At 41.3% G+C, this 144,179-nt stretch overlaps 3 protein-coding genes and 2 non-coding genes across 6 annotated transcripts in view; 4 read left to right on the forward strand and 1 right to left on the reverse strand.

Annotated features, from left to right (window-relative positions):
• The window catches only part of ankrd11 (ankyrin repeat domain 11), a 132,801-nt gene extending 114,971 nt beyond the window's left edge, over positions 1–17,830 (reverse strand). Inside the window, exon 1 of one of the 2 annotated variants that reach the window (XM_078400844.1) lies at positions 17,444–17,830. The gene's annotated coding sequence lies outside the window, so the exon portion shown is untranslated. Of the gene's footprint in view, positions 1–5,188; positions 5,246–17,443 lie in introns of those variants that run through there. The other variant, XM_078400845.1, reaches the window with a different exon arrangement.
• Positions 17,831–26,119: 8,289 nt separating this feature from the next.
• Positions 26,120–83,215, forward strand: spg7 (SPG7 matrix AAA peptidase subunit, paraplegin). The gene is made up of 17 exons (XM_078400851.1): positions 26,120–26,348; positions 37,869–37,971; positions 38,050–38,139; positions 38,915–39,156; positions 43,018–43,157; positions 46,561–46,663; positions 47,616–47,741; positions 50,115–50,277; positions 58,483–58,656; positions 59,254–59,378; positions 66,948–67,050; positions 68,208–68,318; positions 71,347–71,462; positions 72,344–72,500; positions 74,763–74,926; positions 76,095–76,172; positions 81,888–83,215. Exons 1-17 carry the CDS (start codon positions 26,121–26,123, stop codon positions 82,086–82,088), a joined length of 2,424 nt encoding a protein of 807 aa, XP_078256977.1. The 5' UTR covers position 26,120; the 3' UTR covers positions 82,089–83,215.
• An 11,492-nt stretch (positions 83,216–94,707) lies between these two features.
• Positions 94,708–100,910, forward strand: rpl13 (ribosomal protein L13). The gene is made up of 6 exons (XM_078400852.1): positions 94,708–94,763; positions 96,167–96,296; positions 98,698–98,839; positions 99,198–99,371; positions 100,347–100,403; positions 100,681–100,910. The coding sequence occupies exons 2-6, from the start codon at positions 96,193–96,195 to the stop codon at positions 100,837–100,839; spliced, it is 636 nt and encodes a 211-aa protein (XP_078256978.1). The 5' UTR covers positions 94,708–94,763; positions 96,167–96,192; the 3' UTR covers positions 100,840–100,910.
• LOC144594989 (small nucleolar RNA MBII-202) lies at positions 98,169–98,248 on the forward strand. Its single transcript, XR_013547444.1, has one exon. It is a non-coding gene; the product is annotated as a small nucleolar RNA MBII-202 (small nucleolar RNA).
• LOC144594988 (small nucleolar RNA MBII-202) lies at positions 100,203–100,287 on the forward strand. The gene has a single exon (XR_013547443.1). It is a non-coding gene; the product is annotated as a small nucleolar RNA MBII-202 (small nucleolar RNA).
• Positions 100,911–144,179: the final 43,269 nt, after the last annotated feature.

Genomic DNA, 144,179 nt, shown 5'->3' on the forward strand with positions numbered 1-144,179 from the left:
CTAGTTTACCACTTACTCCACCCACCTCCACCTCTGACCATCTATCACCTGCCAGTCTTTGCCCAACCCCCACTTCTGTTTTCAAGCTTTCTTCCCCCCCCCCCACTTCGACGTCTGAAAAGGGACCCCCTCCTGAAACGTTGTCTGCCCAGTCACTCCACAGATGCTGCCTGACCCACTTAGTTCTTCCAGCATTTTGCTTTCTGCTCAAGATTCCAGTATCTGCAGTTTCTTGTCTCTCCACAAATAGTCACCTCAAACTCTGATGAATCCTTCACTCCACCATGACTATCAAGCTCAGGTATAATCTTCAGTTCAATGTGCAGCAAAGCATGCTGGAAACAGCAGCTGGTACACTTAAAAATGAGGTGCCCATCTATTGAAGCTGCAAAACTGGATTACAGACATGAAAAGCAGCAAAAGAAAACAGAACAATCAGAGTTACATGATCACACAATCAACTTATCAGATCAAAGCTTCAAAATTCCTACTGTAACTTGGTTGTGAATAGTGGAGCATAATTAAATGGCTATGGGAGGAGACAGCTTCAAGAAGAACCACTTCTCCAATATTTATCCCGCTGAGTCACTCCAGCTTTTTGTGTCTATCTCCAATAATTAAGGTGCTCAGCGTGCATGCAAAGTCAAGACAGAATCATTTACATCCAGGACAGCTAGTAACAGCAATTGGATAACCATTTCAGCTGACGTCCGTGATCTCCAGCATCAGAGGACTGACTTGTCCAGCAAATTTGATTCATTCCACTTGGAATCAAGAAAACAGTGGCATCAGATGGTTATGTGACCAGACAAAATCTGAGCTGTACGGGTGAAGACCTGTCCTCCAAAACTAACCATGCCTCTTGACAAGTAATTCTTCTACAGTTATAATACTGACATCAACTTGATCATGTGAAAAATTCTCCAGGTATGTCCGATTCGCAAAGAGCACAACAAATCTAATCTGACCAATTACATCTAAATCAATTTGCTTTCAATTACCAAAGTAATTAAATATTTGACCATGCTTTCAAACTGAACTTAATCAGTCCATGCCGCATCTGTGCCCAAGATGAGGTGTTCCATACCAGGACATCCGAGATGTCCTCATTCTTTAAGGAACAGGGGTTCGCCACCAGCTCGCCGTCTAAAAACAGCACCGAAGGGGCGCTGGCTAGCGAGGCTGGAGGGGGATCCACCGCCGGGGATGTGCACACATTCTCGGTGTCCGAGCATGAGGTGAGGTGGGCTCTGACGCGTGTGAACACGAGGAAAGCTGGAGGCCCAGATGGTATATCTGGGCGAGTACTAAAGTCTTGTGTTACTCAGCTTGCTCCAGTGCTCACCACAATATTCAACCTCTCCTTGGCAAAGTCCGTGGTCCCTGCATGCTTCAAAAGATCCATCATTGTACCGGTGCCAAAGAATGCCTCTCCAGCGTGTTTAAATGACTACCGACCGGTGGCCCTCACCTCGGTTGTCATGAAATGCTTGGAGAGGCTAGTCAAGAAGCACATCTGCGCCCTCCTTCCTCGCAACATGGACCCACTACAGTTCGCATACCGTCCGAACAGGTCCACGGATGATGCGGTCTCCCAGGTTCTACACACCGCTCTCTCTCATCTGGACAGCCAGGGGGGCTATGTGAGGATGCTGTTCATTGACTTTAGTTCAGCATTCAACACAATAGTCCCCAGCAGACTGGTTGAGAAGCTGCTGGAACTGGGGCTTAGCACCCCTCTGTGTGCCTGGGTCCTGGACTTTCTCACTGCCAGGCCCCAAGTGGTCAGGATGGGGGAACACACATCTAGCTCCCTCACCCTGAACATAGGATCCCCCCAGGGCTGCGTCCTTAGCCCCCTACTGTACTCCCTGTACACACATGACTGTAGGGCCAGGTTCAGCTCAAACTCCATCATCAAGTTTGCTGATGACACTGTGGTGGTGGGCCGGATCTCCAACAACGATGAGAAGGCCTACCGGGAGGAGGTGGCTGATCTGGCACTCTGGTGTCAGGACAATAGCCTCCTCTTGAATGTCACTAAAACAAAGGAGCTGATTGTGGACTTCAGAAGGGCTAAACATCCAAGGACGTACACGCCACTGGAGATAAATGGGTCTATTGTGGATAGGGTGAGCAGTTTCAAATACTTGGGAGTCCGCATCGCAGAGGATCTGACGTGGGCAACACACATTGCCGCACTGGTGGGTAAGGCTAAGCAGCGCCTTTACCACCTTAGACAACTGAGGAAATTCAGAGTGTCGCTGAGGATCCTTCATTGCTTCTACTCTGGGGCTGTAGAGAGCATCCTGTCCGGCAACATTACAGTCTGGTTTGGGAACAGCTCTGCCCAGGACAGGATGGCCCTGCAGAGAGTAGTGCGTTCGGCAGAACGCACCATGGGAACTACACTCGTCCCCCTGCAGGACCTATACATCAGGAGGTGCAGATCCAGAGCAAGCAAGATCATGAGGGACCCCTGCCACCCCAGTAACGGACTGTTCCAGATGCTACGGTCAGGCAAACGCCTCCGCTGTCACGCTGTGAAAACGGAGAGGATGAGACGGAGCTTCTTCCCACAGGCCATCAGGACTGTCAACTTTGATAACCCCAGAGACTAAATTTTTGTCGACACTTTTTGTGCTATGTTTAGTAACTTATTAACTTTATTTATATGCTGTAACTGTAATTATTTTTGTGCACAACCCGCAGGCATTGCCACTTTCATTTCACTGCACATCGAGTATGTGTATGTGACAAATAAATTTGACTTGACTTGACTTGACTTTCCCCTTGTCCATCACAGACGAGGCCCTCACATGGGTCTCCTCAATATCCTGCAGCTCCGCTTTTCCTCCCCCTCCCCTCCGTCGCAATAGGGACAGAGTCCCGCTCGTCCTCATCTTTCACAACAGCCGTTGCATAAGGCACTTAATCCACCGACATTCTCGCCACGTCCAACAGGATCCCACCATGAGCCACATCTTCCCATCTCCACCCCATTCCGCAGAGACCATTCCCTCAACAGCTCCCTGGTTAACGTCCCTTCCTACCCAAACCACCCCCTCCCCAGGTACTTTCTCCTGCAACCGCACAAGATGCAACACCTGTCCCTATACTTCCTCCCTCAACTCTGTCCAAGGACCTTTTCAGATGAGGCAGAGGTTCACTTGCACCTCCTCCAACCTCATCTAATGTATCGGCTGTTCGAGGTGTGGACTCCTATATATAGGCAAGACAAAGCACATGCTCGATGATCAATGATCATTTCGCTGAACACGTACACTCAGTCCACCTAAACCTACCTAATCTCCCAGCTGCCAAACGCTTTAACTCCCCCTCCCATACTGACCTTTTTGCCCTGGGCCTCGTCCACTGTCAGAGTGAGGCCCAGCACCGCATATTTCACTTGGGCACCATACACCCCAGCGGTATGAATATTGACTTCTCTAACTTACAGTAACCCTCGCTTTCCCTCTCTCTACATCCATCCCCCTTCCTAGTTCTCCGACCAGTCTGACTTTATCTCTTTATGCTTTGGTCACCTTCTCCTAGCTAACAATGATCCATTCTACATTTTCATTGAACCTCATCCCCTTTGATGTCTCGTTTTCACACCTTACACTTCCGTATCTCTGTATCTCCCTCTCCCCAGACTCAGTCTGAAGGGTGTCGACCCAAAACATCATCCATTCCTTCTATCCAGAGATGCTGCCTGTCCCGCTGAGTTACTCCAGCATTGTAAACCAGCATCTGCAGTTCCTTCCTGCACACTTACTCAGCAATAATCTGTTCAATGATATGGTATGGATTTTCCAGGACCACTCAGTTCCTGACGTCATCACAGCCTGGTTCAAACAAGCACCAATAAACTGAATTAGAGGGAAGGCAAGAGTGACTGCCTTTACAGCAATTCCCTCCATTCTCTTGGACATCCGTTTTAATCTCAGTCAGATTGTATACAACCTTCACTCAACTCCTGGAAGCATAGCAATATAATTCAAAAGTTTGACAATGCGAATGGTGAGGAGAATGAAAACAAACTATAAGAAATGGCAACATTGGTAGATTATTTCAATTAGATGATCAGTTTCACCTTCATCCCACCATCCCAACCACTAGAAATTTTAATTCCTAGCCAAATTGGTTTGCTCCAGTTGATATCTAAATATTGGTTAGAATACAGGTACTGTCCTGGTCATAACGTTACAGGATGGATCTGATCGCAATAGAGAGTGTGCGAATAGATTCACCAGGGTGGTGCCTGGAATAGAGGATTGTAGTGATAAGAGAAGATTGGATAGGCTGGGTTTATTCTCACTGGAATGCGAGACTGAGGGATGGTCTTAGGAGGTTTATAAAATTATGAGGTGCATGGATAGCATACTGAATTTTTTATCCCAGCCAGGGTGGGGAATCAAGAACTAGATGACATGAATCAAGGCAAGACAGAGATCTGTGATGGACATTTTTCACAAAGAGGGCAGTGAACATTTGTAATGCTTTGCCAGAGGTGGTGGAGGCAGATTCAATTACAATGATTAAAAAGTATTTAGATAAGTACTTTGATAGGAAAGACGTAAAGGAATATGGACCTAATGCAGGCAAATGGGATTTGTGTAGTTCGCCACCATGGAACAGCTGGGCCAAAATGAGATTTCTATGTTATACGTTTCTACAATACAATATCAAATTCCTGACAGCACAGCACACCACATAGATTTTAGAAGCAGAACAAGCAGTGACTCTAGCCAAGCTATTTCAATCGTCATATCAATGGCACCTACTCAACAATATTTACAATTGATTCAGCATGTAACATCTGGACACATCCAACTTGGCTAGTGGCTTTCCAATTAGTCAACTCTCACTCGGTATTTATTCACCAACAACTTGCTTACCGACACCCAGTAGTCAACCCACCTATCAACCAACACATCTTTTGGGAACTGGAAGCAAGCCCGTGGATTAATAGGAAGAACATTCAAAAACTCAGTACCCACATTTTTCAGAACAAGCAAATACACAGTACCAAACATTAATATTGAACCCAGATAGTTAGAGCTGCAAGGCAGATGTGTTACTCTACCAGTCAAGTTAGCATTTAACCAGATGTGGAACCAAAGGTACCCGAGTAAAACTTTAATCAATGGACAAAGGGAAAACACGTTGGTAGTTGCAGTCATACCTTGCAAATTAGAAATTTGGTTGAAAGTCTTTTTCCTCATCCCAGGACATCACTGCAGTAGATTCTCAAGTCAGTGTCTTATGTGCAACGGTCTTCAGCTTCCTCATCAATAACCTTTCTTCCAAAGTCAGAGTGGGAATGTTCACATTTGACCTTATAATGGAAGGAAGGTTACTGATTACACTGTGATACATTGAATTTTTTACTTTTCAGCAAATGAAGAAATCTTCACTTGCATGCAGCAAAACCAATATAATTTTCAGACAAGGGCAGAAGAATGGCGGTAATGTTCATACCGGAAACGTGTAAGCAATGGTCATATCCAACAAGAGAATCAAATTATCTAGTCGTGATATTCACCGATTGTCACCAACAGATCCCTCACCATCAATATCTGGGGTCAACAATGACCAAAACCTCAACAAGACGAGCAACAAAATTACCATGGCTACATGAACAGACAGAAGCCAGGTAAATATCGGCAAATGTTTCACCTTGATCCCCAAGACCTTTCCCCTTGCTTTGGTGGATGTCGTTCCAAAGCTAATCAAGCAACTCAATACTACCCAGGACAAAACAGCCCACTCAATTAGCACCAATCCATCATCATGTCGCCCAACACCAGCACAAAATGGCTGTCCCTTTTATTTTTACACACAAAGGGTGGTACATGTTGAGGCAGGTACTATCACAATGTTTAAGAAACATTTAGATAAGTACATGGATAGGATAGGTTCAGAAGGATATGGGCCTTACGTAGGCAGGTAGAACTATTGTAGACGAGGCATGTGGTCAGCATGGGCAAGTTGGGCCGAAGGACCTGTTTTCACGCTGCGTGACTCCATAACTCTATCAATGCCAGCCTTTCCAGCAACATCCAAATCTCAAAATGAAAAGAGCAGACTCCTTGTCTGCCACATATTATTCGAAAGCAACATAGGTGAATTATCCCAAGCAACCTGACCAATATTTATCCAACCAGACATGTCGTGCATGGGTAAACGGACATGTGATGCAGTACAAAAGCAGGAAAATTATGTTGAAACCTTCTAAAACATATAGCTATTTAACAATGTATATAATTCTGATCACACTAGAAACAATGGAAAAAAAGGGAGTTTCAGTTATGACATTAGACTGGACAGGCAGAGTTATTTCCTTTGAAGCAAAATAGATTTGAAAGAAGCATACAAAACGATAACCAATTTTGATAGGGTAAATACAGATCGATCCCATTAGTTCAAGGAACAGGGCACAGATTTAAATTCTTGAGCAAGATACAAAAAGTAATGAAAATATATTTATTTTGTTCAGAGGGTACTCGCGACCTGGAAGCTGCAATCCACGCATGGTAAAACAGAATTAATTGGCATTTACAGGAGAAAATTAGGTTAGCACTCAAGTTAAAATAATTTGCTGTTAGGTGTATAGAGACAAACCACTTTTTTTTTCTGCCAGTGATGTAATAATTCTTAGATTCTAACACAAAACCACCTATTACTGCCATCATAATACTCCACTCAATACTTCACTCATCTTCTGCAGAACACACACCAAAAGTCTTGACAACATCTCAACATCAATCCCTTGACTTGATTATTCCACCACACACCTGGTGGACTTTCCCCCAAACCTGAGAAAAATCAAAACTATTACTCACATCCGAATCACACCTAGTTCAATTCACTTATCCTTTGTTGCTTCGTTTTGTTGAGGCAACTGTTCAACCCATCATAACCATACCCAAAAAAGGTTGCGTGCACTTCAGTTGTCAAACTGCAGAATGCGGGCAATGCTTGTATTTGCCCATGCTCAGAGGTCACAAACTATTGCAAGTCCTTCCTTCAGGCACATGGAAAGCAATAAATATCCTACTTCTATAAATCCCTGGACCACGACCAAAGAAGAAATAAGGCATTCCAGGTGGTTCTGACAACCTGCAGTCCATGTGATAATAGACAATAGGTGCAGGAGTAGGCCATTCGGCCCTTGAAGCCAGCACCGCCATTCAATGTGATCATGGCTGATGGCTGGCTGATGGAAGCATATTGAAGCCATGCATAAACTGCATAAGGAGTGTGTTATCTCTCAAACTACCCATCACCATCAGGTACTTCTTGCCCCATGCAGACGTCAGACATGTCAGAACCAACAGAACTAAAGTTGAAACAACCCCATAACAAGAGACAACCTCAGAAGAAAATACTCAAAAATGTGTTATTGAACATAAAAATGTTATTCACCAATAGAACCTTGGCCCTTTTATTTGCTAATACATTAGGCTGCTGAAAGCCAATTCCATCATTTCTTCATTCACTGAGAGATATCATGGTGAGCTCCAGTTAATTCTTTCAGAACATGTCCTTTCCTTTCTCAATACCCAGTAATGTCGTAGTCAACTATCCACGGAAAACTGATTTAATAGTTTGCTTGGAATCAAATATCCTCTCTGTACGACCTTAATCTGAATGAAAAACAACTGATGACTGAGGCACACATGGAGATAGAAAGGAACAGAAGCAATATGAATTAAATGAAGTTTAAAAAAAAATAATGGAGGTACAAAGACCAGAGGGTGATTTGCCCATAAATCTTTGAGTGGCAATGTAAGTTAAGAAGGCTATTTTAAAAATCAAGATCTTCAGCTTTTCTAACAGAAAAACAAGTAAATCATGCCAAGCCTTTATACAACAGCAATTATGCTGCAACTGAGGTATCGTGTTCAATTCTGATCAGCATACTTTATGCAGCATAAAGACCTTGAAGGAGCAGCAGAAAACACATTAGAAAGGTACCTAGGATAATAAGCTAAGGCTGGGGTTTTCCCCATAAATCAGATAAAAGACTTGATGGGAGATGTTTATTATCATTAGGTTTGATTAAGCATTTAAAGAGCAATTTATTTTCATTCACAGAAAGTAACATGATTTTATATAAAAACAAAATACTGCAGATATTGGAAATCTGGAAAAAAGGAATACTGGAAATATTCAGTAGATAAGGTTACCTCTGTGGAAAACATGCTGTCTGATCGGTGTAGTTGTAGGATTTTCTATTCTAATTGCAGTTTCTTTGATTGAAAAAAAGAAACAAAATCAACATGAGGAAATATTTCTTTTCAACTGCTCTGTCAAACACTGCCCAATTTGTAATAAAGGAAGATTAATTTTCTAAATGGAAATCAGGAAATACTTAAAATAAAAAAATGTGTGGTACAGTACTGTAGCAGCGAGTGCTGCTGCTTTGCAGCTCTAGAGACCAGGGTTTGATTCTGACCTTGGGCACTGTCAGTGTGAAGTTTGCAACTTCTCATTGTGATTACTGGAGTTTCCCCTGGGTGCTCAGGTTTCATCCCATATGCCAAAGATATGCTGAATGACAGGTTAATTAGGTACAATAAACAGATTTTAGTTTAGTTGGATGGCAGGTGGGGCTAGAACTGATTGGGATGCAAAAAGTTAAATGGAATTAGTGTAGATGAGTGCTTGATGGTTGACATGGACTCTTGCCAAGCTGTCTGCTGCTATGACAGAAAAAGGAAAGTGGAATTAATAGCACAATTGAACAATTTGCACATGGATGATGGAGAACAGTCTCCTGCTTTGCTTTTGTTTTTATTTATTCATTTCTCAGGATCTGACCTTTGCTGACGCCAGCATTATTTGCCTATCTTTAATTGTCCTTGACCAGCATGGTTTGGTCAGCCATTTCAGAGGATAAATATCAACCAGATTCTTTAATATATTTTCTTCCTTGCTCTATAACCAAAGAGGAAATACATATCCACATACCATGCCTCTTCAGTTATTATGCCTCAGCATGTTACTGCAATACCTTGCAAGACAAGGTACAGGTTCGTCAGCTACAAGAAACTGCAGCTGCTGGTTTACAAAAAAAAGGACACCAAGTGCTGGAGTAACTCAGCGGGTCAGGCACAATGGCTGGAGAACATGGATAGGTAATGTTTTGGTCGGCACACTTCTTAAGACTGATGAGAACTTTTTCAAACTAGAAAAACCTTGATGAGATTTTGCAGTGGAACAGAGCAGAACTACTTCAAAGCAAAGATAATAGAGCAGAGCAACAGACCACTCGACCATAAAAACCATTGTATGACATGGCGCCATTTTAATAGGCAGAAACATTTAAAAAGAAAAATAACAAAAATCTGTGCATCGAGAGGTGAGATATATTCTGCATTTTCACATACTGTTCCCCCAAAACACTGACTACACTGCAAGAGGCATATCGAACAGCGGGTTTTGCTTACTAAAATGGCAGATGCTACGCTCCTTTGCGTACTACACTTCAGTTTAGGCGATTTCAACGGTGTTCCATCTTGCTCCTCTAGTATCTTTGCTTCAAAGTAGGCATTCAAAGATCAGTCTGAAGAAAGGTCCGACTCAAAACATCACCTACCCATGTTCGCCAGATTCTGCCTGACCCGCTGAGATACTCTAAAAGTTTGTCTTTATTTTTTTAAATCTGGTCTATAATTTTACTACACACCAGGTTTTAAGAAAGGTTAGCCAGGACAAATATATCTGGAGCAGTTCAGTTTGCCACAACAGAAGGGTTGTTATCAAGGCCTGAAAGTGATAAGATGATTTTTAAAAAGCAATTGGAAATTTCCACTGATAATGACAATGAGAAGTTACTAGATCAGCCTGGTTTTAACATCCTAGAAATACCTTAGGAGGTAATAGATACAAGACAAACTGATAGGCCAAAGGCTGCAAAATAAAGATCTTCTGACTTCCACATTTGCACAAGAATAACCACTAGCAGGAACAGAATACAAGGGTAATTGATGTTAAATTCCTTTCAAGGTGTAGGAAATTAGAAAAAAATCTGTTTCTCTTATCTAATGTTGCTTTTTGTCCCATCTATCAAGGTCAAGTGGAATGTCATATTATGGACAGTACCGTTGTTATTCTGGAATATTGTAATTACAGTGCCCTCCATAATGTTTGGGACAAAGACCCATCATTTATTTATTTGCCTCTGTACTCCACAATTTGAGATTTGTAATAGAAAAAAATCACGTGGTTAAAGTGCACATTGTCAGATTTTAATAAAGGCCATTTATATACATTTTGGTTTCACCATGTTGAAATTACAGCTGTGTTTATTCATGGTTCCCCCATTTCAGGGCACCATTAATGATTGGGACACATGGCTTCACAGGTGTTTGTAATTGCTCAGGTGTGTTTAAATGCCTCCTTCATGCAGGTATAAGAGAGCTCTCAGCACCTAGTCTTTCCTCCAGTCTTTCCATTACCTTTGGAAACTTTTATTGCTGTTTATCAACATGTGGACCAAAGTTGTGCCAATGAAAGTCAAATAAGCCATTACCCTAGGCTTACCAAAATCAACTGTTTGGAATATCATTAAGAAGAAAGAGAGCACTGATGAGCTTACTCATCGCAAAGGGACTGGCAGGCCAAGGAAGACCTCCACAGCTGATGACAGAAGAATTCCAAGATCCAAAGCATAACACCTCATCTGTGAAACACGATGGTGGGGCTGTTATGGCCTGGGCATGAATAGCTGCTGAAGGTACTGGCTCACTTGTCTTCATTGATGATACAACTGCTGATGGTAGTAGCATAATGAATTCTGAAGTGTCGACACATCCTATCTGCTCAAATTCAAACAAATGCCTCAAAACCCATTGGCCAGCAGTTCATACTACAGCAAGTCGATGATCCCAAACATACTGCTAAAGCAACAAAGGAGTTTTTCAAAGCTAAAAAAATGGCCAATTCTTGAGTGGCTAAGTCAATCACCCGATCTGAACCCAATTGAGCATGCCTTTTATATGCTGAAGAGAAAACTGAAGAGGACCAGCCCCCAAAACAAGCATAAGCTAAAGATGGCTGCATTACAGGCCTGGCAGAGCATCACCAGAGAAGACACCCAGCAACTGGTGATGTCCATGAATTGCAGACTTCAAGTAGTCATTGCATGCAAAGGATATGCAACAATATACTAAACATGACTACTTTCATTTACATGACATTGCTGTGTCCCAAACATTATGGTGCCCTGAAATGGGGGGACTATGTATAAACACTGCTGTAATTTCTACATGGTGAAACCAAAATGTGTAAAAATGGCCTTTATTAAAATCTGACAATATGCACTTTAACCACATGAGATTTTTTTTCTATTACAAATCTCAAATTGTGGAGTACAGAGGTCAAAAAAATTATGGGTCTTTGTCCCAAACATTATGGAGGGCACTGTAAGTTAACTCAAACTAAAACCAACTTTTAAAGACATTTTTACACACACATGTCTTTGCTGTGAAAAACCCCACAGCATGACTGCAGCCCCTTCACATGCATCACTGCTCACAAGAACTCTTGCTGAAAAAGTGACTTGTATTTACAAAGCTCTTCTAAAAATGGCAAAACATTCCAAGACTCTTGAAGCAATATCAGTAAAATAATTAACACAGGAACAAGAAAGTATTACGGCAAATGACCACAAGCTCTGAAACCAAGAAAGGTTTAAAAGAGCATATTTTTAAAAAGTTCAGGCTAGATTAAGGATGGAACTGCACAGCCTTCACAAAGCAGAAGCCAAGTTCAGCCATTTGGCTGCAATAAAATTGTAATAAAATGGAACCGCAGATGCTGGTTTATACCAAAGATAAATGCAAAGTGCAGGAGTAACTCATCGGGGCAGGCAGCACCTCTGGAGAACATGGACGAGCAATTTTTTGGGTCAGGACACTTCTTCTGACTGATTGTGTATGTGTGTAGGGGTGGGGGGGGGGAGGAGAAAAGGGGGGGGGGGGGGGAGAAGGGAACTGGAAGCAAGGAAAAACCATGACAAATCAGGGCTGTCAACAGATGTCCCCAGGCAGAGTTTGATGGGCCATTTGTTGGCTGGAGATGGTGTGTGCCCAATAAGGAAACATTGTTGCGAATCATGGAACTGGTTAACAGACTATCAGTGGAGGAAAGTAGGCAAGTGGCAGGAGGAGGAGGCAAGGGAGTGTTCGTAGAAGTTACTTAAAATTACAGAATTCAACATTCAAACCGCTGGATTGGAGCTACCCAAGTGAAATACAAGCCACTGTTCCCCCAATATGTGTGTGGCCTCACTCTGGCAATGGAGGCAGACCAGGACAGAAAGGCTGGTATGAGAATGGGAAGGGGAGTTAGTGGTTAGCAACCGGGTGATCCAGTAAGCCTTGGCAGACCCAGCACAAGTGTTCAGCAGAATGATCGCAAGTTCATGCTTTGTCTTGCCGATATACAGGTGTCGACATCAGGAACACTGGATGCAATAGATGAGGTCAGAAGAGGTGGTAGGTAAGTGAGTCTCTGTCTCACCTGGAGTGATTAAGGCAGTACCACTTTCAAAATTGGCAATCAATTTCGTATTTTCATAGGACATGTGTGGAGAGCATTCACCCATTAAGTCTACAATGCCTCTTAGAACATTCTTCATTAATTCCAATATCTTACATTTGCCCCCTCATGCCCATCAACTACAACCAGATTCTCCTCCCACTTACGAACTCCCAGAATAATTTCAGATAGCCAAATAACCAATTGCCGCGTCTTTGGTTGAGAGAGGAAACAGCAGCACCCAGATGACACCCAGACAGAGAAAAATGTGTGAACTGCACATAAGCATCACTCGAACAAACACAAAGAAACTGGAGGCAGTCATGACGACTGCACCAGTGTGTTTTCTTTGAAGTAAAAAACATTACCCAAGCCAGGAAAATGTACAAAGAAACAACGAACTAAAAGATTTTTTTCAAATATACAGAGTCAGTTATCAATTTACAGTGCCCAATGTCACAGAACTTAATGGAATGATGTGGGGTTTTCATTTGTGGGGTATAATGAGACTTTTAAGTCAATCAAGACTATTTGGGCAATCTGTTTGAGCACCACCACTACTAGAAGGTAACCCACCACTATCCAACAACATCACACCCACACAAACGAGTTACTACTTCATGGAGCAAAATAGAAAACATTTATAATAACTTCAATTGTCTTTCTGGTGCTCAAATGGTAGGTTGACAATGTACAGAAGTTCTCTGACGACTCTGCCATCATCGGCCTCATCGCGGGCGACGAGGACAGGGCGTACAGAGAACTGATCAAGGAGTTTGTGGACTGGTGCCAGCGGAACTGCCTCCGGATCAACGTGGGGAAAACCAGGGAGATGGTGGTAGATTTCCGCAGGCGCAGCCAGGTCCCCCCCGTCCCGTCCCCCGACACCAGTGAACATCCAGGGAATGGACATCGAGAGGGCCGATTCTTATAAGTACCTGGGTGTCTACCTCCACAATAAACTGGACTGGACTGAAAACACCGATGCGCTATACAGAAAGGGCCAGAGCAGACTTTATCTGCTAAGGAGACTCAGGTCCTTTGGAGGGCAGGGGGCACTCCTAGGACCTTCTACAATACGGTGGTGGCATCGGCCATTTTCTATGGAGTGGTCTGCTGGAGCAGCAGCATCTCAGCGGCAGATGGGAAGAGACTCGGCAAGCTGGTCAGGAAGGTCAGCTCTGTCCTGGGTTACCCCCTCGACTCAGTGCAGGTGGTGGGAGAGGAGGATGATGGCAAAACTAACATTGCTGCTGGACAATGACTCCCACCCCATGCAGGACACTGTCACTGCACTGAGTAGCTCCTTCAGTGACAGACTCCTTCACCCCAAGTGCGTGAAGGCGAGATATAGGTCCTTCCTTCCCGCTGCTGTGAGACTGCACAACCAGCACTGCTCCCAGCAGACGAGTCAACAATAACAGCTAAGAACACAGAAAACTGATGGCAATTTATGTATCTTTTATTTATAATGAATGATCTCTTGCTATACACTTTGTTGCTGTAACACTGTAAATTTCCCCAGTGTGGGATGAATAAATGAATATATATATATATATATATACACACAATACTGCCAAAATTAATGAAAGTTTAAAGTAGACAGACAACATTTGATAATTTAAACTAATGCAACAGTAAATGCCTCCCCCATTTCCTGCAATACATAGTTACGTTTTCACCTGAAATTGTATTTGTTGTATTTCAACTGCCAACAACATTAAAACAATGTTTCATTTTAAATCTATAAATCCATTGTCAGAGTTCTGTGTTTAGATGAACTAAACAGACTCCTATTGTGGATTATTGCACGGCTGAAACTTGATCCAGTTTCCCAGACAGAAGGTGATATTGTGACAGATACAACCAGCTCTCCATCATGTCTGCCATATCAGCTGACCCAGAAACAGATGGAAGAAAGACGACACTGTCCGGTAACAAACAGATTAATTCCTTTTGCTTTAAGCACGCTAGGTTTCTCCCTTATTTTGAAGGTATTAAGTCTTTGCCAGGGAGCAATACAACATTGGTTGTTCTCCAGAACCTGATCAAAATGGTAAACTTTCATCTCTGTGCATCAGAAGGAAATTTAACTTGAGTCAAGCACAATCCAACCTTCACCCAACACCTCAATTCTGGCAAGAGTCTTTCATCCATGTACTTTAAATATAAACTGTAATATCCCTACTGCTATTCCAACTGAGGTTAGCTAATTAAGTACAAACAACAGTTAAGATGACCACGAAAGACTTGTTTTAACTCAATATTAACTGGCTAAGGCATCGGGAAAGGAAACAAATCATATGCACATTTTCCCCAGTGATACAGGGTGTAAATGCAGGAGTCTAAATCATAGAGGCAAACTCGATTTCACATGCCACTATCTGTATTTGGTGAGATTATTACAAATATAGTAACAACATCAAATGTATCAGATTCCCTTGGTTATTAACAAGACAGATAAATCTAAACATACTGCCAAGAAATGCTATCCCAAAACTACTTCAGGAGGGCAGTTCCATTGATTGCAAAATAAAATGTTTGTCCTGAAATGGAGGGGTTCGTTTCAAGATAGAACTGTTTGTCGAAAATTAACTGCTGATCTAAAAATATTGAATAAAAACAGAAAATGATGGAACACTCAGCAGGCTAGGCAATATCTGAACAAAAAGAAAATGAGTTAGTGTTTCATATCAATGACTATTTATTTAAACTGGGAAAAATTAGCAATAATCAATTTTTTTAAATATGGAGAGAAACAGATTAGATGATGCACAATTGTATGACAAAAAGGTGGAAGTAATTGGAAGGGTAAGAAAGGGATAATATGCAAACCTTGCCTGGCGTCAACTGTAGATAGAAGCTAGACACAAAATGCTGGCGTAACTCAGTTGGACAGGCAGCATCTATGGATAGAAGGAATGGGTGACGTTTTTGGTCGAGACCCTTATTCAGACTGATAGAAGCAATGGTTCTCAGCATATGAAGACAAACGTCAGGAGACACCAAATGTAGAAAGATATTTAATTGCAATTAGAGATTTACTCGAACAATAACGCATCTCGTCTCAGACCACTCTGCCAAAAGGTCAATGGTGTGAGGGAAATAAAACTCTCATCTTCAATCCTTTAATAATGTTAATACACACAAACCATCCTGACCCCTTAAATAATTCATTTTTATTTGAACTTTTACAACTGCTATCACCTGTAACAAACAGCATTATTCACATAATGGTATAAACAGAAGGAGGACCGAGGAAGGAAAGGACAAAACCAAAACTCAGTTTAGAAAAACCACCAATGCAAAAAGGAATTACAAAACCCACTAAACAGCACATGTTAATGACTTGGAACTTGCTGTCTAAAATACTGATGGCAGCACAGAATGTCACATCAAAGCGAAAATAGGATAGGCACTGTAATGTAATAAACATGCCACCACTACAATAGGCCAGTAAAGTTAGTCTGAAAGGATTGACATGCAAGGAGGCAGCATAAACTCAATAGACCAAACAGTCTTCTCGTGTGCCATAATTCAGCATGTCTCCAATGCCTCTTTCCAATTTCTCTTGATGCACCACAGAAAGCATAATTTTCAGATGCATTGTAGCCTGGTATGGTACCTGCTCTGCCCCAAACCGCAGACTTGTGAATAATTCCCAGTTGATCGTGCAAACCAGCCTCCCCTCCTCAGCTGACTCCATCAACACTTCACGCTGCCTCAGGAAAGCAGCCAACACAAGGACTAGTCCCATCTCAGTCATTCATTCTTCTTCCCTCACCCATCAGGCAGATGATATAAAAGCTTGAAAGCACGTACCACCAGATTCAAGAACAGCTTCTTCCCACTGTAAAAAGACTCTTGAATGAACCTCTCTTAAGCCAAGGATGAATACCCGATTGTCCAATCGACCTTGCATTTTGTCTGTAGATGTCACACTACATTTTGCACTGTATTTATTTTTTCTTTTACCCCAGTTGATGTATGCATGGTACGATTTGGCCAAATAGCATACAAACAAAATGTTTTCACTGAATTTTGTTACACGTTACAATATACCAAAAAAAATCAAAATATCAAAAAACTCTTCCACTCTACTTGTAGGTACTTAACCATCTTCCTTAATGTGATGATCTTCATTATGTTACAAATATCACCCATAAATCTGTGAGCGAATCAACAAAATATAATATTCATTTTCATCTATTGAAAAAGTAATTGACCCCAAATGTTAACTGCTTCTTACTTCACAGATATTGTCTTGACTGAGCATTTCCAGTATTTGTTTTTATTTCTTGCAAACTCTTATCATTAAAAGTAGTACTTTGATAAATATTAGAAATCTTTGCTTCACATTTTTGAAAAAACAGGTATTGATGTGAAAGCTAACCACTTACATTTTGGTTGTGAATTATAACAAAGGGTTATTTACAAACACTGGGTAGTAATTAATTGCACACAATTTCCTCCCAAATTATCACTGTGTAGGTGTTTCCCATGTATATCAAAATCTTTAATTGAACTGATCACATCACTGCAGAACAATAAACCCCCAAATTATACCCGAACAAGAACACTGCAAGAACAAAGTACCAGAAATAATCGAATAATTTAATCAATCGCATACTTCACACAACTGCAAACCTTTCAAGTTTTAGCAAATATTGATGCACACCTGATTACGTGTTTTGAAAAAAATAAATTATTCCATGCTTAATTTGAGCACATGAACCAAAGACTTTTGTTAATTACATGGCGCATGGTTCAGGACCATGAGCACAGGAATGCAAACACACGTTCCCAACACAATCACTGTGCTACACACAACACAGTGCGTGCAGATTATTTGAGTCTTGCCTTTTTGCCGCAGTCGCGCCGTTGTACTTACCGCTCCAGTGTGGCTGGGATCCCGACCCCCCCCCTCTCTCTCCTCAGGCGAGCCCCGGGTTGTGTGCTCCCATTCACGGTCCCACTCCGGGGCCCAGCCGAATGTTTTCAGACTCAATCCGCACCACTCCGATCTTGGCCGGAAATTTCCCTCCTTCCCCTCCTTCCTTGCTCTCTCTCTCTTTCCCTCCCTCCCCCTTTTCAACCTCCTTCGGAATAAATAAAACCGGTCATAAGAACACGCACAACTCTCTCTCTGCGTTAGAGTTCACGATGCCACCAGCTCCACTCAAGCACCACGGCACGAAGGAAAACCGCCACTTTAATCTGAGGGGAATGATTTCGAAACATTAGGAAGGGGAAAAAAAACGTTTCCAAACGGCCTTTGACTTTCGGCGGGCGCGGATGAGAGGGCGCCTCCCATTGGCCGGCGCGCCGTCACGTGGCGGCGCGGCCGCGGACGCCAGCAACGGGGCTCCCGGTTGGTGGCGTCGTCTACCGGAAGTGTTTTTCTTTTTTGAGGGCCAACATTGAAACCAATTCAGATATTAGATATTGGTGAAGCTCCCAGTGCCTGTGCACTCATTTATCTCACATGCCAGCGCAGCCAACTACTTATGCTCCGCACTTTGAACCCCCCCCGCAATGGCAGTGAATCACGTGAAGGAAGTGCCGAGCCCTGCTCTGTTGATGCGATGCCTCTCTCCCCTGCTTGCTCGGATCAGGTTTCCTTTTTGTTCTCCCACAGCGTTTTCCAACTTTTGCAAAGGGCTTTGCACCAAATACTTTGCAATTTTTTTCCAACTCTTTTGATGTGAAAGTTCGTGTCCATCTGATTAGATGCACATTTTCTGCTAGGTATGCATTAAAATGTTCCCTGTGCTGTGGCAGTAACTTAGAATGCATTTGACTCCTTTTGGTAGATTTTTATGCTGTCGCTTTGCTATTTTTCCGAACTCTTGATTTGGTTACATTGAAAGTTCGTATCCATCGGATTAGATGATTATTTTCTGTTAGGTATGCATCGAAATGCTCCCTGTGGCAGTAACGTAACAGCATTTATTTGACTCCTTTTGGTAGATTTCATGCTCTTTTTTTAAACTGCTCGAAAAATTGCAGAACATGTTAATTATAATTCCACTGTAAGGAAATAGTTTTAACAACTGCGGTTTTGCTTTTAGACAAATAATAATAAGATGAATGCTTCCGTCGGGAAGTGAAAAGACAGAATAAAAAGTGTTATAGACGAAAAATAACGTAATAAATAGAAACAGCTCATTGGGAATTAATTAAAAATCAACTCCAACAGTCCCGTCGTTAATTTTCATCAATCAACCAGGAGCATCACCAACGTTGAAGACTTTTCAGTGACGATCTCTTGCTCACAATTATATTTTTAAAGGAAATTAGTATTAATTTCTAGAAAGGGACAATGAAGTAGAGAAATATTGCTTCAATTTAAAATGTTCTACCTTTTTGCGATATGCACACGTGGCAATGGCAGATTATGGTTGTATGTATTACTTTCCCTAATTAGCTTGAAAGCTATCAGAGTCATTCATGACTCACTGGAGTCAGATCAGCCAATAAAGGAAAGTTTTCCTTTAATGATATTAGTGAAACGTTTCAAAGGTCTTTTATTGTCACTTTTACCAATTAAGTGACATGCGAATCACCATACAACCATACTAAAAAAGCAACAAAGCACCCAACTACATAAAAGTTAACATAAACATCCACCTCAGTGGATTCCCCACATTCCTCACTGTGATGGAAGGCAATAAAATCTAATTTTCTTCCCTCGTTTTTCTCCCTGGTCAGGGCATGTCGAACCATCCATCAGGGCGATCGAAGCTCCGGTGGTTGAAGCTCCCGCGTCGGGGTGGTCGAAGCTTCTGCAGCTTGGAGATCCCGAAGTCGGTCTCTAACCAGAGTCCGCAAACTCCACGATGTCATAGTCCACAGGCACCCGCGATAGTTCCAAGATCGATCCCTGGCAAAGAGATCATGAGTTCCATGATGTTAAAGTGCTGCAGTGGAGCTCTCAAAGTCAGTCTCCAGCAAAGGCCGCCAACTCCTCGATGTTAGGCCGCAGTGCGGACGGAGATATGATACCGAAAAAAAATCGCATCTCCGTCGAGGTAAGAGATTAGAAAAAGTTTCCCCCAATCCCCTCCCCCACATAAAAGCAAGCTAAAGAACATTAAAAACATACATTTAACACATATTAAAAAACAACGAAGAAGGGACAGACAGACTGTTGGCGAGGCAGCCATTACTGGCGCAACCCGGTTTGTGTTGCTAATGACAATAAAATAGCTCAATTGATGAATATTTCTGGTGATAACTCTTTAAAATCATTGAATTCAATTTGGCGACACTATATAATGATAACTCTATAACGTTATAGATGTTAATATATAATAAATACTGCAATCTCCTAAGCAATATTTGTAACTGAAGTTGCCTGCTCTTTCACTCGTGAGAGGAATGATGTAAAGAGCAAGGCAAAACTAACAGTGAAAACAGTTTATCCCCCCGATGCAATGCATTTCTTTTGGAAAGATGAATAATGCTACAGAAAATAAAGTACAAAGATGCTGAAACATCTCTCTATATTTCCTAAGCTCAAAGAGCAGAAATAGGCCATTCGGCATATCAAGAATACTCCGCCATTCAATCATGGTTGATCAATCTTTCATTCTCAACCCCATTCTCCTGCCTTTGCCTCATAACTCCTGACACCCATACTAATCGTTCTTAGTACCTGAACTGATATACAGCACTTTGGTCAACGTGGGTTGTTTTTAAATGTGCTATACAAATAAAATTGACTTGACTTGACTAATCAAGAATCTGTCAATCTCTGCCTTAAAATATCAATTAACGACCTCCACAGATGAATTCCACAGATTCACCACCCTCTGACCAAAGAAATTCCTCCTTGTCTCCTTTCTATAGGTAAGCCCTTTTATTCTGAGGATATGGCTTCTGGTCCTAGATTCTCCCACTAGTGTAAATATCTGTTCCACATTCACTCTTCTTGTCACTTTTCTTCATTAAAAGTAATAATCAGGTTACTTGTACTTGAGGTGTTAAATCTAATTTGCATGCAAAATGTTCTTGCTTTAGAGATGAATCTTGGAAATAATCATTTTTGGTTTCAGTGCCCTTTCACATTCAATATCACCTGACTGACATCTGACACTTAACGAAAAGAGGGTAGGCCCAAAGTAGAAAAAGTATGTTATGGTGATTCTGTGACAAAACATTTAACTTGGCAACATTTAACTCAATTTAAAACATTTATGCGGAGAATATCCAGTTTATTAATGACTCCAAACAGGAGAAATTAACAGGAGAAACTCCAAACAGGAGAAATGCAGAGATCTAAAAAGCAACGGAAAATAAAATCCCTGGAGACTGAATACCTCTTCCAATTACCATACTTGTATATAAAACACCAAACAAATTAGTGATCAAACAATGCATCCAGTTGAGCCGTAAACTGGAATTCAGTGTTGTTTACAGGTAAATTATGTGAAGATGATTCATGGTGTCATTTTTTTTAACATTCATTTGACTTGTAACAACAACATGCTTGTAATCTTGTTCTATATGTGGCTTGTGAATTAAAGTTATATAAGTATGCCTCTTTAATAAACAGGACAAAAATATTATTAAGCAAGAAACAAATTACTGGAGGAGTACAACAGGTCTAGCAGTATCTGTGGAGCAAAGGGGTTGTCGACATTTTGTAAAGACCCTGCATCAGGACTGGGAATGCAGATGAAAGATAGGCACTATAAAGGGGTGAGTCAGGGGCTAGTAGATGAGAGGTGAAACCAGGTGGGGTAGAGAGCAAGAGGCAGATTGAGCCAGGTGGCGAGGGGACGGAGGAGCTTTAAGGGTGACTCTTTTGTCTCATTTATTAATTGAGTTTTGAGATGCAGCAAATGGTAATTTTGCCCTCTGCTGTTCCAATTTTAGACTTCTCAGTGATGAGTTCCCTGCTGCAGCAATTTCTCTTTTCATTTCAGATATTAAGAACTGCAGTGTATTGCTTTTGTAACATGGCTTTTACACACCATGTAATTGCCACAATGTAAAGCAACAGTAACTGATCAGTAATCAATGCACAAAGTATTTTTTTTCATCTGTTGATTTACACGGGAGGATGCATCTCTGTACCAATGATCAAGCATCCTATTAACAACAAAAGTATCATTCTTTACCATTGCTGAAGTCTCGATGTGTTCAGTTCCTCTTTATACACACATCCATGCACCTGCCAAGAATATGCAAGTCTACATGAACAGAAAACACTTGTAGTCGATGAATGTGCAATGGTATGTAATGCCAACAGCACTCTTCCGGATTTGTGTGTCAATTAACTTTGGGTTTTACTCGCTTATCCTTGTTAATTTTGGATTCAGCAGGAAGTTTCAGCAAAGATAATGAGCAATGATGGTGAACAGGAGATTCTCAGTCTCAGTGCATGATATGTCATTTTTATGTTCTGATAATCTCTCTTTGAGTAGTTGTTTGGACTGCTGCAAAGGTTTTACACCTTAAGAGATTTAATCAATAGCCTAAGAAAATTAGCTACTGAATTAACTCAGTTTAACATATGATGGATTAAACTCCAAATTTCCAAAAGCTTTTAAATTTTGAATTATCCTCGCCTCTCCCCCGACCACTGGCAGGCTGGGGCCGTCAACTCATCTGGATTTCAGGCCTAGTTCCAGACCTAGAGAGTGAAGAAGGGTCTCCACCCAAAATGTCACCTGTCCATGTTCTCCAAAGATGCTGTCTGACCTGAGTTGCTTCAGCACTTTTTGTCCTTTTGTGTGTTAACGAGCATGTACACTTCATTGTTTCTACTACTAGTGCAATCAGTCTGAAGAAGGTTCTCGACCGGAAACGTCACCCATTCTTTCTCTCCAGAGATACTGCCTGTCCCACTAAGTTACTCCAGCATTTTGTGTCTATCACAAATATATATTACGAAGAGTTGCATTTTGGGAAGACAAACCAAGGCAGGCACAATAAACGATAAGGCCCTGGAGAGTGTTGTAGAACAGAGAGATTGAGGGGTGCATGTACATAGGTCTATGAAAGTGGTGACACGGGTGAACAGAATAATGAAGAAGGCCTTCATCACTCAGGGTATTGAATACAGGAGTTGGGATGTCATATAACAGCTGAAATAGGCTATGGTAAGGACACATTTGGAGTACTATGTATAGTTCTGATCGCTTTGCCAACGGAAGGATGCAATTAAGTCCATCACACAAACCAGCCTTCTCCCCCACTCCACCCCCTCCATCTACACCACGCTGCCTTATCGAAGATCATTTACACCCCAGTCGTTTACTTTTCCCCCCTCCCATAGGGTAGAAGATACAAAAGCTTGAAAGCATCTACCAGCCCTCTCATAAGCCAAGGGTGTACTCCTGATCTCCCCACTACCTCATTGTGGCCTTGCATTTTGTAAAAATCTGTACTTTCTCTGCAGCTATAATACTATAATAGTATACTCTGTACTCTGATATTTTTCTCTTTGCACTACCTTTTGCACTTATTAGAGCTTGATTGTATTTATATATAGCATGATTTGATTGGATAACACGTAAACAATTGTATCTCATTACATGTGACAATTACATGGATGAGCCAAAACATTATGACCACTTGCCTAATATGCTGTTGGTCCTCCATGTGCCACCAAAACAGCGCCGACCCACCGAAGTGTACTGTGGCATCTGGCACCAAAACATTAGAAGCAGATCCTTCAAGTCCTGTAAGTTGCGAGGTGGAGCCGCCGTGGATTGGACTTGTCTATCCAGCATATCCCACAGATGCTCAATCAGATTGACATCTGGAGAATTTGGAGGCCAGGGCAACAGCGTGAACACTTCATGATGTTCCTCAAACCATTCCCGAACAATATGTGCAGAATGGCAGGGCGCATTCTCCTGCTGAAAGAGGCCACTGCCATCAGGGAATACCATTGCCTTGAAGGGGTGTACTTGGTCTGCAACGATGTTTAGGTAGATGACACATGTCAAATTGACGTCCACATGAATGGCCGGACCCAAGGTTTCCCAGCAGAACATTGCCCATAGCATCACACTCCCTCCACCGGCTTTTCGTCTTCCCACAGTGCTTCCTTGTGCCATCACTTGCCCTTGCGCATCGATGAGCCTTAGGCACCCAATACCCTGTTGCCAGTTTGTGATTTGTCCCTCCTCGGACCACTGTCAGTAGGTACTCACCACTGCTGACCGGGAGAACCCCACAAGCCTTGCCATTTCAGAGATGCTCTGACCCAGTCGTCTGGCCATAACAATTTGGCCCTTGTCAAAGTCGCTCAGGTCTTTTCTCCTGCATCCAACACATCAACTTCAAAAACTGACTGTTCATCTGCTGCCTAATATATCCCACCCCTTGACAGGTGCCATTGTAACAAGATAATCAATGCTATTCACTTCACCTGTCAGTGGTCATAATGTTTTGGCTCACTGGTGTATATATCAATACCAATAAACTGGAAAAGGTACAAAAAAGATTTATAAGGATTTTCCCGGGTCTAGAAAGTTTCAGTAATAAGGAGATTATTTGCTTAATAGTCCAAGACTTTTTTCCATGGAGGTTTCTAAAATTAAGAGGGCCATAAATAACATGAATAGCCTCAGTCATTTCCCAAGGGTAGGGGAGTGTAAAACTAGATGGAAAATAGACACAAAGTGCTGGAGCAACTCAGCGGGTCAGGCAGAACCTGGAAAAGTGAGATAAAAGGATCTGCAAGTGTGTTTGTTTGGGAGAAATGCTACTTACCTTTTGAGGTACGGATGTTGAACATCCTTCTGTGCCTCAAATGAGTTCAAGTAGTAGATGAGCGGCACCCATTGTTTCAGCTATCTCCTTTCGTGGGCATGTATACATTTTGTGGGTCTTAGCCTCCTTGATATTCAAAAAACATCTGGTTAAATGGTGCTTTTATCCAACCATATCCATGATTGCATTCAGAGGTTAATTAGAGAAAGTTCCTTTAGATTTCCTATATAATTTGTCAAACCAGCTTCCCAGGAAGATGTTGTCCTTTAATTAAATAATGCTATTGCTCCCTTAAACAAGGCAAGGTTTATATTTTTCTGCTTTCCCTTGGTTTCTGCTTCTGAAGGGGGAGGTGCAAAATTAGGTAAAATAGATTAAATTTCTAATTTTTCAAATGAAAAAAAGCTCTCCTCCTCCATTTAAGTTTTTTTAAACTTTGGTGCTGACATACATTCTGTTCTTCAGCACTTAAAGCAGTTTATTTCTCAATAATGAAACAATTCATGTACTGAAGCTTACAGTACATTTGCTTTTGGTGATGAACATAGTTATACCGAGTCTAGTATATCTATGAAACTGAAGTAAAGTTTCAGCTGAACAGCAAATTGATTTTGGCAATCGCAAATTACAAAGCAGACATTCCTGTAATGCGTATAACCCTTGGTTTCCCTCTCTCGCCGTCCCTCCCCCACTCTCGTTCTCTGACTAGTTGCACTGTCCATCTGATTAACTTTGCTGATATTTTACTGATTGTATGCCTCATTGTCACCTTCAGCTGACAATGAACCATTCTACATTTCCTTCATCAATGTCTGCTTTGATCTGTCATTTTCACACCTTACCCTTCCATATCTCTAAACTCCCTCTCTCCTGACTCTCAGTCTGAAGAACATCACCCATTCATTCTCTCCAGAGATGCTGCATGTCCCACTGAGTGTTTGATGGCACTGGCCCTGTACTGGCTGGAGTTTAGAAGGATGAAGGGCGAACCTCATTAATAGTGAAAGGCTTGGATAGAGTGGATGTGGACAGGATGTTTTCACTTACAGGATAGTCTAGGACTAGTCACAGCCTAAGAATTAAAGGACGTTCCTTTAGGAATGTGATGGGGAGGATTTTTTTTTTGTCTAAGGTTGTTGAATCTGTGGAATCTTTTGCCACAGAAGACCGTGGAGGCCAAGTCAATGGATATATTTAAAGCAGAGATAGATAGATTCTTGTAAGAAAATAACTGCAGATGCTGGTACAAATCGAAGGTATTTATTCACAAAATGCTGGAGTAACTCAGCAGGTCAGGCAGCATCTCAGGAGAGAAGCGTCACCCATTCCTTCTCTCCTGAGATGCTGCCTGACCTGCTGAGTTACTCCAGCATTTTGTGAATAGATAGATGCTTGATTAGTATAGGTGTCAGGGGTTATGGAGAGAAGGCAGGAGAATGGGGTTAGGAGGGAGAGATAGATCAGCCATGATTGAATGGCTTTGCTCCAACCACTTCTGAGTTACTCCAGCATTTTGTGAATAGATAGATGCTTGATTAGTATAGGTGTCAGGGGTTATGGAGAGAAGGCAGGAGAATTGGGTTAGGAGGGAGAGATGGATCAGCCATGATTGAATGGTGGAGTAGACTTAGCTTTGCTCCAATCACTTCTGAGTTACTCCAGCATTTTGTGTCTATCTTTTCGTTGGGTGTAAAGCAGCATCTGCAGTTCCTTCCTACACGTCCCCTTCCTTGCTGGGAGCTGAGCGTTGTGGCTCCTGGCTGGTGGAGTGCTGGCTGCATCTGCGCCGTGCTGTTTGTTGTGTGAGAGCAGGGCAGGGGGCGTGGATTGGGGAAAAGATGGCGGCCTGGTTAGCGTTGCAACGACAGCTGGGCTGCGTCCAGAACCTTGCATCTGTGTGGTCGTCTTGTCGTCGTAAACCTTTTCACTATCGGCCTCTCTGTTTGAAAACGGTTTCTCCGGGAGAGTCCCCGAGGCAGGGTTTTGTCTGCCGCAGTTGTGAATTGAAAAGGCTGCGTTATGTTTCCAGCAGCTCTTGTCACCAAAACAGAGATCCCATCTTCAAGGTGAGTGATCACGATCCGGGTTTCTATATGTTTTACAATATCTTTTTATCGACGAGAGTCTGATTATGGCGGCTCCCTTAGTGTTTCTTTGTTATTGGCTGCGCGGTATTTCAAGATCAAAAGATTCACTGATAGCCATTAATGTAAAGTCCTCAGTCGTACGCTGTTACTTCAGAATTTTGTGTCTGTCTTAACTATGGTAGACACAAAAATGCTGGAGTAACTCAACGGGACAGGCAGCATGTCTGGAGAGAAGGAATAATGGGTGACGTTTCGGGTCGAGACCCTTCTTCACCCATTCCTTCTCTCCAGAGATGCTGCCAGCATTGTGTGTCTACCTTCGATTTAAACCAGCAACTGCCATTCCTTCCCTACACATTTCATGCACTTAGTAGTATAGTAGTAAGGCGGTATTTACGGTTGGTTTAAGCCCAACACAAATATTTAGATATTTAAAGAGCAAAATTCGAATTGGAAAATGCAGCAATTGCATAGTGGATAATGTGTAGGAAAGAACCTGCAGATACTGGTTTAAATCGAAGGTAGGTAGGCACACAATGCTGGCAGCATCTCTGGAGAGAAGGAATGGGTGAAGAAGGGTCTCGACCCGAAACGTCACCCATTCCTTCTCTCCAGACATGCTGCCTGTTCCGCTGAGTTACTCCAGCATTTTGTGTCTGCCATAGAAACATAGAAAATAGGTGCACGAGTAGGCCATTCGGTTCTTCGAGCCAGCACCGCCATTCAATATGATCATGGCTGATCATCCAAAATCAGTACCCCATTCTGGCTTTTACCCCATATCCCTTGACTCCCTTAGCCCTAAGAGCTAAATCTAACTCTCTTGAAATCATCCAGTGAATTGTCCTCCACTGTCTTCTGTAGCAGAGACTTCCACTGACTCGCAACTCTCTGGGTGAAAACGTTTTTCCTCATCTCTGTCCTAAATGGCCTACCCCTTATTCTTAAACTGTGACCCCTGGTTCTGGACTCCCCTAACATTAGGAATATTTTTTCTGCATCTACCCTGTCCAATCCTCTAAGAATTTTATCTGTTTCTATAAGATCCCCTCTCATCCTTCTAAATTCCTAAAGATACAAGCCTAGTCGGCCCATTCTTTCATCACATGACAGTCCCGCCATCCTGGAAATTAACCTGGTTGAATTTACGCTGCACTCCCTCAATAGCAATAATGTCCTTCCTCAAATTAGGAGACTAAAATTGCACACAATACTCCAGGTGCAGTCTCACCAGGGCCCTGTACAACTACAGTAGGACCTCCTTGCTCCTAAACACAAATCCTCTCACAATGAAGGCCAACATGCCATTGGCATTCTTCACTGCATGCTGAACCTACATGCTTACTTTCAGTGACTAATGTTCAAGCACACCCAGGTATTGTTGCACCTCCCCTTCTAATCTGACACTATTCAGATAATAATCTGCCTTCCTGTTCTTACCACCAAAGTGGATAACCTCATATTTATCCACATTATACTGCATCTGCTATACTTCTGCCCACTCACCCAACCTATCCAAGTCACCCTGCAGCGTCATAGCATCCTCCTCGTAGCTCACACTGCCACCCAGCTTTGTGTCATCCGCAAACTTAGAGATGCCACATTATATTCCCTCAACTAAATCGTTAATTTATATTATAAACAACTGGGATCCCAGCACCGAGCCTTGCGGCACCCCACTAGTCACTGCCTGCCATTCTGAAAAGGACCTGTTAATTCCTACTCTTTGCTTCCTGTCTGCAAACCAGTTCCCTATCCATGTCAATACCTTTCCCCCAATACCATGTGCTCTAATTTTGCACACTAATCTCTTGTGTGGGACCTTATCAAAGGCTTTTTGAAATGCCAGATACACCACATCCACTGGCTCTCTCTTATCCATTCTACTTGTTAATCCTCAAAAAATTCCAAAAGATCAGTCAACCATGATTTCCCCTTCATAAATCCATGCTGACTTTAACCGATCCCGTCACTGCTTTCCAAATTCGCTGCTATAATATCTTTAATACTCGACTCCAGCATCTTCCCCATTACCGATGTAAGGTTAACTGGTCTATGATTCCCCATTTTCTCTCTCCCTCCTTTCTTAAAAAGTGGGGTTACATTAGCTACCCTTCAGTCCACAGGAGCTAATCTGAGAGAACATTGGAAAATGATCACCAATCCATCCACTATTTCTAGGGCCACCTCCTTGAGTACTGTGGGATGCAGACCATCAGGCCCTGGGGATTTATCGCCTTCAGTCCCAACAGTTTACCTAACACCATTTTCTGACTAATGTGGATTCCCTTCAATTCCTCCCTCCCACTAAATCCTCGGTCCCCTAGTATTTCTGGGAGATTGTTTGTGTCTTCCTTTGTAAAGACAGAACCAAAGTACTTGTTTAATTGTTCTGCCATTTCCTGTTTCCCATTATAAGTTCACCTGTTTCCCATTATAAGTTCACCTGTTTCTGACTGTAAGGAAACCTACATTCATCTTAACTAATCTTTTCCGTTTTACATACCTACAGAAACTTTTACAGTCAGTTTTTATATTCCCCAAAATCTTTCTTTCATGCTCTTTTTCCCCCCTCTTAATTAACCCCTTTGTCCTCCTCTGTTGAGTTCTAAACTTCTCCCAGTCCTCTGGTTTGCCACTTCTTCTGGCGAATTTATATGCCTCTTCGTGGCTTTAACACTATCCTTGACTTCCCTCGTTGGCCACGGTTGAGCTGCCTTCCCAGTTTTATTTTTTCACCCATGCAGCAATTGCAAATTGGTCCAATCAGTATAGTTTTTTCTTAACAGGTCACTAAGTTTGACAACAAAGTACATTGCACCTTGTGCATGATTCTGTCATTGTACTTAACTGCAAGCATCTGTTTGAAAATATACTCGAATTAAATAAATTAAATGTAATCAGTTCTGGTTCTGTACTTAATTTTCTTACTGAGATCCAGTGCAGTACGTTCTCTTATGTGAGTGGTTAAAATGGTTGCATGGGCACACACACGGTGTAGTAAAAATCAAAATAAACTACAGATGCTGGAAATCTAAAATAAAGCAGAAAATGCTGGATCTACCCAGCATGTCAGGCCATATCCGTGGGAAGACAAACAGTTGAAGGTTCAGAAATGAGACCCTTCTTCAGAACTCAGAAAGGGTCTCCGACTTTGTTTCTCTTCCCATGGTGGCAGCTAACCTGTTGAGATGTTCCAGTGTTTTCTGTTTTTGTTGCGACATACAGTATAGATTAGGATCCATGGTCAATGTTCATCGTTGAGCCAAGTACACTATTCATTGTCACATTGATAAGGGACTTTGACATGTCCAAAGGGATTGCTGTCACCACACACTGATCAAAATAAGCAGATACTCATCTAACAGATGACTAAAAGCTTGGAGGAAATGGGACTGAAGAAGCAGATGAAGGCTTTGTGTTATTGGTGGAAAAATGCAATGGGAAATGGATAAATAGTCAGAAATTGAGGATTGAAGTGTTTAGGGGCACATTTGATTGCTGAGGTAGTATGGTGACGAAGCTGTGCTGTTGCCTTGTAGCTCCAAAGACACAAGTTCATTCCTGACCTCGGGTGGAATTTGTACTTTCTCCCAGTGACTGGGTTGGTTTTTGCCCGTGGCGCTGGTTTCTTCGAAATCCTGATTAATTGGCTCTAAATTATTCTGTGGTGTAGTAAGTGATGTCAAAAGTGAAGGGGACTGGATCAGTATGTGAAAGAGAATAAATTGCACGTCTACAGAGAAATAAAAGAAGAGGGAATGAAACTTTATCAGAGAATTCAATAACTAAGACTCATAGATTTGTGGAAAAAAGCTTAGGAACGTGCACAAGTACCCTCTTCCCCTCCCCCCCCCCCCCCCCCCAAAATATGGTTGTCTGCAATTTGCTGCCTGCTCCTAGATTAGAACTCGCCAGTTTCAATACAAACTGGAATGGCTTGTTATCTGAAATTGTTACGTGGGGTGTTGTGTTCCAAGGGTTAAACAGGCATTGAGATGGACCTCAAGCTTTCATTGAAATAATATAAGAGGGTGAGTGGGATGGAGAAGACTGATGAGGCATCTGAAAGTTCAGTGTCACGCTTGTGGATTAAATGGGGGAGTTCTGCAAAAACAGTTGTTGAATTTTCTAGCGTTACAAATATCTCACACGAGCATTGAATATATTACATTAAATTGGAAGAAAAGCATGTGAATCACAGGTTCATCTGGAAGGAGAGTTTGGCTCCCTGCAAGGTGGTGCAGCTCCAATTGCAAGGGCAAGTGCTGTGAGAAAGGCAGTGTGTGGTGTGAAGTTGGATGTGTAAACCAGCGTGTTGCAGAGGAACTATTCCTGAGGAATGATGGAATGGGAATATGCCTCTGATCGTAGCATCCCAAGTAGTGGAATTAGAGGAAGAAATGTTATATGTTTAAACACAAAAAAAAAAGATAATTGAGGAAAAGTATTGAACTTGAAAAATAATGAGTAAAATGCAATATAAATTGACCAAGTGCACCCCAATTCACCTCTTACAGGTTTCTTTCCCCTTTTGTTCTTCCACTATTTATATCTTCAAGCAGATCTGCTGCCTTCACTTTCTGATGTGATCTATCTCTTGGTCTCCATCTATCACAGATATTCCCTTTGTTCCCCTCATCTTTTCCCTTCTCTGTTTCTGAAAACATGTCTGTTTTCTCAATTTTGCTCTTTCTGGTGAAAGGTCAACAACCTGAAAAATTGATTCTTTCACAGATGCAGATTCACGAGTGATAGTATTTTATATTTTGATTTTTTTTTTGTGGGCAGAAATCAATGACGTAACAAATTACATGTATTTGTCTGAATACATTCTTTTGATCTTAACAATTAGCTTAAACATTTGTTTTAATTAATGGAGACAATCTGTTGCTCTTAAAGTTATTGGAGTTCTTCAGTTTGTATACACTGGAATTTAGACGGATGAGAGGAGATCTTAATGAAACGTATAAGATTATTAAGGGGTTGGACACGTTAGAGGCAGGAAACATGTTCCCAATGTTGGGGGAGTCCAGAACAAGGGGCCACAGTTTAAGAATAAAGGGTAGGCCATTTAGAACTGAGATGAGGAAAAACATTTTCAGTCAGAGAGTTGTGAATCTGTGGAATTCTCTGCCTCAGAAGGCAGTGGAGGCCAATTCTCTGAATGCATTCAAGAGAGAGCTGGATAGAGCTCTTAAGGATAGCGGAGTCAGGGGGTATGGGGAGAAGGCAGGAACGGGGTACTGATTGAGAATGATCAGCCATGATCACATTGAATGGCGGTGCTGGCTCGAAGGGCCGAATGGCCTCCTCCTGCACCTATTGTCTATTGTCTATTGTTTCACTGATCCTGAAGACCTGCTGAGGTTACTCCTCAAAATTCAGTGCTCATGAAAAATGGCCAAAGGTTTTCAAATCCTATCATAATGTTACTCTTCACTCCATTTAACATCTGGTTGCAACAACTCCACACTCTTTCATTCTTTTTCTGATCGATTATGTTTTCTGTGCTTAAGAGTACAAAATTGAGGATTTTGCAGATCACAAAGGACTTTGTCCATTGTGAATTGTAAAAAAAAACATTTTGCATGTATTATGGGGAAACAGTTGCAAAATTAACAACCAATAGTTCCTGATGCAGGGTCATAACATGAAACGTTGACTTTCCCACTGCCTCCACAGCTGTGGCCTGACTTGGTCAGCCATTTGATTTTTGTACATGATTATCAGTGCCCAGTTAATCAGCCAGTGATCTGTATTGATCAAAGCAATAGAGCTGGTAATAAACATTTTAAAAATAAAGTTGATTTGCGGTCCAAAACTTCTACATTTCAATTATAGGCTTGACAAAATCAATTGGCAGAAGAGTTTTGGAGAGTTCCAAGAATATATTCACTATGACGTACTGTATGCTATGTTTGAGTGTGATGCGTAGAAGAGAAGGTGCAAAGATGTGTCCCCAGATTAATCCCTGGATTGAAAGTGTTGGTTTCTGAGGAGCGATTTATTCAAGTTGATGCTCAATTGCACTTAAATTTATAAAAGGGGGGAGGGAGGAGAGGGGAGAGGGTGCTGCCCCAATGCAAGAGATGTTTGGGCCCAACGGGTCCACTTGGTCTAGAGGACTTTAAAACTTTACCAACCACAGAAGTCAGACTAACTGGCCTATAACTTTTTTTTTTGCCTCAATGGTTCTCTTATTATTAGGTGTACCAATGTACACTGAAATTCTTTTTTTGTGTGTGTTTCCGGGAGATTCTGCCGTACGCAGCCTCACTCCCTTCTTAAACAGTGGAGTTACATTTGTGATTTTCCTGTCCTTTGGAACCATTCCTGACTCTAGTGATTAGAGTCATCCAGTGTGAAAACAGGCCCTTCAGCCGAAGTTGCCCACGGAACCAACATGCCCCATCTTCATTCGTCCCACCTGGCTGTGTTTAGTCTATATCCTTCTAATTCTATCCATGGCCAAATGTGTTTTAAATATTGTGATAGTACCTGCCTTAATTACCTCCTCGATCAGCTCGTTCCATATACCCACTACCCTTGGTGTAAAAGTTGTCCCTCAGGTTCCTGTTAAATCTTTCTTCACTCACTTTAAACCTATGTCCTCTGGTTCTTGATTCTCCTACTCTGGGTAAAAGACTCTGTGCATTCACCCTGTCTATTCCTCTCACCCCTCATCCTCCTGAGCTCCAAGGAATAAGGTCCTAGCTTAATCAACCTCTCGCTATAACTCAAGTCCTCAAGTCCTGGCAACATCTTCCTAAATCTTCTCTTGCACCCTTTCCAGCTGAACAACATCTTTTCTGTGATAGGCACAAAATGTTGAAGTAACTCAGCGGGTCAGACAGCATCTCTGGAGAAAAAGAATAGGCGATGTTTCGGGTCGCGACCCTTCTTCAGACATCTTTCCTATAACGTGGTGACCAGAACTGATTACTCCAAATGTGGCCTCACCAATGTCTTGTACAACTGTAACATAACCTCCCAACTTTTTTTATTGGCCTGACTGATGATTACAATCGATTCATTTACAGTATAAGAAAATAACTGCAGATGCTGGTACAAATCGATTTATTCACAAAATGCTGGAGTAACTCAGGCAGCATCTCGGGAGAGAAGGAATGGGTGACGTTTCGGGTCGAGACCCTTCTTCAGATTCATTTACAGTGTTTAGATACATAATGAGGGAATAACATTCAGTGCAAGGTAAAGCCAGCAAAGTCTGTTCAAGTATAGTCCAAGGATCTCCAAAGAGGTGGATAATAGTTCGGCACTGCTCTCTGGTTGTGGTAGAATAATTCAGTTGCCTGATTCAATTGCTGGGAAGAAGCTGTCCCTGAATCTGGAGGTGTGCGTTTCATCAACCTTTTTAGTTACTTCCTCGAAAAACTCAATCTGATTCATGAGACACAATCACACACATAGAAAACCGTGCTGACTATCCCTAATCAGTCAATAGACAATAGGTGCAGGAGGAGGCCATTCGGCCCTTCGAGCCAGCACCGTCATTCAATGTGATCATAAAGTCCCTTTATCCAAATGCACATATATCCTTTCCCTCAGAATATTCTCCATTAACTTGCCTACCACAAACATTAGGCTCACTGGTTTGTAGTTCCCAGGCTTTTCCTTGCAATTCTTCTTTAATAAAGGAACAACATTAGCCACCCTCCAGTCTTCTGGCATCTCACACGTATCTAATGATTCGTATATCTCAGCCAGGGCACCTTCAATTTTTTCTCTCGCTTCCTACAGTGTCCTTGGATATATCTGATCTGGCCCAGGAGATTTATCCACCTTCAAACACCTTCAGACGTTCAGCACCTCCTTAACTGTAATACTGACTGTCCTCAAGACACTTCTACTGTCCTAAGTTTCCCAGTCTTCACATCTGTTGCCACAGCAAACTCGGAAGTGAAATATACATTAAGGACCTTGCCTATCTCCTTCAGCTCCACACAGAGATGTCTGCTTTGGTTTCTAAGGGGATCTATTCTCTCTCAAGTCACCCTCTTTCCCATAATGTACGTAAAATCTCTCTTTATTTCCCTTAATATTATCTGCCAGAGTTACCTCCTGCCCCCTTTTTGCCCTCCTGTTTTCCTTGTGTATGCTCCTCAGTTTCTGAAACACCTCCTGGGATGCACTTGATCCCAGCTTCCTATACATGTCCCATGCCTCCTTTTTCCTGACAAGAGCCTCAATTTCTCTTGTCATCCAAGCTTCCTTACTCATACCTGCCTTGCCTTCCTCTCTCTATCACCAACATGTGTGCGCTGAACTCTTGCCACCATACGTTTAAAAGCATCCCACGTTCCTTTGCCAGCAAACAACTTACTCCAATTAACTTGGGCAAGTTCCTTTCTAAAGATTCAAAAATTCTTGAAAGATCATTACTAATGCCTCCACAATCTTGACAGCAACTTCTTTCAGAACCTTGGGGTGTGTGGTCCATCTAGTCCAGGTAACTTTAGACCTTACAGCTTCCCCGGCACCTTCATCTCAGTAATAGTGACTGCACTCACTTCTGCCCCCTGACTCTCTTAAAATTCTGGCACATTGCTGATGTAATCAACTGTGAAGACTGACGCAAAAACTTATTCAGTTCATCCGTGTTTTCTTTCTTCCCTATTACTACTTCTCCAGTATCATTTTCCAGCAGTCCAATGTCCACTCTTGCCTCTCTTTTACTCTTTATATATCTGTAAAAACGTTTGGAATCCTCTCTTATTATTGGCTAGTTTTCCTTCATATTTCATCTTTTCTCCCCTTACTGCTTTTTTAGTTGCCTTCTGTTGGTTTTTTAAATCTTTCCAATCCTCTAGCTTCCCTTCTAATCTTTGCTATGTTACATGCCTTCTCTTTCTGCTTTTATGCTCTTTGACTTCCTTTGTTAGCCACGGTGGCCTCATTGTTCCCTTGGTATGTTTCATCCTCTTGGGATGAAAAGATCCTGTCTCTTTCGAATTACTCTCAGAAACTCCTGCCATTGTTGCTCCACTGTCATTCCTGCTATGGTTCCATTCCAATCAACTGCCGTCAGCTTCTCCCTCATGCCTGTGTAATTGCCTTTACTCAACAATAATACTGATATATCCGATTTCAGCTTCTTCCTCTCAAACTGCAGGTTGAATTCATTCTTATGATCACTGCCTCCTAGGAGTTTTTTCACCTTAAGCTCCGTCATCAATAATTCCTTGCACAATACCAAATCCAGAATTGCCTACTCTCTCATGGGCTCGACCACAAGCAGCTCCAAGAAGCCATCTCATAGGCATTCTACAAATTCCTTCTCTTGCGATCCAGTACCAACCAGATTTTCCCAGTCTACTTGCATATTGAAATCCCCATTGACCACTGTAATATTGTCTTTCTTGCATGCCGTTTCTCTTTCCTGATGTAATTTGTGCCAGACATCCTGACTGCAATTCGGAGGCCTGTATATAACTCCCATCAGAATCTTTTTACCCTTGCAGTTTCTTAACTCTACCCTCAAGGATTCTACATCTTTTGATCATATCTCTTTTTTTGCTAAAGATTGGATTCCTTACTAACAGAGCCACCCCACCCCATCTGCCCCAAAATATCTGTATTTTTGATAGGATGTGTATTTGTGGATATGCAGATTGTCCAGTTAGAAAATTTACTTTGAGATTTGACCATTTAGAAATTTTTCTTCAAGGCTTGCTAATCTCCACTCCAAAAGGTTGTGCTTGCTTAGTTGTTGAACGTATTTAATACATGGATCAATTGAGTTTTTGGTAATCAAGGCTTGGAGTGGGTCTGTGGGATTGATGGATATTGATATTGAATAGTCATAGAATGATACAGTGTAGAAACAGGCCCTTTTTCCCAACTTGCCCACACCGGCCAACATGTCCCAGCTACACTAGTCCCGCCTGCCTGCCTGCGTTTGGTCCATATCCCTCCAAACCTGTCCTATCCGTGTACCTGTCTAACTGTTTCTTATACATTGGGATTGTCCCAGCCTCAACTACTTCCTCTGGCTGCTTGTTCCATATGCCCACCACCCTGTGTGGGAAAAAGTTACCCCTCAGATTTCTATAAAATCTTTTTCCCTTCACCTTAAACCTATGTCCTCTGGTCCTCAATTCATCTACTCTGGGCAAGAGACTCGGTGCATCTATTCCTCTCATGATTTTATACACCTCTATAAGATCATCCCTCATCCTCCTGCGCTCCTTAGTCCCAGCCAACTCAACCTCTCCCTATAGCTCAGACCCTCTAGTTCTGGCAACATTCTTGTAAATCTTCTCTGTAACTTTTCCAGCTTGAATGAAGAAGCAGTTTAGCTGCGTTGTATGGGTACTCCTGCTAATTCTCAAGTTCGTATGAGAAATATTGAAGTGCCAGATGCTGTGTGAATTTTTAAAAATGATTCTTGATTTCTGCCTTCATGAGGTGAATGTTAATGTTTCATCATATTTTAATTGTCGCAGGGCATAATCATACTTTGTGCAAAGCAGATTTGCTGGGTGGCAGAAGACAAAGAGTGGCAATAAAAGGGACTTTTTTTGGTTGGCTGCCAGTGATTAGTGGAGTTCCACAGGGGTCAGTGCTGGGGTCGCTACTCTTCACATTGTATATTAATGATTTGGACGAGGGGATTGAAGGCTTTGTGGCCAAGTTTGCAGATGATACGAAAATAGGTGGAGGGGCAGGTAATGTAGGCAGTAGGGTAAGCTGGCATGCAGACACTAAACTCTAAAAGGCTTTTGGTGTTTATCAACGGTGGAATATCAACAGTATACTACCTGAAGATTACTTGCCACTCCAAGTGCACTTTGCTTTGCGGGACAATCTCTTGGATGTAGTAAGTTCTGGTTTTTTTTGTTCACTTTTTGCATCTGGAACAGGTAGACGAGGACTGCGGTTAGTGATTGTGGACAGAAGGCCAGGTCCAGTATAGTCAGCCTACTGTTTGCCTAATCCTCCTGAAGGTGTTAACTGTGGGACTGTTACTTCGGGTAGCAGTGATGATTTTCTCCAAGTGTGAGAGGTTTTCCAATAATTTTGAAGAAGTAATAATTTTCTAATACTAATCCACAATTAGATTTATTCATTTTGCCTTCAAGACTAACTGTATTGAGACTTAAACTTGTGTCTCTGTTTTACTTTTCCAGTACCATAACCACTACAATAATTCCTCAGACCAGTTGTAATGCAGTTATTCAAATGCACTAGATTTTATCATTATAATGTTTTATTATTTTAAGAAATGTTATTATTATAAATTGTAAATCCACTAGATTTTATCAATTCATTTTATCTTAGCTTACCGTGGGACCCCACAAAAGTATTTATTTTAAGGAGGAATTCAGGAACCTGTCCAGATATTGGCAAGGTATTTCTCCAATGCTGAACCCATTTTTTCATTGACAAACTTGTAATTTCTTCCCGATATCACTGTGAAGATCGTGTTGTACTAGAAAATGCATTTATTTTATGCTTTATTGCTTATTTTCACAGAGCTTCTTGTCTCGCCCACTAACTCACCATTTTGAAGGATTTAATAGAAGACAGATTTTAAAGCTGTTGACCCAAGATCCAACAAAGATTTGGCAGTTTTTAGGTGAGTGAGAAAGATATCTTTGAGTTTGAGTTTGAAGAGATTGTCGTCATTATAAGATTAAAATATTTGATTTCATAGGTGGCATATACCACTTCAGCACATCAAAATCATCTCGAGATCAGAAACGGAATGAGAAATCCAAAGGGAAAAGCCCTGAAGAAGATGAAGGTAGTTAAATATTCAGGATATGTTTGAAAATAAATGTTTTATTTAAAGGTGACAAAAAGAAATTCCTAACATGTTCCATTGAAAAGTAAAAAGAAAACTGTTTTAGGACAGGAAATGGGAAAAAGGAGAATGAGATGTATTTTGTAAATTGGAAGAATGAGTCGGCTATGGAGGGCAAAAGTCTTGATCACATTTCACAACTTCGGACATTTCAAAGTACTTTGTCATTAGCAAAATAGATTTGAAGAGTAGTGACTGTTGTCATGTAGGATTCCAGATGTGTTGGGGTTCCAGTGAGTAGAATCTGGGCATAAAATGCAGCCATTGATAGCAAGACTCAAATTGGATAATGCGACTTAGGGAAAATGAATATCCAACTGGAGTGGTGGCAGAAGTGGAGAATTATAGACTGTGAAGAAATGAAACTCATGCCTTCAGCTTTCTAATTTAGAGCAACAGAGCCCTAAACCAAAGTAGCGCAGCAAGAAAAGCTGAGATCCATATATAGAATTTAGTGTAATAAAAATGATTAAGGATGAACATTTTCACAATGTAGCTTTTACTTCTGTATTAGTAAATGTATCTTTAATGTTCTTATGAAACATCATAATTTTATTTTCATTCTAAATCAATCAAAGCATTTGTTCTGATGATGGACAAATTCTGTTAATGGTATTGAACCCAGTGAACTGGTAACAAGTTATTTTCTCCTTCTTGCAACTTTCCAGTTTCTGGTTTCATAATATGATTCTTGTTCTTTCTCTTTTCCAAATAGAAGAGAAAAGGAGACGGGAGAGGGAGGATCAAATGTACAGAGAACGACTGAGGACCTTATTTATAATAGCTGTTATAATGAGCTTGTTGAACTCCATTAACAGCAGTGGAGGAAATATCTCGTGGAATGATTTTGTCCAGGAGATGTTGGCAAAGGGTGAAGTGGCCAGGGTCCAGGTTGTTCCAGAGAGTGATATTGTAGAAATCTACCTTCACCCAGGAGCTGTAGTATTTGGTAGACCGGTAAGCTGTTAAACATTTTTTTTGATATATATTGTAATAGGTTTATGTTGTGTACTGTTCGGTGGCACAGTGGCGCAGCAGTAGAGTTGCTGCCTTACAGTGAATGCAGCGCCGGAGACCCGGGTTCGATCCCGCCTATGCGTGCTGTCTGTACGGAGTTTGTACGTTCTCCCCGTGACCTGCGTGGGTTTTTCTCTGAGACCTTCAGTTTCCTCCCACACTCTAGGTTAATTGGCTTGGTAAATGTAGAAATTGTCCCTAGCGGGTGGAGGATAGTGTTAATATGCGGGGATCGCTGGTCGGCGCCGACCCGGTAGGCCGAAGGGGCCTGTTTCCACGCTGTATCTCTAAACTAAACTATCACTCTTAAATAGTTTGAAGAATGTATGTTTAAATTGTCACCTTTCCATACTTGCTGGGCTGATTTCATATTCCAAAGTCTCATGTTGTGACAAGGAGGATTGGGAATAACTTTCAAGATATAATTAGGTTGGACATGAATAAGAACGATTTTAAAAACAAGATTTTCTTGTTTTGTGAATTCAGTGAGCAGGATTTTGTTTTTTTGCTGCCTAAGTGAGACTTGCACAGAAGGTTTATTGTGCTAGTCTTAAACAACATGTCATAAATCTGGCTTTTATGCTGAAACTTCAACAATTTCATTCCCCCCACAGATGCTACTTGGCCCACTGGGTGCTACCAGCAAATCGTTTGTCGTGTTAAATAATAAGTGTGTCGCCCAACACTCTTCTTAATTCATGTGAGAAAGAACTGCAGATGCTGGTTTAAATCAAAGGTAGACACAAAATTCTGGAGAAACTCAGCGGGACAGGCAGCATCTCTGGAGGGAAGAAATGTTCTAGATGTTACGCAGTATTATAGTAAAATGTAATACATTTTCTCATGAACCACGTTTAAAGGGTACATTGGAAACAAACCCAGTAAGCCTGATGACGAACCACTGGGATTTCTGTAAAATTAAATAACAGATTATCAGAATTTCACTGTAAATAGTGTGGATAAAATGGAAAGTGTGTAGGAAGAAACTGCAGATGCTGGAAGAGGGTCTCGACCCATTCCTTGTATCCAGAGATGCTGCCTGTTACTTGAGCATTTTGTGTCTATCCTGGATAAAATGGAAATCCAACTGGGTATCATATAAGTGAGTTCAGCCTCCCTCCCCAGCCAATACAGAACAGTCTTTCCATTATTTACAAAGTACAAATCAGGAATGTGCTGAGTTTCAGTTTGCTTAGATGAGCACAGATATAGCAGCACTCAAAAAAACTTGATACTGTTCAGGACAAAATAATTTGCTGAAGTGAACCTTGCCCACTATACAAAGTATTTACTCCCTCCACTTGCATTACAGCAGCTGTGTGTACCATATTCACCTACGCTACTGCAACAGTACATTTGCAACTCACGACTATTTCTATCAAGCAGTACACGGGCAGCAGCACCTCCCAAATATCAAACACACCCTGACCCGATGACAGACTATTAATTTGTTTTCATGTTTGAATCCTGGACCTTCCCAATACTGTCATCAGATGCAGCAGTTCAAGAATGTGATCCACCGGCTAGGGATGGGCAACAAATGATGTCAGGATATTGGAAATGAACTATAAAGTACTTGAATATTTTTTGGCTGTAAGGCAAAATGAAATGGACATTAAAAAAGGTTCTTTCCACTCAATTTTGTTTTTTAAGATCATTCAAAAGCATTTGGAAAAAATTAATTGCTTACCGAAACTATTTGTGCAGTTCTGGCACATTTGTGAGAATTATTCATAATAATGACAAAATCAATTATTTTGGCAAGCTTCTCTCATCAACTTTTTAATGCTAAATTAATAGTTGCTTATTGGCTTTATTTCCAAATTCCAAATCCATTGCATCAGGCATTTTCTGTTTACAGTTATTGCCATGTTCTGTGCACTCTAGGGTGTGTAATGGCAAAGCGCCTCACACTATCGTTGACATAAATGGGAAGCAGTACGTTCACAACTTGAGTGTTGCGTTCAATCTCTGAATCTCAATGCTGAATAAATCTAGCTATTACTTGCTTACACAAGTGGCAGAGCTAAATAATTGTTGTCTTCCTTTGTTTCTTTAGAGCTTTATTGAAATTAAATTTAAATGTTAAAGCTTGGACATTTGTGAAATTATGTGCATTTTATTCTTAATTGGAAGTAAAATATCTACTTTCTAATAATCTAGTGATTTTAGAATAGTGCTTTAAATGGTCTGTTCTTTATAAGGTGTAAACTATTTCCAGTTCAAGTAACTCACTCTCTCACTGATGGTACAGAATCACCAGGCAATAGCAAAAGTCCTTTCTTCCAGCTTTCTTAACCCCCCCCCCCCCCCCCCCACCATAATCAGTCTGAAGAAGTCCCAACCTGAAACATCACTTATCCATGTTCTCCAGAGATGCTGTGTGACAGTACTGTGTTATTGCAGCACTTTGTGTCTTTTTTGTAAACCAGCATCTGCAGTTCCTTGTTACTACACCAAAACTCTCATAGTCTGTAAAATGCAAATTAATTTTTGGAGAGATTTGAAATTCAACTGGTAGAGCTGCTGCCTCACAACACCAGAGACAGGGGTTCGATCCTGACCTTGGGGGCTGTCTGTGTGGAAATTGCATGTTCTCCCTGTGACCGTGTAGGTGTCCTGTGGGTGCTCTGGTTTCCTCCCACATCTCAAAGACGTGCAGGTTAGTAGGTTAATTGGCCTCTGGAAATTGCTCCTAATGTGTCGGGAGTGGATGAGAAAGGGGCTAACATGGAACTAGCATGAATTGGTGATTCATGGTCTGCGTGCATTTGGTGGGCCAAATCCATGCTGTATCTCTAAATTAAAACTAAGCTACTGAAATCTGTTCAAAGATCATCAATATTTTCCCCAACTACAAAACAACTAACTTTTGACATGCATATGATCTCATAATCAGAAGATATCCTTTGTACACTGCCAAGTTGTTAACGGGAAAGAATTGATGACACATGCTGGCAGATTGTTCATAGGATATAGTTCACAGGCCCTTTGGCCCACAAAGTGTGCTGAACATGATGGAAAGACTAATACTAATCTGCCTGCACATAATACATATCCCTCCATTCCCTGCATATCCATGTGCCTATCCAAAAGTCTCTTTTATCAGATCTCCACTCAAACTACGATGTTCCAAAGAAAATTATCCAAATCTTTAACCTCTTCCTGTACCAAATACCCTCTAAACCAGACATCATTCTGGTAAACCACCTCTTCACCCTTTCCAAAACCTCCACATCCTTCCTATACTGGGGCGACTAGAACCTCATACAATACTCCATATGTAGCCTAACCAAATCTTAAAAGCTGCATCATGTCTTCATGACTCTTATAATCAATGCTTCGACCAATGAAGGCAAGCATGCCATTTGCGTTCTTTACCACTATCTACTTGTGTTGCCACTTTCAGGGAATAATGGACTTGAAGATCCCTCTGTGTCAATGCTGTTAAGCCATTAAACGTACATTTTCCCTTGCATTCGACCTCCCAACATGAAATGCCTCACACTTGTTCCGATGTAGAAAGCAGCTTGATCTGATTCTGCTCTCATCGTCATTTCCAGTTGAGGGTTAATCTTGAATAATTATGGATAAGTGCCTTGATCCATATGTTTTACTGTGCTTGCTTTTCCACTTGTTTGTTCTTCTTTTGAAATCTGTAACTTATTTGATTACAATTAGACTAAATTTATCTCAGAAAATACAGCTACAAAATAATGGCGGAAAGAAATTGTAAGTTGCACCACCAATGATTTATTTATATTTGTTGATGACATTTAACTTTTGTAACTTATTTTGTAGCGATTAGCTCTGATGTATCGAATGCAGGTAGCAAACATCGATAAGTTTGAAGAGAAGTTACGGTCTGTTGAAACAGAGCTTGGGATTGACGGGAAGGACAGGATCCCAGTATCATACAAACGCACAGGTTTCTTTGGAAAGTGAGTTTATCTTTTATTATTAAAGGTTCTGGTGGGGAATGAAACAAGAATTTCCATAATCAGATCAGTCTGAAGAAGGGTCTCAACCCAAAACGTCACCCATTCCTTCTCTCCTGAGAAGCTGCCTAACCCGCTGAGTTACTCCAGCATTTTATGTCTACCCATAATAATTTCCATGGTATAAGTAGAAATTACAGAAACATTGGCACAATAAGTCACATATTGGTGATATCCCCATGCTGAAGAAAGAGGACATGTATTTCTAAAGTAAGGAAAGATAAACTTTTAACCCATTCATGGAATTAGATGTTGCTGCTTTGAGAGTAGCATTCTGAGCTTGACATTCTGCATCTTGAAGATTGAACTAAATTTTACTATTGTTTCTTCAAATTTGTCCATCAGTTTAACAAATGTGTTTTTTTGCTTTGTGATTCAGGTTCAGATTGATTAAATAGGAAATTTAATGATTCTGCATTTGACATCTGTTGGCAAAGGAGTGAAAATATTTTTGAGTATTTCACAGTAGATGTATGTTAACAATTATGCCCTTGAATTCAATAGACAATAGGTGCAGGAGTAGGCCATTCAGCCCTTTGAGCCAGCACCACCATTCAATGTGATCATGGCTGATCATTCGCAATCAGTACCCCGTTCCTGCCTTCTCCCCATACCCCTGACTCCGCTATCCTTAAGAGCTCTATCTAGCTCTCTCTTGAATGCATTCAGAGAATTGGCCCCCACTGCCTTCTGAGGCAGTGAATTCTACAGATTTACAACTCTCTGACTGAATTTTTTTTCCTCATCTCCGTTCTTAAACTGTGGCCCCTGGTTCTGGACTCCCCCAACATTGGGAACATGTTTCCTCCCTCTAACGTGTCCAACCCCTTAATAATCTTGTATGTTTCAATAAGATCCCCTCTCATCCTTCTAAATTCCAGTGTATGCAAGCCTAGCTGCTCCAGTCTTTCAACTTATGACAGTCCCGCCATTCCGGGAATTAACCTTGTAAACCTACGCTGCACGCCCTCAATAGCAAGAATATCCTTCCTCAAATTTGGAGACCAAAACTGCACACAGTACTCCAGGTGCGGTCTCACTAGGGCTCTATACAACTGCAGAAGGACCTCTTTGCTCCTATACTCAACTCCTCATGTTATGAAGGCCAACATTCCATTGGCTTTCTTCACTGCCTGCTGTATCTGCATGCTTCCTTTCAGTGACTGATGCACTAGGACACCCAGATCTCATCTCATCTCACCCAGATCTTTTCCTAACTTGACACCATTCAGATAATAATCTACCTTCTTATTCTTACCACCAAAGTGGATAACCTCATACTTATCCACATTAAACTGCATCTGCCATGCATCCGCCCACTCACACAACCTGTCCAAGTCACCCTGCAACCTCATAGCATCTTCCTCACAGCTCACACTACCACCCAGCTTTGTATACCCTTTTGTCTATTGTGCATGTTATATCATGGATACAAATGGGTATACCAGATAGGTATAGCGAATCAAAGTAGAGGACAAAATGAAATGTGTAAACGTGGAAACATTGGGGCAGATTTTAGAATTGTAATACAGAACAGTTTAATACATTTTTAGTGTAAATTACTACTTTTATTTACAGAAAATCAAGGATTAAAAGTTAAGTTTCATCCAAAAAGGTTGCAACAAATTGACAGAAAAAGTAGCAGGCTGAAGGATTCAGCAAAAATAGACAAAACCATTGATCTAGAGAATGCGGGAAGAAAATCGGAGCCTCACAGATATTTGAACCTCTGAAATTCTGTACCATTAAAGTGGGGGAGGCCAAGTTGCTGAATATATTTAAGAAGGAGATGGGTAGTTTTCTCAAGATAAAGAATATCAAGGGTAAGAAGAGTGCGCACTACAATAATATCGACAAAGAGGAACAGCCATGACTGTGCTTCGAGAGACTGGTCCTGCAGCACATCAAAGCCAGCCTCCCACCCACCTTCGACCCACACCAGTTTGCCTACAGAGCAAATAGGTCTACAGGGGATGCCATCGACACTGCTCTTCACACTGCACTGACCCACCTTGAACACCAGGGGAGCTATGTGAGGATGCTCTTCCTCGACTTCAGCTCTGCCTTTAACACGGTCATCCCGAGCAGACTGGTCACCAAACTTTCCGACCTTGGATTTTCCCAAACCATCTGCAAATGGATCAAGGACTTTCTGACCAACCGCCCCCAGACAGTCAAAATAGGCCCTCACCTCTCCTCCACCATTACACTGAGCACCGGCTCACCACAGGGCTGTGTGTTGAGCCCCATCCTTTACTCCCTCTACACTCACGACTGCGCCCCCACCCATCCCACCAACACCATCATCAAGTTCGCGGATGACACGACTGTGGTTGGACTCATCTCAGAAGGAGATGAGACAGCCTATAGGGATGAAATCCAAAGGCTGGCAGCATGGTGTTCAGTGAACAATCTGGTCCTGAACTCCTCCAAAACAAAGGAACTTATAATTGACTTTAGGAAAACCAGTGGAGATTACGACCCACTCTACATCAATGGGGTCTGTGTGGAAAGGGTACCAGCTTTCAGGTTCCTGGGTACGCACATCGCAGAGGATCTCACCTGGTCTACCAACACCATCACCACAGTAAAGAAGGCACAGCAGAGACTCCACTTCCTGAGGATCCTCAGGAAAACCAACCTGCAGGAGAAGCTCATGTTGTCCTTCTATCGCTGCTCCATCGAGAGTGTTCTGGCATACTGTATAACCACATGGTATGCCAGCTGCTCAGAAAAGGACAGGAAGGCCCTTCAGAGGGTCATCACGACGGCCCAGAAAATCATCGGCTGCTCACTGCCCTCCCTGGAGCACCTGTTCAGCCTACGCTGCCTCAGTAGAGCAGGCAAAATAATAAAAGATCCATCCCACCCCGGCCACCGTCTGTTTGTTCATCTGCCCTCTGGTCGACGTTTCAGGTCGATAAAATCCCGAACAAACAGACTTAAGAACAGTTTTTACCCCAGGGCCATACGAGAACTGAACACTACCTTTGCACTAGGCAACACTAAAAAATCTTTGTACTTAACATAATTGTATTTAATTGTATTTATGTATTTATTTGTTTTTGCATTTATTGCATATATGTTTGTACGCACCGTCAGGATTGGCTATTTTTTAATTTCGTTGTACTCGTTGCAATGACAATAAATGAATATTATTATTATTATTATTATTATTATTATTGAATTGCAAAGCTGGGCCAGATGACTGCACTCGGTTGTTTTTCTATGTTTCTAACGAACTTCAATAAGATGTAGCTCTCATGCTGTTAATTGAAATTGCCTCAAGGCTGATTTTAGTCAAATTGTAACTAATGAACTCATAATGAGCTTTTTTCCTCCAAAGTGCACTGTATGCCCTGGGGATGGCTGCGGTGGGAGTGGCAATCCTGTGGTACATATTTCGGCTTGCAGGAATGGCTGGAAGAGAAGGTGGATTTAGCGCATTTGTAAGTATGATTAATAATATAAAGTTCACTTTAGTTTCTTTGAATCATCCATATGCTTAGAGAACATACCTTAGTGTATGGTGTCCAGTCAAGGTTTGTATTTTAGTGTTATTTGGTTTTTGCAATAAATGTGGAATATGAATGTTTTTCATTATTGAAATGCCGCAATGTTTGCAGCCATGAGTTTTATTTTGTTAAATGTCATTTATGTATCTAAAGTATGTTTTGGGCCTTTTGGCCAATTTGCCATAATCCCCCTAGAAAAGTATTTTGGGCCTTTTGGCCAATTTGCCATAATGCCCCTAGAAAAGCATTTTGGGATTTTGGCCCTTGAACGGTAGGATGGAAATCCAGTGCAGTATTTCTTGATGCACACCTGAGACTCACCTGTTTGCTATACAAACATAAATTCCACAGATTGCTTCGAGGATTTAAACCTCTTTGATTTTAGTCTTCTAGCTGTGAGGATTTTTTAAATGTGCGATTGAAAATTATACTGAAATTTGTTATCCTGTTTCTTCATCTGCAGGACACATTCCGCTGCAGGTTGAGTTGGATGTGACTTGTTTATTTCTTTTATCAAGAGCTGATCCCCAGCTCTTTCCTCACCCCACTGCCCCGGCAATCTTGAAGCTACTTTCATTTTTTGCTACATTTTTTAATGTTGGGATTTAAATAATTGTTTCTTGAAATATTGAAGATGTCATTCTGATGTAACTCTGACATTAAGGTTATCAGAATTCTATCTTTATGGAGTAGATGTGTATTTTTATAAAATATCCAATTTTCGCCATACCTGTGGGTTTACTCAAATATGTTTTTTAAAGCTACATTTTCCAATCGATTTGCAAAAACAATTGTGGAGCAAAGGCAACTGTTGCTGATAAAGATTATTATGCTGAACTATGCGGTGTTTATGTCCCTTAATGCTATTTTTTTCAACAATGCATAGAATCAGCTAAAAATGGCTCGTTTCACAATTGTGGATGGAAAGTCTGGGAAAGGGGTTTCATTTAAGGACGTGGCAGGAATGCATGAGGCCAAGCTGGAAGTTAACGAGTTTGTCGATTACCTGAAGGTAACTGGATTGGTTTGGAAACTAATTTTTTAACATAAATTCTATTTGAAAAGCAGCTTGCTTAGATCTGAAATAACAATCCTTTTCAATGTTTAGTAAAGTTTCAATTGCACCTGCCGTTCCCTATGAAACAATTGCTCATAGCCAGCCACATGAATGAGTTTGGAGTTATATTTTGAAATATCCTAAAAGTATGCAACAATTTTTCATGATGCGGTATTTACATAATAACATAATTTGCAGATTGGAAGTAGTATTTCCTTCTCTACTTGAAAATCAGCAAGTTAAGAAGAATTGAAGTTAAGGAAAGCGAGAAGATGGTACAAATGGACAGTTTTCAGTGGATAACACAACAAACTGGACTGTGTTGCCCTTTTATTGATAACTTGAGCAACTTCAAGTGTCAAATTAAATTTCAATGTGATTCTAGAAATAACCAACTGTTAAGATATAACTTATTGCAGCATTGTAAATGCATTGTGCATTTTGCCTTGTCTTTGACTAACTGGTGGAAGATTTAGAAGAAAAAACAAAAAAATAGATTCCTTCATGGAGACCATTACAGAATGGGTGAAAATCATCTGGAATTATGCTGGGAGTGAAAAACACAAATCAAAGAAAATCTTGCTTGCAGCACCATGGCAGGCATAGAGACTCGTACAATCAACAATAACATGAATTATACATTATCTAAGACAGCCAAAAGAAAAGAGACAAATGCAAAAACACAATTAGAAAACAAAAGTACACTATTGTGCAAGAAGTCATAGTGTCAAACAGTATGAAAACAGTCCCTTCAGTCCAACTTGTCCGTGCCAACCAAGATTCCCCATTCAAGTAATCCCATTTGCCTGTGTTTGGCCCATATCCCCCTAAACCTTTCCTACCGTGTAACCTGTCCAAATAACTTTTAAATCTCGTGCCTTCTCCCCATATCCCTTGATTCCACTAGCCCCTAGAGTTCTATCTGACCTCGGGTGCTTTCGTGTGGAGTTTGCAGGTTTTTCCTGTGAACACGTGGGTTCCTCTGGGTGCTCCGGTTTCCTCCCGCGTCTCAAAGACCTGAGGGTTTGTAGGAAAATTAGCCTCTAAATTACCCCGATTAAGTAAGGAGAGGATGAGAAAGTGGGATAACATATGCCCACTGAGTCCTATCGATCACCTGTTCTAAGGGCCTGTTTCCATGCTGCTGTATCTGTAAACTAATCTGAACAAATGTTCTGATTCAAAAAAGTTTGGATACTATGAGTATTTAAATATCTCTTGGACATTTTGAATTTTCCACCCTGTGAAAAGATATTTAAGGAAAATATGACGTTCTTTTGTTTTCTTGACTGAAGTTTATTTTCAAAAATCTGGTTCTCTTTCCCAATGAAAATATGCTTATGTGATATTAAGAATAAATCCTATAGCAACACAAGGAACTGCAGCTGCTGAAATGTTGTGTAAAACCACAAAGTGCTGGATTAACTCAGTGGGTCGGGCAGCATATCTGAAGGACATGGACCAGCAACATTTGGGGTCAGGACCCTTCTTCAGACTGCTTGTAGTAGGGTTGAGAAAGCTGGAAAAGAGGTGGGAGCAGGACAAAGCCTGGCAAGTGATAGATGAGTAGAGGTAAGGGGGATTTAATTGGAAGATGAATGTTCAAAAGCTGGAGATGAAAAGGAGATAAAAGAATGTCAGATAAAGAAAAATGAGGAGTGAAATGTGAAGCCAGATGCATGTTGCAGGTGACGGGGAGCAAAGTCCTTTGGCATTTGATCTTGACAAAGATATGCCTTCATTAAAAATCAGGTAATGTGAATCAACTTGCTATTTTCTGCGTAAAGGGTTATTTTTAAGTAAACTATACCTTCTAATGTTTTTGTTGGTGTTGTCAATATATCCCATTTTAAAATACATCTCTTCCTACATTCAAACTGCTTTTCAGCCTTCTCTTTTTAGAAAATAACAATCACAAGGTACTGAAGCAGTGTCATAACCTGAAATGTTGATTATCCCTTTGACTTCACTGATGCTGCTTGACTGCCAAGTTCCTCTAACAGTTTGACTTTTGCTCCAGATTCCAGCATATGCAGTCTCCTTCTGTTCTTCCTTTTATGTTGGCTTAGGGTAACGGTCCTGCTGGACATGCCGAATCATGAAGATTAACAGAAAACAAATATTGAACAAATTGAACGAGGGCATTCCTTAAATGTAGAAGTTCCTGTAGTATTGCTATCAGCTCAAATACGAGTTAATTATGCCAACAGTTCATTAGTTTCTTATTACATTTCACTGTTAGAATAGCACTTTTGGAGGCATAAGCAGAAACTGGTGGTGTATCACTTGGAAAGGAAAGAAAGTGAAGTTGTCTATTTGTTTTTTCAGAACCCGGACCGTTACTTGCAACTGGGTGCCAAAGTTCCAAAGGGAGCTTTATTGCTGGGACCACCAGGATGTGGCAAAACACTTCTGGCAAAAGCTGTTGCATCTGAAGCCCAGGCTCCTTTCTTAGCTATGGCTGGGTCAGAGTTTGTGGAAGTGATTGGAGGTGAGGAGAAAATAGTTCCAAAAAAAGATTAGAGTTATTCATTTAGATTTTTTAATTTAGAGATACAGCGCGGAAACAGGCCCTTTCGGTCCGCGCCGACCAGCGATTCCCGCACATGAACACTATCCTATACCCACTGGGGACAATTTTTACATTTACCAAGCCAATTAACCTACAAACCTTTGGCGTGTGGGAGGAAACTGAAGATCTCGGAGAAAACCCACCCAGGTCACGGGGAGAACGTACAAACTGTACAGACAGCACCCGTAGTCGGGATTGAACCCGGTTCTCCGGCGCTGCATTCACTGTAAGGCAGCAACTTTACCGCTGCTTCACCGTGCTGCCCATTACAGATATTTATTGCTTATGCCTTGTCCATAAAATTTCACGGAAATGTTCAATGAACAGCTAAGCATGCCTTAGCTTTGCCTTGTTTCAAAACTGGAAATAGTCTTTTCAATGTCTATAAATCTGCCGGGCATTCCAAGTCAGTTAAAAACTATTTAAAAATAAACAATTCCATTTTAAAAGTTAAACGGGCATCTAAAGATATTTAACTTTTTAAATTATCACATTTTTAGAAGTGTAGCTTGCCTTTTTATATCCTTTATTCTGAGCTATAAAATTGACATTCGGATGAACAGACTTGCATTCCTGTTATGGGTTCAATCTAGTTGGGAGGCCATGTGGCAGTTGGTGAGACCGCATTTAGAATATTGTGTTCAGTTCTGGGCATCATGTTATAGGAATGATATTGTCAAGCTTGAAAGTGTTCAGAGAAGGTTTACGAGGATGTTGCCAGGACTAGAGGGTGTGAGCTACAAGGAGAGGTTTAGGCTGGGTCTTTATTCCTTGGAGCGCAGGAGGATGAGGGGTGATCTTATAGAGGTGTATAAAATCATGAGAGGAATAGATCAGGTAGATGCACAGAGTCTGTTGCCTAGAGTAGTGGAATCGAGGACCAGAGGACATAGGTTCATAGTGAAGGGGAAAAGATTTAACAGGAATCTGAGGGGTAACTTTCTCACACAAAGGGTGGTGGGTGTTTGGAACAAGTTGCCAGATGAGGTAATTGAGGCTGGGACTATCCCATCATTTTGGAAACAGTTAGACAGATACATGGGTAGGACAGGTTTGGAGGGATATGGACCAAGCGCAGGCAGGTGGGACTAGTGTCGCTGGGACATGTTGGCCAGTGTGGGCAAGTTGGGCCGAAGGGCCTGTTTCCACACTGTATCAGTCTATGACTCTAGTAAAGATCCAAGAACATGTTCCCTATTTTAAATCCTGAGAAATCTCATCATCCCTTATTCATTGTTGTACTCCATGCAGAGTCTAGCACCAGAGCATAGCTGGCAAAGTACTAGTGGAGTTTGACCGTTAAGATTGGGATTTTTGGATTTGCTTGTAACTCCCAAAACTTGCAGCCGCTTGCATGAATAAGTGTTCTCAAAATGCGTGGCAGTGATTATAGTTTGCCAATGTTCAGCCGAAAGAGTCTTTACTGAAAATAAATTCCAAACATAAATGGAATGCTACAGTAATCTTCAGATAGTCGTTAAGCATTGTAACTAGCGTTTAAAAAGGTTGGGATAGGGAGAAATATCAACTATCATCAGTGAGAAGTTATCATCAGTGAAGAAAGAAATATGTGATAGTATGAACGAACATATGGTGGAAGTAAACTCTAAACTACAAAAGCTGGATTCTGACTTTACCAGTAAGTTGGAGCATATTACTACTACGGTACATCAACATGACGAGGCTATACGCGAGTTGGAAGTTCTAGCTGAGACAAGCGCTGATACAACAAAAAGGGTATTAACGGAGACTCAACGCCTATCTGATCTACTAGCGAAAGTAACCGAGAAATGCATTGACTTAGAGGGTCGCTCTAAACGTCAGAACCTAAGGATTGTTGGAGTTAAAGAAGGCCAAGAGAAAGATAAAAACCTCTGTGATTTCACTGCTGAACTCCTACGGGATGTTTTGAAATTGGACACAAAACCTTTGCTGGATCGAGCCCACAGAGCACTGAGAGCTCGGCCAGCTGCTGGCGCTCCCCCAAGGCATCTGATATTAAAGGTACACTACTCTCACGTCTTAGAAGATATTCTGTCGAGAATCGCTATCAACAGAAACTTATCATTCCAAGGCGACAATATCCGTATTTTTAGAGATTATCCTGCTGAGGTGGTTAAGAAAAGAGCACTTTTTAATGAGACAAGATCAATTCTGAGGAAGATCCCATCGCTCAGATTCGGAATGTTGTACCCGGCCAAACTGCGAGTCACCTACAAGCAGACAGAAACCTTTTATACTGATCACAATAAAGCATTCGAATTCGCCCGAGAGATTGAAAACTTGCTGAAGGGATGAATACCACTCCACGGCTGTAATCACTGGCAGAGAACTGATTGGGCTATAAGGCGTTATAATTTAAAGTTCCAAGACCAGTGAATAAGCTATATGACTATTAATCTTTATTAACTACTATTAATAAAAAAATATTATTAATCACTACCAATAAGAAGTTCAAGTAACACTTGACTCATGTAAATTTTACTTTTAACATTTAACTAATACACCCTAGGGGGGAAAACTGGCCTATTTTGGATTAAATTCCTTTGGGCCTGTCCTGTTTATTTCCCCTTGCTTCTAAAAATATATATATTTTAAAACGGGAAAAAAAAAAAAAAAATAACTGTGTTAAAAAACGGAGCTAGTATTAATTTTTTTTTACATCTTACGGAAGTCCTTAGATTTTTTGCCACCTTAGGGTGGCTAACACTAACTGCACTAATTGTAGTTGTAGTTTTAGTTGTCTCTTCTTTTTTCCTGCACTCTTTTAACCTTTTATATATTGATTTTTTTTTTAGATTTAACTTTTATTATGTCATTTTTCAGAAATTATATACTTTTGGGAGATATTTCCGGGAGGCACTCTACGCTGTACAAAAGATCATCCACCCCTCATTCAAGAAAAATGTGGTAGTCCGGGTGCCAGACCATTTGCTTTATTATAGCCCATTTATCGGTTAAGATGCAAGATTCTATTAGGAAAACAGGGGTTAAAGGTATTACATTTTGTAGTTGGAATGTCAAGGGTGTTAATGAACCAATTAAAAGAGGTAAAGTACTTTCACATTTAAAATCTATTGATGCAGATATAATGTTCCTTCAGGAAACTCATCTTAAAAATGTAGCACATAATAGACTGAAAGGCAAATGGATTGATAAAGTATTTCACTCATCGTTTCCCTTTAAATCAAGAGGTGTTGCTATTTTAATTCGTAAGGGTATACCATTTATAAATACTTCCTCTATAGTCGACACTGAAGGTAGATATGTTATATTAGTGGGAGAACTATATTCTACAAAATTGATATTGGTGAATGTCTACGCACCAAATTTTGATAATCCGTTATTTAAAAAAAATATATTTAATACCATTCCAGAATTTGGACAATATAACTTGATAATTGGAGGAGATTTAAATTGTACATTAGATCCTTATTTGGATAGATCTTCAACTCAAAGGAAAACAAAATCCAAGTCGTGTGAATTATTAAACTCTTATATAAATAATGCAAATATAAAAGATGTTTGGAGGATTGATAATCCTTCAGGCCGAGAGTATTCATTTTATTCACCTGTGCATAAAACTTATTCAAGAATTGATTATTTCTTGGTGGACTCCAAACTTATTCCTTATACGTATAATTCAAAATATCATAATATTATTATATCCGATCATGCCCCTTTAACATTTAGGGTAAAACTCCAAGGAGTAACGGGGAAACAGACTAATTGGAGATTTAATCCGCAAATCTTAAATGAAAAAGCATGTTATGACTATCTTAAATCGCAATTTGAGATTTTTTTTAACGCAAATGACCTTCCTGAAACACCTGCGTCCCTGCTTTGGGAAACATTTAAAGCGTTTGTGAGAGGATGTATTATTGCTTTTCAAGCGTCTCAAAACAAGAAGAACCGAGCTGAACAGAATGACCTGGAAAGTCAGATAAGACAGTTAGACATAACAAATGCCATCGCTCCCTCTATTGAAATACATAATAAAATTGCAGTTCTCAAATATAAGTTAAATTATATCCTTTCAGCTCATATTTTAAGGCTTTTTCAATATACTAAACAAAAACATTTTGAATTTGGAGATAAACCACAGAAATTGCTAGCACGTCAACTCCGTAAATTAGAAGATGATTCTACAATTCATAAAATTAGATCAGAAAATGGAGATTTGCTTAAACTACCTAAGGATATTAATCAGAGATTTTTGCAATTTTATCAGTCATTATATTCATCAAAAATAACAGATACTTCTGCGCAGATGCAAAAGTTTTTGCAGGAATGTAACCTTCCTGGTTTGAATGTGAGTGATAGAAATTTACTGGGCGCAGAAATAACTATGAAAGACGTTGAAGAGACTATTAAATCCATGAAAAATGGGAAGACTCCTGGCCCTGATGGCTTAAATAATGAATTTTATAAAAAATTCAGTGGTTTGATCTCTCCACGTTTGCAAACTGTATATAGTCACGCCTTTAAACAACAGAGATTGCCACAAACTCTGACTGAATCAACAATAATCCTCATTCCTAAAAAAGATAAGGATTCTGAAGACCCTGGTTCGTATAGGGCGATAGCTCTTTTAAATACTGATCAGAAGATATTAGCGAAAATCTTAGCTCAGAGATTAAGTCTAGTTATAGACAAATTGATACACCCCGATCAATCAGGCTTTATAGCCAAACGATATTCATTTTTCAACTTGAGACGCTTGTTTAATATAATTTATTCAAATAGACTATTAAATGAAGATTTAGCAATCATCTCGCTAGATGCTGAAAAAGCATTTGATCAAGTAGAATGGCCCTATCTTTTCTCAGTGATGGAAAAATTTCAACTAGGTGAAAATTTTTGTGCATGGGTGAAACTTTTATATACATCCCCAACAGCTAGAATATTAACTAATCAAATGCTGTCATCTAAATTTCATTTAGCTAGGGGTTGTAGACAAGGATGTCCACTATCACCACTTTTATTTGCCCTTATTATAGAACCACTTGCTGAGAGTATTAGATCAAATTCAGATATTTATGGCTACAACACTAAACATACAACCAATAAAATTTCTTTATATGCGGATGATGTATTAATATATATTACAAAGCCAGAAATTAGCATTCCGAATTTATTAAATCTCATAACTCAATTTGGTTCATTTTCAGGTTATAGAATTAACTGGTATAAAAGTGAAATTATGCCAATAATGGAGCATAATCCGGCCATACTTCAACAATTTCCTTTTAAAATTGCCTATGAAAAGTTTAAATATCTTGGAATTTACGTGACTAGGAAATATACTTCTTTATTTAAATCAAATTTTCCTCCTTTACTTGCTAAATTACACAGAAATATCCAATTTTGGAAAACACTTCCTATATCATTAGTTGGTCGTAGTAATGCTATAAAGATGATCTTTCTTCCACAGCTATTATACTTATTTCAAGCAATTCCGATCTACCTTCCAAAAAAGTTTTTTTTAAAAATTGATTCAATTGTTACTAATTTTATTTGGGACTACAAGACTCATAGAATAAATAAAAGACACTTATGTAAGTCTAAAATTAATGGAGGAATTGCTTTACCTAACTTTTTATTTTATTATTGGGCGGTTAATATTAAAAATATAACCTGCTGGTTGGATGATTCTGATCAACAATCGGATTGGTTAAAGATGGAGAAAGAGGATTGTTTACCATTCGATATTGGTGCGATCCTCTTAGCTCCAATAAATTTAAATAAAAAAACATATGGAGGTAATCCCATTATACATAGTGTTATCCGTACCTGGAAACAATTAAAGCTTACGTTAAAATTGAGTAAATTATCTGTTTTCCTTCCTATTGCGAATAATCCTTCTTTTAAACCGTCTGTCTTAGATAGAGGCTTTGCTCAATGGAAAAGTTATGGAATCAAAAGGGTGGGAGATCTTTATCATAAGGGAACTTTTCTTTCGTTTCAGGAGTTACAGCAGAAGTACGGATTACATGTTAATAATTATTTTAGATATTTACAACTTAGAGATTATGTAAAATCACACATGCAAGAATATAAGTTTAGAGGTCCAGAAACACTTGATGTATGCCTGAATCGACATTATAACTCAAATAAATTAATATCTTTTATTTACAATATTCTCCTTGACATTGACATTCCGTCATCAGAATCTTATAGACGAGCATGGGAGGACGAATTGAATCAATTTATAATGCAAGATATATGGGATGAAAGTTTACAACATATACATCAATGTTCATTGAATACTAGACATTCCTTAATACAATTTAAAATAATACATAGATTACATTATTCGAAGACGAAATTAAATAGGATTTTTCCTAGTATCTCTCCTATGTGTGATAAATGTCAATTTCAAGAAGCTAATTTAACTCATATTTTCGTAACTTGTATAAAAATGCAAAACTTCTGGTTGGAGATTTTTAAAATAGTTTCTAAAGTTATTAATAAAAAATTAGATATGGACCCAAAATTAATTATATTAGGATTATCAGAACATACTACAAATTTTACAGTAAGTCAGGTACATTTTCTAGATTACAGTCTAATAACTGCGAAAAAACTAATACTTAAATTTTGGAAAAAACCAATAACCCCCACAATTAAAATGTGGACTATGGAAATGACAGAGACCCTGCATTTGGAAAAAATAAGGTTTGCCTTAATCGACAAACCTGAGTTATTTTTAAAAATATGGTCTCCATTTATTGAATTTTTAGAAAAGTAAATGGGTTTGGCACAGGACTAAAATAAAAAAAATTTAAATAAAAAGTTGAAACTTGAGTTGGGGGTTGGATGTACAGCTGTGGTTTTTGTCTCCCGGATCTACTCCCGTTAATTTTTATTGTTAGATCCTTTTTTTTTTTTTTTAAACCCTCTTACTCTCTCTCCCCAAGTTTATAGTTTTATATTTTTATTTTTACTTTCTCTCTTCAAAAATTTAAAAATTGAAGCTATGTAAGAACTTTGTAACAAATGTGTTTTTTCTTATTTCGATTTGTACAAATGCTTTTCAAAAAAAATAAAAAAATAAAAAATAAATAAAAAATAAATAAAAAAAAGGTTGGGATAATAATGGCTTGAAGGTGGGTTCCATTGCAATATTTTAAAGCAAGTATATTTGCTGTACAGACTTCAAAAAGTCAGACGGAGCATAATTACAAAATGGAGACAATGTTCAGAAACTTTTTCTTTGCAAAAGTGCTCCCAGATGTTAGAAATAATTTGCATTTGAATAGAGCATTTGACATGCTTTGCAAATCTCAAATTGTTTCAGCACCAATGAATTTTTTCTGAGGCCACTATTTTGCAAATTCACTGAGATTCTACCAATGGCAATGCGATACATTCAATCTAAAAATCTACAGGCAGTTGGTGGTCTTTGATTAATGCCTCATTTAAACAGTGGCATTTGCAATAACGTAATATTCCCTCTACAGCATTTTGTCGTATCTTCCTGGAGTATGTGTTGCAGTAGGTAAATATAGATTTTAATACACAACCTTCTAATCAGATGGTTAACATTTAAGCCAACTTAACTTTAATTTTGAAGTTTTCGTAACTAAAATAACCCATTGAGTTCATGCAAGAACATGAACAAATACCATCTACCTCATTGGAAACCTTTGAGCTCTCTTTAATTTTTAAAACAGTATCTGCAGTTCCTTCCTACACATTTAATCTGACTTTATCGGACTTCATCTTGCACTAAATGTTGTACCCCTTTATCTGTACACTGTGGATGGCTTGATTGTAATCATGTCTAGTCTTTTCTAAAGAAATTAAAAGCTTTTTACTGTTCCTTGGTACACACGACAATAATAAACTAAAGTAAATGTATTAGTACCATCTCATGCTGGTTTCCCAGTATGCCCTATGTTTTCCTGCAGAAATAATATTATGAATATGGGTTTTCAATTTTGTGATTGGTTATGCAATATTTTTTGGTGCTGACAGCTCTGCTTATATGAAAAATGATGATTTGGGACCTTATTTCTCACCAATGAAAGCATTTACAGTTATATCATGAATCACTATCGTTTTAAACACAGTTTTGTAACAATCCTCTGGAAAATATTATTTCAAAATGTTTCATTGCAGGTCTGGGTGCAGCAAGAGTACGAAGTTTGTTTAAGGAAGCTCGAGCTCGTGCCCCATGCATTGTGTACATTGATGAAATTGATGCAGTAGGCAAAAGGCGATCAAGTAACATGTCTGGTTTTGCTAATACTGAAGAAGAGCAAACATTGAATCAACTGTTGGTCGAAATGGATGGTTGGTATTACACATTGGTACAATTGAGCTGCAAACTTGTGTGGTAATATATTCATTATTTTATGTAAAATATATTCTGTTGCTTAGAATTGTTAGAAATGTGCAGTCTCTTGCATGATAAATAATTGGTGTTGAATGCAAATTAAATCAAATAGTGATTGGTTTGTATGCTTATGTTTGTGTGCTTGGTAGTCCTTAAGATTCTAGAATAATGGTGCTTCTGTTCTGAGGGTGAAGAGCATGTTATTGAGCTTATTCATATTGAAAGTACATCCGAAACCAAGAGAACCAATGTAGTTTCAATGACATATTTGTGAGAATTTCAAAGGATTTGACAACCTTGCTAGATTTTAACTGTTTAAATACTACTGCTGTCTGGGATTATTACTTGTTTATTTCCACACATGGCATACAAAGCATGAATTCCAAAAGTTTGTTTATTGTCATATTTGATACACTGTATATCACAGAATGTTAAATGCATGGCTTTTGTACATCTAATGCAGTATATATTTAAATATTTGAAACACTGCCACTTTTCTGTAGTAGAACCATCTGGCCTAATTGAAACATTGCACACTGTCTTATTTTGAACAGGAATTGGCACAACAGATCATGTAATAGTTCTGGCTTCAACCAACCGTGCTGACATTTTAGACAATGCCTTGATGCGACCTGGTCGGTTGGACAGACATATATTTATTGACTATCCTACATTGCAGGTACTGATGTATATGAGCATAAAATATTTATTATTATTAGTTTACTATCTAGCCAACTTAAACTATATTTTTGCTATCCTTTTGAAGCTGCAATTTTCTACTTTCATTGAACTAAAGCATATGTTTATGGAAATGTAAGTTCATCCAGACTTCTTAGCTAGTATTTGAAAATATTATACTTGTGCAAAGCTACTCCATCTTACCTACATTTACTCTTTCTCACTTGATACTTTTGTTTGGAAAGGCGATCTGTAATCTTTGTTATTTCCAACTTAATTTACCCAAGCAATAATTTTTTTTGATTGAAGTGGGAAAGATTTTGTAAAATCCTGTCATTTAATTGGGTTCTATTTTAAGCCAAGTGAATGGAAATGAAGGGGAAATATGTTGCGGCACAGCTGAGGATGTGTTGGTTTTAAAATAAATCTTAATGCACATCATAAAGAGGTGTAAAACACATTTAGAACTCTTAAAATTAAAGCTATGGTTGGTGGGCTAATGGTTAAAAATATTTATTGGAGAACTTTGACTGCATTTCTGCTCAAACTATTTTTAAAAAATGACTAAATCATAAACATCAGGGGTACTTGCATTTGTCTTTATTATTTGCAGGTTGCTGGCAAGGTCAGCATTTATTGTTTTTGCCTGATTGTGAAGGATAGGGTAGTTGTCGTCCTCCTTAAATCACTACGGTTAATATGTTGAAGGTATTTTGTCTGTGTGGATAGGTAGCAATTTCCACAATTTCAACCTTGCAGTAATGAAGGCAAGGCGATTTGTATTTTTTAGCTCAGGACAGTTTGTGTGTCTTGGAGGTGATATTGTTTCTTTGTGCCTTCTCCATTTTCTACTTTCTTGACATGGGAAATCATTAGTTTGGGAGTTGCTTTCAAAGAAGCCTTGGTGCAGTGCATTTTGTAGATGCCACATACAGTAGCCTATTCTATTTAAACTGTTTGTGGATGGGATGCTTTTGGCAGAACTTTGCATTTTACAGGCTGCACTCTCCATACATTGAACTATTGATATCACATTTCTAAATTGTGCCACATTAATGATTGCAAACATTTGGGTGGCTAGTTACATGCTACAATAGATTCTGCTTGCATATTTACAGTATATATGAGCTGAGTTCATTTAGATTTTCTGATTAACACTGACCCTCAGAATGTGAGAGGATGGTGTATTTTGACAATGGTAATACCCTTGAATAGCAAGGGGAAGCGGTTAGATTCTCATATTGGAACTGATTATTGTCTGGCATTTATATGCAACAAATATTATTTCCCATTTAAAAGCCCAATTCTGGGTGTTCTTCATGAACTGCCTGCTTCCTTACATGTGTAGTTGCTCATTAGCCCATTGCCTTTGTCAAATTATCTGTCTTTATAATGGAGGAAAGATTATTGCTGAAGATTATTGGCCTAGAATATTAAGTTAATGTGACTGCATTGCAAAACTGTGTATGTGGTCTCTGTGTATGTGGAAGAATATAAATGTATTTATAATATATAAATGTAATATATACCCATTCCTTCTCTCCCGAGATGCTGCCTGACCCGTTGAGTTACTCCAGCATTTTGTGTCCATCATAAATGTATTTAAAGTAGCTTGGAGAGGTTTTACTTGATTAACACCCAGATGCTTGGGATCCAAAGATGTGTCTACAAAGCAATCGGTAGCAGATTACAAGGAGCTAGAAAGGACTTTTGAAAAGCAGTAAGACCTTTGGAAACAAAGCTTTCTACTTTGAAGACATCCGTTTGTCCAATGCAGTTATTGTGCAAAGGGAGGCCTTTGTGATAGAATGTTTCCTGAAATATTTCCAGATACATTCTCCTGATGAAGAAGGAAATTAAAGCCGGACCTTTCTAGATGTCCAAAAGGCAGACCCTTTTGCTATGGTCTGATCTCTGGCTGGATGTCTGGCTTCATTTCTGAACCCCATGGTCTCTTCGCCATGGTCCTTTACAGCTGCCTTATCCCAATGGTTAAAGAGCTGTTTCCCAAATCTCTGGTCATGTAGATGCAAGGTGGACATGATCTTCACCATGTGACAAGTCCAAGAGAAATGCAAGGAGCCGCACTGACATAGCTTTTTTACCATTATCAAGCTAACATCTCGAGCAACAAGCAGCAATGCTGAGTATTCTTCTCAAATTTGACCGCCTACTGAAATTTGTCTCCACCTTGCGTTTGTTTCATGAGGCCATGTAAGCCATGATCTTAACCAGTTGAGATACTCCCAATGAAGACAGCTGTCAAACAACGCTACATCATTTCCCCAACACTTTTTAATTTTTTTCGCTGTAATTCTGCACCCCGCCTCCAATAAATTTCCTGTAGGTGTAGAGCAAATCTTCAGAGAACATGGGTACCCTCCAGTGAATACACTTCATAGTCCAGACCAATAGAACCTAGCTGTTGAGTTGTAGTGGAGAGAGCTTGCACATGCTTGGGTTGGCCTCCAAACCTTTATCAACTCATTCACTGCAGCATTGTTGAGAATGATCCTTATACCGGCCGTTCACCTGACAAAGGTCCTCTTTCAATCTGCTCTTGGTTTATATAACACTTTTCTCTGACAGTAAGATTCACAGTGAAACCTTGAAAAATGTGGTGCACATCTCGTTTCTTGCCAGCCATCCATCAGGAGAAACAAACATCAGTGAAGAAACTCACCACTTCCATCAGTGTGCCAGCATAGCCTTTGCTTGATTGGAGAAAAGGGTGATTAAAGATCAACATCTTAGACATGGTTCAAAACTCTGTCTGTTGGCCTCCTCTATGCTTTTGAGTTCTAGTTTCTTGCAACAAGCACCTCAAGGTCACCTATGCATTCTCTTCAAAATTCTCTGAATTCACACGAAGGACAAGCAAACCATTATCTGTCCCTCTCTCAAGCCAGCAACTCCAGCACTGAGGTCTTAATTATTTATGCCATTCATTATTCTCTTTTTATTCTTCTAAACATTTTTCTGCACCCTCTCCATTGCATTTATATGCCAAGCAGGACTGTATACAACCAATGTAAGTGGGTCTAACAATGGTTCAATAGAGGTTTAGTTTAACTTTCCTACTTTTTAATTGTATCTCTCACTCGGAAAAAAATAACTTGGTTCCTTGTTTACTTTTTTCAATGGCTTTGTTAATGCTTGGGGCAACTCTTTTTGATAGGTGTTCTTGTCCTCCAATGTCCCTTTGTTCTTTTACTCCACCCAGCTAACAACTTCCAAGAGTCAAGGGTATTTAAGGGGTCAAGGGTCCCCCACCCTAGTCCTCTGACTAGTTTCACTGTCCTGCTTAATTTTACTGATTGTATGCCTCCTTGTCACTTTCCCCTCAGCTAACAATGAACTTCAGCATCGTCTGCTTTGATATGCTGTTTTCACACCTTACCTTTCCATATCTCTAGACTCCCTTTCCCCTGACTCTCAACCTGAAATGTCACCCATTCCTTCTATCCAGAGATGCTGCCTGTCCTGCTGAGTTACTCCAGAATTTTGTGTCTATCTTTGGTGTTTAATTGTCATTTGTCCTGGGAATTGAACAATGAAATTCTTACTTGCTGCAGCTTATCAGGCCCATTATTTGAATAACACACAAATAAACATATTATATTCATTAATACATTAAATTACTACAATGCAAAACTGAAGTACATATCATTCAGTAATCACTTTATTTTCTTTCCTGTCAAAATGTTATGAGAGAATGTTGAAGATTGAACTTCTGTTCTAAGTTGAGACAAAACCACTTTTATTAATTGAGTTATCATTTAATAAAGGTGGACTGGAAGCAATTACTTTGAGGTATATTAGAATCAAAAGAGTGATAGGCATTCAAAAAGGAGAGTAAAGTTCAAAAAGGAGATAAAGCTACTTTTACTAATTGAATTAAAAAGAGATAGTAATTGACTCAGCAAGGAGATAAAGTTCAGAACAAATGTAGTTTGTTGGGAAGATCCACAGTCTAAGGTCCTGCTGCTGATGGTTCTGTTTTACATGTTGTTAAATCCTCCACGAGTGCACAGTTTAAAAAGGAAATGGGACTGGCATTGATGATTTGTAAGAATGTACTGGTTTAAAAACAAAAAATGTATCAATATAAAGAAAAAATGGAGCTCTTAACTCTAGACCCCGTTGTTATTCAGGAACATATAGAACAGGATAAAGTTTAAAACAAAGGTACTTTTTGAGGCTACTCAGAGGCAATCACAGCAATCAAAGCCTGGAGGGTTATAGAAGGTACAGTAGTGATGCTTAAAAAGGAAGTTAGGAAACCAAATATAAAGCATTAAAATTATTGGCAGCTGATATCAAGGACGATCCCAAGGACTATCCCACAGAAGAGTGAAATGATATGGACATTTATGTCCCAGATGTCTGGGACATTTATGTCCATAAATGTCCATATCATTTCACTTTTCTGTGGGATAGTCCTTGGGATCGTCCTTGATATCAGCTGCCAATAATTTTAATGCTTTATATTTGGTTTCCTAACTTCCTTTTTAAGCATCACTACTGTACCTTCTATAACTTGGATGTAGTTATTCCAGTGCCCTTCTGCTGGTCTTCCACTTAGCCATTCCCTAAACTTGATCTTAATAAAGTGCAGCTCTCTGTACCTCTTCATCTCTCCCAGCTGGCACCCAGTCCAGTGACACCATGTTTGTAAAATGTTCATCCTTGTTAATGGTGCCTGATCCCTTTCTGTAACCTGCTCAAGCATTACGATTCTTAGATCTCTGCATTTTATCAATTCTACTTTTTGCACTTGCACAATTGTAGTTCCGCCACCTTTGGCTTTAAGATGTGCTGTTCACCTGAAAATCCTGCTGCTCTTTGACATTCCAGCCCTGTTTGGGGTTCCTTAAATTATACCTCCAGCCCAGCTGGCTCATTATCAGATCTGACTTGATAGTACTCCTGTAAATTGCTACATGATATTTTTGGGCAATTGGCACTATATAAATGCAGATTGTTTTTATTGTACCAATTATTTAAGCACATTGATCCTCCCGAGGGTAGTGAAGGATGTACACCTGTCAGAGCTTTATTGACCTGGAGGATGTGCTTCATTTTTCTGTTAATTTGTGTGCCATATTTTGACCATTACAATTCCTGAGATTCTCTTTCATGCTTTGAACTTTCATATTACAAATAAAGATAGTCCAGTTGCAACAATTCCAGCACTTGTTTATGTTTATTATTACATATTGAAGCAATGGGCAAGAAAACACACCAACATCTCCACTTCCTTAGAAGACTAAAGGGCCTGTCCCACTTTGGCGATTTTTAAGGCGACTGCCGGCGACTAGGCTGTCGCCGCACGGTCGCCAGTGTGTCACGGGCATGGTCGTGAGTAGTCTCCAATGAGCTATAGCTGTTCTCGGGTTGTTGCGGAAATTTCTCTCTGCTCAAATATTTTCGGCGACAGCTGGCTTGACGCCAATGATCGTAGCTTGTCGCATCCTGTCGTGGGTGCTGTCGTAGGTTGTCACCAGGTTACTTTGGTTGTCGCCGGTAAACTAAATTTTGTACATTTTGACCAAAGATTGATGTTTTAAGTTATTGTATTTCCGAGTAGTTTCTCATGGCATCTCTTTCAAATATTTTAATTTCATTTATTTTGACCGGTAAAACAAACACAAACACAAGCATTGTACTGCATTGGAAAGCGAACTCTTCTCATTTATTTTGACACTGCACTGCATTGGGTCTCTTCAGGGACAAGGGCTTCAACCACACAGACCTCTTCTTGGGCTTCTTCTTCCCCATTCTTCGTGTCCTTCTGTCTTGCAGAATTTTAAGCACGAGGGCCGCTGCAAGCAGCAGGGCTTGCATTTGATGTAAGAGCAATGCCATCATATGTTGCTTCCTGGCAGTCATGATGCCGAATGATCGGAGACCCTACCCAAACCCATTTTTGTGCCAAAATTACGTGAAATGGCTACCCCGTTGTCATCAGTTGTGACCTGACAGGGTCGTAGCTTGTCGAGGGTGGAGGTAGGCTGACTTCGGTTGTTGTAGCTTGTCGTAGTCCCTGTCGTAGGTGGACGTCCTAGGTCACGGCGACTGGATCGCCGGTTGTCGGCAGCTTGCCGCGCCTAGGTGGTAGCTTGTCGTAGGCATTGTCATACCATACCATACCATACACATACAGCCGGAAACAGGCCTTTTCGGCCCACCAAGTCCGTGAGGGAGTCGTAGACATTGTCGTAGGGTTAAAAAAACGAAGGCTTTTCAGCGATCTGCTACGACTTTGACCGTTACCGGCAGTCACCTTATAAATCGCGGAAGTGGGACAGGCCCTTCAGGACGTTCGGCATGTCCCCAACAACTCTCACCAACTTCCACAGATGCGCCGTAGAAAACATTTTATCGGGATGCATCACAACATGGCTTGGGAACAGCTCCATCCAAGATCACAAGAAATTGTAGAGAATTGTGGATGCAGCCCAGACCATCACAAACCAACCTCCTTTCCATTGACTTCATTTAAAACTTGAGCTGCCTCGGCAAGGCCAGCAGTATAATCAAGGACAGGTTGCACCCCGAACACTCCCTCTTCTCCCCTCTCCCATCGGGCAAGAGGTATAGAAGTGTGAAAACGCACGCCTCCAGATTCAGGAACAGTTTCTTCTCAGCTGTTCTCAGGCAACTGAACCATCTTACCAACAACTAGAGAGAGCAGTTCTGAACTACTATCTATCTCATTGGAGACCCTCGGACTATCTTTCATCGGACTGTACTGGCGTTACCTTGCACTAAACGTTATTCCCTTTATCGTGTATCTGTACACTGCAGATGGCTCGACTGTAATCATGTATTGTCTTTCTGCTGACTGGTTAGCACGCAATAAAAGCTTTTCACTGTACCTGACATATGACATTAAACTAAAGCTTTTAATTTCTAGTCAAAGTTGTTATATATGATTGTGCTGCCAGCAACCTGTGTACAGTAATAGAAATACTGGGTTTGTTTTGTAATATTCAGAACTCTTATTGTCAAGTATTTCCTTACAAAAGATACTTAATATACCATGCTCCTTTAATTGTTATGATTTTTTTGGTATGTTTTGCAGCTTTATAGCGTTTAACAAAAGTGCTGTTTCGAGGTATCAGGATGTATGATGTGACTATTACATTGCAGAAGGAGGAGTGCATTGTTATAAAATAACTTATTTAAAAGAGCTAGAAGGATGATATTCTGTAATTATAATTTTACATAATCTGGCTGCTATCATTCTGGATGGATCAGTTCATTCAATCTCTAGCCTGCTTTTTCAGTAAAATTGCAGGTAATTTTGAAAATAACATTAAAAGTTTAACTATGGGCGAATTTTATCAGGGTTATTGTTCAACATGGAATTCTAATGTGTAGGAAAGAACTGCAGAAGCTGGTTTAAATCGAAGGTAGACACAAAATGCTGGAGTAACTCAGCGGATCAGGCAGCATCTCTGGAGCGAAGGAGAGAAGGAATGGGTGCTGTTTCGGGTCGAGACCCTTCTTCAGTCTTTTGAGTTTGCCTAGAATTCTAACTTATTTATTCTATTCGCATTTTTAGGAGAGGAAGGAGATTTTTGAGCAGCATTTGAAAAGTCTGAAGTTATCACGCCCAGCTACCTTTTATTCACAACGACTGGCTGAGCTCACTCCAGGGTTCAGTGGTAAGGCTTCAACGTTTACAATTGTCAAGATTTGACTGTTGGTTTCGTATGAGCAGACATCTGGAAGATGAAATTTATTGCGGAAAGATGGAAAGTGTCACAGTTCAGTTGGGAAGAATGAAATGAGGCAATATAAATTCAAAGGCAGGATTCTTAGAGAATTGCAAGACCATAGGGATTTGGGAGTATGTGTGAGTAAATAGTTGCTAGTGGCAGATAAAAAAGGAAATGGGAATCCAGAGCTTTATAAACGGAGGAATAGAGTACAAGGGTAAGGAAGCTGACCATAAAACACTACTTAGACCACATCTGAAGTGGTCAGTCCAGTAAAAATATTATGGCCTGGAAGTCGGTGCATAAAATATTTAAGTAATTCCGGGAACAAGGCACTTCAGTTACATGGATACACTGGAGAACTGGATTTGTTCTGGGTTGACAGTATAGGTGCAGAAAGAATGGTTCTCTGGCTGAAAAGTCTACAGCTCGGGGTCACATTATCAAAATAAGTAGGCTGTTTAGGATGGAGATGAGAAAGAACTTCTAATGAGGATGGTGAATCTTTCAACTTTTCAATCCCAGAGAGCTGTGAAGACATTCCATAAGTTCCAGGATGGTAAAAAAAAACTCTTCAAGATATGAGGATAATGAAAGTAAAATTGTGTTGGAGATACAAGACATTCATATTCTCGTTGACTACAGGAGCAATTTTTTGTTCATGCATTCTCCTTGGAACAGAGGAGATTACGAAGTGATCTGATCACATTACTTTTAAAATTTGGGTGGTATGGACACAGTAGATGTAAGACACTTCCTATTGACAGAAAAAGCAGAGAATGTGGAATATAGGTGATTGGCAACAGAATTTGTGAGAAAGGGGATTGTTTGCAGGGAGGGGATAGAAAAAGGCAAAAATAACATGCAAGTCTCCTCCAGTGTGGGGGAATGAGTCCAGCTGGCAACTGTGTGGAGCTGGCACAGATTCCAAGGGCATCACTGCTGCCTTCAGTGTCATAATCTTTGTCATTCTGTTTGTTTGTGTGTTCTGCATTTGTGTAGTATCTGAAATTGCATTAGAAATGTGCAACTAAAATATGGCACACAATAATTGTTCCACTTAAGTCTGGGTTTAATTGTACACTTCTCTGACTTTATTTTAGGAGCTGACATAGCTAACATTTGCAATGAAGCAGCATTACATGCAGCCAGGGAAGGAGAACAATCTGTTGACACCTTGAATTTTGAATATTCAGTAGAGAAGATCATAGCAGGTATGTCCATTCACTGAGAATATATTGATGAAGTTTCCTTTTGCTAAACAGGATGTACAACCATGCAATTTGGGGAAGCATAATATAAAAAAGAGCCTGATAGTGATTTTCATTCTGTGTGCAATGAGTAAAGCATGGGATATATGAGGATGAATAGGGTGTATCAAGGGTTGGTTGATTGTGAATCCTTATGCAATTAGTCCACTCTATGGCTGATAGTTACCTCTCAATAATACAGTAATAATATAGTTAACTATATGAGTACAATGGATTAAAATGCATAGATTTTCCAATGCGTAATAAAATGATGATACCAGTGGTAATCTTGAAGAAAGCTCCCTTCAGAGATCCAGATCCAACAATCCCTGGTGTGGTTTTATCCTTTCCCATGTTAACTTCATTTTGTCAACTTTGGGGACATATGGTATGCAGCAGATGACGTAATTTTGTGCTTTCACCGGACATTGACATTGAACATTTCTCAGCACAACAAATTAGGAAGTTGTTTTGGATATGACTATTTAAACATTTTAGAGAGGATTCAAAAAGGATCGTGACCAATCGACGATGTTAAGCTTAAATCTTATAATCAACCATAAGTATACAACAAAAATTTGATTTTATCTTACAAATCAATAGAATTTTAAAATCCCTTTGCAAGAATGAACTTCTCTCCATTATCAAGGAAATTGTAGACATCGTAAAACAAATCTCTGTCACACTGAAAATGCTGTAAAACACAAAATCTCCAGATTCACTTCATTCAACAAAACCGTGTTGTTTTAAGTGTGAGTGGTACAATGTTCTTATCTTCTCCATAGTGGAGTTATGAAATGCGGTAAGAATTACAGGGCTAGTTGGATTGCACTTGTATAGGCTGGTTGGGAATCTTAATATACTGCATTGTTTCTGGTTTTGGTTTTCACTGATTTTTGCTGGGTACACCAACGCAGGCAACAGCACATAGGAAAGGACGAGGGAATTGAAAGATAACACTTTCTGAATTTCCACATGTGAACTCAGAGGTGCTCTCAAATATTCCTTTTTTGTATTTAGTGATTTTCATGGATTTGGTGTCGGTGGTGACCAGTTTTATTCCCTCCCCCAATTCCCCCTTGAAGATGATAGTGAGCCACCTACTTGAACCAAGGCAATCCTTCTGGTGAAGATACTCCCACAGTGTTGTTGGAAATAGTTTTCAGAAGTTAGACCCAGTAATTATGAAGGACCAGGGATATATTTCCAAATTAGGTGAATGCTCAACTTGCACCAGAACCTGCAGTCTGGTGATGCTGCCACATACCTGGTGCTCTTTTTGGTGATAGAGGTTGCCGGGTTGGGAGTTGGAGAAGCCCGGCTGACCAACTGGTGTGCCTTTTCTCTATACTGTAATACAATGTACCGGTGGTGGAAGAAATTAATATTCAGTGGTGGTTGAAGTGGCAATCAATTGGGCCTCTTTGTCCTGGATGGTGATAAGCTTCTTGAGAATTGGTGGAGTTGCACTCATCCATGTACGTTTTGTTTTTTTATTATTGTCATGTATACCTAGGTACGGTGAAAAGCTTTGTCATGCATGCTATCCAAACAGATCAAATGTACCATACATACAATCCACACATACAATCGAGTCAAACTCAAGTACAATAGATAGAGCAAAGGGTAGGATACAGAGTGCAGAATATAGTTTCAGCATTGTAGCATATCAGTTCCATGTACAAAGTCCAATTCCTCAATGTGGTCCAAGTGTAGCGCCTGGCATGTGTCATTGCCTGGCTTTTTGGTGGCATGAATATCACTCATTAGCATATACCCGACATTCACAGCAAAGTCCTTGGAATGAGACATCATCCAACTGTCATACTGAAGACCTGCTGGATATCACAGCCATTTATATTCCAGCCATGTAATTCTGCCATCTTCAACTCGATCCCACGACCAGTCACATCTTCCCATCCCGACCCCTTTTCACTTTCCACAGAGGCTGTTCCCTTCATGACTCCTTGCTTCAGTCACAGGAGATGTAATACCTGTCCTATACCTCCTCCAGTCCATCCAGTTAGACAGACGTTCGCATATAGCTCTTTTAACCTCATCTACTGCCTTCGGTGTCCCAACGCAGTCTTCTTTACATGGGTGAGACCAAACGTAGACGAGGCGACCATTTTGCCAACACTGCTCACACCGCCATGGTCTTTTGGATGTCCTGGTTGTTAACCATTTTAACTCCCCTTCCCATTCCAATACTGACTTTCCTGTCCTGGGCTGTCCCTAATTGAGGCCATATGCAAACTAAAGAAAAGGCACCTCATATTCCGCTTCGGTAGCCTAATGGTTATATATAGTTGAATTTTCCAATTTTACATACCTCATCTGCAATACCCCACTTTTTCCTCCTTCCCCCTACTAGTATTATTGTACCTGCCTCAACTACATTCACTTGCAGCTCGTTCCATAGACCCACCGCCCTCTGAAAAAATTGCCCCTCAAGTTCCTAATAAAATCTTTTTCCCTTTTCCTTAAACCTATGCCTTACAATTGCAGCTTTTTCAAAGCTAAACTATGTCAACTATTGAAAGATAATTAAGTGGCACTGACAAATATTAAGGAGATAGCTCACCATTCAAAGGTGAGTGGCGCATCTTTGAAAGGGGAATAGACCTTCTAGAAATAATACAATGTAATCTCATGATAGCGCATCTTTTGTCGAAAGATACAGTACAATCTTGCCAAAAGATAAGTTTGCAAAGCTTTAACATAGCACTTTTACAAAGTGAGCTAATGCAGAATTGGCTACTTCTGGTGTATTATTTTTAAAATACAGCATTAATACACATTTGATATACCTCGATTTACCATTTTCTGAGAAATGTACAATAGTCCCTATTCAAATGTACCAAAATCATTGTCCAGTGATTAGTGAATAAAGGCTGAAAATGTCAAGTATTGATCCAGTTCGTAACAGTAGTTGATTGTTTGGGAACCTTTGCTTAGTTTTGTTCACATGTTTATTTCATTTTTGTCTGAGGCACTGCCAAGAAGAGCAAAATACTCTCCAAAGAAGAAAGGAGAATAGTAGCTTTCCATGAATCTGGACATGTCCTTGTGGGCTGGCTTCTTGAGCATACAGAAGCTGTTTTGAAGGTTTTGCCTTTTTTTTTTTAACATATAGATGATTCACATTAATACAGGTTTTTATAGACTTGTGTAAATAATGTTGCTGTTTGAAATAGCTAATAAATATCACAAACACCATAAGTAAGCATCTTCCTGAATGGCTTCGTCGAATCATTATCTTGTAGTAAACTGGGTTGTCCACTGGGAAAAATGACACTGTCACATTGTACTCTTGTAAACTGATTACTAGAAAGTATTTAACAGCAACTAATGTGTAGCGGTTTTGTGTATATGAGGTTAGGACATCGTGTCCTAGTGAAGTTGAATCTTTACCATTTAATTTGTTGATATCAATTAACAATGGGATGGATGGAGAAAATTACTATTTCAAAACAAGACTGAAAAGTAGGATGAAAAGATTAGTATTTAGTGAAGTGTTAATGTGTAAATACAGGCAGGCTAGTGGAGATAACACTAGACATTACAATGGTGAAGGAAGTGCTGAGCTTTAATTTAAAAATTGTTAACATATAATTGTTTCGAATATTCAGCTCAAGGAAGCAAACTATCTACTTGTCACGTCCATTCCTTTTTATGCCCAATGGCAATGAGTAGAAACCATAGCATAGAACTTGAGAGCAGAAGTAATGTTATCTGTTAACTCCCCCTCCCCCCTCCACACCCCAGTTTCCTGGGTCAGGGCTAGTAAAGTGGAGCTGATCCTTGACATATAACAGACCAATTTGCCCGTGGGAAAATAGATATGAACCTCCTTTATTGTGTTTAATTTTAGAAAACATGATGAAACACATATATTTTTTAAACTTGTTTTTAACAATTCAATTCATGTTTTAAATGACAAAGGTGCATTGGAAGTAATTCCTGATCTGAGAATGTTTTTTCTGTAGGTTTCCATAGCACCAAGAACAAATGCTGCACTTGGATTTGCACAGATCCTGCCACAAGAGAAGTACCTTTTTACCAAAGAGCAGCTTTTTGAACGCATGTGTATGGCTTTAGGAGGGCGTGTTGCAGAAGCTATTACCTTCAATAAAGTCACAACAGGTATAATTTGAATAATCCCTGATTTGTCAATATTTTCATGGTTCTTTCCCATCTGTACTGTGCTCTGACAGGCTGACATCCTGCGTATTCACCGTTCTAGTTATCCAAGTTCTCTGGACGATTATTCTTATTGGCTATCTCTTTGTGTCTTTGGTATTTTTTCATCACCTCTGGTTGAGAGTATTGGAGACCGCCACCTTGGTACTGAAGGCATTGAAATGTGGAAGGGCATGAATCAGGATGATGTTCCCTCCTTGTCTTACATGAAAATGATCAATCCTTGCAAAGTATAATTTTTATGTGAATCGCTGAATTTAACATCCTCAATTCTGCCACTATAACAATGATACTTGTGCTGCTCCATTCTTGAGAGAGTTCCTCCGGTTACTGAGATGTACTTTGTTCCACCCATTGCCTTCTCCACCTTCTCTGCTTCCTAGACCAACATGATGAAGAGTTTCAGACATGCACTGCTTCACTTTCTACAGATGCTTCCTGATCTGTTATTTTCCAGAATATTCTGTTTGTATGGTATATACAAACTGGGAGCGGAGTTGGATTGATGGGAGGTGGTCTTGGAGGGGAGGATGCTCCTCAAACTGCGGAGCATCCTGGACAATACAGCACACCCCCTCCATGACTTCAGCAACAGACTGGCTCCACCAAGATGCAGTTCAGAACGCCACAGGAGATCCTTCTGTCCTGTGGCTATCAAATGTACAACTCCTCCCCCTTCTGTCATGGGGTAGACTGAGACTGACTCCCCCCACCCCCAATATTTGCATCACTTGTCACTTTAATATCACGTTTCATGTTTTTTGTGTTTTTATGACTTTTGGCAGATCAATTTCCCTCCTGGCATAAATAAAGTTCTAACGTACCGTAACATACATTTATTTTCCCACTGCTCCATAGAGTCAGAATATTTACCAGGCACCTTCAGTACTTTGTATGTGGTGGTTATCCATGAACCTTAACTATCTGAATTATTGAGTTAGAGAGTTTCTGTGCCCCCTGAAAATACTGCAGTTGCTAAAAATCTGCGGGAAAAAGCTGAAAAGCACTGGAAACACTCGGCAAATAAGACAATGTGGAGGGAGATACGTAGTTAACTGCTGATGAAATTTCATTAATCTGCAATGTTAATTATGTTGATCTTACCCACACTATGTGCAAATTCAGCACTAGTCATATTTTCTTAATTCAGGAGCTATAAGCACTTTGCGAGTTGAAAATTGTGTATTTAACAAAAGAGAGATATATATTTACACATCATGCACATCACAGCCTTTGTTCAGCTACAAGTACTTTTGAAATGCAGTCTCTTGTAAGCGAAAAGATAGCATCATAGTTGCACAGCAAGGAAACAGCAAATGAGATGAATGACTGTTTTGGCTGTTGTAAAATTATAAATGTTCTTGAGAAAACTCTTATTTTTCATATAATAACTTTTCTGTACGTACATCTAAGACAGGATTAATATTTAATTGTAAAGAATCTCTCCATACCATCCTGAATTAACATTTGCTTAAATTCATATTCATCTCTGACTCATGTTAACATTCAAATCATAACTTTTAAGATAGAAATTGTACCTTTCCTCAAATTCATCAAATATCTGGATGGATTCATAGTCATTATAAAAAAAAATCAATTGAGAAATTTAAATATTTTGCATTTTCTTAGCCCTTCAGCCCTATGTTGCCTCTCAGTTCCCTGAAATCTATACCATCTCAAATCCCCACAAACTACTTAAAATGTTCCTTCCACCCGCACTTAATGTTCAGTAGACAATTAACCAACCAGCAAGTATTAGGACATGGCTGGAAACCAGAGCATCTGTGGGCAACTCGTGCAGTCTCAGGGAGAATGTGCAGACCATGCATTGCAGATACGGTCAAAATTGAGCACAGACCCTTGAAGCTGTGAGGCGGCAGGAATAACCATGTGCCACCATACTGCCCCTTTTATACCAATCTATAAGCTACCCGATCTAAAGGTGCAAGATTTAAAGCTGAATGGGCGTGCGAATAGGCTACAGTATTGCTTATTTACTTTAGTATATGAGAAGTTAAATCCGGTTAACTTCACATTCTGAAGTAAAATATTACTGCTTTCACGCTTTTAAGTTATTCTACCCCCCCCCCCCTATTTATTTTGATTATATTTTTTGTCCATAAAATTTATCTGATATGCTTAGAAGCCAGTAAAATAATACAGACAGTGACCTCCTGAACAAATGCAATAATGTTTATTCTGCAGGTGCTCAGAATGATTTGCAAAAGGTTACGAAGGTGGCTTATTCCATGGTAAAATGCTATGGAATGGTTGAGTCAATTGGTCATGTTTCATTCCCCGATAATGAGGAGAAGGGCATCATGGGTCGACGGCCTTTCAGCCAAGGACTTCAGGCGCACATGGATCATGTAAGTATAAAATAATTGAGGACTCCCAAAGTTTCCTTTTTTGCCATCTTGTATAGAGGATGTTTGGTTGTAATGAGAAGTGAAATTGAGGAAATCAGAAGTGAGGTATTAAACTTAACTAAGAATAAATTTGAATAATGGATATTTATTATTTTTCATACAGTTTAACATTTGAAAGCCACTTGATCTTTGTGTTGTGAGTTTTTGTGACCAGGCTTCACTTGAATTGGCCTGGGATCATGTTCTCGTGAATTAGATAACTACGGCTGCAGTAGATATGGCTTTAAATTAAATGTTGGGACTATCAGTTCTGTTGAGAGAATTTATTTTTTAAAGTTAAAAGACAAAAATAGTAATGCAGGTTGGCAAAATAACCGGACAAGAAGCGACTGCAAATAAACACAAGCATCCTAATGGGGAAAAATGATACAAAGACAAAGTTTTAGGTGCTTTACCTGGATTAAATGGTGTAATTGTAAGAAGGTAGGTGAAATAATAGCACAAATAGCAGTCTTCATCAAAAGAATGAGAAAACAAGGACTAAGGGCATATCTTCTCAAGTTTCAAAAATGAGGTGATGTCATAGAAATGTACATAATTATGAAGGGGCAAGGCAGGGTATATATGGGGTCAACATTTCCTCTGATTATGAAGTCTAGATCACAAAACAAGGGATCAGCTACTCGGGGCCTTGAGGGTTGTGGAACTTCAGTTGCTGAATATATTCAATATATAGATTATTAGATCTAGCTCTAGGAAGTCCAGGGAAAGGGCATTCGAAATGAGAGCGTTGATGTGAAAGATCAGCCATAATTTGTATTGATTGGTGGAGCAAGCCAAAGGGGTCCACACCTGCCTCTCTCATGATTGGTCTTAGTTTGGTATAGTAGCAGATGTATTTCTATATTTGTAGATCTAGAGATGTAACGTGTACTTTTACTAATGTTGTATTATGGACCGGATTATGGAAAAATTGCACTTTACTTTCCATTAGGTTGACTATTTGGTTGAATCTTTTCCAAGTATTATGAATTTAGTTTTCCATCATAGTGCTATTATTACAAACAAACAAGACAAAAAAAGTTGAGTAGGTGTTTCATAATTGTTAGTTTACACCATTGTCATAACTTCAATTATGCTCCATGATTTTTTTTTCTTAATTCTATAGGAAGTCAATTTATTGGTGGCTCGTGCTTACAGACACACAGAGAAATTATTAATCGATAACAGGGACAAACTTAATAAAGTAAGTTACTGCTTATTGTGCAATTGAACTGAAAAATGAAGAGAATGGAATGCATATTTTGTCTTTAGGAAGGTACGACTAAAGACAAAATATTCAGTCACAATACCTGATAGGATTCCTTTAAATGCTGTGGTTTGTCTGGAATAATGGTGATAATTGACATCCAGGGTACAGATCCAGTTGCATAATAGGTAGTGCTGCTGTTTCGCAGCACCAAAGATCCAGGTTCAGTCCTTATCTCTGTCTGTGTGGAGTTTGCACATTCTCCCTGTGACTGTGTGACGGTTCTCTGGTTTCCTGCAACATTCCAGAGATGTAGGTTGGTAGGTTAATTGGCCACTCTAAATCACCCCATGTGTATAGGTAAGTGGTAGAATATGTGGACATTGATAAAATATAGTAAGAAGAGTTTGAGGAGAAAATTAGTGGGTTAATCGGATAGCTCTGTGAGCCGATAAAGAATAGATGATCTGAATGTCCCCCATCTATAGTGCCCTCCATAATGTATGGGACAAAGACCCATCATTTGCCTCTGTACTCCACAACTCCAAAACTCACATGTGGTTAAAGTGCACATTGTCAGATTTTATTATAGGACATTTTTATACATTTTGGTTTCACCATGTAGAAATTACAGCAGTGTTTATACATAGTCCCCCCATTTCAGGGCACCATCGTGTTTGGGACACAGCAATGTCATGTAAATGAAAGAAGTTATGTTTAGTATTTTGTTGCATATCCTTTGCATGCAATGACTGCTTGAAGTCTGCGACTCAAGGACATCACCAGTTGCTGGTTGTCTTCTCTGGTGATGCTCTGCCAGGCCTATATTGCAGCCATCTTTAGCTTATGCTTGTTTTGGGGGCCAGTCCCTTTCAGTTTTCTCTTCAGCATATAAAAGGCATGCTCAATTGGGTTCAGATCGAGTGATTGACTTGGCCACTCAAGAATTGACCATTTTTTAGCTTTGAAAAACTCCTTTGTTGCTTTAGCAGTGTGTTTGGGATCATTGTCTTGCGGTAGAATGAACCGCCGGCCAATGAGTTTTGAGGCATTTGTTTGAACTTGAGCAGATAGGATGTGTCTATACACTTCAGAATTCATTATGCTATGACGATCCGCAGTTGTATCATCAATGAAGATAAGTGAGCCAGTACCTTCAGCAGCCATACATGCCTAGGCCATAACAGCCCCACCACCGTGTTTCACAGATGAGGTGGTATGCTTTGGATCGGGTAGTTCCTTCTCTCCTCCATACTTTGCTCTTGCTGTCACTCTGATATAAGTTAATCTTTATATCATCTGTCCACAAGACCTTTTTCCAGAACTGTGGCAAACTAACCTGGCCATCCTATTTTTGTGGCTAACCAGTGGTTTGCATCTTGCAGTGTAGCCTCTGTATTTCTGTTCATGAAGTCTTCTGCAGACAATGGGCATTGACAAATCCACACCTGACTCCTGAAGAGTGTTTCTGATCTGTTGAACAGGTGTTTGGGGATTTTTCTTTATTATAGAGAGAATTCTTCTGTCATCAGCTGTGGAGGTCTTCCTTGGCCTGCCAGTCCCTTTGCGATTAGTAAGCTCACCATTGCTCTCTTTCTTCCTAATGATGTTCCAAACAGTCGATTTTGGTAAGCCTAAGGTTTGGCTGTTGTCTCTGACAGTTTTATTCTTGTTTCTCAGCCTCATAATGGTTTCTTTGACTTTCATTGGCACAACTTTGGTCCTCATGTTGATAAACAGCAATAAAAGTTTCCAAAGGTGATGGAAAGACTGGAGGAAAAACTTGGTGCTGAGAGCTCTCTTATACCTACATTAAGGAGGCAATTAAACGCACCTTAGCAATTACAAACGCCTGTGAAGCCATGTGTCCCAAACATTATGGTGCCCTGAAATGGAGGGGACTATGTATAAACACAGCTGTAATTTCAACATGGTGAAACCAAAATGTATAAAAATGGCCCTTAATAAAATCTGACAATGTGCACTTTAACCACGTGTGAGTTTTTCTATTACAAATCTCAAATTGTGGAGTACAGAGGCAAATAAATAAATGATGGGTCTTTGTCCCAAACATTATGGAGGGCACTGTACATTATAAGAAAATATAAGCTCTTTATGCTATTTTTTGCTTGTTAAGACTGCGCTTCTGATCCATACTGAATCAAAAGCGGCTCAGTGGCACAGAGGTAAAGTTGCAGCCTTACAGCGCCAGAAACCCAGTTTTTGATCTTGACTATGGATGCTGTCTGTACAGAGTTTGTACGTTCTGCCTGTGGCCGGATGCTCCGGTTTCCTTCCACATTCCAAAGACGTCCAAGTTTGTATGTTAATTGCGTTTCGTAAAATTGGAATTTGTCCTTAGTGTGTAGGATAGTGCTAGTGTATGGGTGATCGCCGGTCGATGGGCCGAAGGGCCTGTTTCCACGATGTATCTCTAATGTCTAAACATTGTTCTTTCTGCCATATTTGGCATCCAATGCCCATGAAATCTGGGGATCTAGGTACTTTGTACTGTCTAGCTCAAGAACGATCTGAAAATATTTTTTGTATCAATTCTGAGTAGAAAACGTGCAGATTTCCACCTTCACGTTTTGCAGGGACAGAATCAGTTTAGGTATATTGTATTATGTATTAGTTTAAATGTTCTAATTTAACTCCCTTCTTCCCGCAGGGAATCTTAATCTTAGTTATTTCACTTGCATATTGTTATTAGACAACGAGTAGGCCATTCGGCTCTTCGAGCCAGCACCGCCATTCAATGTGATCATGGCTGATCATTCACAATCAGTACCCCGTTCCTGCCTTCTCCCCATACCCCCTGACTCTGCTATCTTTTAAGTGGTCTATCTACCTCTCTCTTGAAAGCATCCAGAGAATTGGTCTCCACTGCCTTCTGAGGCAGAGAATTCCACAGATTTACAACTCTGACTGAAAACTTTTTTCCTCATCTCCGTTCTAAATGGCCTACCCCTTACTCTTAAACTGTGGCCCAATTTCAACACAGAGAGAACTTAAAAACACGTTAAAAAAATTATATTTGTAATAGTTTTATAACAATTATGTAGATAAAATGCGAATGTCATCTGTGTTTACCTAGTAGAATGAGTTTGGATGAAAATGTTATCTTAAAAAATATTCTTTGGAGTTGAGAATTGAAGCAGTTCGTTTCTGCAAACAATTTTCTTAATTTTATTTAACCAGGTGCAGCTTTTGAAGTCCTCTTCGATTCTGAGAAGAGAAACCACCTGGCTGTTGTATTCAACTTCAAAAGCTACACCTGCATGAAGTAAAATTTGCCCATTTTAGATACCAAAGTAGGAATGTGCAAGTTCGTCTTTTTTTTCTCCCTGAGTTACCTCCTTAGGAGGCATGATCCTCATTGCTATGTGCTCCCATTTATCCAGGGCAGCCACAGGTGTTTACAAAGGTGCTGGCTAAAAAGCATTAAATGTGCTCAAGATTTCTGAAAGCTGGTTTGCACCTTATCTCTAGCCATTGTCTATTCTGCCAGTCCCAAGTACAGAACTTGCTAAAACTTGAGCTGCATTTACAATATAATTTTATGATTATGAATTTGGTTAAATGTCATGTTCCCCTCTCCAGGTGCAAAAAGCTCTCCACTTCCATAATTTGTTTGTCGCCAGGAATATACTTGATAAATGAAATTAAGAGATGATAACAATATTGCAGGTTGGAATTTGTCTTCGTATTAGGAAAAGGGGAATAGTTAGGAAAGGGGACGTACAACGTGATCTGGGTGTCCTAGTGCATCAGTCACTGAAAGGAAGCATGCAGGTACAGCAGGCAGTGAAGAAAGCCAATGGAATGTTGGCCTTCATTACAAGAGGAGTTGAGTATAGTAGCAAAGAGGTCCTTCTGCAGTTGTATAGGGCCCTAGTGAGACCGCACCTGGAGTACTGTGTGCAGTTTTGGTCTCCAAATTTGAGGAAGGATATTCTTGCTATTGAGAGCGTGCAGCATAGGTTTACTAGGTTAATTCCCGGAATGGCGGGACTGTCATATGTTGAAAGACTGGAGCGGCTAGGCTTGTACACACTGGAATTTAGAAGGATGAGAGGGAATCTTATCGAAACATATAAGATTATTAAGGGGTTGGACATGTTAGAGGCAGGAAACATGTTCCCAATGTTGGGGGAGTCCAGAACCAGGGGCCACAGTTTAAGAGTAAGGGGTAGGCCATTGAGAACGGAGATGAGGAAAAACCTTTTCAGTCAGAGTTGTAAATCTGTGGAATTCTCTGCCTCAGAAGGCAGTGGAGGCCAATTCTCTGAATGCATTCAAGAGAGAGCTAGATAGAGCTCTTAAGGATAGTGGAGTCAGGGGGTATGGGGAGAAGGCAGGAACGGGGTACTGATTGAGAATGATCAGCCGTGATGACATTGAATGGTGGTGCTGGCTCGAAGGGCTGAATGGCCTACTCCTGCACCTATTGTCTATTGTCTATTACAATTTCCAAACAAGATTGGGAGAAAAGTGGAGATTATTATTCCATTGAATGACCTTGCAGAAAGAGGGTAGAAACAGATCTCACATTCCAGAACTGGCAATACTTTTAAGAGTGAAATTTTAATTTATAGAGTTATCAAAATCCTATTTATGAACCAGTCACCCACGTATAGAAAAATAATTACATTTATATATTTATTAAAAATAATTATGTGACACATGTCCATATCAAAAAGCGTGTGGAGTACTAAAGGGAAGTATTCCGACGTGTGTCGGAGCAAACAAATGAACTAGGAGTGGGAATAGGCCGCTTGGCACCTACTCTACCATTTAATGAGAAAATATTTGATCTTCTTGCAACCTCAACCCCGATTCCCATGTTCAGCATTAACCTTTAGGTGTATTGTTCATAAAGTACTTCTGCCTTCGAAACATTCAGAATTTTTCCACTACACTTGAACGAAGAGGGTTCCAAAGACCTGTCACTCTGAGGAAAGAAAATTACCTCGCAAGTATTTTAAATAGTGAACCAAATGTATAGATTCCCCCCGCAAAGAAAAATACTCTTGACATCATGTGAAAACCACAATCAGGAAGTTGTTAATTTTTATCGGGCCTTCTCACTCTTAAACCCCTGCAGTTACAAGCCTGGCTTGTCTAACCTTTCCTCAGGTTAGAAAACACCCATCCAAGATATTAGTTGAATAAATTCTGAGCGGCTTCCACCACATTAAGAAGATACAAAGAACTGCAGTTGCTTGTTTACAAAAAAAAGACACAAAGTGCTGGAGTAACTTTGCGGGTCAGGCAGCACCTGGAGAACATGGATAGGCAACATTTTAGGTCGGGACCCTTCTTCATACTGACTTTTCCACATTAACATCTGTTCTTAAATAAGGAGACACCTCTGGATGAGATCTCACCATTGTCTCACATAATTGAAACAAAACCTGTCTACTTTTGATTTCAATTTTATTAGCAATAAATGATAACATTCTGTAGCTTTCCTAATTACATGCTCCTGCAGATCATACACAGATCTTCTGCATGCTCTCAAGTCCAGATAAGTTGCTTCTCATTTACCTCCAAATTAAAACTTGTATTCTTTAGTTTATCTGTTCAAATTCGGCCAAAGCTGAAAATACAACTGAGAGTATCGTTTCAATCTAATTTTTGATGTTGTGGTGGTAATTTGACTTGTGTCCTGATTTAAATAACGATTAAAGATTATTAATTCATTTTCAGCTTGCAAATGCCCTTGTGGAGAGGGAAGTTCTAAATTACGATGACATTGAGTCACTTATTGGGCCTCCACCCCTTGGCCCAAAGAAGAGAATATCACCCCTGAGCTGGATAGAAGCGGAGAAAGATAAACAAGATACGGGAGAGAATGAGCCTCCTGCAAGGCATCTACCTGACCATGAAAGCAACCTACTTCCCATCTAACTTGTCTGGTGACTGCTGCTACCTTGCATTTTGAAGGATGACAAGAATGTTGGCAGAGCTAAGATTGATGGAAGCAAAAGGATCGGTGTTATGACTTGATTGGGATTAAGTACTGAGCATTTCTAATGACCGGGGCATAGAAAACCTCAGTTGACAGCTCAGTACACCATCAGAAGTGCCATCGTTCAGATGAGGAAATAAACCAAGAGACCATTTTCTCTAAGTTGGACATAAGATCTCGCTGTACTCATTTAATGGGGGTGAGGTAATTCATTATCCCAGTTTACAACCCGTTATTTATTCTACAAAAGCAGATTGTTTGCTCGTTATATTGCTATTGTGGGATATTTGTACAAATATTGGCTGCAGCATTTCCCACATTACAAGAGTCACCCTAGGATGACTTGAGCCATGAAGTACAATCAATAAATGCAAGACAACATTAAACACTTGATCTAAGCAAATGGAAGAAAAATGGGAAGATCAAAAAAAACCCTACAGCTGCTGGAATGCTGTAATAAAAACAAAAAATGCTGGAAATACTCAGCGGGCCAGGCATCATCTGTAGAAAGAGAAGCGGTTTAATGTTTCATGTCTAAGATCCTTTATCTATACTTTTAACTTCAGAACCTAAATATGGTCATGTGCCAGAGTGGATAGACACGATGATTAATTGTCACATAGACCAAATTCATCCACTCTTCTGTCCAGTTTCTTTGGTTATATCAACGCATGAAATATGAAAAGCCTTGCTTTATGTTTCACTGGCACTTTGCATTCACCCCATAAGGGAATTTTGTCTCCTCCAAGGGAAAATGACATGTACTTCCGTGAGTTTCTTCCAATGTACTTCCATTGTCAGATTTGCAGATCATTGGCTTTTCATTGGAAGGTCATTTATAACACGAATATTTTCAGTAATATTCCATTGATATGTTTGTTACCTCTCATTCAGGAACAGGTTTTCATATTTTCTTTGCACTAGGACATGGACTTGTCTATTAATTACCAATAATTGGATGATGAATAAAATTGCTTTTGGAAATTACTTGTAGTTTTAACAAAAAGTTGGTTTGTAATGTGTACATTATATCCAAATGGGTCATAGTGTATTTGTATAATAAAATAAGACATTTAATATTTGTTATGCAAAATGTGCTATTGCACTTATTCTTCCTATTTCATTGAAAATTGTTAATTGATCTAAAACTTTGTGCAAGTTTATTAAAACGATTTTGAACATATTGTTGATAGGGCATTTCAACAATCCGATTAAGATAATTTCAGATACTTTGATTTTATGTATAAATATATTTTGTATAACTCTTAGATTGGTAACATAGGTATATATTTATCATAAAATGGTGGGTACTACCTTCAAAAGAAATAACAAGCTTTGTCCTAAACAGATGTAAAAAGATTCCATTGCCCAATTTCAAGAATAAAGGTAAATCCGGTACCCTGTTCAATGCTTCTCCATAAATACAACCATATTGTGCTAATGTTAATCAATCCTTGTCCAGAACAAATTAGCAACAGGGATTTCCCACAAATGCAATAATCACTACGTCAGAATATTCTATTTGCTACTAATTACTCTAGGCTGTTTTAGTTCTTTGAAAACACATGTATAAATGCAAGCTAGGTTAGTTTTATTTAAATTGCAAGATCTGCTGTTGATCTGTTATGTCAAATTGAAGCAGATCCAAGTCATTTCGGAAGGAGGGGTTGATTATCGTTATAACCAACCTCTTGAAGCATGCATTCCAAAGATAAAATATCTTGTCCTATACGTTCATCCACTTATGAAAGATCTGAAACTTGGTTACTCATCTGAACTAAGATCACTCTTGGATTTTCTCTAGAACAACAAAGCAATATATAGCACTGTATTTATGCATTGCAACCAGCAATCTGTTATAAAGGATGAATCCAAAATCGTGCCTGTTTCCAGCTGTTTTTCAGAAGAGTAGCATCTTAAATATTTTATTTGCAGTGAGAGCTTTGTGTGTGTGTGTACTCTCATAGTATATTGACAAAAGCTATCCCATACATTTAGTTACTTTTTATGCAGTTGAATAGACCAACAGTTTCTCTATTTTTTAATGATGTATAAGGTGATTTTGATCATGTGGCTCACAGTTACCCTATTCTCCACTAATTTTCCCTGTCCCCTATATTATCATTATTTTACCCCAGATTCTAATACCAACTTACAAATAATTTGGCTAATATCCCAGGTTGCCAATCAACCTACCAGGTTGTGCACCTTTGGGATCAGAGGAAAACACAAAGTTACAGTAAGAATGTACAACCGCCACAGGTCAGGAGTAAGCCCAGATTGCTGGAACTCTTCATCAGCTACTTTAGAAACTGTATCACTCTGCAAGGTCCCACAAATTATTAGTGTGATTGATAGCTTAGGCTACTATAAAAACCTGTAGGAAGGAACTGCAGATGCTTGTTTAAATCGATTTGGACTCACTACAATAGACACAAAAAAAAGGAGTAACTCAGCAGGTCAGGCAGCATCTCTGGAGAAAAGGAATAGATGACGTTTCGGGTCGAGACCCTTCTTCAGACTGAGAGCCAGCGGAATGGGGGATAATAGATAGAATGAACGGTACATAGAACAAATAAATGAAAGATATGCAAACTACAACGATGATCAAGGAAATGTAGAGCCCACAATCGTTCATTGTTGGCTGAGGGATTGGTGATAACAAGTTATACAGACAGTGAAAACCTGTTCCCCTTGTGCCTGGTACCATAACAACTGTATCACTGTAATAGGCAGACTGAACTACAATTGAAGGCATCACAAAATGCTGGAGTAACTCAGCGGGTCAGGCAGCATCTCAGGAGAGCAGGAATGGGTGACGTTTCAGGTCGAGACCTTTCTTCAGACTACAATTGAACATCACATTGGGTTTGCTATTTGCAATGTGGCATTGTGGTGAGAGCTTATTTTTTTATTATCAGTTTCATGCCAAATATTTTGTTACGCCACTTCTCGAGTAGAACTCATGGATGCACTTTTTCAAAAAACAGAAGTAGTACATTCATAATAGTTGACCATTCTGTAGATTACTGCAGCGAATACACCTCGTTGGCTGTAGAAGACTCAGACTCCTCATCATTTATGGAAAACATTTTATAAATGCAGGCACTTTGAAAAATATATAACATAGAATCATACAGCACAAATAATTGGTGATGAGGAGAAACAGGGTCTTGTTTTCCACGACGAAGGAACAGGGAAAATTACGTAACAGCCCTCAGGAGATTGAAGGCCCTGAGGGGAAATCCCATATATAGTACATGACAGTTTGCCCATCGTAATTCTGCAACAATGCAGAATTTCATTAGCTTCACCACTTGGTTACTCATCTATCTATATATTAAAACTCTCGTTTGTTTATTCCTGAACTACAGCCAAAACGGCACACGATAGCGCGACAATATTCGACCCACCTCACTGTCGTCCCTTTGGTGCTAATAGAAGAAGTTTCGTTGAAATCGGTGTTATATTTTTAAAGTTATTCACATTTTAAAGTTTAAATTTATCTCCTAGGGAGGGGAGTTGAGGGGGATGGAGTGGGGGAGGAGAGGGTGCTGCACCAATGCAGAAGAGGTTTGGGCCCAACGTATCCACTTGGTCTAGTGTGAACTAAGATCACTTGGATTTCTCAAATTAATTTGGTTTATCACAAACACATGTCTCCCCTTTCTCAATCTCCCTGTCTTCAATGTAGGGGACGAACTATCAACTGACATCTACAAACCAACTGACTCCCACATTTACCTTGACTTCCTTCCTCCCATTTTCTTGCAAGAAAACTCACCCCTTACTCTCAATTTCTCTATCTCTGCCACATCTGCTCCCAAGATAAGGCTTTCCATTTCAGGACATCTGAGGTGCCCTCTTTCTTCAGGAAATGCGGCTTCATCCCTGCCCTCACCCGTGTCTCCTGCAGTTCTGCTCTCATTCCCCATTCACTTCACTAGCCTCTCCATCAAACACATCATTCTGTGCCATTTCCACCACCTTTAAAATGATCCCACCATTAATCACATCTTCCCTTTCCCACCCCTTTCAACAGAGACCACTCTGGAACTCTGGTTTGCTTTTCCCTCCCCACCCAATCCCCTTCCCATGCATTTCCCACTGCAACCACAAGAGATTGTTAAAACTTTACTCTGCCAATGTCTGCTGGAGTTTCTTGTTATTTTAACCCCCCATCCAGGAGGAGGTTACTTGTTCTTCCTGTGAGTGTATGTGTTTTCCACAACCTTTCTGTCCTCAACCTCTTCCACTGCCAGAGTGAGGCTACACGCAAATTGGGTGAACAACATCTCATATTCTGTTTGGGGACCCTTCTATCCAACAGCATAAATATTGAGTAGAAACAAGGAACTGCAGGTGCTGGTTTATACCAAAGATAGACCCGAGATGCTGGAGTAACTCAGTGGGTCAGGCAGCATCTCTGGAGAAAAAAGGATGGGTTAGGACCCTTCATCAGAGTGAAAGTAGAGGCTGGGGAGGGGGTGGTTGAGGAGCTGGGGACGAGAGTAGACCAGGATCAATCAGGGCTGGCCACAACCTCAGGCAGGGCAGTGCCTGGTAAGCACATTGTTGACTGGGGAAGGTGTAATCTCAAGAGGAAAACAATGTGGAGAACTGTGGAACTGGTAAAACAACTAGGGTGGAGGAGGGGAGGGAGGGGAGGGAGGAGGGGATGTATTTAGCAACCGGGAGATCCCGTTGTCCTTATACCTCCCTTGACTCCATTCCAGGGACCCCTTTCAGTTTAGACTCCCCCTCCCACTCCCAGTCTGACCTTTCTGTCATGGGCCTCCTCCAGTGCCATAGTGAGGCCCACCGGAAATTGGAGGAACAGCACCTCATATTTTGCTTGGGCAGCTTGCAGCCCAGCGGTATGAACATTGACTTCTCCAACTTTAGATAGATCCTCTGTCCCTCTCTTCCCCTCCCCCTTCCCAGTTCTCCCTCTATTGTCCTGTCTCCACCTATATCCTTCCTTTGTCCCGCCCCCCTGACATCAGTCTGAAGAAGGGTCTCCACCCGAAATGTCACCCATTCCTTCTCTCTTGAGATGCTGCCTGACCTGCTGAGTTACTCCAGCATTTTGTGAAATAAAATATGTACCTCCTCTAACCTCATCTACTCTTCCCCAATGTGGGTTTCTGTACGTCGGCGAGACCAAACGTAGACTCTGACCGTTTCTCTGAACACGTACATTCGGTCTGCCTCGGCCTACGGGATCTCTCGGTTGCCAACCATTTCAACTCCCCTTCCCACTCCCACACTGATTGTCTCGGGCTTCCTCCAGTGGCAGAGTGAGGCCACACACAAATTGGAGGGACAGCACTTCATATTTCACTTCGGTGGCTTACAACCCAGCAGTATGAACATTGAATTCTCTAATTTTAAGTATCCTCTACTTACACTTCCCTCCCCTCCCCCCTTCCCTTCCTCCACCCTAGTCATTTTACCAGTTCCACCGTTCTCCACATTGTTGTCCTTGTGAGATCACACCTTCCCCAAACAACAACGGCCTTTCCAGGCACCGCCGTAACCAAGGTCGTTTGTGGCCAGCCCTGATTAGCCCTGGTACTTTCTCACCTCCAGCTCCTCACCTCCCCCACGTCCTACTTTCAGTCTGAAGAAGGATCCCGACCCGAAACATCACCCATCCTTTTTCTTCAGGGGTGCTGCCTGACCCGCTGAGTTACTCCAGCACCTTGTGTATATCTTTAGCATGAACATTGGATTAAATTTCAAGGAAACACCTCTGACCCCTTTATCATTCCTCCTTCTCCCCCCTCCCCCTGTGTGAAACCTTTCTCCCACAAGCACCATCGCCCTGTACCTTTCTCCTTCTATAGAAACACAAAATGCTGGAGTAACTCAGCGGGACAGGCAGCGTCTCCGGAGAGAAGGAATGGGTGACGTTTCGCGTCGAGACCCTTCTTCAGACTGAGAGTCGGGGAGAGGGAATCTGGAGAAATGGAGGGTTATGCCACGAAAACGACATGTCAAAGCAGACGATGGTAAGGAAATGCAGAATAGTTCATTGTTACCTGAGGGGAAGGTGACCCTTTCTCCTTCTTCTTGCTCTCATCTCCTACCCCTCCCTACTCTGACCCTCTTTTCTCTCAGGTGCTTATCAACCCATATCCTTCCTTCCAGCCTTACTTTGCCCTCTCCACTTCCTTCCTTTTCTGACACTCTCATGTTTCCTTTTCACCTGTAGCCTTTGTCACAATCTCCACCTATCTTGCACACACCCCTCCTCTCCTGTATCCACCTATCACTTGTATGGGGAGGAACTGCAAATGCTGGTTTAAACCAAAGATAGACACAAAATGCTGGAGTAACCCAGCAGGACCCGCTGAGTTTCTCCAACATTTTGTGTCTGTCCACCTATCACGGCAGGCATTACCCCACCTCTCTTTAAGAGCTTTCTCCCCTCAGCATGTGCAATTTATTTAAGTTTTCGATTTTACATCAAACTACTTTGCTAATTTGTGTCAATTGCTTATTTAGCTTTTTTTTATTGCCTATTGAGATTATTTATCTCTTGGCACCACCATCTGGTTAATTATAGAATCATTCCATTTGAGGGAAGCCTACGTCCAGAAAGGCAATAGGGTTTCTGAGAAGAGTGTGGAACAGTAGTCGTGATCAAGACAACTCCAAGAGAATTGCCAAGACCAAAACGAATTCCTAGCTCTCCAAATAGCGACGTGAAACCTCTACAACCCACCTCTACCGGACGTGCTCTTGCTCTCCATCTTCGCTGCTCAACTTCTGCTGCCAACTCTACATATCTAACCTTGTCTACTAAGTTCTCCCAGTTCTAGAAAATACACTATCCGCAGACTAACTGACCATAACACCATATCAGGCCTCAAACTAGTACTACTTATTTCCTGCGGAATAACGCTTTCCTCCCAAATCTACCTGCATCTCCCAATTGGAAGGGTCTCGATCCGAAACGTCACTCATTCCTTCTCTCCTGAGATGCTGCCTGACCTGCTGAGTTACTCCAGCATTTTGTGAATAAATGCATCTCCCAATCATTGGCTTTCCCTAACTCGTTCCTGTCTGAAACCTTCCCTCCTCTACCTTTCTCTCCCTTCATGGACAAAATGAATAGCTACACTCTCGGTCCTGATGATGCCTGAATTCACGTGCTCTCCTCCTCTCAATTGCTGCAGCTATGCACTTCAAGACTTGGTTATGCCGCCAAGTAGACCCACCCTGAGAAAGACTAGTCCTACATCCTGACAAAATATGCCTCAACGTTGCCACCTCTGAACACAGGGGCATGCCGGGTCCCCACCTACTCATTGTTTGAGGTTCTGCAGTGATGGCAGCACATCATAAATAGTCCCTATCAGGAAGATAATGGCAAGGTATGGCAAACCCAAAAAGATTATCACAATTCTCCGACAACTCCATGAAAGTAGTATGATCAGCATAATGGATGGAAGACACTCTTTAGACCCATTCCTGATTGCCAATGGTATAAAGGCTATGTCCTTGCCCACACACTGTTTGGCATGATGTTCTCTGCAATACTGTTGAGCTTACCCTGATAAAGAAAAAGGAATCAACCATAAATGTAGGACTGATGGTGTTCTTTTTAACTGAAGTTTATGCAATGCTGAGAAACAATGTTCTGCACCATGGTAATGTTATTTACGCTCTATTTTTTGTACTTGTGTTTGACATGATAGGATTAGAGTCATTAAGGCAGAAACAGGCCCTTTTGCTCAGCTTTCCTATGCCAACCAAGATGCCCCATCTAGGTAGTCGCATCTGCTCACGTTAGGCCCATATCCCTCAAAACCTTTCTCCTCCATGTACCTGTCCAAATTACTTTTGAATGTTGTTGTAGTACTTGCCTCACCTCACTCTGGCAGCTCATTCCACATACCCATCACCCTTCACGTATAGCTTCATCTGATTTGTTTGGATGGCGCGCAAACAAAAGCTTTCCACTGTACCTCAGTACATTACCAGAATGCCAGCACCAGTACATTGCCAGGATGCCAACACCAGTACATTGCCAGAATGCCAACACCAGTACATTGCCAGATTGCCAACACCAGTACATTGCCAGATTGCCAACACCAGTACATTGCCAGAATGCCAACACCAGTACATTGCCAGAATGCCAATGCAATTACTTTATGGACTCCTGACCGAGGACAAGCACTCATGTGGTGGTCAGTAAAAGAGATTTAAAAATTCTCCTGGGACACCCGTGAAGAGTTTCCACATTGACATACACACCACTGGGAACAACAAGTATTGGATCGCCTGTTTGCAGAACCCGCTTAAAAAGCGGTGATGGTTTATAGGAGGAAGCTAGAATGGAGGAAGCATGGAGGAAAAGAAAAGTTTGAAAATCGAGAACCACTACAGCATCCCTACATCTCTGTCATCTGTGTGCAAGGAACTTCCGAGTCCACAAAACGACACAAAGTGCTGGAGTAACTCAGCAAGTCAGGTAGCATCTCTGGAGAAGATGGTTAGGTGACATTTCAGGTCGAGACCCTTCTTGAGACTATGCCAAGTCCAGATTGGTCTGATCAGCCGTCTCTGTCCACTGTGCAAAACTAGACTAGATGTCATGGCCTTACTTGAGAATGAGCGATGAACAACAAAACTATCAACTGATTAAATATGAAATAGAATGATTGTATGATGCAACTAATCCAGCCAACTGATGTAACATATGCATTTTTCATTTTCATTATAATTTTGGTAAATAAGACTGGATATGTTGGACAGTGCAGTTTAATGAGCCAACTTTGGAAGGGGAGACATTTGTTTTTCTTTTACCTGAAAATTAACATTTTGTGTAAATTCAAATATTACAATGCTAATTGTATTGAAATTGGAGTTTTTTTCCCAAATAAATTGCTTTATGCCGCAAGCTTCAAGAACGTTGGATCATTTCATACTGTACTTTAAAAAAAAAAGATATTCTGTTCATCTGGCAAATTGAAAGTCAACAGATTGTTATATAAAGTTCAAATACAACAAATGTACAATATTAGGAGGAATAAGGGCTTCACTTACTTTACTGCAGTCGGAAATTAAATGTCAACAACACCTTTTGGAACCTCAGGATGCCGCAAAATGCATAACGGCCAATTAAATACATTTTATTGAAGTGTTGCCACTGTGATGCTGACTGAGATAAAGAGTTTCCAGGACACAAGAGCTTTTATGTTCATCTAAGCGTACAGAAGAGTGTGTTTACAAAGTAAAGTTCTGACAACCTGAAGGCTCATTAGGACAAAAGTATTTTTTGTGACTTGAATGTCAGCCATCCGATAAATATTCAGTCATAATCAATCCCTCTGGGTCAAGGATAATTTGCTTCCCCAATTCCTCTCTGATTTCTTTGAAGCTAATATGGGATCTGCAGACATTGCCACAGGCAGGTGACTGAACGGGTGGCCAATATTGGAAATTGTGCTCCACTGCTGTTTCAGATGGACTTCTGCATGTAGTCAAGCGAAGCAACTTGAGGATCTCATTCTCATCCCCAAATACTGCCTGACCTACTGAGTTACTCCAGCACTTTGTGTTTTACTTAAGATTCCAACGTCTATAGTTCCTTGTATCTCAAACGTGATGTTAATTAGTCCTGGGCCAATTTCCATGAATCACTGAGGATGCCGCACTTTTTCAAGGAATTTTTGAAAACATCCTTGAAGTGATTCTTCTGGTTATCTCGTGATGAGAGCGAGCATGGAAAAAAAGCAAATTCTAGGAATTTGATTGTCGTGCTTCAATGCTGGAGTTGTTGGCCTGTGAAAGGATGCTTGTGTTGTTTCATTTATTCTACCAGCTGATTTGGAGGAACTTAAGGAGCTGGCATTAGGTGTTGGTATTGGTTTGTTGTTGTCAACTATACAGTTAAAAAACTTTGTTTGCATGCTATTCAGTTAAATCATACTATGCATGACTACAGGTACTCCTCAGCTTACGATGGGGTTCCATTCTGAGAAACCCATTGGAAACCGAAAATATTGTAAGTTGAAATGCATTTAATACACGTGATCAGGTGGCTGGAAACGAGCTGCGACTCGCTATGGGTCCCTGCTGTTTGCACCATCGCAAAGTCGAACTATCGCAAGTCGAAGCATCGTAAGCCAGGGAGCATCTGTACAATCAAGCCATACACAAGGGCTGCAGGTGCAAAGAGAAAAATACCAGAGTGCTGAAGATAGGGTTACAGCATTATAGTGTTACAATTGCAGAGAAAGCGCAGATGAAAAACAAGCGCAAAAGCCACAATGAGGTAGGTTGACGGATTGGAACTACACCCTTAGCTTATAAGAGGGACATTTTTATGGTGTAACAGTGGGGAAGAAGCAATTCCTGAATCTGGTGGTATGTGCTTTCAAATGTTTTGTATCTACTGCCAGATGGGAGAGGAGAGAAAAATGCGACGTGGAGTGTAGACGGTAAATGGTGGGGAGGCTGTTCTGTGTAATGGATTGTCATTGTTCAAGATCTGGCCCACTGGCATGGTGTCATCTGCAAACATGTGCATTGAGATAGAGCAGAATTAGGCTGCACAGTCGTTAACAACACCCCATGTGCCGCTTGGGTAGCTGACTATCGAGCAGTATGAATGTTGAATTCTCCAATTTTAGGTAACTACATAACCCTCCCATTTTCGCTTCTTCCCCCATATAATCCCCTCCCTTCCTTTTACCTCCCCCCCCCCCTTATGCCCCAACTGGATTTGCACCTTTTTCTCCCATTCCACTGACATTCCTTCCACTCGCTTCACAATTCGCATCTCCTCAATCCTTCTGTCTCACACCTTCTGTCATTTCATCTCTGACATTTGTCCTACATCTGCCTATCAGGAATCTTCCTCACCTGTATCACCTCCTCGCCTTGTCCTTCCGCTTCAGCTTTATCCCCCCCCCCACTATAATCAGTCTGAAGAAGGATCCCAACCCAAAACCTTACCTACCCATGTTCTTCAGTGATGCTACCTGACTCACTGAATTAATCCAGCAATTTGTGTCTTCGTATCATGGTATCAGGACCACAATCTTTCCTTCAATGTGGGCAAGATAAAAGAGCTAGTTATCAACTTCAGGAAGCATCAGAAGACAGCGGAGGCCAGTTCTCTGAATGCTTTCAGGAGAGAGCTAGATAGAGCTCTTAAAGATAACGGAGTCAGGGTGTATGGGGAGAAGGCAGGAATGGGGTACTGATTGAGAATGATCAGCCATGATCACATTGAATGGTGGTGCTGGCTCGAAGGGCCGAATGGCCTACCCCTGCACCTATTGTCTATAATGGTGTAATGCCCCAATCAGCATTAATGGTGCCGAGGTGGAAATGGTTGAAAGGTTCAAATTGCTTGGCATTAATATTACCAGCAGTCTTTCATGTACCAACCACATTGAAGCAACAGCCAAGGCGGCACATCATTGCCTCTACTTCTTTAGGAGACTGTGGAAACCTGGCATGTTTCTTGATTAGTACAGGAGTCAGAAGTTATGGGGAGAAGGCAGGAGAATGGGTTTAGGAAGGAGAGATAGACCAGTCATGATTGAATGGTGGAGTAGACTAGATGGGCTGAATGGCCTAATTCTACTCCTATCACATATGACCTATGGCCCTATGTCTCTTATTACCGTTACAATCTTCTCCAGATACACCGCAGAAAGCATACTGTTGGGATGCCTCACAACTCAGTTTGGGAACAGCTCTGTCAATAACCACAAAGCAGTTGTGGATGTAGTCCAGTCCACCACACAGACTCTCCACCATTGAGGCAGATTATTATCTCAATGGTGTCAGATTAGGAAAAAGGGAAATGCAATGAGACCTGGGTGTCCTTGTACACTAGCCACTGAAAGTAAACATGCAGGCAGAGGAGAAAGCTTGTTGGCCTTCATAACGAGAGGATTTGAGTATAGGAGTAAAGAGGTCTTTCTGCAGTTGTACAGAGCCCTGGAGTATTGTACGCAGTTTTGGTCTCCTAATTTGAGGAAGGACATCCTTGCTATTGAGGCAGTGCAGCGTAGGTTCACGAGCTTAATCCCAGGGATGGCAGGACTGTCATATGTGGAAAGATTGGAAAGACTGGGCTTGTATTTACTGGAATTTAGAAGGATGAGAGCTGATCTTATACTGGACAAGCTAGATGTAGGAAAAATGTTCCCAATATTGGGGGAGTCCAGAACCAGGGGCCACAGTCTAAGAATAAAGGGGAGGCTATTTATAACTGAGATGAGAAAATACTTTTTCACCCAGAGTTGTGAATTTGTGGAATTCTCTGGTTCAGAAGGCCGTGGGGGCAAATTCACTGGATGAATTTAAAAGAGAGTTAAATAGAGCTCTAGGGGCTAGCGGAATCAAGGGATCTGGGGAGAAAGCAGGCATGGGTTACTGATTGAGAATGATGAGCCATGATCACAATGAATGGCGGTGCTGGCTCGAAGGGCCAAATGGTCTCCTCTCTATTGTCTATGTTTCTATGATAAGGCTGGACCTGGTTGGAGCTACTCAATGCGCATGCCCGCTCCTGGCCAGGCCTACATATCCCAGCATCCCCGGCCCCACCTCCTCCTTTCCCCGCCGCCATTTTCTTGCTGACGGTACGTTCGGTGAGATCGCAAAGAAAATCCGAGTCCATCTCCGTGTTTAGTCGAGTAAACCCGCGATGTGTCGATGCGCAGTGAAGCGGGGAAGGGCAGAGTCTCAATACCCGCGACAATTTCGAGCGAAAATTGCAGCTAAAGCTGGATGTCGTGGCTTTCCGTGCACGGAGGCCGAAGGCCGGGCTGCTTCGCCCCGGGGGCCTCAAAGTGAGCGGAGCCGCGCTCGTCCCTCCGACTTGCGGAGTGCGGGTTGGTGGGCGGCAGGTCGCCGGCTGCGTTGTGGTGGCGGGGAGTTGCAGATGAGTGCGTGCTCCCTAATAAATACACGCTGGGAATGGTCAGTAAGTCGGGCAGCAAATCTCCTGTGGAACACCTTGTGGCTAAAGGGATCAGGGGGGTACGGAGAGAAGGCAGGTACGGGATACTGAGTTGGATGATCAGCCATGATCATATTGAATGGCGGTGCAGGCTCGAAGGGCCGAATGGCCTACTCCTGCACCTATTTTCTATGTAACGTCTCTGGACAGCAACGGTTCAACAGAACAGACTGAGAACGGTGCAGCACCGAAACCACAATGTGCCGAGCACGATGCCAAGTTACACTCATCTCTGCTGGCGCATTGATTCCTATCCCTCTACTCTCTGCACATTTGTGCGCATACCTTAAAAAAAAACTCGAATGCCACTCTCATATCTGGTGTTCCAGGTGCCCACTACAAGTCATGGAGTGATACAGTGTGGAAACAGGCCACACTTGCCCACACCGGCCAACATGTCCCGGCTACACTGGTCCCACCTGCCTGCAAGGATTTGCTCTGCTCACCTTTAAACATTGCCCTCTGGTCTTTGACATTTCCACCTGTGGGTAAAAGGTTCTGTCTACTCCATCTAAATGTCTCAATTTTATTGACCATCTGAAGAAGGGTCCCGACCTGAAACCTCACCTATTCCTTCTCTACAGAGATGCTGCCTGTCCTGCTGAGTTACTCCAGCATTTTGTGTCTACCTTCTCACCTCATTCTCCAGAGAAAACAGACCAGATTTGAGATATTTTGTGCTTTTGGAGGAAAACGTCGGTGCGATTGTTGAAGTGCTTAAGTTTTTTTTCACTGTCTTATATTTGGGGGTTTGTTTCTGTGTTGGGCAAAATGCCTTTAAAAAAGAGACTCATTGATGCTCTTTCGGGTGGCAATGTGATTGTGTGAACATTAAATGTTTCAGCACATCTTTCACTATTTGGATATCCATGCATCTGATGAAAGGTGGAGGGTTTGACTGTTTTATACTGTACATGAAAGGCATTTCTACAGGCCCTTTAAATTTATACAATTTTTGTACATGGTTTTGTCTAATTTGATCTATTACGTAGTTTTTATTGAGTTTTGCTTATCTTATTTTAGGTGTTTTCACCATTCAATAAGCAACCATGGCGCCAAGTCGGAATGGGATGATTCTGAACCCTCATTTCCATAAGGATTGGCAGCGAAGAGTCCGCACTTGGTTCAATCAGCCAGCCAGAAAAACCCGCAGGTATTTTTAACACCAATCCATAAAAGGCAAAGTTTTTGAAAAGGAAGAATGAAGTAGCACAGACAACAAGGGCATTAAGTGCTTGATGATTTGGGAGCTCTAGGCCTGTCCATCAAATGTTGGAACACATTTGAAATTGAGATAAGAAATAGAGGAGTGCAGAAATGTTTTGTTGTGTTGATGGCAAATGAATGTAGGAGGTTCATGGCCATATTTCTTGGAACTTGTGCAGAACTGCCCTTGATTCGCATTGAGTCTTGAGAGGTCCCAGAAGGCAGAATAATCTAAATCAAAGGTTGTTTTCAAGAGTGATTAACTATGACATACCTGTAGGATATACTCCCTTCCAGGCTGTTGGAGGTTGAGGACTGGTGCCTGATGGGGCTGGTATGGGACACAATGGGCAGTATGTTGGGTGGGTGAGTAGTTAGGGAGGTCTTGTGCTAGACGTGCTTCCGGTGCTACCTCTTTAGTGCTTTGAGATGCTTGCTATTGACAATCCAAAACTTGGCATACAAGTGCAGGGGTCACTGCTGCTTGGTTGGCCAATATAAGGCATTGATTTGCAAGGATATCGGTGCACATAATGGAAATAGGAGTAAGCCATCCAGCCCATTTTACTTGCTCCATTCAATTTGATAGCTAATGTGAACTGCAATGTCACATCTTTCTTGATTTCTTTAAAATTAAATTTGTCTTCAATCTACTCAGCAACTGAACCTCTACAGTATTCCTTGCAGTGAATTCCAAATGGGTGAAATTGTTTCTTATCTTAGTCCTAAAAAGTGCACTGAAAGCAGTGGCGAATTTCACTCTCCACATCCATTCTCTGGGGTCTTAGGGAATTCTCCCTCCCTCCCCCAGGGATTGCTGTGGAGCAGATTGACAGCTTTTAGAGAGGTTTTGAGTGCTGCAAGACAGTTTCTATCAAGCTGCAGTGATTAAGTTGATCATTGGATACTCAATTTTTCAATGCTTGTAATTTTTGCGTGCTACATCATTGATCCAATCTTTGGCCTGAATTCTGCTCCAGAGCAGAGTTCATACAGATTGAAAATATCCCATTTGTGCTGACTGGCTGCCAGTGTGAATCCTGTGGAATTGAGATGTAGTATGGAAGCAAGCAAGTTGAAAAACTGTGATGTGGTGGGACTTATGGAAGTGGAGTAGATGATGCTGTGGATGGTGACTTGGGGAGGGAACCCACAAGTGAGGGTCCGTGGTCTTCACCTCTTTTCTCCAATGGCATATTTGGGCTACAAGGTGTGGTTTCCCTTGGGTTCTCGTACCCACCTAATCTCCAGCATACCTATTTCCTCCACATCATCTTTGCCTGACTCCTCCAACGCATTGGCTTATCGCTGAAAGTCCTGTGTGCCTGTTGTAGAAATAACACTAGACTCAACTGTTCCAGTGGTCATACTGCCTTTTACAGTATGCTGGCCATAAAGTTAATGGCATCTTAAAGCATTGCTGACATAGTCCTAAGTAGCACCAAGTCTAGGCTATCCAGATATTAATTTAGAGGATATTTAGGCTTCAAATCTGTGCCAGTATTGAAAGTAATTTGTTTCAAAGATGTTCTGTGATGTTGAATTGAAAAATAGCTCTCAAACTTTGAGATGCATGGCATCGTATAAGTCTGAAATAGGAGCCTTTGGATTTCTGTGCAGAACTGGCGAGTGAAATGATGGCCAGGAAATTTAGAGTCCGTGTATAAAAATGGAACCCATTTGAATGTGGTCATGCCCAGATGGGCCATAGCAGGTCAGTTAGAGAGAAGGTAGTGATATTGAAGGCAGCCGAAAGCACTGGAACAAAAGCAGTAAATTTATCTTTTTAGTGCCACTGGGTGATATTTCCACAGTCAGATGATGACAATTCTCCGGAATCTCTGTACCTCATTGATGAATACAGTTGAACCCTTTGCTGATGACTGTGTTTGCCCAGACTTTTAAAAATTCCTTAAAAATGATTAAAATGGGTGTAAATAAAACTGTTACTAAGCTTACCATTCAGAAAAATGTTCTACAGACCACAAAGGATTTGTCTATAAAAGTAGCTGATGTGCAGCTGTCCAGTGCCCCTGTCCCCAACTGGTGTTTAATTAAAGTATGTTTGCTACAAAGAATTGGAATTCTTAATTTCTGCTTCACCTTAATACGGATATGTAAACATTGTTATCGGCAGGTTAGAAGATTCTATCTTTAAACCAGAGTCATGACAGATAAAGGTAATGGGCGCTGTTGATTATTTTCTGTTGCACTTTTTCATGCAATTCACTTAGTCAAATCACATAAGCATTAGTATATGAATTCACCGCTGATTTAAAATGACCGAATTGTTCTATGCATTAGCTTTATTGAGTTTTAGTTAATGTTCTAATGTTATCTGTTAACAGGCGGAAGACACGGCAAGCTAAAGCACGTCGCATTGCTCCACGCCCCGTTGCTGGCCCCCTTCGACCAGTTGTTAGGTGTCCCACTGTCAGATATCACACTAAAGTTCGTGCTGGTCGAGGCTTCAGCCTGGAAGAGTTAAAGGTAGCTTTTTTTCCCAAACCTATGTTTTTATAGATGATTAAAGCTGATTTGAATGTGAAATAACTCTTAATAAAAGGGGGGAGAATTTCCACCATCAGTTTTTTGTTTGTGGGTATTGATTGAGCGGGCTTGAAAGGGTGAAGGTGCAGTAAATGCATTGTTTATGCAAAATAGGATGGACTAATAGAGGAGTAATGAGAAATCCAATTACTGTGGGTGGTCCATGTGGCTGGACATCTCAGAAAATTAGGTTAGTTTACATTAGTTTATGTAGTTGTATGATGGGGTTCTTTTTAACTTTTCTCATTCACCTTTACTCATTCACATCAGCTTTGCTCCCCATTTTTGGCCATGATAGGTAGCAGGCATTAACAAGAGAGTGGCACGTACTATTGGTATTGCAGTTGATAACCGACGTCGCAACAAGTCCACTGAATCCATTCAGTGTAATGTTCAGCGTCTGAAGGAATATCGTTCTAAGCTAATCATCTTCCCAAGAAAAGCTTCTGCACCCAAGAAGGGAGATTCCACAGTAAGTGCATCTAATTTAGATTATTCTTAAAACATTGAGTTTTACTTTTGAAATGTTGATCTGTTTATGTGGTTGGGTGTATGATTGGGCATATTCAGCAAGGTAGGCTGTTTAGCAACTATGACCATGTTCTGGATATTTCTCGTGCTGCAAAAATGTAAACTTTCTGATTCTGACAGTGTCACGTATAAATTTGCTCATCAATAGACAATATTCACATATGCATATTTTAGGGGTTTTGTAAATGCATTATTACTATGACATCCTGACCTTGTGCTGAAAGCAAAAATGTCTGTTTCTAGATGTACTATTTAACAAAATGCTTTGTAAATCACACATTTTAATGTAATTGAGCTCTGCACAGAAGTTAATCCCTTGCTTGAAGGAGATGACTAATGGCAAATTTAGAGTACTGTTTTATGAAATAATTTGCTGAGCTGGAATAGGAAGAAACGAGGCAGTCCTAACTCTGCGTTGTTTATTGGCAGAATGAATAGACAAGGATAGAAAAAGATTTTTCCAATAGTCAAAACTGGAGTGTAAATTTACCTAGAGAAAGGATCATTGGTGCCATCAAGGTTAAAGTGATTCCAGTATTGAAACAGTTTTCCTTGAGAAAATCTAAAACAGGGAATGTGTAATGTTCCAATTTTCTTTACACCATGAAACAGGAAAAAATGAGCTATTTTTGAAACATTTCTTTGGATCTGTAATTAATTTGGAAGATAAGAAATTGAATATACTGACTGGTAATTTTTTAAAAGGCAATTATTTTTAAAAGATCTTTATGCCTCTAAGTGCTTGACCTTGTTTTGCTTTGTCACAGTCAAATGATGATATTTTCTCCGGAATCTCTGATCATCTTTGATGAATTTTATTTGAACCCTTTTCCATCTGATGACTGTGAGATGTCATGTGATTTCAGTTCTTGAGTATGTTTATTGGCATTTATTAACACAGATTTATTTTCCACAGCCTGAAGAAATTAAAGTGGCAACTCAGCTGCTAGGATCAGTCATGCCAATCAAGAATGTGAGTGCCTTTTTTAAAAAAATTGCTTGGTTTAGATAAGCAGTAAAACAGACGGAGGTAGTGCTGTCAGGGTGCATGCCATACTGTTTGAGTGGATGTAAAAAAATGTGTAGAGGAGGAGGCTCATCTTTTTTTGTGTGGGAATTTGGATCTACTGTAGTAGTGACATTACTCTATTGGTTGTGGACGTTGGCACATTGTTGATCTATCTATTTGCTGCTGTTTGTTTAATTGCAAGCTTGTATTTACAGCATATTAATGGCAACTTTTTTTTCAGGTGTATAAAAAGGAGAAAGCCCGGGTAATCTCTGAGGACGAGAAGAATTTCAAGGCCTTTGCAAGTCTTCGTATGGCCCGAGCAAATGCACGTTTATTTGGAATGCGTGCCAAACGAGCAAAGGAGGCAGCGGAGCAAGATATTGAGAAAAAGAAATAAAAATGCAAGAAATTGAACTATTAAATTAAAAATTTCTAAATGAAAATAAATTGTCATTCTTTGTAAAATGACATTCAATTTCTGTTGAAGGATATTTGATTTATGCTTGATGGACCTGTCAAGTTGTGGCTCACTCATCATTAGTATTTCAGTGTTTAATGTTGATTTAATATTTAAAATAATGACTGCTGGTGCTCTTAACAGATGTTTACTGGAGTAGTGGGAAATGTCTATGAAAACAAACAAAAAAAGGCATGCACTTAATTCTTTCGACCAAATAGGAGTATCATTAATCATTGGCATCATGCTTGGTCCAAGCACTTCTGGTCTTTGTCCCATTCTGAAACTTTGAGCACAAGCCTTTAATTGATACTTCAGAATAGTTGTGTGTTGATCTTTATTTTAAATGAGAAGTTGAAAAGAATGGGCATAAAAGGGTCGGTGGTTTTTATATTGCTGTTCTAATCAATTTCTCCTGCACTCAGCAATACTCTAAAAAGCCACATTGGTTTAAGAATGCTGAAGGCTAATTCTCACCACGTTTGGCAGGGAATATAAAGTCTGGATTCAATTTGAATCTAGTTCTGAGGTGAAGTGCTACATATATAGTTTGTGATACCGATGAAAAATGTTCCTGGATATAAACAAGGGGAATCAGCAAGTTCGGAGGCAATCTTTTGTCATGTTGTAAAGCTATATAATAATGCAAGTACTTTCTTGCTGTGCCGAATCTTCTATTGAATCCTACATATTTATTTTCAGCAGGGGGAGGCTATTAAGCTCCTGGAGTGTGTGCTGTTAGACAAATTAGACATTGGGTTACAAGTGTCCAAGCTCTTAGTTCTTTAACTATTTAAATGCCTTCATGTTACAAAAGATACGAATTGGAGCCATGCACAATCTTAGTTTTAATTTGTAATTAAAGATGCTAATTGTGAAATTTGAATTCAAGTTAAGCAACACAGTTTAGATCAATGAGCACAGGTGTGATGTGTGCACAAAACCTGGTGTGATGTTGGCAGCAGAATTCTTGATAGACAATAGGTGCAGGAGGAGGCCATTCGGCCCTTCGAGCCAGCACCGCACCATTCAATGTGATCATTGCTGATCATTCTCAATCAGTACCCTGTTCCTGCCTTCTCCCCTTACCCCCTGATTCCGCTATCCTTAAGAGCTCTATCCAGCTCTCTTGATGGCCAAATAAAATGAGAGGGAACATTGAGATAAAGCATGGAAATGGGCCCAAAGGCCTAGGGAGTCCACACTGACCATCAACCACCCATTTTCATTGATCCTACATTTAATCCTATTTTTATTACCTATTTTGATAAACCATGTTCTAAAGGAACAAAAAAGGTGCTAGAGGAACTCTGGAACAAGCATCCATCAAGCCAGGATGGTTGATATGTGGGTGGAAACCCTGCATAATGTAATGCAAAGTAGGTCCTTCACCCCGACACATCCAAGTGATCAAAATACCCATTTAAGATAGATAGTATGCTTTGCCCATATCTCAACCTTTCTTATTCTGTCCAAATGTCTTAAAGGTTATTGAACCTGCTTCAACCACTTTGGCAACTTGTTTAATAAAAACATCACCCTTTGAGAAGATGCCCCTCAGGACCTTCAAATATTTCACCTAAATTTATGCCCTCTAGTTTTAAACTTCCCTATCCTGGGGAAACTTGATGTGAAGAAGCTCTAACCTTTTGTAGGACAATCTAGAAATAGCACATCACTGAGTAAAGGGGGTCAACATTAATGGTGAGTTTTTCTTTCTGTTAAGAGGGTTGTGACTGGAACTCTCAAAAGGGCAGTGGTTGCAGAATCTTTGAAAAATCTTTGGGCACAGGTAGATATGTCCTTGATAAGTATGTGGGTAAAAGATTAGACAATTGGAATAGTTGTTTAATTAAGGTACCTGGAATACTACTGATTTTGCATGGTGGAGAAGCTGAAGGGGCTGAGTGTCCTGTTTTCCCATTACATTCATTAATCTGTCCTTGAGCCCCCGAGCTTCCTATTTTTAAAATCTACCTGTTATTCGAAGAAAAGTGCTGATCTACCTGTTCTGGAAAGATGGTATGCTTTCCCATGCTGCAGTCTGTCCCCATTTTTACTCACTTTTATCAAACAAGCACTGTTATCGATCCTGCTTGCAGTTCTTAATTTGTCACCAAAGTTGCATACTAACATTTAGAAGTCCAGAACCACACATCATCTTATTGGTGGATAGTATAGGTTAACAAAGATCTGCCCTTTTAACTCTTATTTTTGTGTTGAACTCTTGAATGATGATGGTGTTATTTGTAAAGTTTAATGAATTGGAAGCCCTACCCTGGCCAGGGGTGTTTTAAAGGTGCTATCAAACAGTACTTGCCCATTAATGCCTAGTTTACATTTTGCTAGGACCACTTGGATCCAACCTATATAGTATAGAATCATAAAATTGAAGATGACAGGTAGAGTCTTCGCACCATGTGCAAGGTAGATAGATGTGGCAGTTATGGGCTGCACAAGGTACCTCGGCTGTGATCTTGACCTGACTGCCTTCAGCTGCGATGTCAGTGTTGTTTCCATTATAAGGTCGGAATGGAAACCCAGTAAATGAAGTTGGCCATTTGGGAGATCTAAAAAACTTTTAAGCCGTTAGGTGGTAATTGATAAATAAATTTAATGCCACTCAAGTTCAGGCAACGACTGTTTCCAATATCAGTAAGTGTAGCTACTTGGAATTCAAAGGCTTTAAAAAAAAAAAAGCCAAATGGCTATTCTGATAAAAGCAGTACATGGGATCAATTACCAAGTCGACCCATAAATGTTATGGAATATTAAATATAGGTTAGACTCCTGTTACGAACGTGCAATTTTTATACAGCCCATATAAACATACAAGTGTTTTGAGAGACCAGCGATATGGAAGAGCTGGCTGCTGCTGGATTAGTCGTTATCTGCCTCCTGGAAACGTGGTTTGTGGCTGCATTAAGAACCAGCCATTTTATAAACAGTTCATAGGAATAGAATCCTGCCATACCGTGCAAAGATGTGCTTTAAAACTAGTTTTGGTTTATTAATGATGCCTTTTATTGTTTTAAAGCATTGGCTATTAAGGTAAATAATATTTAAATGGTTGAGAAATGACACTGAGGAAAGGGAAATTAGTTTTATGCCTGCAGATTATATGATCATCTGTTTAGTAAATGCCTTTTTAGTCTTTTTCAGATGTATAATATAATAGAGCTGTAATCCAAAAAGCCACCTCTTTCTGTCATGACTTTCCAGACTTGAGTTGGCCAAGATAAACCTCTCGACAACATTCTAGCAAAATGAGCCGATGCCTTGAAAATGTGATAGGGAATATGGGGGCCTATCATGAACTGAAAAGCGTTCCTGATTTCAATTGCAAAATAATGCAAGTAGAGAATGTTTTGTAAACCAGCATCTGCACCTTGTGACTAGAGAATGTTTTATTTGCATGGTTGTAAAGAAACAGGAGATACAGCATCTTAACAATTCTGCTCCTTGTGCAGCTGCATTTTCAAACTCTGCCTATTGGGTGACAGTGAAATTTTGCTTTAAAACTAATGCAATACATTGGGTTACACTGCACAGTTACACGCTCATTCAATTTCCAAAGTCCACTCTAACCATTGTGCAACCTTTTAAACACCCTACACTTCTCCCCACATTCCTATCAACTCTAGATCTAAAATCTAGATAACTCATCTATAAAGTTAGAGCAATTTAAAGAAGTCAATTAAACTTCTAAACTGCATGCCAACTGAATGTGTGAGAGGCAGAGCACCAATCTGTTGATGGCAAACTGCATGTAACGAGCATGAGAGGTCAGCCCTGAGCCTGGCCCAATGATGCAAGACAGCATAAGCTACTGCCAGTTGTTATCAACTATGTCTGGGTGAGTACATGATGGAAATAGATTCTTTACCAATTCTTATCAGATAAATGATATCAGAAATGAATACAACCCTCTCGAAGCAAGAGAGCATGCATATTTGGATAGCACTTTAAAAGGCATGGTGGACAGCATGGTCTCTTTTTCTATGTTTCTTTCTAGGTTGGGGAGATAAATATAAACACATCTAATGACAAGGTTTAAATTTGAGATATTTGTGTGATTTTTACATAACATGGCACCAATATACTGACCAGGAATTTGTTAAAGTATAATTCCTTTGCTTATTGCTGCCCAACATTCTCAGAGGCTTAATGACAGGTTTGCTGGACATTCACAGAAACATGGTGTAAAATTATTTCAAACATAAACTTTGGCACCACTAGATGGCAGTCCAACTATTGGAAATCAAAGAAAAGTTCTGATTAAAAATATAGCATTCCACTTTTCTGAGGAAGAGATTAATCCCCTAAATCTTAACTCCTTTGAAGTTGTTGTGCTGATTTCCCATGACTTGTACCTCACCTTATTCTATATTTTAGCCTAAACTAAATTTGCATCCCAAATAAATTGATAAGTAAAATTTGTTGCTCATTTCGAGTCATAGAGTGATACAGTGTGGAAATAGGCCCTTTGGCCCAACCTGCCTACGTCAGCCAACATGTCCCAGCTGCACCAGTCCCACCTGCCACCATTTGGTCCATATCCCTACAAAGCTGTCCTATCCATGTACTTGTCTAACTGTTTCTTAATTGTTGGGATAGTCCCTGCCTCGGCTACCTGCTCTGGCAGCTTGTTCCATACATCCACCACTAGTGTGGAAAAAGTTATCCCTCAGATTCCTATTAAATCTTTTCCCCTTCACCTTCAACCTATGTCCTCTGGTCTTCAATTCACCTACTCTGGGCAAGAGACTGCTTCTACCCGATCTATTCCTCTCATGATCTTATATATGGACAGGACCTATACAGTGAATGGTAGGGCTCTGGGTAGTGTTGTTGAGCAGAAGGATCTAGGAGTGCAGGTGCATAGTTCTCTGAAGGTGGAGTCACAGGTAGATTGGGTGGTCAAAAAGGCTTTTGGCACATTGGACTTAATCAGCCAGAGTATTGAGTATAGAAGTTGGGAGGTCATGTTGCTGTAGTATAAGACGTTGGTGAGGCCACATTTGGAGTTTTGTGTATCTTTATAGGAAAGATGTTGTCAAGCTGGGAAGAGTGCAGAGGTGCATGGAACAAGCTACCAGAGGAGATAGTTGAGGCAGGGATTATCCCAACATTTAAGAAACAGTTAACAGGTACATGGATAGGACAGGTTTGGAGGGATATGGACCAAATACTGGAAGATGGGACTAGTGTAGCTGGGACATGTTGGTCAGTGTGGGCATGTTGAGCTGAAGGGCTTGTTTCCACATTGTATCACTTCTCTGACCTCAATAAGGTCACCTTATCCTCCTGCGCTCCAAGGAATAGAGTTCCAGCCTACTCAACCTCTGTTTATAGCTCAGACCGTCTAGTCCTGGCAACATCCTTGTAGATCTCTGTACCCTTTCCAGCTTGACAACATCTTTCCTATAAAACGGTGCAGAGAACTGAGCACAATACTCTAAATGTGGCCTCACCAACGTGTTATGCAACTGTAACATGACCTCCCAACTTCTATACTCAATACTCTGGCTGATGAAGGCCAATGTGCCAAAAGCCATTTTGACCACCCAATCTACTTGCGACTCCACCTTCAGGGAACTATGGACCTGCACTCCTAGACCCCTCTGCTTTACAACACTCCCCAGAGCCCTTCCATTCACTGTGTAGGTCCAGCCCATGTTAGACTTCCCAAAATGCAACACTTCACATTTTTCTGCATTAAATTCTATCAGCCCACTTGGCAAATTGATCAAGATCCTGCTGCAATTTTTCACAACTATCTTCACTATCTGCAAAACCACCCACTTTTGTATCATCTGCAAACTTGCTAATCTTACTGTCTATGTTCTCATCCAAATCATTGATATATATATTTTTTAATTTTCCATACTCAACGCCACTCTAGTAAGGGACATATGGGAGAACATATTTTCATTTACTTTTTTTCTTCATATCTTTCTCCACTTATTTTGAAAATAATCCTCTCTCAACTTCTTGTAACTCTTGTCTCTTTTTCAGGAAACCAGAGATTAGAGATCAAAGTTTTTCTATGAAATCTAGTCTACCATCTCTGTACTATGTGTTGGCCTATTAGGTTTGTAAATACATTTCCCCTGCCTTTCTCTGCCCTCTGTGGAGCCTTCCACAACACAAATTATTTGTCACATTAATGTCAGTGAGGATGTATTAAGTTCCGTATAAATACAAATCCTAATAGCTGTGAAAAATGAATTAATTTTGAAATTCAGTATGTCATTAGTTAAAATGAAGAATTATCATATAGCATTTTGCATTTAATTTTAAGCTATAAATAAGTTACAAAAAGTCTACAAAATATAAAAATTGAAAATAATAAAATGAGAATTAAATTGAACAAAAAGTGAGTGATAAATACCCATGTGCCTACTTCACTCTTTGTGTATCTGACTATCATTGTGATAAGGTAAATTCACGCGGTTTATTGCATGTCAGCATCTAGTTTTTACTGAAGTCTCGTATAATAACACCGGCCTTTATGTATACTTAATATCCTCACAAAATAATGTATTTTCTTGCTTTTTGCATGGTCATATAAAGTTCAATGGTTCGTTATTATCACATGTACAGAGTTACAGTGCAATTTCTTTTTTTTTGCATACAGTTCACTAAAGTATTACTATACATAAGCACAATCGTAGACGAAGTACAAAGTGTATAGAAATAGTCCACTGAGACCATATACAAGAGTTGCCAGGATTTTTTGCCACTTGCAAAGTCCAAGTTGCTTTAAGTGCAGCGTTGTCCTGATGGCGTTGCAGGTTCGGTCGGGCCAAGCAAATCTGTAGGCCTCCTCCACTGCTCCATGCTGTTGCAGGCCGCACGCTCGGTCTCTTGGAGCAGCACCTGATCCAGTCAAGCCCCAGGCTGCTGTAGGGCCTCCAGCCATCGCCTTGGCCCTGATTGGCCAGTGAACTGTCGTCCCTCTCCTCACCTGGCCACTGTTCAGCCTTTGTGCTTTTAAACTAAACTAAACTCAACTAAGAATGGTTTCAACCTGAAATGTCACCTATCCATATTCTCCAGCGATTAGTATAGTTTAGCGATACAGCGTGGAAACAGACCCTTTGGCCCACTGAGTCTATGCTGACCAATGATCCCTGTACACTAGTTATATCCTACACACTAGGGACAATTTACAGAAGCCAATGAACCTATTAACCTGCACGTCATTGGAGTGTGGAAGGAAGCCGGGGCCCCTGGGGAAAGCCCACGCAGTCACAGGGAGAACATGTAAACTCAGTACAAAACCACTCGTACTCGGCATCGAACCTGGGATGACTCATATATGCAGCCTAACATTTTGGCATTAGAAGCTTTACTTGTCAGCACTGAATTATGATGCATAATACCAGAAAAATCATTCCATCATGTGAAGAATAAATGATATTTATGGCCTAAATGTTGAGGTTATACCAATGCCAGTTCCCAAAATAAGTTACTGCCTACTGGAATTGTTGTCTACAATGTATGCTTTAAATTACCTTTTACCGTGCTAAGTCATAGATATTGCTTAGGAAACTCCATCCTACCAAGGGCAGTTTTTAAAGGTGGCCATTTCAATGTTCTTTGATTAATGGTACAAAATATTGCAACGTGCATAGAAAGTACTGAATTAGAGCAGTGTAAAGAATCTATCAGCTGCATCCTGGACATGTGAATAATGATCCATGTACTCAGCATGACCCCAGACTTTAAGTGCAATAATGCACAGAACCACATGTAGTTTAAGGAGACGCAAAAGAAGTGCCAGGTTACTTGTGTAATTATCTTCTGTGGTGAGAGATATTAAAGTGGCACTTTACAACATGACAGGCAGTGTTATCATCGACCTGACTTAGCTGACCTGCCATAGAGATAGATATTTGAGTTGTGTTTAGTTTAGTTTAGAGATACAGCGTGGAAGCAGGCCCTTCGGCCCACCGAGTCCATGCCGATCAGCGACGCCGATTAACCTGCATGATCTATCTCTCTCTCCTAACCCCATTCTCTTGCCTTCTCCCCAGTGTGGGAGGAAACCTAAGATCTCGGAGAAAATCCGCGTGGTCACGGGGAGAATGTACAAACTCCGTACAAACAGCGACTGGAGTCGGGATTGAACCTGGGTCTTCGACGCTGCAAGCGCTGTAAGGCAGCAACTCTACTGCTGTGCCACCGTGGCCGTCTGAGTTGGCCACAGAGTTGAGATGGATATGGGAAGAGGTGCCTTATCTTCACATGCATGACTGAACTTCATGGCAGTAAATGAGGTCAATGAGGGTAAGGACAGGAGCGCTGCCTGATGAAAGGCTTGTTGCAATGTGAGGACGCATTCGATCCAAAGGACAACCATGGTTAGCAGTGCAATTCCCAAATGTAGCTCCTGTCATAGGAGTTCTTCCCACATCCCAAAGACGTGCAGGTCTGTACGTTAATTGGCTTCTGTAAAATCCCCCCTGGTGTGTAGGATAGGACTAGTGTTCGGGTCATTGGTCGGCGCAGACCCGGTGGGCCAAAGGGCCTGTTTCCATGCTTTAACTCTAAATTAAACCCCCATCACAGGGATAAACATTGTTACTATCCATCTCATAACTCTGTACACCTCTGGTCTAACAGGCCACGCTGCCTCTAACAGGTCTCCTCCACCCCTATAGTTCTCTCTTATCTGGTTATAATCTTAAGTATCTAATTTTTGCTAAGTAATACTTGGAATGGTTTGTCTTCCTCAGGCTGCAAGATAATTTCTGGAGCTCCCATAGATGAAGATTTGGGTCCCTCCAAATAAACTGAAGAAGGGTCTCGACACGAAACGTTACCTATTAGTCAGAGTTTAGTCAGAGGGTGGTGAATCTGTGGAATTATTTGGCAGAGAAGGCTGTAGAGCCCAAGTCTGGATATTTTTGTAAGGCGGAGATAGATTCTTGATTAGTACAGGTGTCAGGGGTTATGGGGAGAAGGCAAGAGAATGGGGTTAGGAGGGAGAGATAGATCAGCCATGATTTAATGGCGGAGTAGACTTGATGGGCCGAATGGCCTAATTCTACTCCTATTCCTTATGCCCTTATGACCTATTCCTTTTATCCAGAGATGCCGCCTGTCCCACTGAGATATTCCAGCATTTTGTGTCTATCTTCAGTGTAAACCAGTTCCTTCCTACACATACCTCCTTATTTGTTTGATGTCCTTCCAGTTCATGCTTAGCAGACTGGTGACGTGAGGAAGTGAGTGGCTTATCAGTCCAGTTGGTGCCTTGAAATGTCTGTGGAACCACAAGTGTGAGATGCTGCTGTGTGTTACATGGTTAACAGGAGGTCTGCTGATAATACGAGGATTCTGCTGCTTATGCATCTGTTCTGCATTAAGAATTCTCTTTTGCTGATAACCTACAGTACAGTGATGTACAGCAGAGAGTATATTGACTAGTTGTATCACAGCCTGGTTTGGCAACTTGAATGCTCAGGAGCGAAGAACACTGCAAAAAGTGGTGAACACTGCTTAGTCCATCACGGTTTCTGACATCCCCCAAAATGAGTCTGAAGATGCACACAAATAAGCTGGAGTAACTCAGCAGGTCAGGCAGCACCTCTGGACAAAAGGAATAGTTTGATGTTTTGGGTCAAAACCCTTCATCTTGAGTCCTGGCAGCATCCATGTAAATTTTCTCTGCACTCTTTCCAGATTAATATGTGAAACATGGCTCAAAAAAGGGCGATACTCAACACTAAATGTTCCTAGATTCAAGGTCTTCAGAAAAGACAGAGAAGATTACAGAAGACAGAATAGCAGGATTGATTAATGAGCTCTTACCAGGAATCCTGATGGAAATTGCTTGTGTTTGGCTACAGGACCGTAGGGAGTTATGGATGTCCACGCATCGTCAAACACAGACGCTAGGATTTGGCGATAGGTTCAATAGACAATAGGTGCAGGAGTAGGCCATTCGGCCCTTCGAGCCAGCACCATCATTCAATGTGATCATGGCTGATCATTCTCAATCAGTACCCCGTACCTGCCTTCTGCCCATACCCCCTGACTCCGCTGTCATTAAGAGCTCTATCTAGCTCTCTCTTGAATGCATTCAGAGAATTGGCCTCCACTGCCTTCTGATGCAGAGAATTCCACAGATTTACAACTCTCTGACTGAAAAAGGTTTTCCTCATCTCCGTTCTAAATGGCCTACCCCTTATTCAGGAGGCTGAATCTCGCTCGGTCTGCCGCTAAATTCCACACTACATTGAGCAGCAGAGCCCCGCCAGGCTCAGATTCAGCCTTCAGACTGCATTCAGATTCCGTCGAGATCAGCCATGATTGAATGGCAGAGTCGACTTGATGGGCCGAATGGCCTAATTCTGCTCCTCTCACTTATGACCTTATGAAATCTGTAGCATTATGTGGGGTGTTGCCTTTTGGATCATTTACCAGGTTAGATGTTTTTTAGATTATTTATAGATAATATCGAAATAGAGATTATAGGAGAAACATTAGGGGATAATAGTGGTTATATTATATTTTAACATTATTTTGTTTTATTGAATTAAAAAAAATATTTTCCAGCAGCTTTTGCTTATCTTTATTCATTTTTTACTTCTTAATTTTCCTATCATTTAAATTATTTAGTTTAATGTTAATAGTTTTTAATTGTTTCTGAATTTTAGGATTCTTCAAAAATGTTCAAAATTGAAATGCAGCTTTTACCAGCGCTAAAGTCCCGTCCCCAACTATCAAAGACGGTCATAGTCATCTCCAGGGTGGACCTTGTCAGTGCACCGCCTTTGGCAGAGAGCTTGTTGTGGGACGTTTGCTTGTGTCAACCCAGTGAGACGGGCCCATTGTACCGGACAAGGTAAGTGCGGAGAATGGGCGATGATTCTGGGCAAGAGATACATGGGCGTCAATCCTTTTGTCTCACACCTTCTGTTTTTTCATCTCTGGCCTTTGTCCAGCCATTTGCTGTGTTTACCATGATTTGTGTTGCCCCTCCTCTCTTCCAGCTTTCTTACTACCCCCCTTGCCATTAGTCTGACGAAGGGTCCCTCTCCTATCCATGTTCTCCATGGATGCTGCCTGACACGCTGAGTTACTCCAGCACTTTGTTTCAGTTCAGTTTATTGTCATGTGTACCTCGGTAGGTACTGTGAAAGTCTTTTTTGTTGCGTGCTAACCTTCTGGATTTTTTTGAGGATGTGACAAGTAAAATGGATGAAGGGGAGCCAGTGGATGTTGTGTATCTAGACTTTCAGAAAGCCTTTGATAAGGTCCCACACGGGAGATTAGTGACTAAAATTAGAGCACATGGTATTGGGGGTAGGGTGTTGAGATGGATAGAGAATTGGTTGGCAGACAGGAAGCAAAGAGTAGGAGTAAACGGGTCCTTTTCAGAATGGCAGGCAGTGGCAAATGGAGTGCCGCAAGGCTCGGTGTTGGGGCCGCAACTGTTTACCATATATATTAATGATTTGGATGAAGGAATTAGAAGTAACACTAGAAAGTTTGCGGATGACACACAGCTGGGTGGCGTGTGAACTGCGAAGAGGATGTTAGGAGGTTACAGGGTGACCTGGACAGGTTGAGTGAGTGGGCAGATGCGTGGCAAATGCAGTATAATATAGATAAATGTGAGGTTATCCACTTTGGCGGCAAAAACAAGGAGGCAGATTATTATCTCAATGGTGTCAGGTTGGTTAAGGGGGAAGTGCAGCGAGACCTGGGTGTCCTTGTACACCAGTCACTGAAAGTTGGCGTGCAGGTACAACAGGCAGTGAAGAAAGCTAATGGCATGTTGGCTTTCATAACGAAAGGATTTCAGTATAGGAGTAAAGAGGTTCTTCTGCTGTTGTATAGGGCCCTGGTAAGACCACATCTGGAGTATTGTGTACAGTTTAGGTCTCCTAATTTGAGGAAGGGCATCCTTATGATTGAGGCAATGCAGCGTAGGTTCACGAGATTGATCCCTGGGATGGCAGGACTGTCATACGAGGAAAGATTTAAAAGAATAGGCTTGTATTCACTGGAGTTTAGAAGGATGAGAGTGGATCTTATAGAGACGTATAAAATTATAAAAGGACTGGACAAGTTAAAAATGTTCCCAATGTTGGGCGAGTCCAGAACCAGGGGCCACAGTCTTAGAATAAAGGGGAAGCCATTTAAAACTGAGGTGAGAAGGAACTTTTTCACCCAGAGAGTTGTGAATTTGTGGAATTTTCTGCCACAGAGGGCAGTGGAGGCCAAAGCACTGGATGGATTTAAAATAGAGTTAGATAGAGCTCTAGGGGCTAGTAGAATCAAGGGATATGGGGAGAAGGCAGGCACGGGTTACTGATTGTGGATGATCAGCCATGATCACAATGAATGGCGGTGCTGGCTCGAAGGGCCGAATGGCCTCCTGCACCTATTTTCTATGTTTCTATGTTTCTAACCAGTCAGCAGAAAGACAATACATGATTACAATCAATCCATTTACAGTGTATAGATACATGATCATGGAATAACGTTTAGAATGTGTAGGAAGCAGGGTCTCGACCCGAAACGTCACCCATTCCATCTCTACCGAGATGTTGCCTGACCCGCTGAGTTACTCCAGCATCTTTCGTCTACATAACGTTTACAATGTGTTCTTCTTTGTAAACCTGCATCTGCAGTTCCTTGGTTCTCTATTATTCTGCCTTGTTCACTGTCTAGGCCACAGCAGAATTGAATATAAACAGTTGTGTGCAGTCCATTGGAACTTAAATAAGAAAAACTTATATTTGTCAGAAAAGGTTGTTGAATCCATTGCTTGGATGGGACTACACATGCAGTCTGCATTTAGTTTGACTCGTTGCAGCTGCTGTATCTTGGCACTGGTGGCATTATTCATGACCAGTGACCAGACTGCATGTGGCATGATCAAGATCAGAACGATATCATGACATAGTCTGGGGAGAAGGAATGGGTGACGTTTCAGGTTGAGACCCTTCTTCAGAAAAGTTGCCCGTTCCTTCTCTCCAGAGATGCTGCCTGTCCCGCTGAGCTACTGTCAATCAATAGTCAATAGTCAATTTATTTGTCACATACACATAAATCTGCAGTGAAATGAAAAATTACCCACAGTTCAACAATAAGATCAATAAAAATAAGCAATAAAAATATGCAATAACACATACAACCATAAACCAAACAAAAGAAACATCCATCACAGTGAGTCTCCTCCAGTCCCTCCTCACTGTGATGGAAGACCAGAATGTCTTTTTCTCTTCCCCTGCCGTCTTCTCCCACGGTCAGGCTGTTGGAGTTGCCACATCGGGGCGGTCGGGGCTCCCGACATTGAAGCCCCCGCCGGACGGTAAAAGGTCCGCGGCGGGCCGACCCAAGCCCCGCGATTCGGGGCGGGTGAAGACGCTACCGCTGCCGCTGCCGGAGCTCCCGATGTCGGCCCCCACCCAGGGGCTGCGGGCTTCCGACATCCACGCGGCCCGCGCCGAAGCCTCCGGAGACGAGTCGCAGCCGCTCCCGCAGCATCCAAAGGCAGCCAGCGCCGCAGGTGGTGAGTCCGGGCCACGGGCTCTGCGAACCAGAGCCCAGGTGGTCCCAGCCGGAGGCCGCCAGCTCCAGGTGCATGGCCGGTGGTAGGCCGCAGCGGGAACGGAGACACGACACAGAAAAGAAAGGTCGGGTCTCCGTTCGGGAGAGACACCTTTACAGTTCCCCCCAAACCCCACCCCACCCACATAACACACAACCGCAAACACTACATCATATCTAAACTACAATTAAGACAAAAACAACAAAAAACACAAAAGACAAAGGACTGCAGGCAAGCCCAGCATTGTGTGTCTACCTTCGATTTAATCCAGCATCTGCAGTTCTTTCCTACACTTTCCATACATAGCCTTGCAGTTCATCTACCAGAGAGAATGCTCAATGATATATTTGGGGAAAAGTCTCCTGTCAATGACACTTATGTGGTGGTGTCAATTGAAAGCCACACATTCACAAACCCATAACAGAATCCAATATGTCTGCATGAAGCTGACAGAAGGTGCTAGGCTTTCGAAGCACTGCATCAGTCGGTGGTAATCTATTATCTATGCACCCTGGTTTACAGTTTCTCACTGTGGGAGTGGAGTATTTGCTTCCTTCACCAGCTGCACTCTCACTGCTAACACTTGAGGTGCACAGAATGCCACCAAGCAAACACCTAGGAGACAGAGATATATTTAGGCAGAAACATAAAAAACATCAGTGGCAAATGGTAAAGAATTTTCCTCGATTTAAAAAAAATGGTTTCAATAAAAGTATCTGCTCGGAGTAATTTGTCAAAACAACGTGAAACAAATCGCCGAGTCACAGTCACAAAATGCTGGAGTAACTCAGCGGACCAGGCAGCATCTCTGGAGAGAAGGAATAGGTGATGTTTCAGGTCGGGACCCTTCTTCAGATTGAGAGTCAGGGGAAAGGGAAACGAGAGACATAGGCGGTGATAGAAAGATAGAAACATAGAAAATAGGTGCAGGAGGAGGCCATTCGGCCCTTCGAGGCAGCACCGCCATTCATTGTGATCGTGGCTGATCATCCACCATGGCTCATGTAGAGGGTTATAGAATAAATGAATGAAAGATATGCAAAAAAGTAACGATGATAAAGACAACAGGCCATTGTTAGCTGAGCTATGGGGAAAGCGAGTTAGCGACAATGAAACTCACCAGGACGACATTGAAACTAGTACGACTAGGGTGGGGGGTGGGGACATGGAGAGAGGGGAGGCAAGGGTTACTTGCAGTTAGAGAAATCAATATTCATATCGCTGAATCAGTCTCTGAGTCATATTGGAACCAGTCTCTGAGTCCTAGCATTCACACTGTGAGGCCAATGCTGCCTGATCAATAACGTGGAGTTACATGGATTGGACAGACAGACACAGAGACTGTACAGCTCAGTGTGTCGGTGCTACTGGTCTCTCTCCACACCGCATTGCTTCCATTGCATTAACGTCATCTCAGACTCTCAGGATATCACCGTTTTCTTACATGTGCATGTTCGTTTTATCCAAGGTGTTTGTGATATCTCTATCGGAACCTGTTTCTGAGTCAAGAATCTTTTTTTTCCCTGCTTGGAGATACTAAGTTTGCACTTCTTAAAACACTTCATTGTGTGTTGAATATAGCGATTTGAAAATTAACTAAATGTTGCAATTTTGTATTTCTTCAGAGGGTAATTCTATTTTTTTTCTTCGTGTTTGAAATGAAGAGCTGGATTCTGATGATTAAGGAAATGTAGAATGGCTCAATGTTAGCTGAGGAAGGTGATGACGAAGTGTACAATCAGAGAGATTAATCAGGAGGACAGTGAAACTAGTCAGAAAACTCGGGTGGGGGAGGGAAGGAGAGAGAGGGAAAGCAAGGGTTACTTGAAGTTAGAGAAATCAATCATCATCCCGCTGGGTTGTAAGCTGCCCAAGCAAAATATGAGGTGCTGTTCCTCCAATATGTGTTGGGCCTCACTCTGACGGTGGAGGAGGCCCAGGACAGAAAGGTCAATATGGGAATGGGAGGATGTTAAAGTGTTTAGCAACCGGGAGATCGCAAAGGACTAGGTGGACTGAGCGAAGGTGTTCAGTGAGACGATCGCTGAGCCTGCCCAATACTCCAAATGTGGCCTATCCACAGTCCTATAAAGCTACATCGTGCCTTCCTGACTCTTAGACAATGCCCAGCCCAATGAAGGGAAGCATACCATTCTTTACACCTCCATCTTGTTTTACCCCCTTGGAGCTATGGGCCCAGACATCAATATCCCTCCATACTTAGTGCAGCTAGGGCTCTTGCCATTGACTGTATACTTTCCCCTTACATTTGACTTCCCAAAGTGACAACTCCTCACACTTGCTCAGATTAAACTCTGTCTGGCAAATTCTGTAGCTTATCCGTGTCCTGCTTTTAAATATTTTTATTTGTGTCTTTGGAAATGAATGTAAGAAAATAACTGCAGATGCTGGTACAAATCGAAGGTATTTATTCACAAAATGCTGGAGTAACTCAGCAGGTCAGGCAGCATCTCAGGAGAGAAGGAATGGGCGACGTTTCGGGTCGAGACCCTTCTTCAGACTGATGAAATTAATGAGTTTGCTTCCCTTTGTGTTGGCTGACACAGTGGTCTAAAATGAAAGGAGAGAAGGAAAATTTGTAATGGATGATGATCCATTCGGTGCTGGCCCGAAGGGCCAAATGGCCTCCTCCTGCACCTATTTTCTATCACTGCCAATGTAATTTTACTTAGTAATTAAAATGCAGCATTCACAGAAATTGTTCCGATTGAATTACATTTTAAAAGCCCTTAAGCATTTTTGAAGATAAATATATAAGGGGTGTATATTCATTTATTTCCATTGGTCATTAAATGGCCAGAACAACCTTCACATGCCGATGCTTCTGACGATTTATGATGCCATATAGTCAATCAATTCAACTAACAGGCCAGAAATAGTTTCAGCTCTGACATTAAGGTGAGTAGGAAACATATTTAAAAGGGACCTGAGTGACAACTTTCTTATGCAGAGACTGGTCCATGGAACAGAGGAAATGTTGGATGCAGGTACATATACGACCTTTAAAAGTCACTTATACAGGTTCATGGAGAGGAAAGGTTTGAAAGGGCCACTCACAGGAAAATGGGACCATCTCGGTTAGGTAACTTGGTTAGCATGGACAAGTTTGGCTGAAGGGTCTGTTTCTGAACATAGACACAAAATGCTGGAGTAACTCAGCCGGTCAGACAGCATCTCCGAGCTCTTTCACTCTATGACCCCATGCTTCCAATCGATCAGGCACCATTTCTCATTGCATTACTAAATCAGATTATCTGTTAACATACATTTATAATAATTTTGTTATCCCCAACTTTCATGGCCGTCTGATTTCGTCATGCAACAAGAAAGCGTTCAGTACCTGATAGATAAGCTTTTGCTGCCCAAACGCAGCTCCTGGGAAGAACACAAATCTGATCTGAAATTAGGACATGTATTGGACAAAATATAATTTACGTTCGCTCAAATCCTAATGCTTTGACTGTGCAGCACTTCCTGGGTACAGTATTGAAGTGTTCTCCCAGATTATAGAACACGACCCTAAAACCTTCGACAATTAAGTGGTAAGGGAGTTACTGAAGTCAGCACTAATTATATTTAAACAGTGTAAACCAGTGACCAACTAAAGATGTTGATTGATACGGACAGAACAGTGGAAGATAAATTAGGATGCAGCGATTAGCATATACAATAGTCTTCTGATCAATTATCACACAATATTCCACTTCCACTTTTACTTGTTAAGAAATAGATTCCCATTCAAGAGCTCAAAGGAAAGCAATGAAGAATGTAAAGGATTTTTCTGAGTGTTAGGTGTCACAGTTCTAAAGAACAAATGGATAAGCTTGGGAGTTCAGTCCTTAGTGCCTCTCTTTACCCATATAGAGAATGTTTACTTTAAATCACACTTTGGCTGCAGTATTAGAGTCATAGAGAGATACAGCATGGAAATAGCCTTTCTGCCCAACATGTCCACACCAGCCAACATGTCCCATCTACGCTAGTCCCACTTGCCAGTGATTGGCCTGTATTGCTCCAAACCTGTCCTATCCAATACCTGCTAATTGCTTCTTAAAAGTTGGAATTGCCCCTGGCTCAACTCCCTCCTCCAATAACTCATTCCATACACCCACCACCCCACGGATTCCTATAAAATCTTTCCCCCTTCACCTTAAAGGTATGGCCGCTGGTCCTTGATTCCCCTACTCTGTGCGTCTACCCAGTCTATTCCTCTCATGATTTTATACGCCTCTATAAGATCACCCCTCACCCTCCTGCGCTCCAGGGAATAGAGTCCCAGCCTGCTCAATCTCTCCCGAGTGCTCAGACCTTCGAGTCCTGGCAACATCCTTGTAAATCCTCTGTGCACCTATTCCAACTGGACAATATCTTCCCTATAACATGGTGCCCAGAATTGAACACAATATTCTGAATGCAGTCTCACCAACATCTTATATAACTGCAGCATGACCTCCCAACTTCTCTACTCAATACTGTGACCGATGAAGGCCAATGTGCCAAAAGCCTTTTTGACCACCCCATCTACCTGTGATGCCACCTTCAAGGAACTATGTACCTCATTCCTAGATCCCCCCGTTCTACAACACTCCCCTGTCACCTGCCATTCACTGTGAAGGTTCTGCCCTTGTTAGACGTCCCAAAATGTGAAGGTTCTGCCTAGGTTAGACGTCCCAAAATGCAACACATTTCCCTGTATTCAATTCCATCAACCATTCCTCAGCCCACCTGGCCAATCGATCAAGATCCTGCAGCAATTTTTGACAACCATCTTCATTATCTGCAATGTCACCCACTTTTGTATCATCTGCAAACTTGCTAATCTTGCCATGTACATTCTCATCCAAATCATTGATATAGATGTCAAAAAGTAAAGGTTCCAGCGCTGAACCCTGAGGCACACCACTAGTCTAAAGTCCTCCAGTCCGAGAAGCAACCTTCCACCATCACCCTCTGCTTCCTTCCATGAAGCCATTTGTCTATCTAATCAGCTATCGCTCCTTGAATCCCATGCGATCTAACCTTCCAGAGCAGCCTATCATTCCTTGTGGAATGCTTTGCTGAAATCCATGTATACAACATTAGTGGTACAGGATGATCAGACCTGTAAATGTTAACTCTAGGACTGATATCAGGAGCATTTCCTCATATAAAAGAACATCATTATGTGGAACAGATTTGCAGATAGGGGTAATTGGAAGCACAAGTCTGGAATAATTTAAACAACAATCAAATTTCTGGGGGGCGCTAGTACGCATGTGATGGAATAGACGTGTTTTGCTAGAGCTCCCCTCCGATAAATCGAGATTAAGGAATAAAAGACTATTTATAGTACAACTCCCACTTTAAGTTGTGTCTACCGCTGTAATAACAGACCGACATAAAATGACAACGCAAAAGTCGTCCAGAAAGCAGCCAGCCGTCAGGAAATGTAATGAAAAGCCAGCATGGTCACTGGGTGAGGAGCGGCCTAGTGGTGGAGAGCCGGAGCTAATCACGCTGTCGGCAGAAGGAACTCCTGAAACAGCCGTCATTCTTACAGCTATAAATGAAATGAGCAAGAAGATGGATGAGCGATTTAATACTCTGGAGGTGTCCCTCCAAGTTACCCAAGCCACTCTGACTGAACATGGAGCACGGATATCTATGGTGGAAGAGGCGAGCAGTGGCCACGACACTCGACTAATTCAGTTTTAAGGTGGATTCACTCAGATGAGGGAATAGCATTCGTCGTGTGTAAATAACTGTGTGGATCTCAGATTCTCATGAAGCTGGGTAGACTCTCTCAATCCCTTTGCATATAAAGGAGAAGACCTGCGCTGGTGCTATTTGGAAGGGAAGCGGAGAAATGTCATGTGGTTGGTCTGTCCTCCTCCTCCAGATAACACTGTCATGGCCACAGGGCCAGACTGGCATGATCTGCAATCTCTTTATTTCTCTTGCCTCGGTGGACTCAATTAAATTACAGCTGGCCGGAGGGAACATTAATTTCAAATCTTGGCATTGGAATGATAAAGTAATATTTGAAAAGGAAAGTTTTAAATTCAATTGACTTCAAACATCAAGTAATTTCATCCACTTCTACCAATATTTGGTGAGCATCTTCCTCCTCAGTTAGTCCCAATAGAAAGAACTTGTTAACTGTCCTAATGTTGCCCTGCACCTTGGAATATATTACACTTTTGTCCCTAACAGATCCCATTCTGCCTCTTACTGCCTACTCCTTATTTATATGCTGGTAGATTATGTTTTGAGTTATCTTCTGTTCTATTCTCATCCTCTCCCTTTGCCAATTTTCTTTTCCTTGTCACTTCTCCTCACAACTTATTGCGTTCAGCCTGTTTCTTTCTTGAACAATTCACTTGCATGAATCACACAGCCTCTATTTTTGTTTCATCATATTCTCTATCTTCTTCACCAACTAAAGAGGCCCAGGTTTTCATTTTTGTGTGAATGCCCATAGTCTGTATTTAAAACATTGGTTAACATGTTCCTGTCAATCTGTTATTCTTTTTCACCATGGTTAGAGACACAGAGACACAGCGCAGAAACAGGCCCTTCGGCCCACCAGGTCCGCGCCGCCCAGCGATCCCCGCACACGAACACTATCCTACACCCACTAGGGACAATTTTTACATTTGCCCAGCCAATTAACCTACAAACCTGCACGTCTTTGGAGTGTGGGAGGAAACCGAAGATCTCGGAGAAAACCCACGCAGGTCACGGGGAGAACGTACAAACACCGTACAGACGGCGCCCGTAGTCAGGATCGAACCTGAGTCTCCGGCGCTGCATTCGCTGTAAGGCAGCAACTCTACCACTGCGCCACCGTGCCGCACGGTTGGATCCCTGCTCACCCTCTGGAAGTTTGATCTCTTGCTAAGATTGTTCTTGTGCAGCTCTGTAACCTCCTGTAGCTTCGTTCTTTGCTCTTCCACCGTTCTCTGTCTCTCCTCATGTGACATATTGAATTTCTCCAGTAGTGTGTCTCCTCACCTTTCTTTGCTTCTTGACTCCACAAAATCAATTCTGTCCTTGTTCACTGACAGATTCTGTTCCCCTATATACTATGGAGAATATGTTTACCAATCAAGATAAACCATACGCTTTCCAGCCCCAGACTGCTCAAATAACCAACCCCTCTTAAATGATATTAAATCAGTCTGAAGAAGGGTCTTGACCCAAAACGTCACCCATTCCTTCTCTCCAGAGATGCTGCCTGACCCGCTGAGTTACTCCAGCATTTTGTGGACTCCATCCCCGGGCACTTTCCCCTGCAACCGCAGGAGATGCAACACCTGTCCCTTTACCTCCCCCCTCAACTCCATCCAAGGACCCAAACAGTCTTTCCAGGTGAGACAGAGGTTTACCTGCACTTCCTCCAACCTCATCTATTGCATCCGCTGTTCTAGATGTCAACTTCTTTACATCGGCCAAACCAAATGCAGGCTCGGCGATCGTTTCGCTCAACATCTTCGCTCAGTCCGCCTTAACCAACCTGATCTCCCGGTGGCTGAGCACTTCAACTCCCCCTCCCACTCCCAGTCTGACCTTTCTGTCATGGGCCTCCTCCAGTGCCATGGTGAGGCCCACCGGAAATTGGAGGAACAGCACCTCATATTTCGCTTGGACAGCTTGCAGCCCAGCGGTATGAACATTGACTTCTCCAACTTTAGATAGTTCCTCTGTCCCTCTCTTCCCCTCCCCCTTCCCAGTTCTCCCTCTATCTTCCTGTCTCCACCTATATCCATCCTTTGTCCCGCCCCCCTGACATCAGTCTGAAGAAGGGTCTCGACCCGAAACGTCACCCATTCCTTCTCTCCTGAGATGCTGCCTGACCTGCTGAGTTACTCCAGCATTTTGTGAGTAAATACCTTCGATTTGTACCAGCATCTGCAGTTATTTTCTTACACCTCCTATTAAATGGTATCACTCTCATTACTGAATCAGAGTGTTGTGAGTCCAAGACCTACGCTGGAGAATAATGGCCCCAAAAATATTGACACTTCAGTGCAGTACTTTGGAAGTGTAGGAAGGAACTGCAGATGCTGGTTTAAACCGAAGGTAGACACAAAATGCTGGAGTAACTCAGCGGGACAGGCAGCATCTCTGAGGAGAAGGAATGGGTGACGTTTCGGATCGAGACCCTTCTTCAGACTTCAGGGTCTCGACCCTGTCCCGCTGAGTTACTCCAGCATTTTGTTTCTAACATTGGAAGTGTAGTTCTGCCATGTCTTGTCTTGTCCTTGGAGACTTTGAACCGAATCCCCATCTGCTGGGGCTTACTCAGGTGGGTGTAAAATTGTGGCCGGAAATAGAGGAGGCTCTTTCATGCAATGCTAATAAGGGTCAGGTGGGACCCATGAAAAGTAGGATATCCTCTGGCATTGTTGGGAAGATGACTCAGCTGTTGCTAAAGGTAACAGATTGCCACATCTAAATTTAATATACCAATTACTATTAAAACATAAAGTACTAGTGCTATAACATCAGAATAAGTGCTCAACCAAGAAAACAAAGCCCAATGCCAAAGAAGTATGTAAACAACTTATACACACTTATGCTAAGGACAATAACTGACTCCATATGCGATCATAAGCTATCTGTATGTTAACAAGCACATAAAACTGGTCGTGTAGATGCCAGTATATCATTGGGGTTATCCGAAATGATACAATACGATAGAACTTTATTTATCTCAGGAGGAACATTGATCTCCCAACAGGCATAAAAAAGACAAAATACATGAAACATGAAATTAAAATGACGAGTGGAAAGGATTGGGGATGGGGGGGGGGGAGAGGGGAGTCAGTCTCAGTCTACCCCATGACAGAAGGGGGAGGAGTTCAGTCTGATAGCCACAGAGAGCCACACTCTCCCCTCCCCCTCTCTCTCTCCCCTCTCCCCCACTCTACCCCCTCTCCCCTTCTACCTCCTCTCCCCCTCGCACTCTCCCCCACTCTCTCCCTCCCCTCCCCTCATCTCCCTCTATCCCCACGCTCTCTCGCCTTCTCTCTCTTATTCCTCTTAATACTCTAAAAGATACTAAACTAAACTAAACTAAAACTAAAATAAGCTCAACTAAACACAAGGATCTCCTGTGGCGTTCTCTACTGCATCTTGGTGAAACCAGATGCTGTTCCTCAAGGTGCTCCTCAGGTTGACCAGTGTGTCATGGAGGGGGTGAGCTGTATTGTCCAGGATGCTCTGCAGTTTGAGGAGCATCCTCCCCTCCATGACCACCTCCCATCAATCCAACTCCACCCCCGGGACAGAGCCAGCCTTCCTGATGAGTTGTTAATCAAGTTGGTACCTCCCTTCACTGGTGTTTTATTGGGGTAGGCATATGGCACCTCGGCTCAACAGTTAGTTCTGGTGTCACAAAACATCTTGGTCATTTATCAATACTAACCTGTGTAATTCACCAAATTCCCTCGAGGTTTTTGATGATATTTCAGTTTGTTACTATCAGGGATTTTCCGTGCCAGCTCCATAGCCCCTTCAGAGTCTGTAGTAAAGTTCTCCAACCACTGCACTCATCCTTGGTTTCTATTCAGGCTTCTCTGTAGCAATTACGTAATATAAAATGACTCAAGAACTCTGCTAATCTTTCATTTATTGAGATGAATGGTTTGCTAGTGTCTTGAAGATGTTAAGAGATTTTTATCCAATTCGCTACGTGTTTTCAAGAGGGATATGGGAAAAAGCAGGAACAGGGTACTGATTTTAGATGATCAGCCATGATCATATTGAATGGCGGTGTTGGCTGGAAGGGCCGAACGACCTACTCCTGCACCTATTTTTCTATGTTTCTACTGTACAGCCAATTAATTGTATTTCTACTAGAAAATTTACTTTGCAAATCTACTAGATTCATATTTTGTAGATAGACACAAAATGCTGGAGCAACTCAGCGGGGCAACATCTCTGGAGAGAAGGAATGGTTGACGTTTCGTATTGAGGCCCATCTGCAGACTCAACCCAAAACATCACCCATTCCTTCTCTCCAGAGATGCTGCCAATCCCGCTGAGTTACTCCAACATTTTGTGTCTAACTTCGACGTAAAGTAGCATCTGTGGTTCCTCCCTACAGATTCATATTTTATGTTAGGTTTCCACCATTTAATTAAAAACACCCAAAATATCTTCAATACAATGACAAAGTAAAACCAAACAATTAAAAACACAAAATGGAATCAGAAAGAAGTATTTTAAAGAATTTGAAATGATCAGATTTCCCAGAGAATGGGTCGACTGGGCTTGTAGTCACTGGAGTTTAGAAGGATGAAAGGGGATCTTATGCAAACATCTGAAAATTCTTAAGGGATTGGATAGGCTAGATGCAGGAAAAATGTTGCCGATGTTGGAGGAATCCAGAACCAGGGATCACAATTTAAGAATAAGGGGTAGGCCATTTAGGACTGAGATGAGGAAAAAAAAATTTGCCCAGAGAGTTGTGAATCTGTGGAATTCTCTGCCATAGAAGGCAGTGGAGGACAATTCACTGGATGTTTTCAAGAGAGAGTTAGATTTAGCTCTTAGGGCTAAAGGAACCAAGGGATATGGGGAAAAAGCAGGAACACGGCACTGATTTTAGATGATCAGCCATGTTCATATTGAATGTTGGTGCTTGCCTGAAGGGGTGAATAGGGCTTGCAGCAAAGGCAGCAGATCCTGGACTGGGTCAGTGGACCCCAGGACCTACTCACTGTGGACACTGGATCCTGGACCTGCTCACCCTAGGCAGGGGAGTGGTACAGCAGAACCACGGTGCATTTTTGCTCAATTCTAAACTGTTCCTTTGGACTGCTACTCTTTTTCTGGCAACTCTAAATGACTCAGTCTAAAGAAGGGTCCTGACCCGAAAACTTAGCTGGGTTCCCTCCACAAATGCTGCCTGATCCACTGAGTTCCTCCAGCATTTTGTCCAGCGTTTTGGTTCTTATATGACTCTCGTTTGTATCTAATACCATCTTTTTTTTTCTTAATTGTTTTTATTTTATAATTGATTACAATGCATATAACAACAACAGTAAACCCCATCCCTCCCCTTCCCTACATAATCATGAAAACCAACAAACAAAAACAAACAAATAAATAAATAAAAATACATTTAAAAAAAACATAACTACAATGTAACAAAAAAAGACAAAAGCACAAAAACATGAGGCAAGGTAATTTTCACAAGTCAAATGTTTCAGTATTTTCACTGCTGGATTCAAAGAAGGTACAAAAGCTTGTGGCATTGAGGGGATAGTTTTACTTGTCCTTAATATGCTGCAGCACTGGGTTCCATATGTTGAAGAACTTTTGAGGGTTGCCAGACAATTCATATCTCAACCTCTCTACGTGTAATATGCCCATTAATTCTCTTAACCAAGTCTCAAACTGAGGAGCAGAGTCTGATTTCCATAGTTTCAAAATACATCTGTTGGCAATTACCATACCATAAACCAAGATTGTGCGAGCATTATGGTCTAGCTTCTCAAGCGTTGTGGAATACCCGAATAGAGCAGTTTCAGGGTCCGGAGTTAAAGTGACGTTTAAAACAGTAGAGTACCATTGAAATAAAAGACACCAAAAGTTGTGAAGTTTTGGACAAGTCCAAAAGTGGTGAGCGAGTGTACCCTCAGCGGTCTTGCATCTATTACACAAAGGTGAGAGATCAGGAAAGATTTTATGCAGCTTAACCTTAGAGTAGTGTAATCTGTGTATAACCTTGAATTGAATCAGTTGTAGCCTAGAATTAATAGAACAGGATTTTATACTTTTCAGTACTTCCAGACATCGTCATCAATTTCAATGTTAAGGTCTTCTTCCCAGGTTTGTTTTATTTTTAAAGTAGATTTATCTAGTTTGTTTAAAAAGATACCTACAAACGATGAGATTAGGTTCTTTGCTTCCGGGGGACCCAACAAAATTTTGGACAACAAGTCGTCTTCGGGCAGGGACTCAAAAAGCGAATTGTTTTGTCGAACATAATTTCTCAGCTGTAAGTACCTGAAGAATTGAGTTTTGGGCAATGAGAACTTGGATTGTAGCTGATCAAATGATGCAAAGTGTCTATTTATGTAAAGATCTTTTATTGTAACTATCCCTTTACAGCTCCATTCTTTGAATGCTGTGTCTGTAAATGATGGGGGGAAAGCGTGGTTATGCCAGATTGGGGCGTGCATTGACGTATTCGGAAGCTCACAAGCTTTCCTAATTTGGTGCCATATTCTCTGAGCATTGGACAGAGTGAAGTGATCCTCTCTAAGAGAGGTGAGAGATCTGGGTAATGAAAAAAGGAGAGCAGGGAGAGAAGTTTTTGGGGTTAAGCTTTTTTCAATCGCCAGCCAAGGTGGCAGGTCATATCCAACTCCCCGTTCATATGCATACTGCCAGTATACCATGACTCTAACATTGGCCGCCCAATAGTAATATAAAAAGCACGGTAACCCCAGTCCCCCATGTTCCCTCGTTTTTTGAAGATAAGCTTTTGAGATCCTGTGTGCTTTATATCCCCAAATAAATGGCATAATGATAGAATCGATTAACTTAAAGTAGGATTTGGGGATAAAAACAGGAACATTCTGAAATAAATACAGAAATCTCGGCAGGGAGACCATCTTTACTGCGTTCACGCGGCCAATCAAGGAAATAGGCAACGTTCTCCATTTCTCTATGTTCTCCTTTAGCTTGTTCAACCTTTCGGTAAAGTTAATTTAAAAAAGGGTCTTGGGGTTTTTAGATATTTTAATGCCCAGATATTTTATACTATCCGGATTTGTTTTAAACTGCATGTTGGCTAAGAATACAGGGTCTAATTCTGCTGTTATCGATATAAGTTCACTCTTCTGCCAGTTTATAGTGTAACCTGAGACCTCGCCAAAGGAATTAATAAGCTGGAATAGGTAAGGAACAGAATGTTCAGGGTCAGATACAAAGATGGCAATATCATCCGCATAAAGCGAAATCTTATGTTCCACCCCACCCAGTATTATCGGTTTTATAAGCGCATGCCCTCTTATGCCGATTGCCAGCGGCTCAATGGCTAACGCAAAGAGGAGCGGCGAGAGGGGGCAGCCCTGTCGCGTACCCCTCTGAAGGGCAAAAGGGGGTGACCTATCCTGGTTTGTGAGTATGGAAGCGGTGGGATGAGCATATATAAGACGCACCCAGGAAATAAAAGAGGCTCCAAGACCAAACTCTTCCAGCACTCTGAGTAAATATCCCCACTCAACCTGATCGAAAGCTTTTTCTGCGTCTAAACACAGAATGGCTTGTTTGGAAGAACTATCGAATTTGTGATACATAATGTTCATTACTCTTCTAACATTAAAGAAAGAGAACCTATTGGGGATGAACCCGGTCTGATCCGTATGGATAATGGATTCTATACACTTATTTAGTCTAGTCGCCATTATTTTAGTAAAAATCTTGAAATCCAAATTAAGCATAGAAATTGGTCGGTATGAGGAGGGATTGGTTTCATCCCTGTCTTGTTTCAATAAGAGAGAAATATTAGCATTGTACAATGACGGTGGGAGCTTTTTCAACTCGATTGAGTGGGAGAGCATCCTGTGCAGAATCGGAGTTACCTGGTCAGCAAACTTCTTATAAAATTCGACTCCAAAACCGTCTGGCCCAGGGCTCTTGCCGTTTTGCAACGACCTAATTGCATCCTTGATTTCTACAGAGGAGGGTTCTGAGTTTAAGGCCTCACAAGAGGCACTATCTAATTTTGGTATGTCCAACTTTTTTAACCATGCATTGATATCACCGTTAGCTTTGGATTTATACAGCTCTTGATAATACTCCTCAAAGCGTTCATTTATTAATTTTGGATCGGTTAAAGCAACACCCTTGCCTGATTTTATTATATGTATGGCCCTACTTGCTTGTTGCCCTCTAAGCTGACGGGCTAACAATGTATGCGGTTTGTCCCCTAATTCAAAATATCGCTGTTTCAGTCGCAGTAGCTGGTCACTGACTTGATTTGTTAGAATCGTGTTATACTCATATTTAAGACTGAGCATATTTTGCAATGTTTGGGGGTTGTTTGTGCTCCGATACAACGTCTCCATTGGAGAAAGCTCCGAATCAATTTCTTGTAGACGTCTCTCTCTGGATTTCTTTAAAGACGCTTCATACGAAATAATATGACCCCTCATAACTGCCTTGAAAGCTTCCCACAAGGTGGAGTCCGAGACATCAGAAGTGTCATTGGTCTCCAAATATTCTGTAATTTTTTCAGACATGTATTTACAGAAAGTTCCATCATTAAGCAAGGAAAGGCGTAGTCGCCATTTAGCACATCGTTTAGACAGCTTAAAGTCAAAGATAATTGAGGTTGGAGCGTGATCTGAGATCAAAATGTTATGATATTTGGTATTTATTACATTAGGTATGAGTTTCGAGTCTAATAAAAAATAATCGATACGAGAGTATGAATTGTGCATTTTAGAAAAAAAAGAGTATTCTCTGTCTGTGGGATGCTGTATCCTCCAAATGTCAACTAAATTGGTGGAGGAGATGAGATTTTTCAAAACCGTGGATGCATTCGAAGGGCTACACATTTTATTTGATGACCTATCCAGGTGCCAGTCAAGGATTGTGTTATGGTCCCCTGCAACAATCACATTCGTATTAGAAAGGTCAGGTAGCTTATCAAAGATTTTGCGAAAGAAAGCTGCATCATCAATATTCGGACCATAAATGTTAAGCAGTGTTACATGAACAGAGTAAAGGTACCCAGTTACTATGAGAAATCGACCATTCGGGTCACTTACTGTAGAAATATGTCTGAAATCTATGTTTTTCTTAACCATAATTGCCACCCCGCGGGCTTTGCTAGAAAATGTGGATTGAAATATCTGATCTGCCCATCTGCAGCGCAACTGTCTCTGCCCCAATGTTCTAATGTGAGTTTCTTGGAGGAACACAAGGTCGGCAGATAAAGACCTAAGATGTGAAAACACCTTAGCTCGTTTAATTGGGTGGCCCATGCCGCGGACATTCCAGCTCACCATGGTAACCCTCCCACGCACATCATCATCCCCAGGTACCATCAGAAGGTGTAAATTGTATTACATAAGCAGCGACATAATAATTTGCCTCAAACAAAAAAACAGGAAGACCACCAACACAAAAACACACACAAAACTCGGACTTTCCCTCCCCCCATCCCCACTCTCCCAAACAAAGTGAGAGAAAATATCCTAACATACTGTAAACGGGGGTTACTTCAACTATCTAGCCTGTTAAGCCCAAAGGCTAGCTAAAGGCTAAATTGTGAAACCGCTAGCTAGTTAACTACAAATTCAGTCGGCATCCCCTCCGATGAACAAACAAAATTACGGATCTGTTCAACAAAAAAAACGTTTCCCTTTGAAAAATTAGCAGGAACCCATCCTGTAAAATCATCCTATTCCTGAAACGAATTAAGCACATTAAACAAAGTTAAAGTTAAATCTATTGAGTCCAACGTCTACCTTTCGTGTGAATGACCATGTCCATGGCTCAGAGTTAACTCGTTCGCATGTTAGCCGACGCCCGCCGTCCACTCCGGGCCAGCGGCTTAAACATGGATAGACATGGGAGAGTCAGTGCACTTGGACAAAAGCTTGTATCCTCAGGATTTAAGCTTACTCGACAAGAGGGTGACCATGCCCCCACGTTGAGATTGGCTGAAACAGCTGGTCTGGAGACCAGCTAGTCAGTGTTAGTCTGTTAGCCGACATTAGCCCACCGTTGTCACCGGGCTGGGCGGCAGGTTATCCGCGAATAGTTTGGCCTCCTCCGGGGTGCTAAATATCGACGTGTCGATACCCTGGGTAACCCGGAGGCGAGCAGGGTAGATATATCCGGTTCGCAGGCCTGCCTCTTTGAGCTTCTTCCTCGTGACCTCGAAAAGACGACGTTGTTTCATTATCTCTGCCGGGAGATCAGGAAAAATGTGAATTTGCTTCCCATTGTAGTTCAGCGGGTATTGTTGTTGTGACAGTCGCATTATCCGCTCTTTCTGATGGCTGCTGTGGATCTTAACTATCATGACTCTGGGGCGCGCGAGATCGTTAGCCGGTTGTCCTCCCAGCCTATACGCCCTATCAACTTCTATGGGCATCGAGAAATGTTCTGCCCCCAACAAGTCCCGAATAAAGTTACCAATGAACTCCATGGGGCGGCCGCCTTCAATCTTTTCTGGTAGTCCGACCACTTTTATGTTCTGGCGTCTGGAGCGCGCCTCCAGATCAATAACTTTATCCTGGAGGGCCTTGTTAGCATATTCTAGCCTTAGCCACTGCTGCTCCAACTGAATTAGTCGAGTGTCATGGTCACTGCTCGCATCTTCTACCATAGATATCCGTGCTCCATGTTCAGTCAGAGTGGCTTGGGTAACTTGGAGGGACACCTCCAGGGTATTAAATCGGTCATCCATCTTCTTGCTCATTTCATTTATAGCTGTAAGAATGATGGCTGTTTCAGGAGTTCCTTCTGCCGATAGTGTGATTAGCTCCGGCTCTCCACCACTAGGCCGCTCCTCATCCAGTGACGATGCTGGGTTTTCATTAAATTTCCTGACGGCTGGCTGCTTTCTGGACGACTTCTGCGTTGTCATTTTATGTCGGTCTGTTATTACAGCAGTAGACACAACTTAAAGTGGGAGTTGTACTATAAATAGTCTTTTATTCCTTAATCTCGATTTATCGGAGGGGAGCTCTAGCAAAACACGTCTATTACATCATATGCACACTAGCGCCCCCAATCTAATACCATCTTTAACAAATGTTTTATTTTCCCTTTATGCCAGAAAGGAATGTGTAACTGTGGTAGTTCCTGCTTTCACTCACCTTAAATGTTGGTCGTGGTCTATCTGCCAATGTTGGGGGAGTCCAGAACCAGGGGCCACAGTTTAAGAATCAGGGGTATGCCATTTAGAACAGAGATGAGGAAAAACTTTTTCACTCAGTGAGTTGTAAATCTGTGGAATTCTCTGCCTCAGAAGGCAGTGGAGGCCAATTCCCTGGATGCTTGCAAGAGAGAGCTAGATAGAGCTCTTAATGATAGCGGAGTTAGGGGGTATGGGGAGAGGGCAGAAACGGGGTATTGATTGTGAATGATGAGCCATGATCACATTGAATGGCGGTCCTGGCTCAAAGGGCTGAATTGCCTACTCCTGCACCTATTGTCTATTGTCTATTTTGAGTTTTTCCTTGTAATAGTGCAATTCAAAACCCATCTAATCAATTGCATTAAGGCAAATTGAGGTTTTAAAATTCTGAAATAATATAATCTACATCTCTTTATAATGTAAATTCTCAGTGTATGAGACTGCCTTGATTGTAATTATCAACGATTCTATTCAAAAACAAATGTCCCCTCTTTCTAATCTAAAATCAGATCAAAATCATACTTTTCAGCATGAAAACTTTAAGTAGTCTGAACTACCAACTAAACTTTCAAAAAGTAGTTCTACAGTCATGGAGTGAAACAGTGTCGAAACAGCCCCTTTTGCCCAACTTGCCCACACCAGCCAACATGTCCCAGCTACACTAGTCCCACCTCCCTGCACTTGGCCCATATCCCTCCAAAACTGTCCTATCCAAGTACCTGTCTAACTGTTTCTTAAACGTTGGGATAGTCCCAGCTTCAACTATCGCGTTCCATATACCCACCACCCTCTGTGTGGAAAGGTTACCCCTCAGATTCTATTAATGGATGTAATTGAGGCCTTTTTCATCAGTCAGTCAGCTTGTTACTGTAACGTAAGCATGAGTTGCCTTTAGGACGAGCTGAATTAGTTTCTGCAGAATGCCTGAGGCCATCTGCCTTTTGCAATTCCCACCTGACCCCCGTTAGTGTTGTATGAGCGAATCTCTATTTCTGGTCACAGCTCTACCTATAATCCAGCCCCCAGGTTCAGGAGGACGAACTGACAATGTTGCCACGCATGGACGACCCTCTCCGATTGTTCAATCACTGTAATAACAGCTGTCCAAAACAACGCAGGCTCTTGTACATCATTGTTTGTTTGCCAGGAAGTGTTACAGAGGCATGACAAGTATTTCCCATTTACCTGGAGGTGAGGAGCATTTCCTGTTGAAAAGGTTATGAAATAAAAACCAGGAGGGAAGCCTGCAGGAAATGTTGTGCTGCCTAACTGATGTCCTCAACGGCCACTGCCTGAGGCTCAGTCACTGCGCACAGTGAGCAGGTCCAGGACCCACAAAACTAAACTCAGCACTGGGAATGGTTTCTCATCACTGTTTCTTGCCGGGACATCCTGTATTTTGGGCTAAATTGGTTTGTCCCGTACGGGACCGCCCTTGTCCCGTATTAGGCCCGGGGGGTGCTGTATACACTGGCCAGTGTATGTCAGGACAGTGTAGGTTCGGCAGTGTAGGTTCGGCAGTGTAGGTCCGGGCAGTGTAGGTCAGGACAGTGTATGTCCGGACAGTGCATGTCCGGACAGTGTAGGTTTGGACAGTGTATGTCCGGACAGTGTATATCTGGACAGTGTAGGTTTGGACAGTGCATGTCCGGACAGTGTAGGTCAGGACAGTGTAGGTCCGGACAGTGTAGGTCCAGACAGTGTAGGTCCGGACAGTGTATGTCAGGACAGTGTATGTCAGGGCAGTGTATGTATGTAATCACTGTAATAACAGCTGTCCAAAACAGTGTAGGTCAGGACAGTGTATGTCCGGACAGTGTAGGTCAGGGACAGTGTATGTCAGGGCAGTGTATGTCAGGGCAGTGTATGTCAGGACAGTATATGTCAGGACAGTGTATGTCCGGACAGTGTAGGTCCGGACAGTGTATGTCAGGACAGTGTATGTCAGGGCAGTGTATGTCAGGACAGTGTATGTCAGGACAGTGTAGGTCCGGACAGTGTAGGTCAGGACAGTGTATGTCAGGGCAGTGTAGGTCCAGACAGTGTAGGTCCAGACAGTGTATGTCCGGACAGTGTAGGTCAGGACAGTGTATGTCAGGGCAGTGTAGGTCAGGACAGTTTAGGTCAGGACGATTTAGGTCCGGACAGTGTAGGTCCGGACAGTGTAGGTCCTGACAGTGTATGTCCGGACAGTGTATGTCCGGACAGTGTAGGTCCGGCAGTGTAGGTCAGGACAGTGTATGTCAGGACAGTGTATGTCCGGACAGTGTAGGTCAGGACAGTGTATGTCAGGACAGTGTAGGTCAGGGACAGTGTAGGTCAGGGACAGTGTAGGTCCGGAGGCCCGGGCGCCGCCTGACGGATGTTACGTAGCAACCCGCCTCTCTAACTGTACGTCTTTGGAGTGTGCGAGGAAACCGAAGACCTCTGAGAAAACCCACGCAGGTCACAGGGAGAAGGTACAAACTCCGTACAGACAGCACCCGTAGTCGGGATTGAACCTGGTTCTCCGGCGCTGCAAGTGTTGTAAGGCAGCAACTCTACCGCTGCGCCACCGTGCCGCCCGCTCTTTTACCCAGTACTAGACTACTTGTGCTTTCTCACACCCGCTTCTCTTAATCCATTAACATTATATCACCTTCTTTCCTGGAAGTCCCAGTCGAGATGACTGGCGTTGTGTGGGTTCTGAGGCAGCTGATGAGGCCCACGTGGGATGTGCAGCCTTTTCCACAGACACCAACCACCATGTGGTGGAAGCACTGTTTCTGCAGGGCAATGGAATGACTACTTTCACTTCCAATCAGATGCGGAGATTCACTGCTCGCCTGTGGGACACCAGGGCACTAAATTCCCACGTCTACAATAAATGAGCTTAATGGTATATCCGAGTCTATAAACTCAGCTTTTTATATGCATGTCTATATGGAGTTGTGACATGGGGGACTGTCCTTAGTGAGATGACATGCTGCTAATGTACTCCTTGCACCATGCCCACTGACAATTCTATTTGACATGTCCATTGCTTCCAGTCTTGCATTCGGAGTTATAAAAAGACTAAAATATGAGAGATTTATTATTTAAAACTTAAGTGGACCACTTAGGTACAAGCTTCCACTCTGGATCCTTTGTAACTTGGTCTGTGAGGAATCTTTTCCATATTTTATAATACAAGGAAAAATAATAAATTTACAGATGTATTTGTAACTGTTGATGAGGAAGCTAAATTACTGTGGATTATCCATTCCGTGTTGTACAAGCAATAGCAATCTGATCAAAGTAAATTGCGTCATTGATATCTATACCACCAACTATTGCCACCTAATCCTATGGATCTTTATGCTAAGTATTTCCTAAATATCTTCCTCTAACCACGATATTTTCTTAGTTAAAACCTGAATCTTTTTTTTGCCCAAATTTTTAGCAAAGGGCATTCATTTTAAATTCAGGTCGCGGGCTTTTAATTAAATAGTCCACATCTTGTTGCTCAGATGTCTCATTTGACTGAGGTTCTCAATTCTTAAAGCTTCTTAAAGCAGGCAGCATGGTGGCGTAGCGGTAGAGCTACTGCCTTAGAGGGCCAGAGACCTGAGTTCGATCCTGACTAAGGGGGCTGTCTGTACGAAGTTTGTCCATTCTCCTTGTGACCTGCTTGGGTTTTCTCTGAGATCTTCGGTTTCCTCCCACACTCCAAAGACGTACAGGTTTGTAGATTAAATGGCTTAGTGTAAATGTAAAATTGTCCCTAGTGTGTGTAGGATAGTGTTAATGTGCGGGGATCGCTGGTCGGTGTGGACTCAGTGGGCCGAAGGGCCTGTTTCCGCACTGTATCTCTAAACTAAACATAGCTTGGTGAAAAGGCATCTCTTCACCCCCTGAGAGCATGTCTGAGTGCATGAATAATGTTAATGGGAAAAACACTATTTTGAATGAGTAAGCTAGAACATTACAGGCTTCCTTGACAGATGCCATGCATAACATATGTTATGGTGGTGTTTCTGAGTCAGTTTCCGAGATGACAAAACATCCATTTAAGTTAATGCAAGTGCTGTAAAATTATTTTTGGGAACATTTGAGCAGAAAAGATTCTTGCTCCTTGCAGGAAAGATCTTGGATGATCAGCCATGATCATATTGAATGGCAGTGCTGGCTCAAAGGGCCGAATGGCCTCGTCCTGCACCTATTTTCTATGTTTCTATTTTTCTGTGCTTGCACAATTTCTGAATGAACATCTCCCTTGAATGTCTTGGTGCAGTGTTTTGAGGAGGGGCCTCTCCAAATGCGATCCAAACATGTTCCTTTGACTTCACCTTCAGCCGCACCTCTAAGCTATGGTTGTAGAACTGACCTACTCTGCTGGACAGCCTAACTGAAGATCATTCAGAATGCATTGGAAGGAACCGCAGACGCTGGCTTAAACCCACGATGGACACAAAAAGCTGGAGTAACTCAACGGGTCAGGCAGCATCTCTGAAGAAAAGGAAGAGGAGACGTTTCGGGCCAAGATTCTTCTTCAGACTGCAGTTGGACACTGCCATAGAATTAAGAAATGAGAGTGATGAGATTCAAAACATTTTCTTAATTTTAATTTTTCGAACAATATCACATATATTCAGATGGACAGAGAGCTATCTACTTTATTCCTTCTCTCCAGAGATGCTGCCTGTCCCGCTGAGTTACTCCAGCATTTTGCGTCTATCTTTGATGTAAACCAGCATCTGCCGTTCCTTCCTACACGAGCTATCTGCTTTAGTTTATTTCTGGTTGCTGTTGTCTACCCTTCAGCATCTCTGCTTTGATCTCTGATCTGTTTTTGTTACTGATCATCCAGCTGCCGCCATCTCTGGACCTCTGGATTTCCCTCTCATGCTCTTGCCTGTAGTTGATTTATTTCCATCAGCTTTAATTCGATTCTGAACCTTTACCCTTGAACCTTGTTTTTTTTGTTTTTGTTCTTTCTTCCAGCTCTCAGTCTCGTGGCACAGCTACAGTAGATTTCTCCTGTTCCAATGTTATGTTATTATCCTTTTGTCTGCTTTGTTCTTCTGATATCATTCAGCAGATTCTTTATGGACTGTATATTCTGATCTCTACCTTATTATTTCATCTATCCTGGCTTTGTTCATGCCAGTGAATTACTTTCTTTAATATCCCTCTTTCTCAGTTGCTGAAGTGTACTTTTTAGACAACTTTAATTCCCTGGGTCTTCATCAATCAGGAATTTGTTTAGTTACACTTCACCACCTAAAAATCAGAATAGACATCACAGTAGTCACCCCATAACAGTCCTCGTGCAGCAATCTTTCCGAAGGTATCCAAAATTTAGCTGCCATTTCAGGCAGCAGAGACATTTGTAGTTGCCAGAATAAATGCAACTACCTATATGCAGAGAGCCCAAAAGACCTGTGTATGAAAACCATACAAAAATATTTTCTTCCAGTGTAAGGTTCACACATTTTATTAACTGTTTTTTAAATTGTCTGTATCTTTCCTGCACTGCTCAAGGAAAGGAATGGAAAATGCCCCATAGGTGCAGTTTTCTATACCAAGAATGAAGTAAAATACAAACCAGTCTTTATACATCGATTGTAGATTTATCTGGATTGATTGAGAAGATCTTTTTGCTCAGATGTTTAAATTGACTGAGTTTCTCCATTCTTAAAGCTTGTTAAAGTGTGCGGCATGGTGGCGCAGTGGTAGAGATACAACCTTACAGCACCAGAGACTCGGGTTCGATCCTGCCTACGGGTGCTTGTCTTTTCGGAGTTTGTATGTTCTTCTCGTGACCTGCGTGGGTTTTCTCCGAGATCTTCAGTTTCCTCCTTCGTGTGTGTTGGATAGTGTTAATGTGCAAGGATCGCTGGTCGGTGTGGATTCAGCGGGCTGAAGGGTCTGAAACACTGTACCTTTAAACTATACCAAACTGAACAGAGGAAAAACATGCCGCCTCCACATGGACAACAGCCGAGATCAAGATTGGACCTGGGCCTCTGGCACTATGAGGCAGTAGCTCTACCAACTGCACCACCCTGCCACCCCATTTCATGTGACCCCATTTCAGAAAGTAAGGAGAAAGAAAACAGAAAAATATAGACATACTCAGATCAACTAGAAATGTACAAAGGGCACCTTATCTGAGGAAGGATGTGCTGGCTCTGGAGAGGGTCCAGAGGAGATTGACAAGAATGATCCCAGGAATGAGTGGGTTAACCTATGATGAGCGTTTGATGACACTGGGCCTGTACTCGCTGGAGTTTAGAAGAATGAGGGGGGACCTCATTGAAACATACAGAATAGTGAAAGGCTTGGATAGAGTGGATGTGGAGAGGATGTTTCCACTAGTGGGAGAGTCTAGGACTAGAGGTCAAAGCTCAGAATTAAAGGACATTTCTGTAGGAAGGAGATGAGAAATTTATTTAGTCAGAGGGTGGTGAATCTGTGGAATTCTTTGCCAGAGAAGGCTGTGGAGGCCAAGTCAGTGGATATTTTTAAGGCAGAGATGGATAGATTTTTGATTAGTACGGGTGTCAGGGGTTTACGGGGAAAGGGCAGGAGAATGTGGTTTGGAGGGAGAGATAGATCAGCCACGATTAAATTGTTGCTCCCCATTGCATTTCATTTGCCACTTTGATTAAGATCAAATTCACCAGGTGACGAACAAACTAATTTTGAGGAGGAACCTCTCATGAATGGGTTGTGATGTTGTGTCGATGAACTGCACTGTTTAAGCCAGGCGTGAGAAGATGAGGTGAAATCCTGTACAAACTGTATCCCACCTTCCAGTTAAACAATGCACTACCTCTGGGACCCTCACTGATATCATTAAGGCAAAAGGATCTTCTTTGTGGAAACTTCTTTTTTTGCAAACATAATTGTAGACTTCCAAAGAAGGTGGTGATGTTGAAGAGTTGTCATTCCAAAGATAGTATCACAGATGTGCAGCAGAATGCATCTCTGGGGACAATGCTTCAAGATCACCATCTGATGTATGAAAGGCTGCTTTTGACACAAGGGAACTGGCATCCTTATTCATCGATAGTTTCAAGTCCGTGTTCAGATCCGTCTTCAGTTTTGTTTCCATTTCTGGAAACTCAGACTTTGTGCGGCTTCTGTTCCTGCAAGAGCGTAAGAAAAATGATTTCCTCCAAGCCTTTCCCACGATAGATTACTGGAACGTTTCAATCCCAAACTAATTTTGTAAATAGCTAAAAGTGTTTGTTGGGCTCCCCTCTTGGGGATTCTGAAAGTACAGCAAGTAAGCACATCAGGAAGGCTGGCTCCGTCCTGGGGGTGGAGTTGGATTCATGGGAGGTGGTCTTGGAGGGAAGGATGCTCCTCAAACTGCAGAGCATCTTGGACAATACAGCTCACCCCCTCCATGACACACTGGTCAACCTGAGGAGCACCTTCAGCAACAGACTGGTTCCACCAAGATGCAGGACAGAACACCACAGGAGATCCTTCTTCCCTGTGGCTATCAAACTGCACAACTCCTCCCCCTTCTATTGTGGAGTAGACTGACCCCTCCCCCCCCATCCCCCCCATCATTGCACATCCCCAATCCTTTCCACTCGTCACTTTAATTTTATGTTTCATGTTTATGACTGTTGGCAGACCAACAGACCAATTTCCCTCCTGGGATAAATAAAGTTCAACCGTATCATATAAGCAAATAAACAAAACACAATTTTCAGTAAAAAGAGTTAATCTGGACTAATACATCTTGACTGGGAGAATGCTATTCTCAATCAGGTGCCCCTTTGGATAAATGTTAGATCAAGGCCAGTAGAACAGGCCTTGAAGGCCAAGATAAGACTATTTTAAGACCTTGAAACTTGAAGGCATAAGATGGCGCTGGAAACGTGACAACTCTTTGTGTCTTGCCTCGGATACTCCGACTATTCTTATATTACAATTGCTGCAACATTTGTACTTATTTGTGATTGTACTTATGTATAATATAATTTTACTAAATTGTATGCAAATCAAAGAATTTCACTTCATCAAAGAAATCATTTAGGTACATGTGACAATAAACTGCCATGGAACCAGTGTTGCTTTCTCAAATGGATTTGAAAGCCATCATGAAGCTTATCTCCAGCAGTGGTGGGGATTATTCTCACTCCTTAACCAATGTTATCCCTCAATTGGCATTTTGAGAACCTATCAGTTGGTCATTATTACAGTTTGTGGGAGCTCGCTGTGCAAAATCAACCACTGCATTTCCTACATTGCAACAGTGGATGCACTTTCATGGTGTTTATTTTGCTGTAAGCTGTATCCTGAAATGAATGTGAAAGGTAATGTGGAAAGGGCATTCTGTTTTGGTTGCAATTTTGTCTTTCAAATTGCAAAGCAAGCGTCAAGCTCCAACATGGAGACCCATTAATCAGAGGTCCACTTCAGGGCCAGAAACACTTGCTGACCATGACTCTGGCTGAGCCCACAATTCTGCTGCCGACTGGATTCTGAATTCGTCATAAATTAAGAAATCCAGTTCGAGCAATACATGTTATGGATCAAAACATCACTGTCGGTATCGCACTCAGGCAAGGGAAACAATCGACTTTGCAGGGAGATCGTGAGAAACCAAGATACAAATCAAGAAAAAAATGCACATGAATGAACAATAGGTTTTTATCAGATCTTCTGTTAAATGGAATAGAATGTAATTATCATGTTGAGCTAACTATAGAGCTTGAACACAGTGGCTAATAGCTTGCTGTGGGATTTGCATTGCTGATTCATAAATGCGTTATAACACTTCAAAGCCTGCAGGCCACTGAACAGACAAAGATTACAAACCCATTATGTATCTGATTAGTTGTCATAGGGACACTGAACTGCAATGTACGCTGAACAAAGTGATGAAGGCAGAGCCATAAAGGATCGATGCAGCATCTCAGCACCAGTGCTGACAATAGCCCGGACATAATATATATAAAAGCCAAAACCTCCATGGACCTCCTCCAAATTGCCTTTTTGCATATAACTGGGTGGAAGTAAGCACAGATATCGCAAGGTTCCACTCAGCTGATCAATCATATCAGGACAGCTCTTCCTTTCAGTGCGTTGCCAGAGTATCGCAGTTATGAAGTGGTCTGCAGTAGCAAGCTCCAAACCAATGGTGGAGATCCCACCTTGAGTAACCATTGACCTGCAACCTTGGAAAAAAATAGATTCAAGTTACAGCAAGTTGTAAATGCAATTTTGGTTGCATCTCCATAAAGAAGAGAAATATCATTATCATGGCCATTTCGCTTCACAATATACTATTCCATTCCATTCCTGGATAATTCCATTCCTGGATAAAACACTGAAATGCTTCTGTTGTGATATTTCAGAATACAATATATAAAATATACTGACTGGCCAAAGATGCATGTATACGTTAAAAATTCTCTATTTGGAAAGATAATGTTATATTTTGGAAATAATTCTGATCTGTCAGACATCTTTTATATCTGATCCCTAAAAACAAATTTCTCAATGAGGTAGATGGCTCATTTTTGGTGAAATCGTGACCCATTTAGGTATTGAATTAAATGCTTTGTTCATTGTCGAGTGGAGGTAAACTGATGGATTCCGACACACCCCAATCCCAACTCAGATATATATTCAATATCAGAACATTGACTAACGTTTACTCAATGCTCAATTACTCTCATGGAGAGTTTTGAGTCTCAAATGTAATCTTCAAATATTTTCAGTGATGACCAAAGATAATAGAGCAGAGCAAGATAGACCACTCGACCCTAAAAACCGTAGTACGTCAAGGCGCCATTTTAATAGGCAGAAACTTGCAGAAACATTTAAAAAGAAAACTAACAAAAATCTGTGAGTTGATAGATGAGATATATTCTGCATTTTAATGGAATCATCACACATACTGTTACCCTAAAACACTGATTGCACTACGAGAGGCATAGCGAGCGGCGGGTTTTGCCTACTAAAATGGCCGACGTTATGCTCCTTTGCATACTACACTTCAGTATGTGTTTTCAATGAAGTGGTCCATCTTGCTCCTCTAGTATCTTTGGAAATGACTCTTTTATCCTATTTTCATGATGGCTCACAAATATGTTTGTATCAATGGTGTGGTGGTGCAGTGGTAGAGATGCTGCCTTACAGCGCTTGCAGTACCGGAGACTCAGGTTCGATCCCGACTACGGTTGCTGTCTGACTGAGTTTGTACGTTCTCCCCGTGATCACGTGGGTTTTCTCCGAGATCTTTGGTTTCCTCCCACACTCCAAAGACGTACAGGTTTGTAGGTTATTTGGCTAGGTGTATGTGTAAATTGTCCCTAGTGTGTGTAGGATAGTGTTAATGTGCGGGGATCGCTGGCTGGTGCGGACTCGGTGGGCCGATGGGCCTGATTCCTAGCTGTACCTCTAAACTAAACTAAATATTTTTCACTTCTACTGAAAATAATTGGAATATTAATAGCCAAACAAAATTCACTCAGGCATATAGCTACCCTTCACATTTACATCTTTCTGAGTGGGAGATTATAATTTTAAAATGTATTAAAGCAATTTGGAAATGGCTCTCAAAATGTAATTCATAAGCTCAATTTACACTGCATCTTGTGCTTAATGTTATATTGTATTTTGCTTCTCTATACCACACTTATATCATTAAATGAATGATGAAAACTATTCAAGATTAGCAATGCAGAAAAAAAATCAGAAAAAAGAATTTGTGCTACACAATTTATAAATGATAGAGGAAGACAAAAATCCCTTGTCTATGTCTAATAGCCTTGATGTACTCTCAGCCAAGCCTCAGGGACTGCTCTCATTGATTCAACCATTCCAGTAGGACTCTATACACAATAGACAATAGGTGCAGGAGGAGGCCATTCAACCCTTCGAGCCAGCACCACCATTCATTGTGATCATGGCTGATCATTCTCAATCAGTACCCCGTTCCTGCCTTCTCCCCATACCCCCTGACTCCGCTATCCTTAAGAGCTCTATCAAGCTCTCTCTTGAATGCATTCAGAGAATTGGCCTCCACTGCCTTCTGAGGCAGAGAATTCCACAGATTTACAACTCTCTGACTGAAAAAGTTTTTCCTCATCTCCGTTCTAAATGGCCTACCCCTTACTCTTAAACTGTGGCCCCTGGTTCTGGACTCCCCCAACATTGGGAACATGTTTCCTGCCTCTAACGTGTCCAAACCCTTAATAATCTTATATGTTTCGATAAGATCCCCTCTCATCCTTCTAAATTCCAGTGTATACAAGCCTAGCCACTCCAGTCTTTCAACATAGGACAGTCCCGCCATTCCGGGAATTAACCTCGTAAACCTACGCTGCACGCCCTCAATAGCAAGAATATCCTTCCTCAAATTTGGAGACCAAAACTGCACACAGTACTCCAGGTGCGGTCTCACTGGGGCCCTGTACAACTGCAGAAGGACCTCTTTGCTTCTATACTCAACTTCTCTTGTTATGAAGACTAACATTCCATTGGCTTTCTTCACTGCCTGCTGTACCTGCATTCTTCCTTTCAGTGACTGATGCACTAGGACACCCAGATCTCGTTGTACTTCCCCTTTTCCTAACTTGACACCATTCAGATAATAATCTGCCTTCCTATCCTTACCACTAAAGTGGATAACCTCACACTTATCCTCATTAAACTGCATCTGCCATGCATCCGCCCACTCACACAAACTGTCCAAGTCACCCTGCAGCCTCATAGCATCTTCCTCACAGTTCACACTGCCCCCCCAGCTTTGTATCATCTGCAAATTTGCTAATGGTACTTTTGACCCCTTCATCCAAGTCATAAATGTATATTGTAAATAGCTGCGGTCCCAGCACCGAGCCTTGCGGTACCCCATTAGTCACTGCCTGCCATTCTGAAAGGGACCCATTTATCCCCATTCTTTGCTTTCTGTCTGCCAACCAATTTTCTATCCATGTCAGTACCCTACCCCCAATACCATGTACTCTAATTTTGCGCACTAATCTCCTATGTGGGACCTTGTCGAAGGCTTTCTGAAAGTCGAGGTACACCACACCCCTGTCAATTTTCCTAGTTACATCCTCAAAAAATTCCAGAAGATTAGTCAAGCATGATTTCCCCTTTGTAAATCCATGCTGACTCAGAACGATCCTGTTACTGCTATCGAAATGCTCCGCAATTTTGTCTATTATAATTGAATCCAGCAGCTTCCCCACCACTGATGTCAGACTAACTGGTCTATAATTTCCCATTTTCTCTCTCCCTCCTTTCTTAAAAAGTGGGATAACATTAGCTACCCTCCAATCCACAGGAACTGATCCTGAATCTATTGAACATTGGAAAATGATCACCAATGCGTCCACAATTTCTAGAGCCACCTCCTTAAGTACCCTGGGATGCAGACCATGAGGCCCTGGGGATTTATCAGCCTTCAGTCCCATCAGTCTACCCAACACCATTTCCTGCCTAATGTGAATCTCCTTCAGTTCCTCCATCACCCTAGGTCCTCTGGCCACTAGAACATCTGGGAGATTGTTTGTATCTCCCTTAGTGAAGACAGATCCAAAGTACCGGTTCAACTCGTCTGCCATTTCCTTGTTCCCCATAATAAATGCCCCTGCTTCTGTCTTCAAGGGACCCACATTTGCCTTGACTATTTTTTTCCTCTTCACATACCTAAAAAAGCTTTTACTATGCTCCTTTATATTATTGGCTAGTTTACCCTCGTACCTCATCTTTTCTGCCTGTATTGCCTTTTTAGTTATCTTCTGTTGCTCTTTAAAAGAATCCCAATCCTCTGGTTTCCCACTCTTCGTTGCTATGTTATACTTCTTCTCT

The sequence above is a fragment of the Rhinoraja longicauda genome, chromosome 6 (assembly GCF_053455715.1).
Source record: "Rhinoraja longicauda isolate Sanriku21f chromosome 6, sRhiLon1.1, whole genome shotgun sequence".
Classification (NCBI taxonomy): domain Eukaryota; kingdom Metazoa; phylum Chordata; class Chondrichthyes; order Rajiformes; family Arhynchobatidae; genus Rhinoraja; species Rhinoraja longicauda.

Coding starts and splice junctions, on each gene's coding strand:
- spg7 (XM_078400851.1), top strand. CDS start 26,121: ATGGCGGCCTGGTTAGCGTTGCAACGACAGCTGGGCTGCGTCCAGAAC. Junction 47,742..50,114: donor AGTTTGTCGATTACCTGAAG/GTAACTGGATTG, acceptor TTGTTTTTTCAG/AACCCGGACCGTTACTTGCA. Junction 50,278..58,482: donor GTTTGTGGAAGTGATTGGAG/GTGAGGAGAAAA, acceptor GTTTCATTGCAG/GTCTGGGTGCAGCAAGAGTA.
- rpl13 (XM_078400852.1), top strand. CDS start 96,193: ATGGCGCCAAGTCGGAATGGGATGATTCTGAACCCTCATTTCCATAAG. Junction 96,297..98,697: donor CCAGCCAGAAAAACCCGCAG/GTATTTTTAACA, acceptor ATCTGTTAACAG/GCGGAAGACACGGCAAGCTA. Junction 100,404..100,680: donor CAGTCATGCCAATCAAGAAT/GTGAGTGCCTTT, acceptor CTTTTTTTTCAG/GTGTATAAAAAGGAGAAAGC.